Raw genomic sequence first — 144,179 nt, 5'->3', positions numbered from 1 at the left:
ACTCTTAATAGTTTATTTCCCTAGATGGGGTTTTGCAAAAACGGTAATTCTACACTTTTGCTTTATTCTTATACTGTATAACTTTGAACATAAAAACTTTTAGAACTACAGTGAACTCATTACTTTGGGACAGAGCAAATATCCATCACAGATCTCAAAATTAGGATTTTGTTTAGTCAGGGTAGAAAATATTTAACTCACTTTTCCCATGGACTTTTATTAAGGAGATAACACAATCATTTGAAAACCTTCACCACTGCCAGTGCTTGTCATCTCCAGGCTGCATTGGTATAAAGCATCATATCTCTGGTTTTAGCTGGGATCAGGACAGAGCTCCAGCTAGGTGAGATGGGACAGGCATTTCCTCAATTAGCTGAGCCACTACATTTACCTCTAACTCATCCATCAGGTCCCAATCACCTCCCATTCCCTATGCAAGATGCTGCATTGCTCAGCTTCCTAACAACCTCAAGAATGTATCAACACTTTGCCTCCAGCAACAGTTTTTCCAGATTTGCAGCTCATTTCATGATTCCAGAAGGAATTAAACCTGTATTTGGAGAGAATTTCTGGGAGGTGATGGGTGGTGGGGAGGAGGATTGTCTTGTAATGAATAAATACTATCCTTCCTCTCCATTTAAAAAGGAATAATTTTATAATTATGACCTTGTCTTGCTCATAGGGTCAGGGCTTGCAATTCTGTTCTTTCCAATTCAGATTATAAAGGTAGTTCCCCAGTTTCTCAGGCTACATACATAACTGGTTTTGAGAAGGATACTGTTCATAAGATACTGAGATGGAAGAAATACAGGCTTATGTCCTCATTTGAAATCATTACACTAAGATTTAAACTTGGGACTCCTGTTGTGTAGTTTGTGGCTTTTACTACATGTCCATGGTCTGTAGGTTGTGAGCATATATATAAATCTATATTTCTCCATCATATACAGAGAGGATCTAGGTAAATCAGTGACTGTACCTTCCCCTATGATCTATCTCAACAAGAAGGAAGTACAGTTAACTACAGTAAGCACAAAATAACAGCAACTTGGACAGATTATTCTCTATAACTGCTCAAAGGCATGGGACTTCCACAGCATATTCACATAACTGATGAAGGAGTAGATGCCTCCTCAGCAAGTTTGCTGACAACTCACAAGGCTGGGAGGAGTGGCCAATACTGCCCTTCTGATACCCCAACCACTGAGAAGGGCCCCCCCATCCAGAAAGATGGACAGCAAAGAACCCTCTAGAATTCAACAAAGGCAAATGCAGCATCTTGCACCTGGGAAGCAATAATCTCATAAGCCAGCACAGGCTGGGCTGACCTGCTGGAAAGCTGCTCTGCAGAGAAGGACCTGGAGGTCCTGGTGAACAGCAAACCCTCCATGAGCCAGCAGTGCCCTGGGAGCCAATGGTATCCTGGGGTGCATTAGGAAGAGCACTGCTGGCAGGTGAAGGGAGGTGATCCTGCCCCTCTACTCAGCCTTAGTGAGGCTCATCTGGAGTGCTGTGGCCAGGTCTGGGCTCCTCAGGACAAGAAAGGCACAGAGCTCCTGGAGCAGGTCCAGCAGACGGCCATGTAGGTGATAGGGGGAATGAATGGAGCTTCTCTCTCATGAGAAAAGGCAGAGGAAGCTGGGCCTGTTCAGCCACAACAGGTGGCTGAGAGGACACCTCATCAATCTATTCAGGCATCTGAAAGGACCTGTCAGAGGAGGTTTCCAGGCTCTGCTCAGTGGTGCCAAGCAATAGGACATGAGACAATGGGCAGAAAAAGATTCACAGAAAGTTCCACCTGAATATGAGGAAGAACTTCTTTACTGTGCAGGTGACTGAGCACTGGAACAGATCGTGCAGAGAGGTTCTGGAGTCTCCCTCACTGGACAGCAGTCTGATCACAGTCCTGTGCCATGTGCTGTAGGGTAACCCTGCTTGGGCAGGGAGGCTGGACCAGATGACCCACTGTGTTCCTTTCCAGCCTTACACATTCTGTGATTCTGTGAAATTATTTGAATGCTGGAAAATTTGGGTTGTGCAGATACAGAACAAAAATAACATTCTTCCTTTCCTGGAGTCTCAGCAATTTCTTTAACTGGGTTATAAAAGTTGCGTTCCAGGGGCTCTGGAAAGTATTTCACTCACTTCTTTATCAAAAGAGCATCTTGATAGAGAAATGGAATGACTTGCATGAAATAAAACATGAAAAATCACAAAAAACTTGGGCCTCTGAATGTAAAGTTCATAATGTGTGGTTTGTTATGGACAGTGTATTTTCTTTCTACATTTTGTTCTCTTTTTATTGGAAGCTTGCTGAGTGAATTGTAAGTATAATGGAGATAAATAGTTTTCACATGTCCTGGTGTGCAGCAGGAATGATTAAAAGTACTCAAATTTAACCAAAAAGTTTCTGTATTTTGGAGAGCAATTATTTTAATTGATGATTGAAAATATGAATTTGTTTGTTTTCCAAATCCAGGCCTATGGCATAATTCAGAGACTCTGCAACCATTTAACAATTTCCCACATTTGTCTTGAAGTGAAAAAGTCCTTTTTATACATTCTTGCCCCCAGGTGAGTGTATATATCCTGTGTAGTTCAGCTACAGAAAGAATACAGGGGATGTTTTTACACATGAAATGAGATGACTGTAACATTTCAGTGTGACTAGTCCTCTACTCTTCCTGCTGTCACATACCCAATCTTACCTCTAGCCACTGGTCAGAAGTGCAGGCTCAAATCTACACTGACATTTCAATCCAGGCATTTTGAAAAGACAGGCTATAAGGAGTTATTTTATGCCGATTATTAGATGTGATTAATTATGGTGAGGTGTTCAGCTCTTTTGATAAGCATTTATTGAAAAGCAGTTTCACATTCAGATCATGCTCTCATTACTTGAAATGAGAACAGAACTCAAAATATACTTAATATTCACTCCCTCTAAAGAAAAAGAATAAATACTTCTCGTTTCTGTATTTTTCTACAGGTTTCCAACATTCTGGAATCTATGTTTAGTCTCCTAATTGAAACTGCATAAACCCAGCTGCCAGCAGCTCCTATCCTAATCTAGGTCAAACCCTTTTGCCCTCCACAAGGAGAACCAGATCTTCTGGGACCCCCATACCAGAAGTCACCTGCTGGGATGTCTTTGAGTGTCACTAGATTTACTAGAAGTTGGTGAACCTGAAGATAGTTTGGATAAAGTGTTTCAAAGGAGCCAGTACTAACAAATGAAATCTGATTTATTTATTTATTTATTTATTTGTTTGTTTATTTATTTAGAGAAAATCTGTAACCAACTCAAACAGTAAACATAAATATTTACTGATATATCAGATGTTGGATTTTACTTATGCCCTTATGCCTTTTTGTGGAACACAAGAAAGTAAATCTGAAAACCAGATTTTTATCCAAAAATACTCACTGTAATTTTCATGGTGCTGACAGAAGCTCATCTCAGAACTGGGTCTTGTATTTCTGCCAACACACAGCATGCTTGACCTGCAAAGCCCTTGCTATTCCAGAGGTAAGCCTCCACTGAGAGAACTCTGACAGTCATGCAGACCATGGCAATGTGGATCTGTAGCCAGCTAGGAAGGAACATCAACAAATTATTTGTGATTTGTGACATGGAGCAGTTCTCCAGACAAGCTAGCAGAGATGCACAACTTAGTGTTCCCCAACTTATAACACCAGTGCCTAAAAACTGGCGTTCAGCTGGCTGCAACTTTGAAGTGAATACTCGAAAAATATGATTTGATGATGAAACCAAAATGAGATACCTTCACAGCATGAATAAATACTTTTAAAGCAGGATAATAAATTTTGATTAGTTGGTTACCCCTTCCTGTTAGCCAAAAAAGTATTTGGTGCAGTTCCTAAGCAAGTACATTGCGTTAAGAAGGAAAATATTTTATTTTTGACTGGCACTGGTACAGTTCTTGGGAGAGCATGTGCTCATGACATCAGCTGAAGCAATTCGAGGCGAGGCCATGGCAGCCCATGGTGTGTGGGGCTGGCCAGTGAGAGTGATGGCCCCAGTGTGTGACACCAGCCAGGGCAGCCAGAGCCGCCTCTGAAAGGCTGCGCTGCACACATCGGCTTGGACAGCTGGAGAGCTTCCCCCTGCCTCGCAGTAATATTGACTGATAGTTCTGGTGGAAAAGAGGACAAGTACAAAATAACCAATCCTACTAGCAGAAGTTCTAATTAATTTTTTCGATGTCCTTCCAAGAATTATTTATTAAAAAAAAAATCAACCAGGCATACTTATCTAGCATTAGAAACATTAGCTTGGGTTTTGTTTTTTTTTTCTTTTTCTTTTTGACTGCTATACGATAATGTAAGAAAAAAGAATGACCAAAACATTTAACAGAGAAATTACAATATATTTATATTTAATTTTCTTTATCTTATATATTTAAAGTACATTTACATTTACATTTTTATTTATATTTATATTTCTAAATTAAGGAATGAAGTAGAATGTATAAAGATGTAAGATTTATTAGTTTTCCAATGTCCTTTTATCCTCAGGCACTGAAATACTGATTCCGAACAATGCTGAGAAACTGTGCTCATAGGCTTCAAATCAATTATTATTGATATGATATTATTCAGATATAATATTGATATATTATTATTCAGATAATAAATGTGCATTAGCCCACTGTGCATGCCATACATCTGCAGCTTGGCACAATGGCATGCTCCAGTCATATCCCAGAAACTCAAAATGATCAATTCCATTTTCATTCATCTTAAATAGGTAGGTCTCTAGAAGCATTATGTAAGCAGAAAGTTTAAAATCTTGAAGTATAATAATGTTATAGCAGAAAATTCTGTGCATTATATTTTTTATGAGGCATCATTTGCAATATAAGAAGTCAGGGTGGTCACACAAGCTGGACATTTTTTCCATGTTGCATGTTTCAGTGTTTTGGTTTTTTCCTCTGATAATTGAATTTTTAAATTTGTTTCCAAAAGTTATCAGTCCTTGTTCAAAATATTTTTAGATATTTTAGTAAATTATTTATTATTTATAAATAATTTTAAATTTAATTTCATATCATTTAATTAGTTTTTAAACACAAAAGTAAGATTGCCAAACATCAGCAGAAATTATATTTCTTTTCTGCTCATAAACTTATGCTTGCAGCAAAAATTTACTTGTTAGTTTACAAAACAGAATAATATGTTTCCTTTTTGCTCTATTATTTCTGCCAATGTATATAGTTGACAGATATACTTAACCCTACACCTCTGCAGTTCTTATGACTATATGCCATTAAGTATATATTGCAGCAATTAATTATGGACTGTGTTCAAATAGCAAAAGAAGAAAAATCTCTTGGATATCTGATGGATAAGGCACTTAAAGTAAATTTCTCTGAAGCATTTTATTGGAGCAACTTTAGTTTTTGTATTCATCAGAGTCATATTTCTGATAGTAACAGCTTCTTTTTTAGACTTATGTGTATTTTATTTTAAAATGAGAATATTCCCTGAGGAAATGCATTTTTTTGACAGAAATATCTTTTGCAAGAACAGAAATAAATGCAAATCCTAGAAACCTATGGTATCTGACCATTACACTGTACAAGTATTCAACAACTTGACTCAGTCCTCAACAGGATTTTTCCATTAGATGTAGCAGAGGACCTAAGCAGGCAGATCTGAGATGCCTAAGCCAAAAAAATTTCCCTTATGCTGCCCACTCAATGGTGTCTAAACCTGAAAGCTGTTAAGATCAGTTGGTTTCTCCCTGATTGATTTTAACGTTCTCTAAACTCTTAAAATTTTGTTCCAGTGAATCCCCCGGGCTTCCCCAGCCCCAGGAGATCCTTATCTCGCTCCTAAACCTGATGCAGATGTGAAAAAAAAGCATTTGTCTCCCAGGCTTCTGCAGGGTCTGACACAGGCTGACACAGCCTCACAAAAATGTTGTGGCTGCTTTCCTTCCCTTGCAGCTGAGGGGAAGTGCAGTGGCCACAGACATTCCAGCGTTCACCAGGAAAGAGACACTCTGGATCAAGTTCTCTCCTTTGCCTGAGGGATTCAAACTGACAAAGCCTACCTCCCAGGAGGGTCATGTAAGAACTAAGCTGTAGGTTGTTTGAGGGAACAGAAGCAAAGCAAGCATGTGAAGAGGTGCTCTTGAAATGTTCTGGCTGCATTTTACTGCCAAGGGTTAAAAACAGAAGGCAGATGAGTTTATGGGTTCTTCATCTGAGCAAAGCAAGTGTGTGTCATGTTTGATTAAGAGTACAGGAAAAACCTTTGGAGAACAAACCCACAAAATCCTCCAGCACATCAGCTTACAGCACCAAGTCCCTCTTTCACTTATGAATTTCAGTACTAACACAGGACAGGGACAGTGAAATGGGATCTAACCACATACATTAATCATTACTCACTGAATGTATGGCCTGGCTGCCTTATAAGGAAACTTTATGGCTTTAAACCTCTCTTAGTAAGGAGAACTTTGGACCCAAGCAGGCCACATTTTCTAAAAGATATGTAAAATACCACCTCTCCATCTTTCTTCCTTCTCTTTTTTTCCCTACCACTCTCTCCCCTTCTCTTTCTTTTAATGAGCAGTAAACCCCACAGCCATATAAAAGACTGAATCGAATTTTCTGCCACCATTTATATGTACTCACCTGGAACTTCTGAAAATAAATTATTCTTGTGGAGCCACTGTTCTTCAGCAAACCTCTATTTCAAATGGACTGTTCCTCAGTGTGCTGTACAGACTTGTGCTTCACCAGTGTCTTTTCCTTTCTGGATCCTATTCTGAAACAGCTTATTCTCCTCTTCATCTTTATTGGAAGCCTAAGTGTCTCACTCAGAACTTAATTTCCACCAGGATAAAAATGCCTAAAACATAATTAAACATGCATATTTTTAGCTATTAAACACAGTTCTTCATTAAATGCAGAGATTCAAGAAGTGGAAAGAACCTGGCTTAATGCTTCAAAGCATGTAAGTAATTAGAAAAAAAAAAAAAATCCCAGAACATTATTTCACATCAAAGCTAAATATTTGTGATATGAAAAGACTTGCATTACTTTATAAATTAGATAGCTTTCTCATGAGGCTTGCTTTCTTGGTCCCATCATTACTGGAAATCACTTGTAAGAGAAATTTGGATGCTGCACATCCAGCCAGTTGCACTCAAAAGGATGGTAAGGGTGAAAATGAGATATCAGGTTGAAACTGAATTATTATGGCTTTTCCCCACTCCACACTCACTCAATGCGATCATATTATGCAGTTTAATTCTGTGAATTTTCATATAACTCACCTCAGTGCTCCTCTCTGATTGCTTGCAGAGCAGCAAAGAGGGAATCTATAATGCTTTGGTTTCAATATACCTTCACCACTTTCTGAACATTTTCCCTGCTACATGGTATCACGTGATTGGGAAATTCATTGAAGGAGGAAAAGAGAATATGGTTATAGTAAGTCCAATAGTTATAAAAGTTCTGCAGAGTTTAGCACCAGGAGGCTGCAATAATTTCACTGGTACCAAATTACAGTGGATAGCTATATATATATATATGTATGTATATATATATATTTATACAGGGATATGAATATATAAGTACCTATTCCATACAAAGAAATGTAACAAAAAGGATTGTGACAAATGTACTTGCTTTACATGACAGGTAGTTTCTTCCTGCATTTCTGTAACTTCATATTCTTAAATAGTCTCATCACTGAGGTCCACATAGACAAAATTTTGGTCAACACCCAAATTTATAGTTGAATCTTGACTTTTGGCTTGCCTAGTGTAAGTGGCATTGTGTACCTTTGGGTTGTTGTTTCCCTGAAAAATAATGTTCATAATGAATGAACAAAAATCAAGAATAGTTGCAGAGTCTATTGCTAGGCAGAATGATGTCATTAAATCTTTTATCATTTAGCCTAGTTTATTGGAAAGCCTACAGGTAAGGGAATATTATAAAGTACTTTACCTGAACATTCTGTGACATGTGTTCTGAAAATATTTCTCATAGCTTAAAAATTTTAAACTGTAGCAGATCCAGTCCAAACAACCTAACATAACTGTGATTTGTACTTATATAGGCAAAGTACAAGTCAGTAGACTTTGAGAAAATAATCATAATTGTTGATACTTAGGACCAACTTATGCCGAATTTTTGGAGGGGCTTAAGAACTAGATTTATGGTAAAGTATAAGTTAAAAAAAAAAAAAAACTTTAAAAAAAATAAAAAAGAAAAGGACTTTACACCCAGAGTTCTAATTCCATTTCAGACTTTCTACATCTTCTCTAGATACACAAGATACAGTATCAAAAAAACTTGATTTTGTTCTAAATTCTACAAATTATTCCAAATGTGTGCAACGTAAGAAATTGCCAAAATGGATAAAAACCAATTTATTTCCTTAACCTGTTCTGATAACATTTCCACGTCCTCTAAAGCTCTTTAATGCTTTTCAGAGATGCAGCAGAGTTCATAGGCTGAGAAGAGGCAGCCAAAGCAGTTCAAACCCCTGGACTTCAACAAGGCATTTGGCACTGTTTGCCACAGCCTCCTCCTACACAAGCTGGCAAGACACTGACTGGGCAGGTGGTCAGTGGGATGCACTGCAAGCCGGCTCACGGGCTGGAATCAGAGGGTGCTCATTGGTGCTTTTTTGCTCAGCCTGGCTGCCTGTCACACACAGGTCCCACAGGGATCAATACTTGCCCCCACCCCATCCAACATCTCCATAAATTATCTGGACAGTAAGTTTGGAAGCACCCTCACTAAGTTAGCTGATGGCATGTGTAGAGTATTTATTGCTCCAGGAAGTTAAATTTCTTATTGTAAGTGTTCGATAGAGTACTTTTTGTGCTGTTTTTTATGTCCAGCTACTTCTTTAGCTACTTCCATCACTCCCAAGTAGTAAAGTTGCTACCCACATTTAGTCAGCACTGCTTGTCAGATTTTGATGTTGCATTAAATCTGCTCAGTGGTGGCGGAGAAAGGGAGGAACAAAGAAAGCAGTTGTGTTGTATTTTTTCACCAAAGAACCCGTTTTTGATGGTTTTGCAGTAGGTCTTAATATTTTATCTGAGTCAGAAATTATGGAGCCAATTTTCCTGTGTAATTTTGTATGAGAATCGGATTCTTTGGTGTCTACTTAGGAGTGTATGTAGAGTTTGGAGAAACTTTCCTCTGTGAAAGTTGTGTATTTTCAGAAAAGTTCGATTTCTATTAATAATAATGTTTTGAAGCTTCTGTTTCACTTTCATATTTGGTACTTTCAAATGGCTTCAAAAGAAGGGAACATATCTCCATAAGAACTCACACATTAAGTATGACTGTCTAGAACTTCTTTTCTTAAGGAAGGGATTTCTGAAATCCCTTTGGAGTAACAGTAGAAGAAACATAGAAATACTTTTTATAAATATTATTTTCATTGTAAAATATATAATCTCTTATGAAGCAGTTACTTTTTAAAAACACAGTTTATCCATAAATGTTGCCAGAAGTCAAACTCAAGTCTTCAGAAAGGTGTTATGTCTGATTAGAAATCAGGACTGCAAAAGATGCTGTTTTATTTATGGATGACCTGAAGAGTTCACCCAGTGAGAATCACTTCTCACCATGCAAGAGCTGCAAATTGTATCTGAAAGTAGTATTTCTGATTGAAATTGGCACTTCTGAGCCTCCTGTTGACTAACTTCTGTTTTCTTAAGCAGTAGCTTTATTTCAGCTGAAAATATCCTCAGCAGACATGCTTTCAAGTTCTGTACCTCATGCTGCTCGAATGTTGCAGGAGGAATCTCAAACACTTATCCCAGACACAGCCACCAACCTATGGAAGTGCCTTGACTTTTTTCCTGCCATTTTTGCAGCTGCTGTGCTGAAAGAGTAGTCAGTGTAGTAACTGAAAATTTCTGCTTTCTTCTCAGTCAGTGTCTCTTACGATTCTTTTGATTACCTGCTCTTTTACTACTGGCTTGTGACCACTGGCCTTTCCAATGCCAGTCCTACTATTTTATCTTATGACACCATTCTGATACATTTCTACAATTTCTGAGAAGTGTTTTAAGATACAGCAGCAGCCAAGCTACCATTGAACTATTCATCTTTGGACTAAGGATCATGTCTTCCTGCGGTTTCAAAGCACGAACTCATGAAGTCAAATCCAATATTCTTCTAGGGACGAAAAGGCAATTGATAGTATATGTTGTTGGATATACTCCCACTCCTTGCAGAAAAATATCTACATTCACATATATTTTTTCTGCATTTGTTTATGCAACAAAGTAATATTGTAAATAATTTTTGTATTTTGAACATACTCAGAGAAATCTCTGCATCTTTCAGAGAGAATAGTTTTATTTAAAATAAGGCATTCTGAAAGTGCTGGTTTAAGAAAGCTTTCATTAGGAAAAGGAAATTTTGCCACTACATTTTTTTTTTTAGTAATTGATTCAAAATACTTTTGTAATTAGGAAAATGAATAATACTTTCTTATGTATTTTTCCTGTAAATATGGGGGGCAATACATAATAAAAAGAATATGCAAATTCTACCACAAACTGAATTCACTGATTTAAAGTGCAATCTGTTCAGTTGTGCTGCTGGAAGTGATTACTCCGATACATAAGGTAGCAGAGAATAAGGCATACGTCTTCCTCTGCTGTGCTCTGGCTTACAGAAGCAGATGTGTTTGGTGCTCTGCTCCCTGCTGCAGCTGATGGGGACAGTGCAGAGGACAGCCTCAGGAGGGGAGCAGGAAGTGTGCTGGTCCCAGATTCCATGTCCTGTTCTCTGCTGGGTCTGCTCTGAGCACAGGCATGTGCAGCAAACCACGGCACAGCTGCCAACACCTCAGGAACTCCAGCATGCAGACAATGATATCTGACCTGTTTCCTGTGCTGCAGCCATGGGGCAAGAGCTCAGGCTGAGCACAGGGGTGGGCACCAGCGAGCTGGCTTGTAATGAACACAGATGGCTGGTTATGAAAATAGATTTTTCTTTTGATTTTGCAGAATTTCCTCTAATAGTTACAAGCATATCTTTCCACATCTCCCTTTTTCTGAGACATCAGTGTACATCAATGTGGCAGGGACAAATTGTCCCCTATTCTAGACATTTTAGTTTGATTGGCAGCCTGTTGGTCCATCACCTCCATGTTGGTGGTTCCCATACCTTATTGCAAACTTCATGTATTTTCTACTTTTTAAGTATTTTTCTCCAACACTTTATGATAAGTTGAGAATTTAAACTTTTTTTTTTTTTTAAATCATGTGAGCATCAAGTCAGACAAATGATATTTTCAGGCCTCACTCATGATTTCATATGCTTGGAGACAGCACAATTAACCTCTTTTGCCACCTACCACTTCCTGATCAGCTGCATCAGCAGAACAAGAGAGACAGAGGTATAATGCTCCCGTTATCTCCCAGACCCAGCATTATCTGCCTTGCAGGACCAAAGTGAGGTTCAACTTCTTTTCCTGGTGTCAAGTGAGTACAGATTTCCTAAAATGGAGGCTACCTTTAAAATATGAGCAGAGGCAGAGAACACGGTTTAGTCAGAGATTATTCAAATTATTGAGCATTACTGCTTTCTTATTTTTACAGGAATAGCTCCTGCTTCAGAAACTAAACAAGTCTATAACTTTTCCTTAGACTCATTCTACAGATAAAAAACTGCAAAGTTAACATTTGCAATTCCAATTTTGCTACTCAAAACTGTAATCCCTCACAGTAAAATCTTGAAACACTGTGCAGGAAAGTGAAATGGCCAAAGCTGGGAGGCTGAGCAGCTATTTTTTACCTTAATTAACACTATCAGAATGTGCTTTCTTTCTCTTGGGAGACAATGTTTCTGAATCCTTTCCTAAAGGTTGTTACCCCTGTCCTTCTGTCAAAGATGAAACAGAGGTTGTTCCTGCCTTCCAAAATCCTGCTGTAGATGGTGATAATTCAGTGGTTTGAACATTTAGACTGGCTTGCCTGAGGGCTGTCTTATAACCTACCAATCCTCCAGCTGCGTCTGGGCCCTGCCCGCCACACATGGAGTTTCCAAGTGTGTGCAAGAGGGCAAGCTTCACCTCCACCTTTGGAATAGCAATGCTCTGTAACAAAATGACACAATATTCGGGGCGCACAAGCAGGAGACAAGGGAAGGCTGTTGCACCTACTTATTTGCTTCCACCTACTGCGGTGTCTTATTCCAGAAGTATGCACCACGTCTGTGTATTCAAACACATAAAGAACTGCTGCTGCTCTTCTCCTCCTTTCAGTCATAAAGAGAAAATACAAAATTCATTCAAGGTGATCAAACCTGTTCAGCTGAAAATGAAAATGTTTATTCTTTTTATCCTTCTCTTCCCCTATTTGAGTTCTGTTGCACTTGCTTGTATGGCCCTAACTCTTGAGTCTGACATTATTTCTTCCCTTCTTTTTCAGATGCCATTCTGTCATAGTAAGAGGGAAAGCAAAGAAGATAAAGGAGAAAGTTACTTCTTTGGTGCAAAAAACCCCCAGAGCCATGACCTCGCTCCTTTTCTCTGTCCCATTTTTGCAGAGCTCCATTTCCTGGTCCTGTCTCCACCATATCCAAATGCAAGGGCCCAAAAGTCCTTCCTGTGCTGGATAACTGTGTAAATGCACAGAAAAATGTCCTTGTATGGTGTCCCACATGATCCATGAGAGTTAACCAATTAACTTCTTAACTGACTGGGTTGAGCCAGGCTAATGTACAAGACATCCCTGGTGAATTCTGGTCAAGGTTAGAGAAAAGCAACAATCTGAGCTTTGGTCATGGAGATGGATGCACCTTGTAAGTTCTCAGTTCAACAAATGATAGCAAGAACGATTTTCCAGACCCGTAGCTTTGGTTTTCTATACTCCTTATGTTTGCTATTTTTCCTGATATTGACTTTTGCTATAGATTCTATCTGTTTAAAATTTGGATTATCATGTTAACCTGAGGGTACTCAGACACTCCTGTAAGTTTGGTTATTGCTTGATCTGTTCAAAAGAACACCACTTTTCCTTTACTTGCAACTATTATCATTGTCAAATATTAAATGATTTCTTGAATCATTGTGTAACAACATCCTATAACGTGTTTGTAAGTGGATATATTTAGCTGGTATGGCCATTGTATTTTAACAAATAAATTACATATCCTATTTCTTTTAAACTGAAAATATTTGAATTTAAATTAAGCCTTATCAAGCTGCTACATGTATAGATATGAAGAGGCTCCTAAAATACCTTTTAAAAACATGCAGAAACTGCAGTAATAGGAGAATGGCATTCATTCTTTGAAGAATAGGAGTAGCATCAGCTAGTAAAGCTATGAGCCTCCTATTTGACCTTCAAAAATCAATCAAATGTTTGTTTTGGTCTTCTAAATAATTTGGAAATAAATTTGTAGATGTTGATGTAGATGAAAGTTGATGTTAGGTATTTTCATAATTTTGTTTTTAGTTTTACATCTCAGGATTTGTCTCCATGAAATGGCAAAATTTCTGGATTTTTACTTGTTTTGAATCTACTGAAGATATGTAACACTACTGAAATCAAAAGTAGAACTTTTCCCCAACTAAATTAAGTCCGTGATTCCCCACTCGACTATTTATGTCCTTACCTTTTATGTTCTTAGTTAAGCATAAATTTTTATCCTCATCTCTTAAACATGAGGAAATTTCGTGTTGACCTCTGATCTGATGGTGAGTAGAATCCAGGACAGTGGCAGGACTGTGTGTCTATATTACACTCTGTGTGACACAGAGAAAAATGTCCATGCAGACATGATTCAAATGTGTTTTACAAACACATTGGGGGTTTATCGGAACTTCTGGGAGAAATTCAGCTTATTATTCAATATTTAAGGAACCTTGAGGATCTAAACTTTTTCAGTAGATATCCAGAGACAAATGAAACATTCAATTTTAATGTCTAAGCAGTTTGTGGGAGAAAAATCTTGTTCACTGTTATCAGATTTTTCCATCAGTCATTTATGAATGTCAGAATCCAAAGGCCTCACTGCACAAGTAAGTCATCTATTCAGGTTCAACAAAATGTAGCAGACATCAATCTTGTTTTAGTGCATAGGACAGGTATAGTGCAAAAACATTGCCAAGTGATATCTAGCAAAGCTTCAATTCTTTAAGGTGCCTTTAATGGCAGAGAATCATCAGCACTGTGGTGAGTCATCCATGTAAATAGAAATCATGCAGGAATCTTAAACCTCTGCATTACAAAGCACAGAAGAAAAATGGTCCTGTTTGGGAAAATTACTTGAAGTTAGAACAAAATCTTATAGATACTTCTCTGTTAAACATGAAGCCTGGGTTTAATGTGGCCTCATTTATTTCAGTGTAGTTGACCTTCTCATCCTGGAGTTTCAATGTGTTTCTGTAGCTGCTGATGCAAGAAAATCATCAGGAGATGCTGTTAGTCAGCTGCCCTTAAGGCTGGTTTATAATTACTGAAGACAATTACAAGATATGTCAAACTATTATATGATGTTATCTGAACAGGTTAAAACTCATTAGAAACCACATAAAATATTTTTTCATTAATGCCATAAAACAGTCCAGTACCTCATTTTTGTGTCATAGGCAAATTTCTCTGCTTTTTGGAACACACCCTCCCCTGTACAGTATTGGCCTGCAATCATGGCCAAGTAGATTAAGAATAAATTCAAAATCATTAGATTTGGGTTATAATTCCTTTCCCTACCATTAAGGTGTAGGTTAAGAAACAAGCTTTCATAGGGATGGTCTGAGTCTTTTGCTTCTTCACTCCATGTTCAAACCTGCTTTCTCTTGCTGCCACGTTGCTTGCCGCACTCTGCCAGCTGCAGTTTCTTGCATAACGTACCCATGACCTGGGTCTCTGTGTGTGATCTTACAGACATAATTTACACTCTCAGAAATACAGTTGATAGTCATCAGGGAGTGCAGGGAAATTTATTTTTGTTATGTGTATTTACAATTTGTCTGCAAGTTTGGTCTTAGTGGATGACTATTGAGTGCCTGGCGGGGCTGAACTTCCAGCACAGCTCAATAAACTGTCCTGTTGAGTTAGTTGCTGGCTGATGACTTTTCTCACATTTGGAAACTCTACTTCACACAGATTTCACAGATGTTTTCTTTCATTTTGCACAAAGTAAAAGTTTGTAGGTTAAACACGTTTATTTATTTTTTTCTATGGAACCGCATGCTTAGGTGCATTTAAATGTCAAAAGGTAAAATAAAGATTTTAGGTGAAAAAAATTAAAAATAGATGTCTCCATTTCCTAACATAAGAATTTAAAAAATAATTAAATCCCAGTCATGCCATGAATTACAGTAAAGAAGCTGAAGGTACAGAGCTAAGGAATATAATATTAACACAACTTTGATTTGGGAAATATTTGTGCTAACATACCACTTGGCACACTCAAGTAAGTGAGGTAAAAAGTACCTGAGTGAGCTTATAGGACTCCATTAGCTCTACAAGTCTTAGACCTGAGATTGTGGCAATAAGCAGGTTTTAAATAAAAATTTCAATTTTTTTTTCAAATTTTAAGTAAAATTTCAGCAGGATTCCAGTTCCTATGTTTCTTAGTTGAGTGCTTGTTTATCTTCACCTTGTATTAGATAAGTGGAAAGCAAAAAAAAAAAAGTGTTTGCAATTTCTTTCTCAAAAATGGCAGAGTTGAGCTGCAGCTTTCTATTTCCTTCATGAAAATGGAGGATAACAAGATAAGGGCAAGAAAGTAATTGTTTGTTTGAGGGTCTTTCTGGGGTCATCTCTTTTTCTGGCTGTGGAGAAAAATAAATCTGATTAAAAATTAAGAAAAAACATCCAGAGAACTTCAAAAATAGTTTCAAAGCTTTTCTGACTTGAACCAAATCTCACCACTATTTATGGAATAATTTTATGGGGTTATGAAAGAACATGATAGAAAGAAGTATATATGAAAGAATTTCCCAGTTTGTCAGTGTTCATACTTCCAGAGGAGTTCTCATGACACAGCTATTGTCTAGAAAATTTCTGTAAACTTAATTAGCTATGAAAATCTTTTAAAATTGCATTTTAGGCAGCTAGCTGACCCAGTTCCCCCATACTTGAGGTGAACTTGTAAAAACATTTAATAATTTCTATGAAACACAAGGTCACAAGTCTGACTTAGATTGTGAAAAGGCAAGAGTTCAGATTTTCAGATCTGTGCCCAGGTTAGTTAAACATCCAGATGATCTCTTTCACCAGAATACTCTCTCAGCAATATCTCAGGGATACTGAAATTAATAATCTCTACTGAAAAAGTTCTTTAAAGGCGCTTTAACAGGACAAAGCAAAAATAAACAGCCAGACTGCTAAAAAACCTACACCTTCCAAACAGGACCCATAACATTATCTCAGCATTTTCTCCAGTGTACTATATCTGGCGGTAGATATCTCAGAAGAAGTATTTTATTTTCTGAACCTTCATTTAACTACTTGTTTTTCTGTGCCTGATGCTAATGAAAATGTCTACAATAACTTACCCAAACAGAACAGCAGTAAAATACATTTGATAGCAATACCTTGTTAATATAAAGAGAAACGCTCTTCAAACTTGTGCTTTTTTAGAATTATTATTGATGGTATAAGCTTTGTGCAAATCTGTGGATGAAGCTGTCTGGCCTTTGTCTGGATTTAACTGGATTGAAAAAAAGAGCTGAACACCTTTCTCCCTGCAAGAGAGGAGAAGCACTGATTATTGCTGACATTATTATATCTGACAGGAGCAGATACAGCTTGCTGGATTTTAGGCAGCTTCATTTCAATTTTATAAATTACTTTATTGTGATCCTTGCATGTGAATTTTGACTTTTACCATTGGATAACCTGACCCAAGTTGCCTTTCGGGCAACAGTGAAACTTCTATCTATTATAGTAGTGCCCAGTGACTCCCAGCAAAGACCACTAAACAAATATACAGAGTTAAAAAGAAAGCCACATATCCAAAAGACATAACATTTCAAGCAAATAAGTCATGTGAAGACAAAGAGGAAGTGTTCTTTTTCCATTTGGGGGCTTTGGAACAATAAGAGATGAAAAGATTTGCCAACAGTGACCTAGTGTGTCAACGGCAGTAAAAACCTCAAACCTAGAATTTCTGAATCTCTGTCTATTGCCCTAAGTGCAGCACTTCTAAGCTGCTTTCAATAGTTTATTTCTGAATCAAGATTCACTGGTGGTCTCAAATAACTTTTTTAGTTTGGTTTAGTTTTTTAAGCTTTTTTGAATGTCTCCTTTCAACTTACAATTATCATAATCCTCACAATTGTTCATCCTATATATACATAACCCATTAAGTATATTACATGATGCATTTTATACGAAACATTATCTCATCTCAATATGACCATGAACAAATAATTATCTCGTGAAGGCAGCAAAGGGAATACATATCTTCAGTTTATTAGAGATCTCTTGTCTCTAAAAATAAAAAAGAAAGCTGGAGAAAGAAAGCTTTGTGATTCCAGGTTTGTCCTTGCTCATGCTATTTTCCATCTTGAGGAATGCCACTAAATGTGATGGAGTAAGATGTGTGTGAACTTGGGTGAAGAAGAGAAAAACCTGGCCTTTCTTTCCTGAAAAATTCCTCTTTGGCCTTTAGGGCTGTATAGGACACAATGAAATGCATGCAATGCAAATGAGCCAAGTACAGCATTATGTGAAATATATTTTTTTATATATTCGTGATGCACTTAATATGTTTTGATGGGAGAGGAAGTTGAAAAGGATGTAAATAAATATGGAGAAATACTCCAGTGTTTCTTTTCTTGTTTGCAGAGTCATGCCAACATACTAAATATGTTTGTTCTTAGATTTTTGCATTTGCGATTATTATTTCTGTAAAACATAATAAGTATGTGCAGAAAAAAATATCACCACTTGGAGGTTTTCAGCTAGTGCACTGAAGAAAGAATTACTGAGAAATCTATGATCTTTAGCAGTGACATGACACAGCACTTTGTAAAGACAATACCAGTGACTCTGTTACTTGCTTTTAAGTAATTAATTTTAGTTTCTCTAAAATATAACTACTTTCTAATATATTAATGAGACCCTTAGCTATTGTAAATTTCACAGGATATTTAACTTACCAGGGCTATGTTGAGGATTTGAAAATTATTAATGCACACAGCTATCTTTCAGAAGTAATGAAAAAGAATAATTTCCTTTCTGGTAAAGGAAAATATCGTGGCTATTTCAGGCTGCTGCCATGCAGTCATCGCCAGCGTGATGAGCGTGGGAATCACATCACGCAGAGGTGCAGGGCAGCAGATGGAGGTGTGCTAACAGTGCCATGCCTTGGGAGCAGGAGACCTGCTTGCAGAGCCCTGCAGTGATGGTGTGAGGGCGTGTGGGCACAGGTGGGCAGGCAGGGACAGGCAGATGCGTCCTTGCCTGAGTGCCCATCTGTCATTCCTTCCCCAGACCTTTAGCATCTGTCACCACTCTCAAACGTACTTACCAGAGGAAGGTCTGAAAGGTTTGACAATCTTAATGCTCTTGCTAGAGTAATGAACATGGATGACTGACTAGCAGTCCCCTCGAGGAAGGGCTGCAGTGTAAACACACCCTGCATTAGAAACATAAAGCTTGATCCAGACAAGAAATGGTCACAATGACTAAGCACAAGAAAAGCTACAACTAGGCTTGTTTAGGACTAGCAAAATGCTTTCAAGACTGAGGCTAGGAAAATTTCAACTTCTTGTTGTTTTTACTTCCTGCAGTGAATGTAGGGATATAACCAAATATTTTTATTCCATTCCTCTGAGCTTGTTGATGATTTATATGCACTTGTGTCTGAACTAGTAAAGGAAGTAAGATGTTGTCACAGAAATATTAAAAGTGTATCTAATCCACTCAAACATATGAACTATCACTCTGCTAGTGACTGATGAATGGAACTATTTATAAATAAGAGGATGATGGACGTGACATGAGAAGAGGTACCAGCCCAGGGATATTGGAGGTGAGGTACTGAAGGTTGTACCAGTCATGCTGATCAAATAATTAAATCTGAAATTTGTTCAGACTCAAGAACCATTAAGAAATTCTTCCTTCACATTCTGCTTTCTCTTTTTTCCCCTGAAACTGTAGCTATTAAATGAAGCAATGCAGTACTAAGGTGTGCTGGAGACTTTGAAGAACCATAACTAATTTAAGTGTAGCCATTCAAATAGAGGAGTGTTGCCATTGATAGTCAGGCTAGAATGATGTTGTCCAGGATCATGCACTCATTCTCAATTCATGGTGTTTACAGATAACATCATGCCTAGGAATCATGTGTTGCACTAGACTTCAATACTTTATGCCAACATGTGCAATCTCTATTAAAATAGGACAGAAAGCCAGATAGTAAACTTGTGACTTCTGCAATACTGGGAAAGTGTGGAATTACAGGCAGAGATCTATCTGGTACTAGGTAGGCTGTCTAGGGAAGTGGCTGAGTCCCCAACCCTAGAATTATATAAACACATGTAGATGTTGCACTTGGGGATATGGTTTAGTGGTGGACTTGGCAGCGCTTGGTTAATGATGAGACTCAGTGATCTAAAGGTTTTTTCCAATATAAACAATTCAATTACACTGTGATTCTAAGTCTCAAAAAAGTGTAAACCACTGGCATTTATTTCATAGAGTGAAGAGGTTGGGGGTGCACCATCCAGACATTTGGCACATCATTATATTCTTTATTCTACACTCAACAAAAAGAGGAGACTTCCATCACTACACTTCTCTCACTTCCCACGGACATCATAAATGCCTAATATTAGCAACCTGTTCCTCCAAAGCTGTCATGACTTTTACCTGTCCTGGAAAGCCCTTTAAGTTTGCCCTACACTTCATAATCTTTGGTCACACCAGAATGGAATTGCATTTGGGTAAATGTACACTAATTTTGCAGTTATTTCCCAATGATTTAAGATTTTGACTGCCAGGACATAAGAACACTGATTTTTATTCACAAAAATATTTTAGGTGGTCATTTTTGGAGCCACAAATTCCAGTAAGTTTCAGGGGGCAAAAAAATAATGTCTTTTCACAATGTTTAAATGCTTTATCTGGTTGATCAGGAAATATTGACATTAAATCTTTAGAAACTCTTTATTTAATTCAACATAAAACAAATTAAATTTTGTTTAAAATATTTCAAGCTGGGAAAAATTGAACTGTAAACATGTACTGTTCCCATCACTACATGATGGGAATCTAGCTGGGGAGATTTTTTTAGAAATATGAAATATACAGATCTGATATTCTAATCACCTTATTGTCATAAGGAATAAATGCCATGAGTTGTGTGATCAAAGCATTATACAAGACTGTCTGCATTTGTATTTAGCATAATTGAGTCTTAAGAATGTTTTTTAAAGAAACAAAGGTCACCTTTTATTTTGAAACATCATTAGATCACTGGGATCATATGTCAATGTCGCCACATCTGTTAAAGCAAAAGGGGTATTATTTACTGTACTCCTCTTGGAATTTTAGATCTTTTTATAAGAATGGAGAATGGGAGCTTGGCTAGTGATTCTTGAAAGATCTAGCAAGCTTGACTTATTAAAAAAAAGAAAAAAAAGCTGTTCTCATTTTCTCATCTTACTTTTCTCCTTTGTGTTTTGATGCTAGGTATTCCTTTTTTGGGTTGGGGTTTTGTTTTTTTTGTTTTTGGTTTTTTTGTTGTTGTTAGTTTTGTTTATTTTTTGGGAGGGAGGATTTCTTGGTTTGTTTTGGTTTTGGGTTTTTTATGTTAGTGCATAATAGTTTTCCTACTATTAGTATTCATATAATAAAAAGTGGTTTCAAATTTTCATTACAAAGAGTCATCCTAGACAAATTATCTCTTTGATCTGTCCTGTTCTTTTGAGTTGGGATGCTCAAATTCTTGGATGTCATACCTGAAATCATCCAACAGGTTCTACACCAAACTAGTATTTAAAATATGTAAACCTCTTCACCTCTTCTCCATGACTTTTACTCTGAAGTAGCTCTATCGACAGCGTTTTGGGAGCTTCCCATTCAGAACACACACATGACATTCACAGAACTGACATTGATTACATTAGCTTTGGAAAAGTACCAAACACAAATTACAAATGTCCTGTGGGAACTGCAGATTCTGTTCCCTCAGGAACTGAGCAGTATGAGCAACATAATTGCAAACCAAATAACTACAATTTCTATTTCTTTCAGAATATGAAAACAAAATAACCAGGTGGCAATCACACCACTGTTTTTCTAGGGCTGCCTAGCCTTGTAGACAGGCATATAGTTAATTTGTGCCTAACTTGTCCAAAAATTTTCTCAGAGCTTCAGTGACCACGCAGTTTTAAAGTGCCTGCTACACTGCTCCATGTCAGCTAGCTTGTACCTGTATTCCTATAAAAATTCAAGTCTAAACAGAGCAGTTTAGGATTTATTCAGAGCCACCTGAACTCTTCTTATGCCCCCAGGAGAATTCTGCAAACATTAGTCACAGTAAACACCACGACTATTTATTTGATGTGATGCTGACACTGATCCCATTACCTTATATTATCTAATGTTATAAAAACTGGAGAACCAATTACAGAGATAGACAACGTGTGAAATTTCAGTCTCATTATCCTCAAAAAGGTATAAATCATTTTAAAATTTCAAGTCATGAGACACTGAGAGTGCACTCAGAGTAAGATTCAGTGCTCTTTTACTGAAGATTAACCATTGTGCACCCAGGCATATAACAAGATGGGGCAGATATTAAGAAAACCAGACTCTAATTTTAGGATAGGATTTAGAGCACACTATGTACAGAGAGGACGAACAAAAATTCGAATCCCTGCAATGTATATATATTTTACACTGAACAAGTATATATAAAGTATATATATTTTACATTGACCCAACAAACCAACCAACAAACAAGCAAACAAACTACAGAATCCAAACCCAAAATAGGTAACCAAAACAAACAAAAAATTAAATAAGTGGCTACTTTATTGCAGAATTATTTTTTTTTTGACCCATCAGAGCCTTGGATCAGTAACTCACAGAGCTACATGGCTACAAGTGCCAGTGCCCAGCCAGGTCTTGAAGGCAGTGGGACCACTCTGCAGCAGAAGAGTGCTTTTTAGCCAAAGGAAAGTGGCTGTGCAACCACAGTCTCTGTTTTCTCTCTTTACTTTGTATATAGAGCATTTATGCAGTTATGATTTCTACCTGCTCACTTGTACTAATAATTCCTTTAAGGACATCTCCTCATTTTAGTGACATAGCTTCTTAATTAGATGAATTGGATCCACTCATTAGCTTACAGAGCTTTAACACAGCTACTGAGAGTTGTTCCCCATGCCATTCCTTTGAAGCACAGTCTTTCAAAATAATTTTCTCTGTTATACAGTACCATGTGGCCACTAGCTTCAGATTTATTCAATTTGTTTTTAAGTGTGAACTATGTATAAGTTGTGTATTTATGGCATCTGCAAATCTTATTTTTGTCTATCTATCACCTGCATTATTCTTAAGCTCCCTGTGTCCTCTAGTGGCTACCTATCACAACTGCATAAATTGGCAAATACTTTTTTCCATTTTCGTATCTCAAAACATAAACAAGAATAATTAGCTTTCCATCCAATAAATTTTATTCCTTTTTTACTAAATTTTACATTAAAAGTGATGTTTTATTGTTGTTACTCATAAGCATCAGCAGTATATGTGGCAGTACTGACAAATTTATATATAATTTTCTTGCACACACACCTTTGTCTATTGTCTAGTTATCTGTGTGCTTGCTGGAGATTTTAGCACCAATTATGAATTTTTAATGGTTATACACGTCTTATCAGGTATTGTGCAGCATTTATTTACATACAGAATATATGTACAAACATACATTCTTCTCTCACTTGGGCATGCCAACTTTTTCCTTAGGACTCTGGAAGTCACTTCAGTCCATCCTAAGACAATATTTGTGTACAAACTATAATATATTTATAAAGAATTTGTATTTCAGCTTACTGTGAAAAGCCAATATCTGGGCACATAATTCACAAACATTCTAGAATAAAGATACATTAGGGACAAATGCAAATTTTACATGTAACTTTATTTGGGAATTTCTGAATTCTTGACTACATATTATCAAAGTGGAATCCAGTTCATTTACTGTTAACCATTTTAAGTTGTAAAAGCTGTAATTAGGGCAAGTAGGCTCCCACTCGAGCCAGCAGAATAATGGTACTCCTAAGAGGATGTCATTCTATAACATTTACCTAGGAAAAAGGATTAATTGCTGCTCTACAGGAGTACCTTGCACTTCCCATGCACTAGAATATTTGTCCAGCTTTACATGGCTGCACTTAGCCAGGTAATATCATCCTCAATACCTTTTTGAAACGAGGGACATGATTGATTATTTTAAGTGTAACAAACCAGTGAGACATGAATAGGTATTTATTAGATTTGGATGTAATTTACTGTGCTAGAATAGTGAAGAACCCTCCCATGGGGACTGAATAGAAGTATTTGTACATTTGCAGAAGCTGCTTGACTGAAGTGTTGTATACTTCCCAAAATGTAACTCTTGAAGGGAAGGAGGCACTTCTTTGAATTTGATGTTCTCTATGTAGAAAAATCTAGCACTTGAAGTGGAATTATTTTCATTCTAAATAAAAAGAAGATACCAAATTTATAAGGGTCAGAAAATTGATTACTGAAAGGGAAGTTTTAGAGAAAAAAAAAATGCTACCACATATGCTTGCAATACTACACCTTCCTCTGTTCCCAAGATGTTTCAGGTCACCTCATTGATCAGAGGATAAAAAATGTTTTATGGTTTCAAGACCACTCCACTCTGAACCACTAAATCCATTTGATTAAATTATTGGTAAGAGACACTGAGTAAAAAAAAAAAGATGTCAGCAACAACACCCCTTAGGAAAGACCTGAGGACTTCAATATTTATAAGACTCAGGGAAATTTGGTGAGATTAAATTACACAACAGATAAGGACAAAACACAGAAAGACTGGAAGGAAAAGCAAAGGCCTAAGGAAGCAACATTTAGTAAATTTTTTTCTTGACCAAATCTGATAAAGGGCTCCTTCTATTTCAAAGTGCAATGTATTACATAGTACTATTTACATCGCTTTGAACAAGTTGATCCAGGCATTCAAGAAACTAATATTGAGCTAATCAGGAAGATTTGTTAACTAGCTAGTGAATAACATAGTACTTCAAACTTCAATACCAAAAAATTGTGTAGCATACTACCATAACCATAGGCATGAGCAAAACTCAAACATATTAAAGCACAAATGTTAGTATGATCATGACTACAACAAGTAAAGACTAATCCCAATTGTAGTGGAAGTAATTTCAGAGACTGTCATAAGAATGGATCAGAGAATTATTGCACCACTGCAATGCTCAGGAGAGTTCATGATTCATTTGCCCAAATATTAGTCTTCCTGGCTTTTTTAGATAGCCAGTGAGTGCAATCAAAAATCTGGGAAAGGAAAAAAGGTGAGATAAAAACAGCAAAGAAAGTGTTCAAACTCACTCATGAGTGAGCCAAACTTATAGCCAACTGGGCTCCTATGAATAACAATGCAGAGGATATAAAGGAGAATGATCATAATGTCTAAAGACACAAGCTGAATTTTCTGCATCAGTACAGACCTCCTATATGATGTCCAGAAAGTGACTTGGGTCCACATTTCCAGAAGTATCTTGAAAGCTATTTCAGGGGACACATAATTCAGTGTTATTAAAGGTTTAACTACTCCATGAATCCAAATATGGTTGAATTAAAAGACCTTAAAGGTCTTTCCAAAACTAAATGAGTCTATGATTCTTGGTCTTAGCTCTTGAATGGGATAATAGATCTTTGCCATCTGACAAGAATGTGTCAGTGACAGTATATTGAGGATCATGAGACAGTCATGATCTGTGCTAGTGAGGATTAGGTGAGTGTGAAAAAGAAATTTTTCATTATTGAACTGCCTCACTTCATAGTCCGAATATTTTTACTACATATATCTACAGGAAGCTAGACATACGGAGGAGGTAAAATAGGCCATGCTTTTAATTGTCTTAGTAAAAATGCACTGATTTCATATTCAATATCACAATTTTGGATATTATTAAAAATCCTTCTTCCTGCCTTCTGCCTACCTTCAGGGTACCTGTAGAGTGAACAATCAATTCTTTTTGCCTTTATTCATGTGCTTTTGTTCTGATATTGAAAGCGATGCTTTTTGTCAAAGAAAATTTTCTTATAGATGTGGGAGAGGAGATTTCTTTGTTTTGTCTTGTTTGATTTAGTACACTCATGAGTAGGTTCTGTACAAACAGAGGACAAAAGAGGTCTCTTGGTGCAGAGATTTTACACAGTTCTTTAACCACTTCCTGGCCTTGAAATGCTGTTTGCTTTCAGAAGCCTGGTCATTTGCTTCATTTTACAGGCTTTGGACAACATAATCTCTGATAGCGTTTGAATATATGGCAAATTGTTGGTAAACAGTGCTTGATCTTTCTTCTAATTAAAATTGATGGAAATATTATAAAAATTTGTAGAGCACGTCAAAACCAAATGACACTGGATTGATTTTTAATCCCAGTAAAAATACCAGCATTTTGTGGGTCTTTTTGCTTAGAAGCAGTCTTACCTGTGTGGTTAGGAGGCTGATAGTAATTTTGATTAAGGTAAGAGCATTGTTTCCAAACTATGTGTTTAAATGTTCTTCACATCCCTAGGCAAGCACATAAAAAGGGATGTAAAGAAAAATCATGTTAGTTTTGGAACTTATATTGCATCTTAATAAGAACATACTTTTAAAATATATGGAGTAGTGCCTTTCTGTATGGTATGATGGGTTCTGGTATTTACTTGCCAGAAAGCAAATACATCAGTAATGTTTACTGGGGAATATTAGCTAGAGTATTATTTAAATTATCTGAACTAAACTGATTGTTCACAAGAAAATTTGACATTTTTGCACAGAAATGTTCCAGAACTGACTTAATCAAAACAGATTCTGCTTTTGTATGTGTTTAACTGAGAGATTAATTTACAAGTAAATGTTGAAAATAATATTCACAAATTTTCATTGATTGTTATGAATTGTGCATCCTGAAATGTATATGAGTATGTTTCAAGTTAAAATGTATATTTATTATATTGTTTTTTAAAACAATTGTCATATTATAATATAGATTAAAATAGGTACAAATACAATAAAACATATATATAAATGTTTTCTATACTTAGAAGTGATTTTTTAATAATGCCAAGGCTTTGTAGAAACATGGAGGAATTCAGAACTGCTGATGAAAACTAGACAACAGCAGATGTCATTGGACAATTTCCCATTATTTTCTGTTTTGCTTCGTCAAGAAACAACAACTGCCCTCTGCAGATTTGTCGTCATTGGCTGGTCCTCATAACCCTGTGTGGTTTTCAGAAGAGGTCACAGAAAATATGTGTCACTTTGCTCCAGCCCAGGTGGTGATATCAGGTGGTCCTATGCAAACTGGCCCCTTGATATTAAGATGCATGAATGCTCACATGGGCTGGTCTCACAAAACACATCGTATTTCAGTGTCTTGCTCATTCCACTTATCCTGTAAAGTATTGGAACTACTCTGGAAAAAAATAATACAAACCTGCAGAGACATTGCCCACAATTACAAGTGGAAAATGCACTGTATGCTCTTTATGTACTGCACTGTGTACTCTTTACATACTGCCACTTTCCATTGTCATCATTGATTTGCACAGCATGGGTTTATGCCAAGATGCTTCATAAACCACTTCTAAATGTCCCTGTGATATTGATCAGGCACAACTCCTGTTCTACTTAGAACATCCTTAATTTAGAACTGCCTACATAACTGACAGCTAACAAGTAAAAACCAAGGCTTCCAAGTGACCAGAGACAAAACAATGAATATTGTTAAAACTTTGGCATTTGTAAGCCACATCTTGAAGGAAAATATGTTTTGTACTTCTTTTTCTAAAATCTATTTAGTAACAAAAGTTACGTTCTTCCAGACATTTTTTTTTTATTTCTTACCATTTTTTTATTTCTTATTCACTGTATGTTGAATCCCTTGGGACCTCACAAAATCATTTCTTTAGATTGTAATTTGTGCATGGACATGGGAACTGAGTATTATTTTTCTTTGTTTAGTTCCTTTTCCACTGTGTGGCGTTGCATCTTCCACAGCATTTTATCTACAACAGAAATCAAATGAAAACACAGAAACTCGGATCTAGAACCTTCAATATGGACCAAATTCTGAGAATATTTATTTATACCTTTGTTCCTTTTAATTGGCCAAAATTCTCCCCTCTGAGATCTTTAGCAATATCCTTTTTCCAGCTCATTTTAGTAGCAATTGATCTGTCTTCAACAGGTAGCTCAAACTTGGAGGACAAAGCAAACACTATGCAGTGCTCAAATAATTATCAGCTAGCTCTTCCCAATAACCTACTTTAATACCAGTAAAACAAAAGCAAACTAAACTATGAAAAAGATTGGAGAATGGAATTCTTTTCATATAGAAAATTCCACAAAATTCTCATTCTGAATCATGATGGATCTTCAGAAACACTTGAATTGTTTTATGGGATGAAAATCTTCCATATTTTAGCTCGGAGATGCTAAAAAACAACATGTCATTTTCATGTTTTAAAGGGTCAGTTCAAGATCTACTGCTTCTAAATTTTGAAAATTAGATAACTTGGCAAAAGTTGTCCTTTCTCTGTATAGATATTCCATTTCAACAGCTCATGGTTTTAGTTTAAATAGTCACCATCTTTAAGCAGTTCACTAAATATCACCAAGAATATATAAAATGCTATTAATGGACTTTGTATTTTTGTCTTTCTCCTGGCAGATGCCAATGATTCCAGTAGCTGGGCAGGTGGTGAGTCTGTGCTCCTACAACACTCCAATAAAACTGCAGTCAAGAACACCAGCACATAGTCTAGCTGCACCACTGACATAATGGGGTCACCGCTAATCACTTGAGAAATCATGAAGGCAATGAATGGATTTTCAAAGAACAGATTTTAAAAATACATTGCAAATGCATTTGTAATCTTAAGACTAGACCTATATGCTTTTTGATTTATCTGGAATCATCTATTATCTTCAGCACTCATTAAAAATAATGTAACTCTGCCCTGGAAGAAGTCATATTAAGGGACTCACAGTTGATCCATAGAAGCATATTAAAACCATATTAAGCTGTTAAACTGTAGTGTTTGTAATTAAAAGCTCATAATACAGATTAAATTTCAAAGGTGGATAACAGATCACTGGTCAAAAGCATTCCTAACTACTTCCAATATAATTGACAGCATCCAAATGTTTTAAAAGACCTTTCTAAAGAAATAAGCAAATTACCTGCTGCCAGGCCACAGGAAATATTTTCAGTAATACCTGTTACAGGGATTGCAAGGGTTTCAGGGTGAAGAGAGAGGCGAGAATCTTGACCTCATGTTCAGAAGGCTGGATTTATTATTTTATGATATATATTACATTATGACTATGCTAATAGGAATAGAGAAAAAAAGTCTCAGAAGCTTGCTATGCTAAGAATAGGAAAGGAATGAATAAACAAAGGAGCTCTCTCTGATTTTGTCCCAGAGAGAGCTTGGTCTTTGATTGGCCCTTAATTGTACACATGCAACATGGGTCAATCACAGGTGCACCTGTTTCATTCCACAGCAGCAGATAACCATTGTTCACATTCTTTTTCTGGGGCCTCAGCTTCCCAGAAGGAAAAATCCTAGAGAAAGGATTTTTCACAAAAGATGTATGTGGCAAAGTAAGTATGTCTATTGAAAGTGCTAATTTGCAAGCTCATTTTAGGCCTCAAGCACTATTTCTGAGACTCTCAGTGCAAAACCTATTCAAATTTTCTCACAGGAGGAGCTTTATTTTGACCTCATAACATCTCTGCTTGGTTCACGCCAGCCTTGAGACCTAAGCAGATCAAATGTTTTATGGACTCTAGCACTGTAAAAATACCAGGACTCCCATTAACTTTTTCAGCTGCAGGAATTTTTTCAGCTTTCAGTGACCAGAACCCTCTGTTCCTACATAAAATGAGAAGTTCTTCAAGAGCTTAATGACCCATATAACAGAAAGGAATCTGCCAAACCACATCAGATAATAGCAGCAGATCTTGAAAAATTAATCCTTTACCAAATGAGATTTTTTTAATAAGTTCTGATTGATATACACATTTCTGGTGAATGCAGTATTTTTAGAGGTCATAGTCTGTGGGGGTTTTCCCTCACATCGTGCTGCAAGGCATTCAGAATGTTCCACACAGATTCCTGCTCCGTCAGACTCTTATTCCTGTATTCAGAAATAAAATCATTAATTCTGTTGTTCCATCGATTGTGAACATGTTAATAAATATTTATAGCACTTGGTATATGCATATTGATAAGAGTGTGGATGGAGAGTACAATCCTTGATCTTTTATTGATATTCAGGCTTCTTCAAAGATTACTTGCAAGCAGCAGCACTCTAATCAATTTGCCAAACATGACCCAAGACACCTCATAGCCATTGCACTAATAAGAAAATTGTAATGCCAGAGAAGGATAAATTAAGCAACCAAATCACATACACAGCACAGGCAGGCACAAGATGATTTGCCCAGCTGGAGCCAGGAGAGCCAGGAAACACTTTGGTTCCACCTGATCTGTCCTGAAATACTAAATCCTACTTCTCATACTTACTTTTAATAAGCACAGTACAATATTATAATAAGAAGAAACCAAAAATCCTGGACCTACTGTGACACAAACTTTTGTGAGTACCACAGAATCTGGCCAGGACATGTTTTGCCATAGGTTGGGGGAATGAACAGCTTATATTTACCCTAGATTATGCATTTTTGCTGAGACTGATAAAATACACCTTCAACATCAAGCTCATCATAAAGAGTCTGACTAGAGAGACTGTAGCAGGGAATGTATGCAGAGGAGAAATCCTAGGCCACTAAAAGGTTTCATTACAAAGAAATGAAAGAATTAAACTCTCCAACTCATTTTCCTTGCTATAGCCATCCTAAAAAGAAAATTCAAAAGCTTTCACAGTGAATGATGATGTATACATCATTATTCTTCAGCAGCACTTAATAAAGGTTGAGATCAAGTGTAATTACAGTTGATATAAAATAAATTTAACTTCAATTTTTCAATCAATTTTTCTAGCACAAATAGCTGACTCCAGAATGCATTATTCCTGACAGTTTAAATCTTTCAAAATATAAAACCATTATATAAAACAGGTATGATTCCATCATTAGAAATCAACATTTGATAAAGAAATTTGATTATACAGAAGGACTAAAAATAGTTTATTTGTGCTGTACTCTGCCTGAATAGCAGCAGGCTTTGGAGAACCATATGAACCTTTTGAAAACACTGTCACTGGAACCGTAACTTTTGAAATTATGGAATAGAAAAGTGGCCAGGCTTGTGTTGATTCAGTACAGATTACCTTCCACATAACACTGTGAGAACTACTCAAGCTATTGCAGTTGCTGTATGTAGAAAAATAAATGACTGGTGAAGTTTCAGAGTGGATAGTTACTAGAGACAACAGCTATGTAGGTATTTATTGTGATTTGCTGTTGTTCAAATTGAAGAGACATGTTCCTTAGATTAGGTCTCTGCTAAAATACAAGTCCAAACAATAAAGTTAATCATTCATTGGTATATTTTGCCTGCCATGATACCAGTAAGTCCTACTATCAATTGCACAGGGGACAACTGCTGTCGCCTTCCAACAGACACAGCGTAGCATCTAATGCTTCCTCCCACGCCTGCAGATACCCAGGACAGAAGGACTTCCTGGGTAATCCCTCACAAGAAATAAAGCTGTCCCTTCCACTGCTGATGCCACATTCCTGAATTGGAAGGGTGTGGTTTTTTTGGAGGGGAGAAACTGGAAATATATTTTCATGCACTGCCATTTACTATATTGAACCATGCTGAATTCCTCAAACTAGGTCATGTTCTAGTATTCCTGGTGAACATGTAAAATAGTCAGCTTCAATCAAATGGCAATGCAGTTTACAGTGAGAACTATTAGACATGTTTTAATTAATTGCACAAACAATCTTTAAGTTATCAGCAGTTCCACATAATTTATTTACATATTTCTTTTTTCATCATTATTAGCACCAATATTGCCATCTGCATTACAAATACCAGAATTTGAAAACTCATATACTGAAAAAATGCACAAATCCGAGTTATGTATAAACATTATTTGGAATAAGTGAGTAATAGAGTAAAAAATTCCAGAACCTCATGTACAATCCTTCATTACTATTATTTACAGTGATTTCAACAAAAATAAGAATTTATTTTCCTGGAAACCTGTGCAAAATGACATCATAGTCTAAGAAGCAGATTTCAAGCAGAGGACAACTCACTGTGATGGACTTAAAGACACAGCCATAACTGTCTTGGAAGTGAAGAACAAAAATTGTTTTTAAGTGGCTGTGCTTTGCTGAAGAAGATTTTTATTTCTTTAGTTCCTGTATAGAAGACAATGGGACCTAAGTCCCATGCCTATTTAAGAACTCCTTTGATCTATAAGATGCAAAATAAAAAGATAGCCGATTTTGCTTATTTCCAGTGAAAACCAATTTTCACCCACAGTATTTAGATGCTGTGATAGTAGATGGCTCCATGGAAGTTGGAAATGGCACACGTATTTTTCTTTCATCACCTAACAAATTGTGAGGCACACACTACATGCCTAGGCAGTAGCAGGGAGAAAGAAGGAAGAAGTTTTCTGGTTCACCTGGTCTTCACTCTTTGTTGTGGAAATTCATATTTGTAGTGCTTAACAAATTAATCAGTAGCACGGTTCTCTGCTTCAGCCTTCACACAGTCTAAAACAGATCTCTCAAAAAGGGTGACAATAAACAAAAGATGGAAGAAAAATGGTGTCAAAACGATAAAATGCAATTTTTCAGAAATAAAAGAGTTATACCATTAAAAAGTAGGAATTTTATATAAACACAGAGTCTTCAGTTTAGTCTTGATAGGTAACAGATTTTTAATTATACTTTGATATTTCAATATTGTAGCCATACTGTACCTACCTTTGCTTTCAAGTTTCAATATTCTGGACCAGGCTTTTCTTTATGTCTTCAGCATATACTAAGTATTTAAAAACATCTATGCTAATAAATACAGTGGTTAAAATCTTTTCTGCATAAAACTGCAAGCATTTGGTCATTGAAAACTTTCATGCAGTGATATGGAAAGACCTTCAGTGGTGAGAATTCATTTGAGCCAGGACTTTAGATAAATATGTCTTGCTATCAACAAATTTGTATGTGGAAATCACACCAAGACAGGATCACATTTTTCATGCACACAAAATTCTCTTTCATTTTACAAGAAAGTTGGAGGCTGATTTCCACGTACTGTAACCAGCAGTCATTTGATTTCCACAACACTCCAAGGACTCCCATGGATGATGTAAATATGAAAATAGATCCAATGCCAAGTTTTATACAAGAAAGATATGTCACTGGCTAGTTCTTGACTGAAGAAACTGCAACACAGTTCATTTGTACTGTTACTTATTTTCCTTTTATTTTTATGAGACTTCCACTTACACAACTTATTCCAGAAAAATATCTTTGCAATGCCATTATGGAAAGGATGAAAATAACTGAATTATAAAAGGGTCTTCTTCTTCTTCTTCTTCTTCTTCTTCTTCTTCTTCTTCTTCTTCTTCTTCTTCCCTTTATTCACAGAAAGAAAAATAAAGATTTTCATACATTTAGGCAACAGTAATTACATATGAGATGTAAACAGAACATTCTCAATTGAGCAATCTGAACCACTGACAAGGAAATCAGTGAACAATTACAGTTCAAATTTACAGAATTTTTTGTCTGTTTGCCAAGAATTATGGACACGTGCAGATCCTACAGGGAGACAGAAATATATTTATCAATAAATTAAAGATTCAGTGCTGTCCTCCCTCTTTGCGAGTGGCCACTTTCTCCTCTGCATTCCAACCATTTGTGCATAGATATGGAAGGTAGCAGTGCTTTCATTACTTCCAGCCCACCTGTTTTCTCCCAGAATTACTGCCTTGGATGGTTCCTATGCCATTAGTTTGGAAGTGACACTTAACACAGCCAAGGCACTCTGCTCTTTAAGAGCACATCTATTGTTATGTGACCCAAAACGTACTTTTCTTAGAAAAAAAAATAAATTATAGATAATATGGGAAAAAGGAAGATCCATATGGAAAGGCCATACTGTTATTCATCCAACATAAATCCTCACCTAAAGGATCTATCATCTCATCAAATGCAGGTCAAATGCAGTCTGGTAAATGATATAAAGAAAATATGAATAGAGCTGATTTATTTCTCAGTGATTCATCTACAAGGTGAATATAAGTACATCAAGAGAATTGATGTACTTAGACAAAGAAGCAAATCAATTGCATAAATTATAACATTATTCAAATTGTAGATATAGTAATATGTTTTCTCCTGTTTTGATAATCACGCCACGTAATGATGGAAAACATACTCCAGAGGGAAAAAAAAAATCCTTACAACCATGCAGCTCAATCCAATACTGCCACCTTGTGAAAAAATATCCATTATGACTTCTGTCGATTACACAGAGCCATACAAACATAAAAGGGTTTGGGTTGGAAGGGACATTAGGGACCCTCCACTTCCAACACCCCTGCCATGGGCAGGATCACCTGCCACTAGACCGGGTCGTTTAAAGCTGCTTCCATCCTGCATTTGAACACTTCCAGGGATGGGGCATTTTCATTCTGCAATCATTTAAAACAAAAGAATAATTCTATTTATACTAAGAAAAAAACACCAAAGAAATTGTTTCTCTCAAATAAAAGCCACAAGCTAAATGCCAAAAGCAGAGCCTGATGGGAAGGGGGGCAGGGGAAGGGAAGGATTGTTTTTTTAATTAAGAACTTCTAAAAAAATTTAAAGCTGCTAAATAAGAGAAAGAAAACAGATTTCTTGCCAAGAAAATTCCACTGAAGATATTTAAATAGCACTTCTGTATTTGGTTTTTATCTCTTATTTTCATTTTTTTGTTTTCAATTTCGAACCACAGCTGAAAGTATAATCATATATTCAGTTCATTATGAAAAAATATAAGTACTCTTATAAATCACAATGGAACTTCATTCCTCCAGATAATATTTTATAAATTTTAAGAGTATTTTCAGATACATTGAACCAAAAATTAACAGCAGCAGTAGGAGCATCAAGATGTTGTGTAGTCTCCTTTGCCTCTGTTACACTGTATACACACATTTTTGTTCTGTTTTTCTTTTTGTTTTGGTCTTTTTTATTTTAAATTGCTAAAGACATTTGGAAGCAGTATGTATTTTGGAAGTTTTATATGGAAGATTTATGTAGCCTGGCATACACTTGTTCTTCTATTCTCAGTGCACTTACTAAATAGTAAGAATACCAGCTGAAACAAAGAGATGACAAATGTGAAGCTTCTGCAGTCAAAATTTGTCTTGCATTAACAACTTAGTTTACATAGAAAACACATTATATGTGTATAAAATTTCATTTTTAGAAGAAAATATTCAGCAAACACAAGCTTAGCCTGCCCTGTCAAGATCCTCAATGCCTGGATTATAAAACTTCTTCTGCTGGATTTCAGCACAAAGAGAGCTGCAGTACGTTTCTCAAACAGCTCTGCAGTGGAGAGGAGTCAACAATGGGGTCAATGATGCACCTTGTAAAACAATAGACTGAATGAGGCAACAGGCTTTTCAATTTCCCTGGAGAAGTTTCACTACCTTTAAGAGTCATTGAACTTTTTCTTGGTTTTCATAACAGTGGCATGATGCATTTTTTTTTTTAGGAGAAAACTGAAGAGTTATATATTCAACATGAAAACTGGAACCTGCAATAGCTCTCTTGTGTTGCCCATGTGGTTTCAAAGATTTATTCTGAGAAATTTTAATAACACTTCAGTTCATCTTAAAACACTTACCTAAAAATTAAAAATATTATCCTTATAAATTAACTTACATTTTATATTGCATTGTTTCTACACAAGAAAATCTTTACCAGGATTGAATATTTCCATCCTACCTTACAGAGAATGGTCAATCAATGATATGTTTCTTCCTGAAGTCCAGCATAACCACATCGTTAGAGAAGTTTTCTTATGTTGGTTAGCCCTGACTTTGTGGATACATGTAACAGGTTTTAGAAATTTTCAGCTCATTTTGATGCACTTCCTGTCATTCCATGCCATGCAACTGTTTCCCCTTCATTTCCAAATTCATGAAATGAAGAATTTTAGCTACAGCACAGCTCTGTTCACTCTACAGTTTTGGAATCAGTGCCAACACTGGTGATGGGGATCTCAGCAGCCACAAGCAGCTACACTCAGGGTTGGTGTGAGGGTTCAGAGAGCTGCAGGTTGACCAAACAATCCACACCTTTCAATGTGTGTAACACGTGGCAGTCAGGACATCTGCACAGCCCCAAATGTCACTGGGATCAGGGTTAGGGTTAGGGTTGGTGTTGAGTGAGTCAAAGAGCCTCCAGCTCCAGGAGCACAAGGGCTGGAAATGGCATGCCAAGGCAACCCCAGCATGGCCCCAACATTGCTGCTCCTGCTTCTCCCTAAAATCAAGCAACCATGGGTGTTGGAATCCACAAAATTAGTGAGTTTTGAGAAAGTTGTGAAAAAGGCAGGCCCCAAAAGACAGTAAGGACAGTGAAATGCCAAGGCAGCAGAAAAAGTTTTCTAAGCTGTAGCGCAGATGGGAGAAATAGAACAAAAAGCCTCTGTGATTTGCCTTTCTAAGTTGCAAAAAGTATATTTTAAGTATACATTTAGAAAGTTAAATATGAATGGGGCTCTGTGCTTTGTCTCTTATAAACGAGGCATTGTATTAGAGAAAAAACTGCTATTGTTTTAACCACAGCTACGTGTCCTTCAGGTTATTGCATAGAACTACTGTCAATATGCTTTTGCTCTGTGTGGTTGGATGAAACTTGGACCGAGACTGTCTTGTGTTATGCTGTAATTTTAAGTTTCCTTAGCATTCTGTTTGATCAGTGAGCTGCTAGCATCTTTCCTCTCCATTGTCCTAACGATGTAATGGGACTGATGCCAGAAAAAGAAAAGCTCTAGACGCTGATTTCAGGTGTCCCGTCCTGTTCGTGGCTGTATCTAAACTGCCGGTGAAGCAATGGGGACTGGGACTTCAGGGTTAGTCTGAGGGTGAGGGCATGTTCAGGGTGAGCATTAGGGCTGAGTGAGTAAGGGATCCTACGGCTCCAGGAACAATATGGCTGTAACAGGAATGGCAAGGTGGTCCCAGCAGGGCCTCAGTATTGCTGCTCGTGCTTCTTTCCAAACTTGACCGCCCATACGGATGGGGTTTTATTGTTAGGGGTAGTGCTGGGGTTAAGTTTAGGGTTATATTTACGATTAGGGCAAGGGTAAGAGTTAGTGTTACATTTTGCCTTAGGGTTGAGTAAGTAGTGATTTGACAATTCTTCATTTCATTTGATGAAATTAAATCTTTCTATGATTTCTATGAAACGCCTCTTTTATTTGCAAATTTTTTTTGCTAAGACAGGATATAGGTTTTATTCAGTATGTGCACAGCATAACTCCACTACAAAAGAAGAATTAAGTGTGCATTCAATCAGTGAATAAAGAGATGATCACGTTGAAAAGTTCACCAGTGATATGATTATATAAAAGGATGGATTTCAAATGGATACATTTCCATTTTTTAATATTTATTATCATGCTTATCCATACCACTGGTGATAAAAAGGTAATCAGTTGTTCTTGAAGCAAATATTTTTGAAGCAAATATTTAACACTCCTAAAATGTTCAGAGAGGTACTCAGCTTATTCTGAGAAAGCAGATGGGAAAACCCCTACCATTTTTGGCAGATCCTTCCCATTGCCCCCAAAATGTACATTTTCTATGTAAAACTTAAATTTATCTTTTAGCTTTTAAGTTTTGTTATACCTGTTTTTGCATCTTGCTATTTCTCATCAGACTCAGGGTTAGATATGCTCCCTATAAACACACAAAAATGTTATTATCTATACCCTGCCTGATCTGTGTAACTTTTCCTATACTGAATTCTATTTAGTCTCTAATTCTCCAACTGGACATTTTCTCCAGCTTTTAACAACCAGCGAGGGACTTTTACACAGGCAGGCAGTGGTAGGACAAAGGGGACAGGTTTTAAGCTAGAAGAGGGCAGATTTAGATTAGATGCTACAAAGAAAATCTTTACACCACAGAGGGTGGTGAGGCTTGAAAAGAGGTTGCCCAGAGAAGCTATGGGTGCCCCATCCCTGTCTTCAAGGCCAGGCTGGATGGGGTGTCGCAGACATCTTCTTGTGAAAATCCTTTTTTTGGGATTTTTTTCTTCCTGAGAAGTTGAGAGGCCTCAGGAACAAAATGTAAACAATGGCTATCTGCTGCTGTGGAATGCAACAGGTGCATCTGTGACTGGTATCATGTTTCTAAGTAATGGCCAATCACAGTGGAGCTAGCTCGGACAGAGTCTGAGGCAGCTGCCTTTGTTATCATTCTTTTCTATTCTATTCTTAGCTTAGCTACCTTCTGAGATGAAACTTTTCCTTCTATTCTTTTTAGTATAGTTTTAATTAATATATATCATAAAATAATGAATCAAGCCTTCTGAACATGGAGTCAACATTCTCGTCTCTTGCCTCACCTGAAAACCCCTGTGAACGCCGTCACAGATGGGGCAATGAGCAACCTGGTCTAGTGGAAGTTGTCCCTGCCCATGGCAGGTCATTTGGAAGAAATGATGTTAAAGCTTCCATCTAACCCAAACCATTCTATGACTATGAATTAGTATTTACGTTCCTCTCACTTTTTTTTTTTTTTAACTCCTACTATTTGCTCCCTACCTGTAGCACTGGCAGGGCCATGCTGAGCCACTGATCGCCCTGCACTTGTGAGGCCGTGCCAGGCTGGCCATGCCACAGTCCCGTGCCCCATGGTGGCCCTGGTGCCAGCCGGCCCTTCTGAGCCATGCCCCAGCCCCAACATGGGAAGACAGAAGGAATGCCTGGTGTGTTTTCATAAACCACCTTTACTGTGGTTTTATTTATATTTTTTCCTGCTTAATTGCCTCTTGCAATTTATTGTGAACACTGAATTCCAGTCTACGACTTCAAAAAAAACCCAAACACAAACTGAAAACAAAAGCAAAATAAAAATACCATCAAAAAACCAACAACAAAAACAACGAATCCCCAAAACAAACAAACAAACAACCCCCAAAATCCAACATTAAAGAAAAAAAAAAAAAAAAACAAAAACCAGAACCACGAACGAGGTGCTGCGGGGTTCTCCGCCCTACGCTGGGGGGCGCTGCCTAACGCCCTCAGAACGCGAAACGGCAGCTCCTGGCGAAGTCTGGCTCCTCTCGCTGCCCGTCCGAGCCGCTGTTTCCCGTTGCCGTGGTGACGCTCCGCGGTAGCAGCGCGGCGCGGGGCTCTCGTCCTCCCCGTGGAGCTCCTCTCCGTCCGCTGCTGGCGGATGCGGAATTTCTGGACGGAGGGGCGGCCGGTCTCCAGAGGCGGCCAGAAAGGCGGAGGCTCCGTGAGGAGCGTGACCGAACGACAGGTGAGTGGGTACATGAAGTAGACGGGGGGGACCGGAGGACTGCGGGCGCTCTGAGCGCTGAACTCCAACTCCCAGCATGCAAAGGGGCGGAGCCGCTGGCCTCTGAGGAAGCGGCTGTGGGCCGTGCTGCCCTCCGGGCGCGGTGCCTTTCGGGAGATGTAGTTTTCTCTCAGCCGCTGTCTGGTGTTCGGTTTCCCGGCAGGAATGCGCTCCGTGTGCCCGGTGTCCCGCTGTAGGAGCCGAGCTCGCTGCCCTTCCCCTCATTGCAGGGGGCAACGAGTTGCGAAAGGAGGGAGGAGGGCCGGTTCCCCCTGCTTGCATCCATCCACAAGTTTTTACCTCTATGGGTTACATAATTTCTCACCATTTCTCTCCCATCGTCTCTCATCATTTCTGTGTATCATTAAATCTTAGCCTTATTTTGAGGACTCTGTTTATTTTGGTTCATACTGCATTGAAAGGTATTACCTTTTTTTGTGTAGCTCTGAAAACAGATAAGACGCTGTGGGAAGTAGAATGTCGGAAGATATTGTAGGAATTGAAAGAGAAGTGGAAATTGAATTAGGCAGAATCAGTGTTTCCTCGTTTGGAACAGATGATCCCGAGCCTGACACGGAGGGATCAGAGGAAGCCTTGAGTGACAGTGAGCCAGTAAGTATTCAGCGAGGGTTCGGTGAGCTAAAACTGCTCCCTTGGATGAGTGAGCATCTCCCCAACACACCCGGCCTGAGGCTGAGATCTGAGCAGTAGCCTCGGTAGTATTGCTTCATGAAAAATGTAGCAGGACAATAAGAGAGGTGGATATCAGCATGCTGCTTGAGAAGATCACACCTGGAGATTTTGTTTTCTAATCCTCTGAAGCTGGAAGATTTGATGAGGTAGATTAAATCTGGATGAATAAACCCATGATTCTTCACTGCAATCTGTATTTTAATCTTACAAGAGACTGGTTTAGGAGATTCCTTCTACGATTTTCAGATACTAATTTCATATAAATAGGTTCTTCAAGTCCGCTTTCTTGGATGACTTCTTATTTTGGAAAGTGGCTTTCCTCTGAATTAAAATAAGTTATTTGGGTCCTTTTCTGCCATTTTAGTCTTGCAGATTCATGGCATAGGGATTGGTTTGTAGGATATTAGGGTGATAATATTGATCATAAATCATGTTTCACATGATGTAGACAAAGGCATCAGTGATAAGAGTGTAATCACTCACATACTGAACATCAGCAATGTCTACCACAATTTGCACATCTGAGTGAAGGCAGACCATTTTCCCAAAATATTGACATTAAAGGCAGTCTTTCAAATAGAAAGTTTCTATGTAATAAAGAATACTGAAGCATTGGTTCTACATGCATACTTTAAACATAAGTAAATTTAAAGTTTATTTATCCTGAAAAGAAAAAGATCCTGTACCTCAGAGGTATTTGCTAATTTTTATCTCATCCTCCTTCTTTAATTTCTTGGTCCAACACAGTTTTAAACACAATAATTTATTGAAATGTGCTTCTGGAGAGAGTGCAAGATACAAGACTAAAATTTAATTTAATTAGAATGTAATTAAAATGTATTAATTAGAATGTAATTAAAATTGGAATTATGAATTGTTCAGTGGGTGGTAAGAAAATGAGAAGAGTATAGGTATTTGGAAACATTTTGGTGGAAATTGCTGCTAAATCTCCATCAATTCTTTATAGGTGAAGCCAAAACAAGTCTTTATTGTCTTATTTCAAGTATTTACCTCTTTTCACGCCTGTGAGACAAAAATGTAGAACACGTGTCAAAAGTTGTGTTTTTCTAGGTTTCAGGTGACCTACCAGAATCAGTTCTTGCCTATTTGAACTTTATCAAGAGCAGCAATCAAGATGCTGAGAAGTTTATACTGCAGGACTTAGGGGATGAGCAAAGCAGAAGTAAGCACTAATCACAGTTAAAATGTTTGTACACCTCATATTGCCAGTGGACATTAGACTAACAAGCATCCACAAAATAATGCAAACTTTTAAGTACAATAAGCAGTGAAACCTATTCCATCAGCTTCTGAATGCATGATGAAAATCTCTAGGAATAAAGCCATGCAATGCTATCTTCTTGAATTAACATCTCAGCAGAAATTAAACTTTTTAAAAAACTCATCTAATGTTAAAGAAGGCAAGTTGCAAGGTTAATCTCTGAGACAGAGCCCAGGCCAAACTCTTCATAAAGTCTAAAATGAAGCCAGTAGGAGCTGAAATGCAGGATTCAGAAACAATTGACTCCCACAGGACATCTTTAAAGTCTACCTTGAGATGCCCAAGCTTGCATTGGATGAAATGACCATTAATTGGCAAAAAATATATTGCTGTCAGCTGTGTGACTGGAATCAAGCTCTTAGTTTATATGTCACTGTCTGTTCCATTAGTGCAATAGGCTTGGTGACCAGAAGTTCAACATTGACTACAAATTTTGAAATCTGAGGAACATCCCTATTTATTCTTTTTTTATAATGCAATCTTACTCTTTTTAATTGTTCTTTGTCAGCTTTTGACCTATCTGATACAAGTGCTGCTGTATTTTTCTGCACAGAAAATGTTCTGCTGTGTTTCATGATGTGGAATTTTCTTTCGTATTTGCTATCACTGTATTCTTACAGTATCATTGTGTCTGTTTCTGTTACACACATTTCCTGCTTTTAATGCAGAAAAATGATTCCCATACACATTTAAGTAAAACTGGGGGAGAAGGAAAGGAAAAAAACCCACTTTATTTTAGTTTAAACATATTGAGTAGATAAACAGTGTAGTCCAAAACTGAGCATTCATAAGGGATTTTCTCTCTGTGGACTAATTTTTTTTTTCTTTAGATTACATTTATGAAGTAGTTTCTTGCCATCCTTCTGAATTGAAAGAAGATACAAAACAATTTAACGAAAAGGTATTTTTAATTTATACGTTACTTACAGGGAATAAAATTCTTTTAAATAATCTATATAACTTAAACTTGCCTTAGTGGCCTGCTAAGGAGGTCTATAAATGTGTCAGGTTTTTTTCTGTAAGACTATCCATAAGGTATTAAGATGAGTTTCTATATAAAATTCTTTAGAATTAGGACATCAACTGTAATACACCATGTCTATAAGTTTTCAAAGTTGAAGTAACTTATCTGAGATATTGAGCACAAAAATAAAAAAAATTAAACAAAACTGAATAATCCTTTATTGATAGTTATTTGGAGAATATTATCTTATGATAGCACTTTTAAGCTTCTCTAATCTTAATTTTTTATGATGATCAGGAAGATGTACTACTATTAACCCTACTCCTAATATATTCCATTATTTTGTAGAAAATATAAACATAGCAATCTCTGTGCCTTTCGAAGACAATTCAAGAGTTATGAACATGAGTGCTTCTATATTTTCATAGGATTTGACTGAATAACTCGCTGAAGTTTTCTTAGAAAAATATAAAACTGTATTTAATTTATTCACTTTTAATTTGCTGCCTGGCTTTTATTAGTGAGCACTCTTGCAAACATGATTTTTTGTTCTCAGAAGACTATTGTTTAAAACAGCACAATTACTTCATGTGACTTCAGCTGCATTACAAATATTAATATAGGCCCAAAGCATGTGATGAACAGATGATAAATGAGCAGGAATAGATTACTTGCCAGTAAAGAACAATGAAATAAATATAGCAATCCTTCTGCCCATAGTATTATTTTGAAATAGTCTTCTTAAAAATTTGCTCTGTAACTAGTTCTTCCCCAGTGTGCATAACAGTATTCATGCATATTTCGTGTTTTCCCAGAAAGTAAAATAGATCTCATATGCAAGACATTCATTTTTCCAAATCAAAATATTAAATATATTTTAGAAACACATAGAAATATTATGTAATTTGATAAATACTACAATATTTGTTACTCTAGAAAACAATATTTTGACTGATGTGTTAGCATTATTCAATGTGTAAGGATTCCAGTCAGTAGGAAGTTTTACCTTGTTGTACAACAAGGTAAAACTTACTACTGACTGGAATCCTTACACATCCTTGTTCTGGAAGATTTTTATAATGTTCTGCTTTTAAATTTTTTTTCTTGTTTTTTAATAAAAATTTTAAACTATATTAGATACCACTTGAAGTTGAAAATAAAGACTTGCAGCTTGCTACAACACCTGATTATAGTCAGTCCATCAGTGATGAAGCAGTCACTGATGACCACTTACTTACAGGTAAGCAAGCACATTATTAATTTGGTTGGGTTGATCTTTAACATATCACTATTTCCTACTTTTCTGTTGTCATAAGAGTCATAGCATGTTTTAAAAGAATTTCACATTGCAGTATACAGCAGGGTTTGATACTTGATGGATTTGACATAAACAAACACTTTTGCCTTTATCTCATTTCAAGATCACAAAATCATCATAGAAATTAGTGTCAAAAAATACCACTCAAAAATGAAAGCTGCTCAGAGGCACTAAGCAGGTTCTGCTTTGGCCACAGATTTCTGTTGTTGTTTTGGTTTTTGGATTTTGGTGGGGTCTTTTTGGATTTTTTTTGTGGTCACATTGGCTGAGAATGTTCCTTTGCCATGGCCTTTGGATGAGTTGTGCTGGAGCACATCAGTGCTAAAGCACTAAAAGCCACAGGAGACATCCTCTGCAATCCTGAATTTTACATTTTTAGAATAAGCATAGTGGTTGCAGAGTCAGTAAGTGTGGAACTTAACTGAATAATAATAAGACATCTCTGATGGAAAGGACTTGTGCTGCAGTTGTGATTTCCTATATATATTATATAATACATATAGGAAATCAGATATATATTGCTGGCTGTACAATCATAGGATCTTTTTCTTGTCAAATACCTTAAGACTGTTTAATGTTCCCCAGTGCTTATTAGGAAATTAAATAAAATGTTTTCTTGGTTGATTAATAGCTGATCTTGAAATGAGAATAAGTCTTGCCCATTGTGAAATAGAAGAACAGTGTAGACGAGCACTTGAGCTTGAAGATGAGAAGATGAAAAAGTGGAAAGCTGAGAGGGAAAAACAGAATGAAGAGGAACATGCAAGAAGGGTGAAGCATCTGGAGCAATTTGAGGCTGAAAAAATAAAGTTAGATCTTCTTCATAAGGTAATGAATGATATTAAGCCAATCTGTTCCAGTCTAGACTATCTGAATTCTAGCTCTAATGTGAAAAAGCTACTATCTCAAACTGCATCACTGTCCTAAACCCTATCTACATGTGCTGCAAGTGAGTCATAAAATCCATTTAAGTGCAGTCCATTGGCTTTTATGTGCTTACTGTTTTAATCAATAGTGAATGAATTTACTATGCTACATTTCAAATTATTCCTTAAGCTTTGCCCTTACAAAGTTTTTATATTGTGAAATCAGCCAAAGTACTGGAAATGAGAGTTGTGCTGAAATTAATCACAAATGAAAAATTGTCGCTGTGCCCTAATAGAAAATACTTAGCTAGTTTGGAACTCCCACCCCAATTTCACATTTCTATGTTAAAATCTTAATGGAAGTAATCAGAACCAAAATTATTCAGTTCAGCAATGCTGGTGTTGTTCTTCACTAGGTAAAAGTTACAATACTTGCTGTCCCTATCTTTATCTGAGAAACTTACTCAGGCTTCATCTACTGATGAATGCCACACCAAATGATGACTCAGCACGTTGGCTGGTTGCACTCTCAGAATATCTAGTCATGTTTTGCTGTAGTGGGTGGAGCATCATAAAGGATAAAAGAGTGTAAGAACATGAAGAAATTTAACTCTCAGATATTATACTTGTGAGGCCACAGAATTTTATTATTTAGCCTAAATAAGTGTGTTTTGAAAGATGCATTAACACTACATATTAGTTAACTAATTTGTGGCTTTCTGAAGAGGTGGGTGCCTTGGCAGTAGCAAGGTAATTCAAGTTACCAGTAGTAAGGAAGGGCTTAGTAAATGAAAACACCTTTGGTCTCTGAAGGCCAGTTCAATGTCCGCTATAGCTCTCTTTTCAAAAGGTCAGAAAAACTGATAGGCCTTCTTGACTCTTTGCTGTCACAAAATATTTTTGGATGTAGGATGGCTTTCTCTAGGGAAAGATGGACATGGCCATGTTTAAGCACTTTGATGCTGCTGTTGCAGGAACACTTCTTTTGGAGGTGAGAAATAGAATCCAACTTTCCTACTGCAGAAGGATCTAGATGCCTGGTGTCTCTTGCTGGTCTGAACAGCAGGCATCTGAATGCCCATGAAAAACAGTGCTTAGACATGTGGGAGACTTTAGGCTCCAAGTTGAAAGTGGTTGCTGTTACTACTTCCTTCATATCCTCCATATTTGATTTGGTTGATATATCTTGGTTCCACCAGGAGTTATGTGGATCTGGATCAGCCTGATTTTTAGTTATTTCCCTAAGTGACTTTCTGGCTACTAATTTACAGTCTGATTGAGACTTTTTCCTGATTGAGGTTATGTTGGGCAGGGGGAAAAATGCTATTTACTTGCAAATAGTGAGAAAGAAGGCTTCAACTTTCATTTTCCATTTAGAAACAATTTCAGTCAGAAAAATTTTTTAGCTTTACTGAACAAAATTCCCATTTGAAGGATTTTAATATTATCAGTACATACCAGTGCAATTAAAGGGAGATTGTTTATGCTATTGTTCAGATATGTTTCTGGTTTTTGCCTGTACTTTGAATGGTTTGGTAACTAGTATTCATCTTAAATAGTAGTACAGATCTTGGAGAGGAAAGTGGCAGCTGTTTGGGTCAGTACCTAGATGCTGACTTTCTGAAGGTATGCATCTCTCAGTGCTTGACAAAATCTGCATTACTGATGCAAGTGTCCTGTTGTTTCTTTTGATCCACACATGGCTCAGTTTCTCATTTAAATTCAGGCATTCACAAAATTGGATTGTTGGAAAGTCAAGAAGATGGGTGAGATTGGAGAGAGAGTGTTTTGTGTTGTTCTGAGTTTTGTACAGTATTCATTTAAGTTAATTTGTTTTGCAGAAACGCCAGGCTGCAATAGAAGATGAGTTACAAAAAGGGGAGGAAGCTTGGAGAGACAAAATGAGGCGACATGAGGTAAGGTTGTACAGTGAGCTTTTGAGAATAATATTTGAGAATATTTGAGAATATATTTGAGAATAAGTGTTATCATGGAGTGCTTAATATGCTAGATTCTGTTTGTGAATGATAAATATGTGCCAATACCTGTCCCATTTTAAAAGTGGTTGAAATCTATCCTAATTATTTTGGCCTAGGAATTGATCATGAAGCTACAGTTGCAAATGGAGGAGGAAAGAAAGGCCTTGGAAGAACAGAAAGCAAAAGAAAGACAACAACTGGCTGAACAACAGAATATAGCAGCTGTGAAAATCCAAGCTAGATTTAGAGCATTTTTAGTCCGTAAAAAATATGCTCCCATTTTAAAACAATGGAAATATGAAATGAGAAAGAAGCAGAAAATACTAGAGGAAATAGAGCAAGAAATGAAAGAAGGAGAGGAAAAACTGAGCAGGGAAATGCAAGAAAACAGGTTAAAGAGAGAAGAGGAAAGAAAGAGGCAAGAAGCACTTGAAAGAAAACAATATTTGAAACAGGTGAGGAGGCGTGAGGAATATGAGAAAAAGAAAGAAAGCCTGAGATTGGAAAGAGAAAAACAAGTGCAAATAAGAAAAGAAGAACAAAGAAAATTAGAACAAAAAAGAGCAGAAGTTGTGATGTGTGAAAATGTAGAAAATAACATAGAAGACATAAAAAAGGATAATAAGACAGAAAATATGAAAGTAATTAGAGAAGAGAAGGAGAAACTAAATAAACAAGTAGAGGAACCAAAAGAAAAGCATGCTGAAATGATGGATGAAACAATTAATTGGATGATTCCAGCAGAAAGAAATTTGACACCAAGCGTGCTAGGCTATGAGAAGGAACACCCTTCTCGAGTGAATAATGAGAACTTACACATTAATTCAGTAACACAAGTAGAAGAAAATTACTCACAAACAAGTTATCTTGATAAAGTTTCAAATGGCCATATTTCAAAGGATGAATCTCTTAACTTTGGTGCTAATGTCATGGCAGAAAGTAAGGCAAACTGCATATGCAGCAGCCCTCCAAATGTCCAGCCAAATGCTAATAACAGAGAAAATACAGATAGATTTTCTCATGAAACTATGAAGAAAACTTTATTTCTGATGGAAAATGCTATTGAAGAAGTCGGAGACACCTGGGACAGTAGTCAAGATGTGGCAGATTCTTCTAATAAAGTAACTTTTCCTGATGATATTGAAAAGAAGAGACTAAACTGGATGAACAGGTGCAAATCTTGGTCTAAAATATATGAAGAAAACCAAAGAAAGCAAGCAACTATAAGAAAACGACTAAGGAAATGTTCATTCAGCAAGATGCCTCCACTAAGTACAGACAAGATAATTCATAGTGGCCCTTGGAGTACTTTGCAACAGGTAACTGGTAATATGAAAGTTTGAGAATGAAATGGGAGACATACTTCCTCTTTTTTTCTTATCTTCTCTTTTGATATGTTGGCAGAATGCTTTACTGTTGAGCAGGAAATAGATATTGTGATAGGTCCTTTGCCCAGGTGCAGAATAAGTGCAATGGCAATGACTTTTGAATTCCAGTGGGTGCTCTGGAACAGACTGATGTGGCATTAGTCTTCAAGTGATTGATAATATTACCCCTTTAAAGGCAAGATCTCTTACATTCTGCTAAATTAACAAGGTTTTGCCTTTGTATAAAGGCCCACATTTCAGTTCCTGTTCCCTTCAGAGTTTTAAGAGCAATAGTCTCTTCTAGAAACAAGATATTACTCATCAGCTTATAGATAGTGTTTTGCCATAAAGGACATCTCCTGGTTGCCAGGACTTACTTTTCTTACCACTTATTAACTTATTGTATGCTTGCTCTGTGCTCTCATCTTGATTTCCATTCTGAGATGGCCTTTACACACTTCTAGTCTGAATAATTTTTGTCTGTTCTACACTCATGATTTATGATACTGTGACTATTGTTTTCATGCTTGCCCCTCCCATTGGACAGATCAAACCTATCATTGCTATTCTTTTCTATATGAAAAGATTAACATTAGTTGCTTGCATTTTATAAAGCATTAGTGGTTTGTAGTTTTGTTTTCTTTTTCATCCCAAAGAAAATTACCATAATATGATGTTGTGCAACGAATATTCAATATACAAAACGTTATTTTTATTTATCAATAAATGCATGTAGGTCACAACACTTACACTCGAAGATTTGCCAGCTTGTAGCCTCTCAACCTTATCTGAGTGTTCAAACCTTCAAGTTTTGACTCTGAGGCGCTGTGGACTGGTTGCTCTGGAAGGACTAAGTAGCTGCAAAGACCTGAAGTATATCAATGTGGAGGTACCAAGCATATTTGATTCTTTGTTATAACATGGGGAGAACTGCCAGTTTTGCTCCTTAGTTGATTGTTCAGTAGTCCAACTGAATATGTAGCTTTTAGCCTTAAGAGCACAGGAATAGTAACAAAATACTCCCAAATGTTAACAAAGTTATATAAGCAGATTTACAGTGCAAATAACAAAAAACTACACGCTGCAAATGATTCAACCTATACTAAGAAAATAGCAGGCTGTGCTTAGCATTGGTATAGATCTTTGTTTCCTCAGTCTCTGATTGATGAGTGGGCAGATGCTGCTCACCATAGCAGGTGCTCAGCTTGAGCAAGAATAGGTAGAAGGAAGAGTCCTTTGCAACATGAATACATGTTACATGTATTTTTACGTGTAAAAGTACACCTTGAATATTAATTAAAATTAGTAAAGTATATGCTCAAGGAATAATACATATTGTGAGTTATACCAGAGGCCTAATGTTAGGTGTTCATTACTGTGCAGTGTTTTACATGCCTTGTTTAGTGACTAAAGAGAACTTTTTCTCTGTAATGCATCTTTGTTCCAGAACTTGGCAGTTTACATGAAACAGCTTTGTTCATATTTTTAATTTCATGTGTTTTAACAACGCCATTTTCCAGATGAAAAGACCAAGCACAGCAAATAGTGAAAGAAAAATCTGAGGAAGTCTTATTAAAATGGCCTGGGGAAGGGGATGTTTAAAAAGCAAGATCCCTTGGAGGAATAATATTAGCTTAGAACAGTGTTAATGTTTGTGACCAAAGTACCTCTAAATGCAGACTTTTGCTATTAGTAAATAGGATTCCAGCAAAATTACATTTGTCTTCATTAGCATCTAGTAAATATGATGTTTCTGTGCAGTTTTTAGTTCAGTCTCCGAGGGTTTCGGGAGGTAGGAAATTGTGTATGGAAAAGACTGCTCTGTTCTTAACTTCTTTTTTATGCTCTTTTTGTTTCAACTTTGGGCATTTTCAGAGCCAGAATGAAGTTCAAGATACATTCTTGTTCTGTTTCAGCAGGACTCATCTTTCTTTTTCCCCCAATGGAAAAATAAAGATGCCCTTACTCCTAGCTAAGAGTTTAGGATAAAAATAAGCAATAAAGGCAATATACTATGTTTTACTCAGTTCTGTACTTCACTTCAGAGGCTGTTTAATATTCTCATTTTCTTTTATTGCAGGACAACAACATTCAGATAATTGACTGTGCAAATCTGGAAAATCTCTGTATTCTCATTCTGAATAAGAACCGTCTTTCATCAGTTTGTGGCTTAGATGGATGCAAAAACCTCCAAAATCTTGAACTTTCCTACAATAAAATCACTCGAATTGGTAAGAAAATGATTCCAATTTGTATAACAATATTTATGCAGTTTATATTCAGAATTTTACACCCCTTGAATTTAGAGCCAGTCAGCTGCTAAGCCCAAAGAGACAGACTTGGCAAAAAACCTTCATCTTAAAGCATGGCTTAGCTACTGCCCTGTATTCCCTCTATATATATATAGGTCTATATATATATATGACAATATAACTATTGTCAGCCAAAGAGAATTAAAATCTTTCTGAAAGGGCCACTCACATTATCTGCACTGAGTCAGCTGGAATATGAGAGTAGGCTGTGTTCAGCTTATCTATAGACATAATGAAAGCAAAGCCTAGCTGTGCAACTGCAGGGAACTCCAGTGTGTTCCTGACTGACACAGTAAGTAGTTATATAGAAATTGTCTTGCCTGTCTTGAGTCTGCTGGACAATAGAAAAATAATTAAAACAATTATTAAGCTCATAGACTAAGCAAATTCACATAAGATTTGTAAATAAGTAGTTCCACTGTTAAATAGCACTATGAACATGGATAATACAGTTCCATGATGAACAGCAAGGGTGTAGCAAACAGAAAATGGGAAAGCTTAAAAAAATCTGTAGATGTAGAAACTTTGATGAAGATATAAATATTTTTGTTAATATATGTAAATGTTAGTACTCATGAAGAAAATTTTTAATACCTGAGAATAAAAGTCCCGGGAAATCAATGTTTACTGTAAAAACGTATCAGTAGTCTAATGAAGAAAAATAAAATTAAATGGTTAAAAGTTTCATCTGTATTTTTGTGGCAAATAGTGCTTGATAAGATTCTTATTCAGATTGATCTTATTTGATAAAAATGTCCGCAAAATTACTGTAAGAATGGCATCATTTTAGTGGATGACATTTAAGAATGTGGCATCAGTGTGGAGTGTGGCAACATCATACAGGCCAAGTGGACTTAAATTCTCCAGTACTTTCTCTTTTGTGCAGAGTGCTGCTACAATTACTGAGTCTCTAATGAATTGAAGTGGGTAAATAAATGTTCACAAAAGTCGTCTTCAAATGTGAGTTATTTTCCTCTCCAGAATTGCTTTGAGGATTTTATGTTAAAACAGATGCATAATACAGGATGTATTTCATATTGAGTAGTTGCACAGAAAGCGTAGAAATGGATTTGTGAGTACAGATAGTTAGCATATCACTCCCATCTCTAAATCTTGCAGGATGTCCCTTAGCAATTCTGGAAGCTCCAGTACTGTGTAGTAAAGCTTATTTACGTTCGTAATATTTACGTTTTAATTACTTATTGCAAGAACTTTCTGGCATATTATGATTTCTCTTTTTATTCTTTTCTCCTGTCATTGAAATATAGCATCAATAGGGGAAAAATTAGAGTTGCCAAAAACCCCTTAAAATAGCAGTAAGAGAAATAGTCTCAATTAGGCTTTTTCCCTTAGGAATACATGATCACAAATTAAGTAATTGTGACAGTAACACACCAAAGTTGAGTGCGTATGCTTGTATTTTGAGGATGAATGCTTTATTTAAAAATTTTCATGCACAAAAAGTAGCATTTTGACTCCAGATTTCAAATAGGCTTCTGTAGGGTGTCTGTACTGCCATAGAGTCCTGGGTAAAACCCTGGCAGCTCGAGGAATAGCAATCCATAACTATGGATGGTCATAAATGCTGCTTTCGATATACACAGAGAGGAATTTCTTTTTCATCAGACACTTTTTTAATTTAGGTTTTGTTGTTTGAGGATTTTATTTTATTTTTTTTTTTCATTTTTATGTTCACTCAGCTTTCCCTCTGTTGTTAGTTGTCTTTGTCACACATAGAAGTGACTTCAGAACTGCATCAATAGCTGAGTCCCTAGCTAGCAGACTTCAGCTGCACTTTGCAAAATGCTGAGAACTTCCATAAAGGTTCTCCTTGAATCTTGCTGAAACCATGTATTTGTCAACAGAATGCTTTTCCTATGGCTGCTATAACTTTTGTTTGTTGCATTGTATGTAAAACATACAATGTCTTCTGGAAATATGCAGAAGACTTTCGTGCTTATACTTAATTTTGCATGTGGTCAGAAGAACCAGTAAAATACCATTTGTTTGTATTACATTATTCTGTCTTGTCTATTTTCGGTGATAATTCCAGAATATTCTGAATGACATTCAGGTGAGGAAGAGTAAAAAAAGGTGATTTGTGCAGCATGCAGAGAAGGAAATTTCCAGATTCTATTTTATCTTCTTGCCTTTTCTTATTGTGTGTGCAGTCTCTCTTCTTGGTCCCACTCCAGGCTCATAGAGTGCTTTTAAAGTTTCCAGTGCTGCTAAACTGAACTTAAACGAATTTAAGCTTAAGGTAACTTAAGCTGCTCTTAAGAGGAAGTCTTGGGAGCAAACACACGAAAACGCGAAAGTGTTTCTGAGACCACTAGATGGTGCTGATTCCTTTTTTATTTTCATCCAAGCATGAAAGAAAAACACAGATCAGGATCTTGCAGACCGGGTGTTATGTCATGGACATGTTTGAAACTTTTCAGAATAATTAAAGATTTGTATATTTATTTGCTAAAGCACACTTTTGAAGTCACATTATAGAACATGTGTGTTATATTTAAGATGATACCACTTTAATGTCAGATAATTGCATTCTTTTCACTAAATGTTTTCCATTTTTAAAATAAAATTATTGGAACACCTATATTGGGAATTTTTAAAAATTTACTGGTTTTTTGGTATTTAATGCTTTGCTTCAGTTTTCTCCTTATCATTAGTTTTCATTTTTAATTCCTCTTCTGTAATCTCAATACTCTATGGTGCAAACTGATATCTGGTTTCTAATTTTTTGTGAAATAAAATATATAATCATAGTTTGTTGTTTTTTGTTTTTTTTTTTTTTTTTCCAGTTGACAGTCACAAAGAGATTCACTACTGTGAATCCAGCTAATTCAGATTCCTTTGGGGAACTTGTGAAATTTTGGGTGAGATAAAGATGCGACACAGTGTTCCCTCAAATAATCCTAAATTAACTAAATTATCAAAGAATACATGAAACAGATGTAAAATCAGAAATTCCTTATTTTAGATATGGTTTGTGAAGGGTATCCCTTCAAAGGCATTTTTAATACAGAGATACAGAAAAGCTGCTTGGACCTGCAGCAAGTTAGATGGATCAGTGCCATTGCATGTGTAAGCCTGTGGGAAGACAATGTAATTTTTGCTGTTGTAAGGATAATTTTAGTTACATTATGTGAGAGAAACAGATGCTCATCAGAATTCCTTTGCATTTCTTTGTGTGTAGAGATAGCATGCTCTTTAATGTAGATGGCAGAAGTAAATTTCTTGAGTGGAATGGCTACAGTAGCATAGCTTTATTCTTAAAGGCACTAAATTTTATTTATAAATTTTGTTGTTAAATTTGATATTGGCCTGGGTCTTAGTACAGCTTTTTCTAACCTTGCTAATAAACTTCAAAAAAAACTTTAAAAATTAAATAATAAAAACTAACTTTTAAACATAGGGTTTTCATTCTAATGGATGATTTTAAGAGGGCTGTTAGCATTTCACAGGGTTCAGAGCAGCTGTAAAGTGGTTAAAGCATAGTAAGTACAGTTTATCACTAAGAGAATATTCTCTTCCAATGGAAGTACCAAAGAGATTATGAACTGTTATTATTGCTTGATTAAGAGCATCAGAGACTTGTGAACCATATGTGCTGTATATGTGATTGGGTCAAAATACAGTAATTCATTTTAAACCCTATAAAGAAGTAATATTAATTATTATGTCAGAGAATGTACAGAAAATTCAGAGTTTACTTAATACTTGAATGACAAAAGATTTTTATTTCATCATGTCTTAAATCTTGAATTTTCAGGTGGTCTGGAGTCACTGAAAAATCTTCAACAATTAATTGTGGACCATAATCAGTTGATCAGCACAAAAGGTCTTTGTGAGGCACCTACTCTCATTCATCTAGACTGCTCTTACAATTACCTTGCACAAGTTGAAGGCATTGAGAATTGTGGCCTACTTCAAGTTCTGAAGTTGCAAGGCAATAATCTCCAGGAGGTAAAAGCTTTGAATTTAGTGGCTGTGGTGCATATGTCTTTGCTAACAGTCATATTCTTCAGCATTTCTGAGTGGGTGCTCTTTGATTGGTGTGGGATATTTCATGCTCCTAGGTAAGATTTTTTTTCTCCTTAGCAGGGGGTGATTTTTCAAAGATACAAATGACTAGCAGTTAATTGTTTTCTTACTCCCAAATCCTTGAAAAATTGGACTCTCAGTGATTATGGTTCTTCCATCATTTATAGCATTTGTTTTTTTTCTAGTTATGGTTCTGATTTTGTTTATAATGTAAGAAAATATTATTATTTCTTGTAGGTCTTGTTATAATAGGAAGATAATTATATCAGGCCAGTAATAAGGATATAATTGTCATTACATATAAGTAATTGCTCCTTACTGTTACTTGTATATAATGATAATATTATTATCAACCTGATGATAATTATACTTATTTAATGTATGTTAATTCTACGAAACTTGAAATTTGTGCTGCAGCATTTAAAATAGCAAAGTTGTTTGCTAAACATATGCTTCATCATATTTACTCACAGATATTCTCTTATGAATTCAAGAGATGAAAAGCATTGTCAATAAGCAGCAAACAACTAAATAAATAAATAAATAAAATTAATAAAATAGTAAGGTTGTGACTCTTGGGCTCTTGAATTTCTTTTTCTTCTCTAATTATTTATATTAGCTGTTCGGGTGTGATAGAAGACATTAAAAAGTGTTTGCCACCTGATATATAGAGATTATGTGCGACAACTGGTACATACATAATAAGGAAATGATACATATATCCAAAATGTCAGTTTTTCTTGTATTTAGTAATGATTTATGAAAAGCATCTGGTAAGCATTCCATTGTTGTTTCTCTAATTTATACTAGTCTTAAATAACCATCTCATTTCTATTTAGGTTCCAAGGCTGGAAAATCATGTTCTCTTAAGAGAACTATATTTGGATGACAATAGCATTTCTTCTATGAGAATGCTTTCTTTGTATTGGTTGCCTCTATTGCAGATTCTTTTGCTGTCTCAAAATAGGTAAGTGAGAAACATTCTTCCACTTACAGAACTGATCCAGAGGAATTTACTAACATAACACTTGTCTGAAAAGTATAATTCTCAGTATGGGTGAAATTTCACCATCTTTTTGGGATATTCTTTAAAAATAAAAATATGTGGTTGGCATGTAATTACATTGGCTACCTCTATCTAAAAAAATTTGAAACAGCATTAACTATGTAATTTTTTTTCTCTTGGATATTATGTGAAAATAATTCTTGAGCATTGTGGCATTATTAAAACCATGGTGGGTTTCTTTCTTTCTTTAGCAATTGTTGCTAGAGTATGTCTGTCAAACTTCATATTTCACAGCTAGCTTATTCAAAACAGACTTTGAAGGCTAAGTTAAGGGCAAGTACTAGAGTTAAAAAGGCCAAATAAAAATGTTTTTTATTTTACATACATATGTTAATACCCTCCAAAACAAGTATATTTGCTTTAATTTTTCACTCTTATGGTTCTGCTTAAAAGGTATAAAATAAAGAAGAATCAAGACAAGCAGCATAAAACTGGTTCATGCCCTCAAGTACTCTGTAATTAGTTTTCTGTTTGTTTTCTAAGATAATCTATTCATCTTTAGAAGTTGAATAACCAGATATCCTGGATTTAAAATCTTATTTTCCCCACCCCCACTTTTTTCTATTTAAATTCTGCTAAAAAAGATATACAAGATTTATTACAGTTTGCAATATGTTAATAGGAAAATTAATTTTTAAATAATATCCATTTTTTTTCTATACTGTGATAATTTTGTTCTGGATAAGACTGATCTCAGCTTAACAAACAGAATACTACCTACCATATATAGAAGTACACTCTCAACTATTTACTTCACTCTCCTGTTAGTGAATAGATTTAAAGGGTGATTCATCTGCCATTTTTGGCTGTTTGCTTTGAGACTAATCATAGCCTAAAAGTGCCTGTTCATCTTCATTGACTGCTAAAAAAATCAAAATGACCACTCCATGTGTAGGTGTCTACATCTGAACAAAAATGTTGCATCCTATGTAACATTTAGTTCAGCACAGCCAATTGTGTCTGGGAGCCTGTGGGAAAAAGGATGTATAGGACTGAGTCTTGTTATTATAAGCAATGCCCTTCATGGAAATTGAATATTATTTAAGTATATACAACCTATATTTTTATATAACTTTTCAGATTGTTTTCATAACATCTCTAGTGAAGTACTATTCATTGAGACTCTTGGATGTAAATAAAATATCTACAGAATCTAATCTTCAAGTTCCTGATCAGGCTTCTGGGGTTTGGGATTTTTTTTGTTCCCTTATTAATTCTTCTAGAGTTTGGAGAAAGTGCTTCCTGCCTGTGATTAAGCAAGAGCATTATATGCTAAGCATTAGGTTTTGAGTCACGCTGCTTGATTAAATTCTTGGTTTTTGCTATCTTTTTTCCTTGTCCTGTTTAGCTTCTTTGTGGATAACGTGGCTCTATATTGTAGTTTCCTCTTCTTCCTCCAGTGTAGATATCCTGTGTGTAATAAAGTGTTTGCAAAACTCCTTGAAGTTCTCACGTGCTTGCTAGGGACTTGCAAGCACAGTTTCAGGGATAGCTCAAATGCAGCCTCTGGCTTTAGGTTGTGCTGGACTGGCCATGTAGATTACCTTAAGTCATTTGTCTATCCCATCATCTTAGAGTTTTTTAAGTCCATTGTAGTGTACTTGCTCTGGTTTTCCAGTAGCCAAGCAGAGATGCAGTGTTTGATCTGCCGAGTTCCTTTTGCTCAGCTGTGAGACAGGACATATTTTTGCATCAACAGACTGGATGTGCTGAAAATAAGTATACATCTTGGCCTCAAACAATTCCCCTTCTTTCCCTGATCTATCTATAGCTTATGTAAAATCTTTGTGACAAACAGGACAAGATAGCCTTAAATCCATATTAAAAGCCTCAAAATTCCTGGCATTTCAGTAGCCTGCTCTGTTATACTCACTTTATGTACACTTATAAGCAGCTCCATATGTGTGTGCTATAGCATAAGTAACTTGATGTTCTATAGAAACAGCGAATGTAATGGAGTAAGCTGTTGAAAGAAAAGCTGTTTCTTTACTTTTATCCTACAGCCAGTGCAATTTTGTGAATTTTTTCCAAGTGTGCACTGAGTGCCACTTCCTCTTTGCTGATTGCAGGAAGCCAATATAATGATAATGCTATGAATCTGTATTCTTTCTGAAAGTGAAATGCTGTGAAAAGAAAATTCTTACACGAATTTACAGGACATTTTTATTCCCGAGATGCTTTGTCTGCATCATAAACCAGGAATTGTCAAAGGTAAAACTCCAAAAATCATTTGGTTTAAATTGTTTTAAACCTACAGTCCAACAAGAAACTAAAACAGGTAATGACTAACTCCTTCAAATAGAAAAAAGACAGCTATTTCACCACTGCTGCTTTTATTGAGTGTTTTATTGTGGCTTTTATATATAAACCATATTCTTGATCAATGCACAATTGACCAAAGACAATGATGAATATCCTCTTGACTTGGTTTCTGCAGAGCTGGGACCATGAAGATCCATGCTCTATTTTATAGCAGCTAAGGACACAACTGTCAATTTAGTTTAAGTTTTCTTCTGTTGTGTATAAAGACTTTGGTACAGGAGAAAACAGCCTTTTCCTTGTGTAAAATTAATAAATTTTTAATATGTGTTCAGAGTGCATGTGGCATTTATATTTACATGGAATCCCATTTTATTATGCAACCCACTAGTTAATGTCTTTTTCATTTAAAAGCTTTACAGTGAGACGCTAAACATGCTGTTCTGGTACCATTTTTGTTCAGCTTTTAGACAAAAATAGAAAAAATCCCTCTTAACATTTCTAGTTTAATGTAGTATTAATAAGACAAAATTCTTATTTTTTTTTTCCTATCACTTGCTTTTCACTAAGATAACCTAAGGGAGATAGATAAAAATTTAATATTTACAAAAATGCAGTCATCTGCAAAAGTTCCTTTTTATTTTGGGAAAATGTTTTGGCCCAAATCAAATTTGTTGTGAGCATGTTGCTCCCATGTTTTTGCAGCTAGATGCATATTATTCCTAAAAAGCTTATATTAGAAACGCTAGAAAGTTAGTTCTTTCTTAGGATGCATTGTTCTCTCAAGTTAAATATATATGGTATCTGTGTTTTTAACTGAATTTCTCAGATATGAGTTCTTTGCAAGTTCCTTGTTTTGAAAATGTGTCCACTTTTCCAGAATTATCATTGCCAATCTAAATGTCATTGGATGTTGAAATAAATCATTCATGAAAAAAGCTATAAAAGGTATATAGTGGTTTTCTCCATCCTATCCTTACCACACTAGATTTTTAAAAAATAATTTTCAGTAATTCTTTGCTGGTGATAAGTTTATCTTTAAGTATGTGGCATCATGGATAATGTATTGAAGTACTGTCTGCTAGAGTATTCAAGAAGCTAAGTGGCTACCTGACAGATTTCCTATATTCTGTATATTTGCTGCTTATAAATATGGTGATTATTGCAAACTGGACTGCCTTTATTTTAAGGAATGAAAAAGCAATCTGGTCTTTACCTAAAGATCTAGATTATGATAAATTTATTTTAGTTATTTTGCCTTGCTTCCTGCTAACCGCTTATTAACATCAATGCTAATTTTTCTGGGGAAAAGCAGTTGCACAGCAGGATTTGACCATCTTGAGCAGTAACTGCTATTCATGTTCAGAAATACAATCTTTATTTTCTGTGATGCATTCTTGCAACTATTCTTAAACCTTGTTTTCTGATATAGCCACATAAACTACATAAACTCTATCTCTGACTGTTCTGCTAGTGCCTTAAATGGGAACAGAAAAAGGAAGCTATAGCTTGCTTTTTTGTGAATATCTTTTACTTTTGTGTCTTCTTTGTAATTTATATCTCTCTTATGCCCAGGGCTAATGTGACAAGGTCAAGTAGTATTAAGTTTTCAGTAATGTCCTTTGTCTTTCTGGTTTGAATTTTCTTAGGAAAAAAATTAACAAAGAATGTCGGTAAAGGGAAAGCTATAGAATGACGAGAAATGTTTTAACTCTCATAATGCCAACGGCAGGCAAGGACAGTCCAGTAGACAATTTCTAATTCACCACAGCATATGCTGAAAAAGATCCAGAGAACTCATTATAAATAAAAACCCTGCATTATCTTTTGTCCCTTATGCGTTTGTTTTCTGAATATATTAATCTATGACTATTCATGAATTTTCGGTTTTTGCAGCCATACTATTAGCCAGTAACATCTATGATTATATTTGCTACGAATATTAAATATACTTATGTATACTTATACATATATAAATGTACTTATGTAATATGATGAGAAACTAAAGTGCTGAAATTTGTATTACTGTATATACAGATCTACTTATAAGGCTTCATGCTTTATAGAGTCAATACTTGTAATTGTTGTTTGATTCCATGGAAAGCTTCCATACCATGAAGGAAATAGAACTAAGTAGGGTTAGAACCAGGACAACTTTACAATGTAGTTTGAGAAATAAATGGAAGTACAGTGAGTTGTCTTTGCATCTGTTGCGTCTGTTTCTCTGAATTTACTCTTAAAATGTTATGCTGTCGTATAAAAATACTTCTCAACTGAATGTGGAAACTAGTTTTTTTTTCCCGTTTTAAATTTGGTTGTATTTTCAATGAGATTAAATAATCTATAAACAACATTTAGTTAATAATTAGTGCACCAGAGTAAAATTCAGCTCTGCCTTTCAGTCGTAAAGCCTGTGCTGGAAACACAGTGTAGTTGTACCTTTCAGCAACAAAGACACATTTTTGTCCCTCAGTAGTTTTGAGTACATTTCATTTTTTGTAGGGTCATATTTTTAAAAAAATTCTGATTTATACCTTTTAAAGGCACTACACTCTCAGAAAATACTACTTTCAGTTAAAATTGGCAGTCAAAATCTGACCACATACAGTGCCATTTCTGTTACCATTCTCCTGTTATGCTAGGGCCTTGCCATTTACAGGGATGAAACATGTCACCTAAACATGTATTTCTTTAAAAAATGTATAGCTGATGTACCACGTGCTTAAGCATTCTAGTTGTAGTTGATAACTGGTATTCTTTGCATCTTGATTTTTACCTTTTCCTGCCTCTTTCATATTCCACATAAACTAAGATAAACTTTAATCTGAATGTTAATATTTGGCAATAGCCTGGCAGCTGAACAAACCATACAACATTTATTCTTGCATCAGTGGAAGTTTGTAAGCAAAGAAATAGTACTGAGCCTTAATCCTTTAGTGGTAGCTATAGCACACATCTTACAGTCCCAATCCCTTCGTATAGAGGAATGTCAGATCAATTTCTTTACTCTTCAATACTGCAAACAAGAATTTTGTCCTGTCTGTAGAACTGCAGTCTGCAACCTGCAGTACTGCTTGGCTGCATTATTACACAAGAGAAGCTCTGATAATACAAGAAGAGCAATTCCGTAACCAATTCCATAACTGTCTCAGTAATCAGCACCTATTTGACACAATCTGACAAGTAGTAAGACAGAGGAAGCACTAAAAATATAATACAGGATAGTGCAGCCTTGACCTCTTGAAAAAGACATCCATAGCAACAGTTATGCTAGTTTTAGGATCTAAGAAGAAATGTGCTGACTGGAGGAGAGAAACAACCTGATAAGGAGTTTGAGCAATGAGCAATGAGGAAAGAAGCCAAGCATTTTTTTTTCTCCAGAATCAGGACCTTCTATTAGTACCATTCTAGTTATAGTGCCTAAAGATAAGCCGGCTGACTTGTGTAAATTTTATAAGTCTTCAGATATTCAGCACTAAATGCAGGGAACAGAATGAAATATTTATCAGATGAAAAAACCATTTATGAGAAAGTATTAAAAACTGAGGTGCTGAGAAAACTAAGAAATATTTTCAGGTTAAAATTTCAGTAGTTAGTCCTAGCACCTTGGATAGATAAATGGGCATTTTCTTACATAAATAAGTAAATTGTCATACCTGCAAAAGATTCTGGTGCCTTTCTGTTTATGAACTGCTGCTTAAATTAAATTTTTAAAATATCTTTTCTGTTTTGTTCTTAGATTAACTGACCTTGTGCCTTTAAATTCATTTGTATTTTTGGAAAAGCTAGATATCAAAAATAACTGCTTGTCGGGTGAGTTGTCTTAAAAAAAAAGAAACCAAATCAAATAAGAACTTCTTAGTTGAATTATAAACTGATTTGAATGTGACTGTCCTATGTATTTATAAGACACATTTATGTGTAAAATATACAAATATTTTCCAAACATGAATGTTATAGATAATAATTAAAACTATACTGTATAGATAGCAGTCTTGCTTTTAGGACTGCATGATGTTGGTACATTTTACATTCATGTAAGAATTTATGGGAAATAAGATGATTCTGCATTCAGACATATTTTGGTTTCTTTCTGCTATACTACAGATCTTAAAGATGTCCATACATGGTTTAGTGGCTGCAATAAACTAAAGGAGTTGTCATTGAGTGGGAATCCTCTTCTCCAAGAAAAGAACTGGAGGTAAGAAAAATACTATAATTTGCTAAATCAAAAAATCAAAATCAGACAACAGATAGTTGTATGTACCTAAGTTAAATAGTAGAAGCACTCCCACATATTGTCTGAAGAGTCTCAATGCTGTGACAGGTTCACATTGAGCATAGCTAGTGAAGGAGTAGTGTCTGTTAGAAGAAAAAGTCAGGGTGAGTGTTTGATTTTTCCTTAGTAGTTGAAAATTCACCTTTTTTATGCTTCTCCAAATTCCTTATCTCTACATCAAAAAATGTATTGCCCTTATAATTATGAAAGAGATATAAAAGTAATGCTGTCATTTTCTCTTCAGTATTGCCTGGAATCATGATCCAAAAAGTTAAAGAGCTAGTCCTAGAGACTATGATATGTCTCTATATAAAAAATGAGTAAGGTGGAAAGGAAACCTGACATACAAAATGATATGCAGTTGCCATGATTCCTGAAATGAGTAGTTACGTAGCTTTGTAAGCCATAGGAGTAAAATACCAAATTAATAGGTTTTTTGTGTATTTTTTTTTTTTTTGCGTATTAGACATAGTACTTGAGGTGTGTCCTCACTAGTGCCAAGTACAGGGGCATGATCACTGCCCTGATCCTGCTGGCCACACTAAAACCTAAAAAACCAAAACCACCCTTACATTCACATATTCCATTTGAAGATTTTTGTACAAATTTAAGATTACTAATTAAAAGAAAAACTCAACTATTTCAAGCTGTTAGTTAGAAGTGTTTGAGTACTTTAAAAGATAGCTGTGCAAGTACGTCTTGGTTGGTTTGTTTAATTTTTTAATGAACAGACTTATTTGCACCCTATGGTTCCTGCCAGTAATTTAATTCATAAAATTCTGTGACTGTGACAATGTTTTAAATTTCCATTTCCATTGTTTGAATTCCCACTCTTACAAAACTAAGTGCTATTTCACTTGTAACCTAGAGGGAAAAGCTCTCTGAATTTCAATTTAGCTATGAGAACTGACACTTTTGGTTGCTTAAACCAAAGACCTTTTATGATTAGACAAGAGATTAATTTGTCTAAAGGATTTAAAGTAGGGGATACTATGAAATATGGATTTGCTGAATACAGCATTGACTGTACTTCAGACAATATGTTCCAGTGAACTTTACATAACCCCTTGATACCAACAAAGGAATTAGTTGTAAAATTTCCCAATCGCTTTCAAACTTTCTTGTCCAGCCAGTGATAACACCAACAAAAGTGAAGTAGTAAGAAATCTCTTTCTGAAAATTAAACCCTGAGATCAGTCTGAGCACTCCCAGGGGAATATGTTTCAATGCTGTAATGATTAATAGAGCCTCTTAAGTGACAGAATATTCACCAGGAAGTTTTCACTAAATGAAATATTGACTCAGCCGTTCACCAGGAGAAACCCAGATGGAAAAATGAGTGTTGAGATTCCGCAGCTCTAAGAGACAAAGCTTCCTTCACTGATGAACTTTGATATGTCACTGTTTTGGTGTATTGCTATTCAACATCAGCTTTGGTAATTTCTCTCTATGTTCAGGAACTGTTGATCTAATTCCATAATTTTATTTCAGACGTACTTGAGATGGTCTTAGCCTTCATTAATGGGCAGTAGAGAAGGAAAGTTTTCTATTAGCAAAAACTGATATTCTGTTATTTGGAATATTATAACTTTCTCTGTTTTTAAACTTAGATTTTCTGTGATTTTAAACTTAGTGTATGTTGTCTCAGCTCAGTAGTAATCCTTTACTTTCACAGGGAATAGTCAGGGAGTTCCAAAGTTTTGAAAACAATACTATCTTTTTCAGTAATAGGGGGATTTACAGCCTACAATTAGTATTCTTTCAAGAGTTTGTGTTACTTAAAACTGAGTTAAGGAAAATATTGAGTGTTGATATAATTTTACAGTCTTCAAACTTTCAACGACTTTGGTCTGGTACAAGAAATATGTGGAACAAGATTGCAGTACCAGTTTACATCTCTTGGTAACATAAACAAAACCTCACTGATGATACATTTTTAATATTTTTTTAAAGTTTCTCATATGTATTTTTTGTTACATCAGTGGCCACAGCTGTCATTTTTATAGCAAGGAAATTTCATCTTTGCTCTCATTCCTTTCCCTGACCCAAATACCCTTGTTTTTTTTTTTCCTGTCAGTACCAAATAGCATGTCAGTATATGTATATGTGAATGATAAAGGGAGTAGAATTAGTAAGGTTTAGTATTTTGTGCAGTTTTAAAATTTAAGCTCTGTGATGTGTCAACAAAATCAGACTCTATCTTTATCCTATGCTTTAGTTTGCTGTGTTGCCAACCAATCAAATGAATTACAGGTCCCTATACACAAATGTGTCAGATTTTCCCATTAAGGTTTGTGTAGGTAAAATTTTAGCTCTAGTGATTTGAGATTGGTGCCATTGACCTTCTTGGTGTCAGTATTAGTATTTCAGCAGTGTTCATTATACCAATGAAGTATTAAGAAGTCTTGCTATATTCTGTGTTTTATTCTTTATATTATTCTTTAGTTTAAGTATAAATTCTTAGTTAATATGTTAACATATGAAATAAGGACAAATACGTGCAGTCATTTAGAGGACTGTCTTCATGTTCTGTATTTGTTATATGATTTTTATCAACAAAATGGGTGTTTTAGCATAAGGATTTTTTCAAAAATCTAATTAATATTTTTTTTCCTAAGGTCTTCCATGTTGGAGGTCCTTCCTAGTTTACAGTTGCTTGATGGTGAAATCTTAACCCATCATACTTCACCCACAACTGAAAAAGTCAAAGCATCAGAATTGGGAGCTTTTCTGGAACTTTGTCAAGCTCAAATTGAAGAAACTACTCAACTGAAAAAAAAAGCTGCTGTATTGGAGTACGTATTTATGTGAATATAAATTACATTCAGAAACATTTCTTTATGTATTGTTACTGAAGTTCTTGTTGGTGTGTGAATTTTACTTAGGGTTTTTGCCAGTAAATGTATTGGGATAAGAAAGAGATTAGAATCATTGACTTTAGAGCAAAATTTGTTTTAGACTTTAGAGCAAAATTTGTTTTAGACAGATATTAAATTATGAAGGCCTTGAGTTTTGTTTCTCTAAATTTGAGAAAACAGGTGGATCAAAGCCTGCAGTGAGTAGTAGTTGAATGAATTCATACATGCAACATAGTACAGTGCTATGCAGGAATTGTAGTTTAAATCCTGAAAGCTGAATAATCATATTAACATGATTTCCAAATTTAACTTAATCAAGTCTAATTTGGCTGTTGGTACAATATGCTCTATTTTTATTTCTGTATTTGTTTTCCATGTGTATGTTATTCACATTATTTATTTGCAATTATTTAGAAATAATTTTTATTTTAATAAATTTTTTATTTAATAAATAATGTTTTAATTTTTTGTAATATCTGAATATCTCAAACTTCTCATTTCTGCACTTGGTAATATTGCATGGTTTGTTTCTTTCGTAGTTCCTTTTCATTTGCTAGAAGGTTCACAAAATCCTTATAGTCCTTTGAATATCCAACTTATGTTTTAATTTTTGGAAAAGTAGTTTTCTTGATTCTGCCAGGTACTGAACATTAGCCCAGAGCAGGTGAAGCACATGCTGTTTTACATTGTTTTGTTTTAAACCTTGCCTTGCATACTTTGGTGGCTCAGGAAAAGTATGCACATTTTTTTCAGAATCTGGCTATTTTCTGTTTGCATGTAAGCCTGTATATTCATGGTATGTTGTTATTAGCTAGAAGTTTATTACATTGTGGTATTAGTGCAGCTTTAACTAAGCTGCAATAAAATCTTCATAGCTCAGAATCAGATTAACTTGAAAAGAGGTTTGTATTAAGAAGTAGATTGAAATTAGTTGGGAGAAATTATATAGTGCATTTTTCTATGACAGATGTAATGTGTAAGTGGTTCCTAAGAATCATATGTTTCTCCATTAAACCATTGAGATATGTCTCCTCCACTTCTGTGATTTTTGGCTTTGGGCTTGTAGGTGGGAAGCTGATATTTCCTAATCTATTTACCATCCTGAAATAGTGTTCTCTCCTTCCTTTTTTATAAAAGAAAATAAGGCTCTCCTTTTCTGAGAGAGACTGAGAAAATTTTTCCATGTCTGATATTTAGACATTTAATCATTATCCTTTTGCAGAAAAAAAAAGTTTATAATTAGGATATGACTTGTGAGCAAACTGTAGTAAAATCTAAGGACCTAAGTTTCATATACATTTCTGCAGAATGGTACAAAATGAGAGGGAAAAATGATATTCCTAAAATTTAATTTTTTTTATTCTACATGTATGAACATAAGAAAAATAAGAAACATGTTGGGTTGTCAGGCTAAGACCATCCATTAATTATGAATAGTATGTGGCTCATGCTCCTTTGTGGAAGCTGACTTGTACTTCTAACATCTTTTATCAAAGGCTGGGAGCAGGAGATGGAGTGTGCACTTACTGTACTTGCAGACCACAAGTCTTCAAAGGCAATTGTTGAGGGCAGGGCTAGCAGTCAGACAAGGCAAGGTGGGAGGACAGGTCACCAGGAACCTTTTAAATTCAGCAAGGACAAGTGCATAGTGCTTTACCTAGGAAGGAGGCAAAGAAGGGAGGCCTTCTGCCAACTCCCAGGCTTCTTGCTGAGTGGAAGAAAGAAGGCATTGACTCTGTCCAAGCACTGTTCAGCAAAACATCAGTGTTTTATCAATACAGTTTTGGTCACAAATCTAAACAACAGCATTATATAGGCAACTGTAACAGGAATTAATTCATTCCAGCCAGAAACAATACAATTTGGCATAAGGAAAAGCCTTTTCAGAGTGGGATAGTGATGAATTGCAATAGGCTACCCAGAATGGTTGTGCAGTCTTGTTCTTGGAGATTTCCAAGACCTGACTGGATGAGAACCTGAGCAGCCTCGTCTGCTTTGTGAGCTAACTCAGCTTTGAAGTAGAAGACTGAACCAGAGACCTGAACTGGAGGTTCCTTCAATTGAGAATTTTTCTATTATTCTATGTAAATTTTCAAAGAGAAGTGTTTGAAAGAAGCTGCAGATGTTTGAGAAGAACAGTAGTGGAAAGAGGTGATTATGTAAACATCTCTTCTTTCCTGAATGTACGGTTTGGGTGGAGGGAGGGCAGGGAGTGCAGAGGAGGCAGGGTTGTGGATTTTTTAAGCTTTTGAGAATTCATTTGTGATCTTGTAAATCCCTAAATGTGACATGATTGAAGCATCTTGCATCAGATTTGGTCTTAAAATTAATTTCTTGTGTGTTAAAGCCATCTATTTTTTATTTTGACTGAAGTAAAATTTATGGATGACTTGAAAACCATTGCAAACTGCAGCTCATAAAAGGAACTCTAAACAACTTGTTTGTATATAAGCCGTAGCAGCATAGCTATTATATGTACATATTGCAATACTTTGACTGAATTAATGTGACATTGCTAAACAGCAGGCCAACAACAGAGCAAACTTCTGTCTGTTTCACATCTTGCTAAGTTATGAGCCCCTGTAGGTGCGACCTCAAGTATGTAAGCTGCCAGAAGTAATCACGGCTTGCTTCCCTAATCTGTTTCATACACCAATGCTGCCCAGTTTAATTCTCTGTGCTGTTTCTTCCCAAAACTTCTCTGTTGCTGCCATGTTTAAGAATAGAACTGACTTTAAAATTTAATTTCTCTATTACACGATATTTTTTCTGTCACATAACCTTTAGAAACTTGTAATAAGTAATCATGTACAAAAATATGATCCCTCTGCTGCAGCAATTTGTTTTCAGCCATCAGATGTGCAGTTGTCTGGCTAGTGGAACTTGAACTTTAAAAATACTGTATGTATTTTACAGTGAAAATGACAGAAATTTTGTAATTGGTGTTGTCAACAGTGACCTGTTTCATGTTTGTAGGGGACTTTGTTAAACTGCAGTTGAAAATCAGTAATGATGCTTGTAGAAGTTTCCCTGAAGACATTAGATTTTACCCCGCACTATTGCAAACAAAAGCTCATATAAATTGAGGTGTACTATTTGAATATTCCAGGTATTATAATTCTGAAAGTCACAGTAGGGGAAAACATGATATTAAGCAAGGTTTTAACTAGCACACACTAGCATAAGAAGGGGTAGAATATTAATTAAGATTTAACTACAAGGGCCAGGAGAAAACTGCCATTCCTGATCAGAACTGGCTTCTTTTTCCCAAGCCTGTCATTTTTGCCTCTGAGAGATTTGTTCTGCTGACTTTTCCAGATTTACTGTCTCACTCTGAGCAATTATACTATTTGAATAAGCAGGCAGACAGTGCAGGTGTGATTGCAGTAGAAAATTCTATACATATGTGTTAGCTCTACAAGCAAGCCTCTGCCACCACTTTTAATTTCATAAATAGCAACGTTTTGGCTGATTTAAACTTCACTGGAAGGCCTTTAGCATAAATAATTTGTCCTTTTCTGTACCTGTTAAGTCAGCCTGTGCATGGATCCTTATGCATCCTAGGTGCAACCAGTGAGGCTTATTCTTTCTCTTCTGTCCTCCTCCATTGCCAAACACTGCCTGGGAATTGAGCAGGTTTTGGTGTAAATTAGCCAGGATAGTGATGGATAGTCTTTATGAACTGGTATGAGAATTGAAGTTGTAACAGTCCTTAATAAATGCCTGACTTAAACTTCCAAATAAATTAAAATCTGATTCTAATGCTATTATCTTTCCTCAAAGTCATGCAAAATGCTAGCAAAATAGAGAGGTATCTGGTAAAAAAAAATAGCTACAAGTAGTTTTTTGCTCATCATGGGTTTTTTTGTGAAAATAATGTCTTGGACTCTAGTATCAGGGCCACCAGTTTAGCACATTTGTACAGAACTGCAAGATTCAACCCTTGCTCTTCTGGCTTATTGCCCCTTTCTCCCACTGCAATAGCAGTGGTTATGCTTTGTGGTTATGCTAAAATTTGCATATGGCATAAATCACTTTCACTTGTTATGATCAAAATAAAGCCTGGCAGCAACTGAACATGAAGGAATGTGCTGGTCAAAACTGAAAGCCATAAAAATTTTGCTGTTGCAAGGCTACCATATTTATCTGTATTTCATTGCACACTAAGCAGCCAGACACTATGGATACTGATGCTTCCATAGGACAATTCCATTTCTTGTTTTATCTGGACGACAGTTTATGCTTAAAACCTTGGTCAGATCTTAACCAAGAGGCAATTCCAGGTTAAGTGTGACCAATAACAGTGAAAAAGGTCTGAAAGGGAAACAATGAACTTACATTAATTGAAAAGGAAACATTGTGGTATCTGAAGTCTTAATGTTGTCATATTTTTTACTTTGTCTTCCTCTCTTTCCTTTTTTTTTTCCATTAAGATGTAAACCAGTCCTGCATATTTTCCATTACAGCAGCTTCCTTTCAGTGGTTTGAATAAGCAATCTTCAGGAACACTTCTCTAGTCACAAGAGTGCAGTGCAGTTGAGACACTGAGAGAGTTGCAGTGTGTTGATAGGATGTTGATATATCCCTGTTGACTGGAGGGAGCCACCAAGCTGGCTGCCACCAAGGTGGTGCTCAGGCCCCATCGTGACCTTTGGTGTCTGTGCATTGGAGCTTTATCTTGGCAGGAGAACCTCAAACACACCAAAACACTTCACTGCACATCAGCCTCTGAGACACCACTTCAGCTTCCTTTGTAGTTTCTTCAAACTTGAACCAATATGGCTGAAAAAGCTAAACTGAAAAGGTACTGGTACAGAGGGTGGCCTAAAAATCCTGCAAAACCAAAGTATAGTTGTGGATTGCCAGAGAAGGTGTGGGAGAGGGTACATGCCCACAAAGACAAGATGGTATTTTGCACCCACTACTTGGAAAAAATGCCCAAAAAGCAGCCTCTGTAAAAAAAACCTAACACATGATCCCCGGTGACAACAAAATCATTCCCTGCCTGAATTTTCACTTCCTCAATCCCTCTATTTCTGCTTGACATATTCATAGCCACTGGAAGGATGAAACAGCTGCTTGAGACCCTACTCCTATACTTGTCAAAGGAGAGGATTCACTGTTAGAGTGGTTTGTTTTTCTTTCTTTCTGTTTTTTTTTTGACAATGAACAAGGATACTCAGGATGCGGTTTTCGGAGGAATTTTTTTTGCTCAATATATAAAACATTCTAGGGTTTCCTGCAATATTTTAATTTTTTTAAACAAATAAACCAACAAAATAAAGCCAATGAAAGGAAAAAGAAAAACAGGTGGGAATGGATTTTTCCATTTTTCCTTTTTTTTTTTTTGGTCTTCTCACCATATTATGTAGAAATTTGGTAATGATCTTATACCAGACTTTTTTTTTTTTAATACTTTAACTCCTGTAATATATTTAACTAAAGAATTTAATTAATGCTTTGACTATTTTCCTTTAAAGTAATCTTTATTCTTACTAGGTAGCATGTTAGATCCTTAAACAAATTTATGGATTGGTTTAAATATTTTTAGGACTTGTATGTGTGGAATTAACAGGAGTAGGAATAATATTTTGTAGTGGACAATCAAGTGTACACAGTGAGTTGTGTGCCTAAGCTGTGTGGGTCAATTTACCCTTTCAGATTTTGTCCAATAGCACTCAAGTTGCACTAGCAGTGGAAGAGTTGGAATCCTTTTTACTCTTATAGGGTCTGATTGATTATGTTCTTAAAAACTTCACTTATGTTCTTAGTTGAACTTCACTGAGGATATAATTAGAATAGCAAAAAGTCCCCAGAACTTTATAAAAATTTCACCTTTCCAGAATGATGAACAGGAAGGAAATTTCTTTTATTTTAACTCTAATTTTAGGGCTTAATTTTTCCAGACTAATAAGAAAATTGATCTTATTTATATTTTTCTCTTGGATTGCTATCCTAGAATTGACTTTGTACTCTTCTGAAATTAACACCAGATTACAGATCTCTGCATCTATCTACACTATTAAAGAAAAATGTTTTCATGATCCTGGAAGTACCTTTTACCTAATAAAATGAACAAACACCATCCAAAGTACAGACAGCCATCTGAATCTGTAACAAGTAGTTCATATTTGCTCTTACTTATCCTCATCATTTAGACAGTGTAGCACAAAGAACTAATGAGAGCCAGACTTCTTAGATTACTGTTGCTTTAGTCTAGCACGTTGCCTTATATTGATAAAAAGATCTGTACTTTAAAGTTTGTCTTCTTGAATTTTCTTTAGACATTGTAGTTTCTTGGTTTGAATCTAAGTTTGGAGTTTGTTGCTTTAGTTCTTATCTAAATTTTAAAATTACTCTTATTTTTGTATGAGTTTTTATAGTTGCCAGGTAGGAGTGGATTGTTAAGGCAAAATTGCCTCAAACCTTTCAAAAATTTGGGCTACATGTGTTCAAACAGTGCCCCACTAACCACACAGAAAGTTAATAGTGAAATGCATGGTGCAATGGCTATTTTAAAAAGACTGAACACGTTCTCTTTTAGGAAACTCTAAGTAAAATAAGAAATATGTGTGATTATAGTTTAAATATGTCCAAAATAAGATAAAATCTGTTAAGATTTGTAATTACTGGAACTGCATTTCCAATTGCAGTAATTGCTATTTGCAGTAAGAGTATGGAAACATGTAAGAATATTTGTAAATACAAGCTATTTTAGAAATAATAGAAGGGGGCTTTTTTAAAGCATTCTAACAGACATGTAAAATTATTTTTTTTTTTTTTCAGAATTACTTCTTCTGTTGATTCTGTGCTGGAACAATGTTGGTATTTCAATCAGTTAATGAAGCTTAGTATTAAACATCGATATGTACATGAGTATGGTGAACTAAACATTAATGACAGAGATGGACCAGAAGCACTTCAAAATAATTTAAAGCAAACATCCACTGGCTGCCTAGAGGAGAATAACCTCTTTATCATGGGTGTGACAGAAAATAAACAGGTCTTGTTGGATCCTTCCAAAAGATTGAATACTACTGGTGATATTCAGGCCACATTCATTAACTCCTCCATACCTGCGCATCAGAAGGAAAATAGAGGAGATCAGAGAGCGAAGCAGAAGAGCACTGAATCTTGTATTAATTATAGTAGGGAGAGCAAAGGCAACAATAACATGTCAGACCAACTCACATTGCAACAGTCAGTGATAGTAGCAAGTGATATGGGAAGAAATCTCCAGCACTTTGGGAATGGTACAGAGAGGTAAGACAGATGGCAGGTTGCTTTCAAATTGATTATGTAGATAGACAATAGAAGTGAGGATTTTTTGTTTAAAACAGAGACACAGACCTTGTAAGATAATATTTTTAAGCTTATTAGACAATAAAGAGTTATAGTCACGTGTTGCACACTAGATTTCCGTATTAACAATTAAGAACCCTTTGTGGTGTTCTCCCAGTTGGTATATTAGGATATAGATATTTATGTACCTTAAATAACGTTAAGAAACCAGTTCAATGACACATACAGAGTTAGGAATGCAAATGACAAATGTTTTGCAGAAACTTTGGAGGAGATTAAGTAGAAACTAGTGTAAGGTTTTTTGCCAAAATTATTCATTAGACATTCCAGATTAATTTGTGTAAACTTTACAGTCAGTACCATTTAGAAGGCAAGAAGAAAAATTGCTTAAATCTACCATCCTAATCCCTTGATTTTGGCCAGTCTTCTGCTGTTGTGATGACTGAAGAGCTAATGGCCTGCCCTGATTTTGGTACTTCTCCAACATGCCTTAACCTGCTTATTAAAAGTAGAGGCAGGGGTGAGAGGCCAGTTGAACTTGTTATGTGTCCCTAGATTTTCTCCTGCATGAAACAGACTGGTTTGTTACCTCTGTGGAATGTGTTTGCTGCTGATTTGTGTTGTTCTGGATGTACAGACAAGGGAAACAGAAGCTGGTTTTTTTGCAGCAAATCTTCAAGAATTGAGTTAAAATTTCATAAGAATTCAGTTTCAAAAGCAGTTATCTTGAGAACAGTATGAAAAGCAAGCATGGCAGGTGTGCTTCTTTGAGCTGTTTAGGCTTGTGGTAAATAGGAAACTGCTTAGTAGGTACTTAAGACACTAATAATTTGTCATAAAATTTATGATTAAGGAAGACTATGCAATTCATTATCACCTCTCAGCAAGCTGAAAGCAAGAATACATTAGTCTATTACATGATATGAATACTTCAAAAATTTTTTTAAATAGTTAATTTAGTTTTTCTGTTAACGTTTTGAATAAATTCCATAAGTGGCTTTTGGAGAGTTCTCTTCAAAACAGAATGCAAACCATTTTTTGTATTTGTCTTGACCTCTGAAGCATGATGATGATTTTTTTTTTTCCTAACTAGTAGTCCTCTATTTAAATAGATGCACTACACAGGGAAAGGAATTATGTAAAGATTGGAAATTTAGATGTCTTTTCTTTAATACACTATCCAATTGAAATGAGTATTTTGTGGAGAAAAGAATTCCAAGATAGTAAAGATAGTAAAGTCATAATGCAGAGCTGACATTATACTTTTTCTCCAATGGTATGAATTAGAGGAACATACATTTAGAAATTGGGATTACTGAACAGATCTAAATAGTCTGTACTTAGTTCTTGTTAAAAAATGAGCAAATTAGAAAATTTACACATATAACCAGTGATCACAAGTCTTAATGGGTAAAAGCAGGCAAAAGATTAAATTGCACTTTCTCTGTTTTTCCTGTCTGCTCCATTGAAAATACCTGCCTCATTCAGTTTTCAGTATTTATTCCTCTTTCATTCTTGGTGTTTGTTTTTTGAGTTTTTTTGCTTGGTTTTGGGTTGTTTTTTTGGGGATTTTCTTTTTTTGGTATGTTCAGTGGAAATAAGGAGACCCCTCCAATATTTTATTCAGTCATTGTCACACCACTTTTGCTCCTAATTCTTCCTTTGACAACTCTTCCTCTACTGTGATTGTTCATGGAATAGAGCCCAGTGGAGATTAGTCCTTAGATAATCGGATTCAGAAGTTATGTGATGTGAATATCCTCCAGCGAGCATATATATCACATCTTGATTGTAATTTCTTGTTTAGTAGCACAACTTTTCATTTGTCTCAAAGCACAGTGCTATGTTTTATGGTTGAAGTTTGGCAGATATGATAATCCAGTTGTATTGGTGAGGCTATATGAGTCATAAATGTATCTATTTCTCCATGAGCCTACGTATGGAAGCATCCTCGATCCAGTCCTTTTGGCAGCAATACCATGCTCAGAGGAAAAATGATGACTGCAATAAAACAGAGAATCATCAGTTTGTAGAAGCTTTGAGACAGAAACATGAAGCTGCCACAGTAATTCAGGTTGGTTTATGGTATTTTCTTATTTTTTAAGTTTAATAATAACAAAAAAGAATCTTTCTAGTTTTGCGTCATTTTCAGCTTCTGTCTGTTCTTGCTTGTTATCTTATTAAGTTTCATAATTAAATATTTTTGCTTTATTTAAGCAGCATAACCTTGGTGTTTCTAAAACAGATACTTCTTTACAAAAAGCTTTATAGAAACATATTTTCCCTTTATAGAAAAATATTTTCCATTTTTTCACCAAATATTTCCCTGAATTATTTTTACTTGATATAATTCTTAACATTATGCTTAAGAGATACTGTGCCCATGTTCTTACTGGGGCTTGTGTATGCTATGAAACTGATGGATGCTGTGTGACCCGTGTTGTGTCTGTTATCTATGTGACTAAATAATCTTCCTGTCTCTTCTACCCTACCTATCCATTTCTTTCCTTCTCTCCCCAACTCCAAAACCCAGGATTGCTTTATCCATATTGTCCTTGGGAGCAGACCATGGCCTAGGCTGTTCTGTGGTAGATACTGAGCTAATAACAGTTAAAGTGGGTAACTATGGGCAAGGGTTGAAGTCCACCCCTTGACTCTGTTTGGTTTGGTAACCAGAATTTACTTGCCAAGTTGACAAGGTTCATGGGGTTATTTCCTACATTTTGAAACAAGTCAACTCAGTCAATTTCATATTTCAAGTTAACTTGGAAACATTCCATACAGTAGGTCTTATATACAAATTTCAAAAGTGACAAAGGGATTTAGAAGCAAAAATTTGTTATTGGAGTATAATGTGTAGCCAGCATATTAACAATTGATTTCCTAAACTTACTTAATTAATTTTTGAACTTACTTATGTATTTGACTTCTACTATATTTAAAGTGGTGCATTTAACAAATCTATACAGTGATTAGTATGTGCTTCCTTTCATTTGTTTCAAGCATGGTAATTCCCAAAGAGAGTATGAAAATAAAAGTGATCTGTTATTTATCTTCTGTGCATATTACAGATTCTTAGATCTCTCATACATACATCCTTACATCCACCTTTTGTAAATAAAATTTTCATCTGTTTAGTCTCTTTTCACATTTCTCTGTAGTTCTCTTTATCCTTTTTGTTCCTCTCTGAACCTTTGCCACGATATGTTACAATCTTTTTTAAGGAAGCAACAAGAACTGAATTCCATAGGCAGACATACAATGAATTTGTACAGTAAGAAATTTTTTATTTTGTTTCTTAAAAACTACTACATGTAATTTTTCTTTGATCATAACTGAACACTGACTTGGTGCTTTCATAGATCTCTGTTAGCAGCTACGTCACAATTTAGCTTTCTGCATATATCATTAGGATTGCTTTTCTCCTTTGAATCTGTGAAAGATAATTGCCTTTGTTGAATTAAATATATTTGTCATTTGATCACTCAGTAATATCAGGAAATTTTATCTAGATGCTTATAAAGGTCTGTAGAAAAGTAGCAACAATGAAATGATAAGACAGCAGTTCTAAAACTTTTAATGATTTTATAATTATCAGGAAATATGCGTGTAAAATAGTAAAATTTTAATAATTTATGGGGTTAGACAGACTTTTTCTAAAAATTAATAATCTAAATTTTAAACCAGATTATGAGATTTACCCTTCCTATTTTAGTGTCTTCATTGCAGAGTCATTGAAAGTGTACAACACTACTTCTTTTATGACAGTGAGAATATTTTGTGTGGTGTTTTAAACACTTGGGGCATCTTGAATTCTAATGATGTCAAATACTGATTTCGGGGGAAGTGGCCATCTTGTATGCAGCTTTCTTAATTCCATGTATCTCATTGTGATTTCTGAAGTGTTTTTGCTGGACATGATGCTATGCTTGTCATGTGTTCCTAATACCCTTCCTAGTTTTCTAGCACTTTATTTCCTAATGTGCTCCTTTTTCTTAGAGATGATTATGCTTAGTGGTAATATTTTTTTTAAGTAAAGATCTTAGACAGTTAAGAGAGAGTAAGTGACCTAGGTCAATTATATGAGATGTCTCCAAGAATTGCTACTTGTAAACCATAGGACATTTAGTACATCTGTATTTTTATTCTCAGTAATTTGATTGTTGGCACTCAGGTTTTTCTTGTGTAGGCTTTCCTTTCAGTTTTTAATAGTCCCTGAAGGAATTGTCATATAATTAATTAGTTGACCCAGGTTTATAGTTAAGGGAGTTGCAGGATTCCTTTCTGCTTACTTGTGGAGAGCCTCTTGAGTACTCTAAGCTTTAGACATATGCTGGCATTTAATTTGTCTTGTAGTTTTAAATGTCACATAAAGTTCAAAAAACAGATCATTGAGCTATTAAACAAAGGCCCAAGATGTTTTATCTTCCTAATGGGATAACATAGAGAATCTGGATTTGGGTTTGATCTATGGCTATGTATAACATGCTCTAAATTTTTTGTTTAGGCATTTTGGAAGGGATGTCTTTTGCGAAAGAAACTGGCCAGTGCTCTTGCAGATGTTAAAAGTGATGAATTGGAAGATGAATATGAAGAAATTAATGTGGATGCTTTCACATTTTCTGAAGTAAGCACAGTAGCTAGCATAAAGTCTTCACTATTCTTCTTAAGTAATCATGTAGGTGTTGGAAATAAAAAATATAGAAAGCACTACCAAGGCTAGAATTAACACATTGCATGTCCAGAAATAAAGAAGCATTTCTTATTTATAGCTGATTTAAATTTATTTGTCTTGGATTAACTGCTTCCTGCTCTTTGAGGTGCTCTGGTACTTTACTATTAATGTCAAACCACTGTAGAATGCCTTATATTTTTACAGCTGAAGGGCAATCAAATGAGAAAAGGAAGAGTTCCTTTTGTTGCAAAATGTTTATCTGTTTAGTATTTCATAACAAATTATAATTTCAGTTATATTTTAATGTGTATTTTGTTCATTTTCATGATAGAATGAGATCAATTTAGAAAATAACTGCAACACTGAATGTCAGTTATAATCCAGTAAAAAGAACAAATCCCCAAAGCAAAAGATGAAGCATGCTTATTGTCTTGTGTGTAGTGTGCTAAAAAGATCAGAGGTTTAAATACAGTAATAAATTAATGTATGGTTAAGTCAGAAAAAAAAAAAAAAACAAAAAACCAAACCACACATTAGCAGCTCTGTTATGCCAAATAACCAGAAATTATTACTAGTTATTTTTACAAGTTATGTAGAGCTAGAAATGCACTTTCAGTTTCAGAAGGATTGAAATTGGATGAGAAGCTTTCATTCTAAAAAATAAAAGTGAGCTCCAGAGGAATTTGAGGAATAACATAACATTCAAAACTGAATTTAGCTATACTTAGGTAAAAAGTAAAAAATATCTATGGGATCAATATTGCTGTTCAGTAAACAAGAAAAAGAATCTTTAAAGAAATATTTTCTTTATAGCCTCAAAAGACAATCTATATGGGAAGTTCTAGAGACACAGTATGCAGATTATTTAGTAAGGCAGCTGTTGATGAGTCAACTGTGTACTTGTCTGGAGAGCTGCTTTCTCTAATTGCTCACATTCATTGGCTACCTTTTTTTTTTTTACTGGTTTCAGGTAAAGCAAAGAAAGCTAACAGCAATGTGGCCTTTTGAGACCTAAGAGGATATAACTAAGATTTTTTTCATGAACCCTTGTCTCTGAATGTGCTTATTCAGGTGGTGTGTCTTTGCAAGAGCCATTTATCAATATTCCACTGTAATGTTGCAGAGGAGATTGATGCAATAGCCCTGCTACTGGCAGGACTAGGTCCCATTTATAATTAGATGTTTGTATGGATCATGGAGTCATGAAATCAAGTACGCTGTTGGTTGGTGCAGTGCAGTTTACAGTTGATCAATCTTTGGTCATCTGATACCAGGAGGCTTCTTTTACCAACTCCTCCCCATAGAAAATAGCTGGGTTTTGTATGAAATCATTGCCAATGAGTTCATGACTTAGGGTAATTTTATTTTTTCTTCTACTTTTTAGCAACTATTTTAAGGTACGTTTTCAGAATTACTACTTTACTTAAGAGCATGCAGAAGGTTTGAGGGAGAAGTTCCAAGAATCATTTGGTAGACGGGAAACGTGTGTGTGTAAACATAGAGATCTGGCTTAAATTTTAGGATTTTTTTATTTTAATTTGAAATACATATACAAAACAGTTTCATTAGTTGATGTTCTCTGATCCCTGGCTTCTTTCTAAAATAATAAAAAGCAGAACGTTGAAGGTTTTATTTCTTCACACAGGAAGGAAGTATCTGTTCGTATATTATGGAAGGAAAATATCCTGGTTTGAATTACTCAGCCAGTAGGCCAGAGTTTTACACGCAGTAATTCGGTTGAGCCATTCCTGTTTCTCTCTGTCTGGCCCAAATAACCCTGTCATGTTTGGTTTTGGGGTTTTTTAATTGCTTAACTGAAAACTACACTGACAATTCCATTGTTCTGTCAACAAGACAATTGCATTTGGGCAGGTGTTCCTGAGGCCAGGGAGAAAAGGAGGGGATGGAGAAGGCAGGAGAAAGAAGCCCAGCTGATTTCAGAAAGATTTGTACTGTATCACCCTCAGCTGTTGCCACACTTTTTTTCCCCCCAAATGATTATTGAGTTTATCAGTAATTAAAGAAAACATGGATTTAGGGAAAAATTCTCAGGAAGTGTTTCCATTGAGGTGATGACAGGTGAACCATGAGCTGACATTTGAATTTGCACAGCAGGCTCAAAGGCTGAACTGTGGACTGATGTCAAATAAGTTACTCAAGCCCTTAGCTTCTTGTGATGAAAATTATGACATCTGTTTTCTACAGAGCAGTGTATATGATAAATTTACAGTGTATGTTTATGTGAAGTATATTTTTTTTTCAGTGAATGAATATTTCAATGTTCAACATTGATGACTGTAATTAGAATTACACCCTGCAATATTTATCCTATTTTTTCTTTCTCTTTTTTATTTTTTTTCCCAAATGTATATATTGTCTGTGCTGAAAAGTTGATTTTGAGAAATGTGTGGCATAACTATACTAGGCATATAGTATAGGCATCTGCTCTGTCTAGCCTAGACTAGTTACTCAGTACTAGGTTGTCTGTTTCCATGTGTCTGTAGCTGTTTCATTGTCTGCAGTTGGGTAATACCAAATCATGTGGACTTCCTACTTCTGGAGAAACAAGCAGCAGAAACTTGGAACAGTCTATACTTCCTATTCCTTCCTTTCTGGTCTCAATGTTTTGTAGCAAAGTGCTGAAACGGAGCCAAGTAATGACACATGGTATCAGTGGCTATCTGTTGTGTCTCAAACAAGTGTGTGGGGAGGAGTACAGAATGCTGGGCTAAGAGATCCCATATGCTGGGGTTTGAAGGAAGAGAAAAATATTTGGATACCATTTTGTACTGCAGATTTCAGTGTTGTATAGAGTGAGTGAAATGAGAGAGAAGAGCAGAAAAAGCTTTCCTTATTGGAAGCTGTTACAAATGTCTTGTCTAAAAGCTTTTTGAATAGTTCACTATTTTGTGTTGTCGTGATTTTGCTTTTTCTTATACTGTTATGTAGGTTTCAGTCATTATGAATCAGTGTTATTTAACATTAATCAGTGTTATTTAACATTCTACAAAATCACTACTGTGCAAGCACCTTTCTAAACCATTTGTAAATATCACAGTGTAATAGGTCATTAGGCATCAGTCTTCACAAAAAAATTGTGTAATATCTTCATTATAAGCTCAGTGTACCCAGTGTTCCATGGAAGGTGAGATTGTGAAACAGCATGGGGGAAACCCTAGTCTTTGACAAAGATCTTCTCTTCATTTATGCCCATTGAATAATAGTAGATTTTTACTACAAGTTAAAGACCACATCACATGAAAAATGCATTGCATGTGATTGGGCTAGAGGAATGGGCTTTATCTTTCTAACAATATAATGAATACTAGTCATTTCACCTGAACCATTGCTGATACCTTCTTGTATTCATATCAGCTCCCAGCCATTGCCAAAGCCATTCAGAGGCAATTGATGGCAGTAGTGTTTTGTGTCTGTTTGAATGCGCGATGTCAAACAGGCTGTCCCAGATGACATGAATGATCTGGCCAGCAGATGTTTTACAAAGTATGAGCCTGGTATTTAGTGATATCTTCACGTCTTTCATGTGGACTTTGGAGAATTCCAGCCTACATGCTCCAGAAGGCTGATCTTAAGGCAACCTTTCATCAGCAGTCCATCCTTGTAGCAAACGATCTACAAGGCAGAGCTCACTTTAGCTCTGGTGGATGAAATCTGACAGCACATTTGCTTGACACAGCTCTTACTTTTGTACCATCTAAATATGATTGCTTTCTTGATGTAAATATGATATGAGCCAAATGCAAAATGTCTAAACATGCCAAGGTGTCATAAAGCTGAATAAATTAAATATTACGAGGTTTTAGACAATTCTTTACCCTGAGCAGTGACCATAGAATAAATTACCGTTTTCTACACTGAATAAATGTATGGACGTATCTTATTCTCATCAAGAGAAATATCAATATTGATGATTACATGGCACACCAAGTAAGTACTCTATTTTAAAATCTTCATTTTTAATTTAATTTAAATCATTTTAGTCATATTTTGTCAAAAAGGAAGTCACTTTATAAGTTGCAACCAAGTTTAAAAGAAATCCATTACTGCTCTGTTTATCAAAGGAGATAACACTCCTGCCCTGAGACAGTGTTATTCTTTTTCTGAGGTTGATTATGTAGATTTTTTTAAAATCCCAGCCTTTTTGACAGCTTTTGAAATTATTGTTCAGGAGTTTCCTTCTTTTTTTTTTTTTTTTTTTTTTTTTTGCATATCCATGCTCAGGCACATAGCCATTCTTAATTTTTTGCTTACCTTCCACAGCAGGCAGGTAGCAATTTTATTTTTCTTTCTTCTCAATTTTTTTTTTCTGAGGGGTGAGAAGAATAAGAACTAGCTCATGTGTGCTAACTCTTAATAAGTAAACAGTAATTAGAAAAAAAGTTTCCTCATGTCTCCCATCTTTAATTTTCTTATCACATTTCCAAACTAGACCCATATGATGTGTTTTGTTTGCTTTTCTGATAATCCTTCATAATGTGGTTTGTCTCAGCCTGGGAGCTTACGATTGTGAGCTTGTGACAGTGATAGCTGTTTTCTGGCCAGTGCCAGGAAATAAGTGTAGCCCATGGATTAGAAGGTCCCCATAACACTTCTGGTATCTTGACCCTCTTATGTATGTCTAGCTCCTGTAATTGCTTATGAATGTCAGATCAGCATCCAGCTTTTCTGTATTGTATGCTGCAAAGAATATGATCTTTTTTTCATCAAATTTCACCTAAATTACACCTTTACAGGAAAGCAGAAAGGTGTCTGTTGAAAACTTCATTAAATCTATATTCTTCTTTTAAAAAGGAGGAAAAAAACTCTCTGCTAAGCAATATATTGGAGGATCAACCTTTTTTCATGAGTGTTTATCAATAATCTCTTGCTATGCCCCTCTTGCCTCGGTGGCTGTTTTAGTGGGTTGCATGCCATTCATGGTCTGTGGCACCTGCAGATGCATACAACTTCCACCTTTTTCAGCAGTGCTGCTTCTCTCATTTTCTAGTTGCCTCAGATAGTCTGGGAATAGGAGTAGGTTGTTGCAGTCAGTACCTGAAAAAATAAACACAACCCCAGCTACTAAAGGCTGTTGCTAACACTCCCAGCTTCACAGCTCATACAGGATGTGCTCTGGTTGCTTTCTCACCTTCCACCATGAGATCTCAGTTCTTCCTACCACCTGAAACGCTGTTAAGTTTTAAATCTATCTTCATCACTTGTCTCTATTCAGTTCTTGGTTAAATAGCCAGATTCAAACAAGTACTTCCCAAAAGATGTGATGCATGGCACTACAGATTTGGAACCTACAGGTAGCAAATGGTGTTTAGTATTTTTCTAAATTACATTTAGCTTCTCTGACATACCAAAGGATAGCAATATCATTAATTCCTAATCTTATATCTCTAAAGGCAAAGTCAAGCATCAAAATTGAATAAGCAAGGCAAGCAATGGAAAAATGTAAGTGGAAAAAAAAAGCTTTAGTTCTTTGAAATTTCTATTCACTACTGTAGTCTCAAAGGAAATTTGTTCTAAGCCAAAAGCATCATTATAAGTGGAATCAATAACACAGTCATAAGTTTTTCTCAATGAGTACATCTCCATCTGGAGTGTCTTGAAAGCTGAGCTAAGGATCTCTAATCATTGAATACGTCTTCCCTAAGTTCTTTAATTTTTGTGTAGTATTGAAACTGACGTTTTGGTAGCTATAGGTTGTGTTTAAAATATCTAGTTAAATGTCTAATATTTACCATGTCCACATACATTGATTTCCATTGAAAAAGATTTTTTAGTAGTCCCTATTTACAAATTTCAAGAGCTAACCTATTTGATCTGTCTGTGTTCTGTGAGAAGAAGGTATTGATTCAGTGAATATTGTTATTGAGTAAAATTGCAGCTCTTATATGGGGGACCAAAGAGGAACGTGAGGTGTCAGCCTCTGATCCTCTGCACTTGAATCTCTGCATGTCTCATTGCCTGGAGCTTGAAATCTTTTGGGTTTAGAAGAAAACAGATGTTATCTGATTGCAGTACAGCTTAACTCCCCTGAACATATGCAAGTCCAAGGGAACAGAAAGGATGCATCCAAGGGGGTTGAACAAACTGCCTGGTATCATTTGGAGGTTACTCTCTATCATCTTTGAAAGGTCACAGCAACTGGGGTGGTTACTGGTGACTGGAAAAGGGCAGACGTTGCACCCATCTTTAGAAAATTGAAGAGGAAGATCCAGGGAACTAGAAGCCACCAACATTATCTCACTTTCTGGGAATGCTTGGAGTAAAGAGATTCAGAAGCCATTTCTAAAGCCATGAAAGAAGGTGATTGTGAGAATCTAGCATGGGTTTACCAAGGACTCATCATCTTCATTGTTTTCTGTCACAAGGTAAATGGGTATTATGAATTATTATGAATAAGAAGTGTGCGGTGCATATTGCATGCCTTTATTTGAGCAAGGCTGTTAACTATCTCCCAGAGTCTTATTCCCCAAATTTATTGAGATATGGGCTGGAAAAGTAGACAGTAAGGTCATTGGCAAATTGACTGGACTACCAGGCTCAAATAGTTGCATTTCGTGGCGCAAAATTACACAGTCATAATTACTGGTGGACAGTAATTAATGGAGCCCATCATGGATGGTAGGGGGACCAAAACAGTAAAAAATTGAATCAGCAACCTGTCTGATGGAACAGAATGCAATCTCAGGAGTGCAGATGGCACTGCATTGAGGGCAGTGGTTGGCATGGTGGAGGATCAGGGTGTTCTTAAGAGCAGCCTCCCCAGGCTAGGTAGACAGGCTGAGCAGAGCCTCATAATGTTCAACAAGAGCAAGTGCAAGGTCCAATATATGGGCAATACTGCTGGCTAGGGTCTGCCTTTCTAGGAAGCAGTCTCACAGAAAAGGATGTGTAGTCATAATGGAGTTTCCATGTAATGCTTTAGTAACAGTGTGTACAAAGAATGATAAAAAACCCCAAACACCTCATATGCTATAATACAGTCTTAATTTAACTAAAAGCTATTTAAGTTTATGTCTAGTTTGTCGTGGAATAGTGAGCTAAGGAATTCTAAATGCTAAATGCTGTCCTACTACTCACTGTAGTATTTTTTTGGCATGAAAAATACTTAAAAACTTTTTTTTAATATAGAAATAGGAGCAGATTTGATCATTTAATGAACCAGGAAAACATCCCAAAGAATCAGCTTCTTTCCAAAGAGTATCATTACATGTCCCAAAAGATTTAAGGCATTGAGAATACAGACATGAATGAACAAATTTCAACTTGCAGATTCATTTATGGATAATTTACTTCAAATAGAAGAGACAGTGCAAGAGACGTATAAGGAAGACAATGTAAGTCAAGCTGAGAGATGATTTAGATGTACCTCTTGAGAAGTAAGGATTTGATAGTGTAATTAGAGGTTGGTTAACATAAATTGCAAAAAATCTCTGTTTATAACTCAGCCCTTCTTTCCTCTTTAGTTTCCAAAACCTTTTTTTTTTTGTTCTTGTTTTTGAAATAGGGACTTTTGAGCAAAAAGGAAAAGTTGTCTTGAAATTGAATCTAATCTTTCATGTGATCTGAACTTTGAAACATGTTAAAGGTTAAATGACTATAAACTTTTGACTAGTCTATTTTTTATTACCCTGTGCTTCTGCATGACTTCCCTTCTTTAGACAAAACTGCAAGCTGAAGCACAGTTTTCTTTTCTATTGTGTTTTAGTATTCATTATCTAAGCTGGATAAAACATTTTGGGTTATGTTCCTTCAAAATTCTTTGAATGCACAGTATTTAAGGGGTAGGGTTGAGGGGTTCCTTGGCTGGTATTTTTTTTTAAGTCTTTAGCTCATTGCCCCTTGAAAGTTTTGTTTCTTTGTTTTTCATGGAAGTAGAAAAACTTCAGAAAGGGTTTATAGAGACATAGCAGCAAAAATCTGTGTAATGTGCCAGAGTCAGAGAGGAGAAGTCCATTTTAATGGGATAAACAATATCTGGGGTCTTAGACCCATTTTGGGGAGTGGATTGAAGGTTCCAGGACCTTGATATTTATTGAGATGGGTGGAAGTTTATATTTCAAAAGATTTTTAAAGCATACATTTCTGGTGCTTACTTGAATCATGTCTAACCTCTGAAGTTGAGGTTACCATTTACCCATCTGTATTTTTTATTCCTGTATTCAAAGAAAGGACACAGAGCTTCCTTTGAATGCTGTCAGGAGTAAGATAAAAAAAGCATTTTTAGAAAAGTTTAAAGTCACCTAAGTCATGAATGACTGGTGTGAAATACAGTAAGATTCCTGGTTTTGGAGAGTTAATTATGTATGTAGACATTTAGCCTTTTATTTGAATGAAAACTTTCATGGTCCTTGAAATTTTCATTGTTCCTTTACTTTTCCACAATAAATTCTTCTCATTTTATTTGTATTTGTGTTAACACATTGGTACATGTATTAAATGTAAGTATATATATTTATATATAAATATATGCATTAGAATTTTAGAGAACAGCTAGTTTTCCAAGCTTATTAAAAAATTACATCTGGGGAAGACATTCTAGAATAAAATTTTTTGGGAAGACATTCTAGAATAAAATTTTCTTTAATGTTTTTGTTAACAGTATGTGATTTTTCCAGTAATTATCAATTTATCCTTAGAAATGGACAACTCCTCTTCTCATTTTCCTGCAAGAATGTACTCTAATAATTAACCAGTTTTTGTAAGTCTATAAAATCTCTTGAGGTCAATTAATCGTTGCAATGTTTCTCTGGAATTCATGTGATACTCACTACTTTTTTTGGCTTGAAACTTTGTTTGGTTTTAGCAGTCATAAGAATGCAGCTGTACCCGGATTTCTTTTCTAATGTATATATATTGTCCAATATAAAAACAGGGTTAAAAAGAAGCATTGCCAAAGGTTAAAATAACCTTTATTAGGGTGCTAACCTATTTATCTTCAGCACATAAAATATGTAAAAATACTGGGAGGCAAACTCAGAGAAAAGGAATGTTTTTCCTACTGTTTGAAGTTCAGATATATATTTACTGTAAAATGTGTATCCTCTAAGCTACCTAATTAAAAAGATTCTATAATTTTTATAATGTTGTTAAGTGCATTTACATGTAGATTTAAAATGGTAGAGTTCAGGCTGAATTTTTGTAGTACTGCAAGTAGAATAATATTGCAGCTAATAGAAGATTCAGTTGAGAAAGTTCATATCTGACATTTTCTTAGCTTTGGAAGTTATTTATAAAGTCTTGATCTGAGCTGATGTTCAACTTCCTAACATTGAGCTAAGCTTTACACATGAACTTGAGTTTCACAGAAAAACTAGTCCTTAGAGTAATCTGATTCCTCAAAGGAATGGATGAAAGAAAAGGCTAAATACACAAATGTATTCAGATCTTTAATTTCAAAGGAAGTTTTCAATCACAGTCTATCAACAATATACAAAAGAGCATAGAAAAGTGATCTGGTTCTTCTGTTTCAGCTATAAGAGCTAAAAATTCATAATTTCTTAAGAAATTTGTTAAAACTTACTTAGGATTTAAGAGAAGAATTTACCAGCAAATACTCTGGCCTTGGCAGAAAAAGGTTTAGTTTAAAAAGAAATGAAATATGTTTTCCTGGACTAGCATGATATTTAAATGAAGTATCCTACAAAGTGAAATATGTTTGCCAGGAACCAAGAGAGAAAGTTACAGCTTTCTACCAGATGAAAGACAGTTCAGTGGCTGGCTGTGAGTATCTAGAGCGTTAACCTTCAGCATAAGATCCCTCGGCCTCACTGCTCCCCCTCCCACTCTGAGCAAGTATTTAACCTAGGGGATGTTTAACATCAGGAAAAGTTGTTCTTCATGTGAAATGTATTGCCCCAAAATAATTTTTGTAAGTTTATTTAAAAGAGTCATAGAAGGATGTTGAAAGTTTTGCCTTTCATTTGTCTTTGCTTTTACCTTTTTTATTGTCTTTCAGTGAACCAGACTTTAACTGCACTATTCAAATATACTCACTAAAAACCAGAAGTTAGGGACATCACCAACCTTATTCAAGTTTGGATTCTATAGAGAAGACTTAATGGAAAGATTCATGCTGATTCATTTATTGGTTTACTCTAATTACATTGTATTCTTATTGAAAAAAAATTTGAATGTGAAGAGGGCAGATACTTTGTAACATCTGGTTGAAAAAGGGTCATTCCTCCCGAGGATGATGCTGATGGCCTACCTCACACAGGGGAGCAGAAATACAGAAAAACATATTGGATAAAACCAGGCAGATGAAATGGAAAGAAGAGTGAATCTTTTCTCAAAGCACAGGATTCTGCACACTATTTCTATGAAATTCTAATGTGGAAATACTGTTTCTGGTAGAGGATTCTTTTTCTTTTTCCCTTGCCATTCTTCCTGTTAGGTTATAATGATCAGGAGCCAGTCATTACTCTTAGTTCATGGGATGTTTTGGATGCTAGCTTGCTTCTGCATGTCTACATTTTTGTGTAATTTACTTGTTTTTATCTTAAAATACCATATAATTAAATGCACCACATAAATATAATTGTTTTTTTCTGACTAAGCCATCACAGTCCTGAAAACAGTGAATGAGTCAATGAGGAGATAAAAGAAGAAAGGAAAGAGGTATAAAGAGTTAGTTTTCCCTGATTTTCAAAGATAGTTTCACTGTTTTCTTACATGGTGATTCTGAGGTCTGCCACTCTTGGAAACCTGGGGTAGCTTCAGCTCCCATGGTGTCCAACATGATGTCCTTTTGAAGTTAATCTACACCACTTCAGCAGTTGCATCCTATGAGTCATATACATGATTGGCATTCTTTCTAGGTTGATAGAGAGATGACATGGCAAACATGCTGACCAGATAGTTACATTTGTCATTAGAAAATAGGTAACTACTTTAGGTGAGGAATATTTGCCTAGATTTTAGCAGAAAGTCCTTAAACCACCAGTTTTCAAGGTCTAAAACAATGTACTAAAGGAAGGATTGTCCTCATCATGTCCAGCTTTTTTCATCCTTTCCTCAAGCAGCTGTTGCTGAACTCTTCTGGAAGCAGAGTAGTGATGTAGGTGGATATTTGCTCTGACTAGAACAGAGTTGTTAGATGTCAGATGCTGGCCTTTCTTTTCAGCCTGTATTGTTAATGCCTTTTTGCATCCTCTGCTTCAAACCATAGTGCAGTTTCAGGAATTGATTTGGTTTCTATTATGCTCTTGTGATCCTCCTTGATCTCAGAAAGATGAAAGGCAATGTGTGATGGCATTATTCACAGTTTGGACAGTTACTTGTGGAAGTGCTTCAAAGCCTGAGTGTAAGTTTGACACTGTCCTGAGAACTGTTTTTTGTTCATGGTGTGAATGTGACTCAGAACAGTCCTAATTATGTGTACAGTCATGATATATTATAAAAGATTACTTAGCTCCAGAATGTAATCCAGAGCATATAAAAAATGCCTTGGATTAGATTTTGTAAATAACGTTTGCACTAAAACTTGACTTTTGGGCAGCTCACTCAGACCCAATTAAAGTTAGCAGAACCATTCTCACTCACTTTGTTCGTTGTAGGATTGAATTCTGTTTCTGAGACTACAGAAGTTCAATGCTTGATGTAAATAGTCATTGCATTTTGCAAAGGAAACAATTGAGTAAATACTGGAAAAATGAAGGAGGAACAAAATTAAGAGGATATATAGAATATGCCATGAAAAAAAATCCATAAACCTCCGGAGTTTGCTAATAAACTGCACAATCAAAGGAGGAAACCTGTAATATTAGTGTGTCAAAGGATAAAAAATGCATTTTGAATCAGGATAAAAAGTTATTGATCCTGATGGATAAGTGGAAATAGCTAACAATATTAAAGTTTCATTATTAAATTAAAATTCAGAGAGAAAATACTAACACCAAATAGATTCACACCTCCTTCTTCCTGAAGAGTAGTATCATGCCCAATTGGATTGTGTTAAAAAAGTGCAAAAAATAATAGAAAGCTCTATGTATGTTTTGTGTGTTTATGAAACTTGAAACCTAAAGTAATTAATACAGACCTTTTTGAAACAATTCTGGAAATAAAGTATAGAGGATGCAAAAGCATAAAAGATATATTCAGATGAACTAATATGTGTTAAATAAACTGTGTATGATTTACACATATGAGTAAAGCCACATTGTATACTGCATATTCAGGAAATGACTTAATTTGGCTTTACAAATAAATACAAGTATAGCACACCTATAGCTGTTTGTATAGACCATACAGTCAAACCTGACATTTTATTTGCTTTTTAATTCATCTCAGATTGTTGTTTTTTAATCTTAGTGAACAATATCTGTACAAACAGATCTAGTTTTAAGCCTTAGGTGTTGGTAAATCTGTCATAAACTTTTCATTAGGACTGTATAGGGAAGGTGTGGGCAACTGTTTCTTGAGCTTGGTGCTGTGAAAATGTCCAGGCAAAACATAGTGGGAGTGTTTGAAAATCCATTGTGTTTATTTTTGTGGACAAAACAAACATCAGTGTGGTATATTTTTATGATATGCTGTGCATTTATAGGACTAAAAGATGTAAATGGTAAATAAGCTGTCTTTGTTTTTATTGTTGTGCATATTTATAACTTTGATTCATTTTCATTCACTTTTAGCTTTTTACTGATATTTCTTTTCAACACTTAGGACACTGAATTACATTTTATAGGCTACAAAAGAAATAAAACCACTAGTAGTACTAAATTAATAAATGGCAAACACTGGGCTAGGAAAATATTAGTGAGACAAGTTTCAATATAAATACTAAGAGTTTAATTGGGTTATGGTACAACTATAAAACAAAATTATTCTGTCAATGTACTGCTAAGTGATTCTTGTTCCGAGAAAATTGGCTACATCTTTGGAGTGTTATTTCTCTTTGGGATTTTTTGTTTTGGTTTCGTTGTTTGTTTGTTTGGGGGGTTGTTAGGTTTTGAGGGTTTTTTGGTTGGTTTTTTGGTTTGTTTTTTTTTTTTTTACAAAATATTTCATCAGAGAAGTAAAAATTCAACTAGCCAGCATGGAGGCTTGGCCTGAAATTTGATATTAGAGCTTGGATAATATTCACTGCTACTGGAAGACCTTTAAGTACTCAGGTCAATGGACACATCACTGTGTACACAGATTAGGTTGATGGACATTTAAATTGTGCAAGAAATAGAAATCTACCTCTCTCCAAACTGTATTGATTCTTTTGCAAATGAAGGAGGAAGAAAAATTTCCAAAGTTTGCTATTTTCATATACCTGTATATACCAGCACTGTTGACTGGATTATAGGCCCAGTCTTAAAAAATAAGTGAAAAATTCTCATCTGAAGAATTAAAAATATGATTTGCATAGTGCAATTGAGAAGTAAATTTAAAGGGAACTAGGAGGAATAATATCTATTTTCAGTGGAAGTTTTCAATCAGATGTTGTACCTTTTTCATAGCTTTTCTTTTTGACCATTTTGCTGAAATTGTTGTAGCTTTGTCTCTACTGAGATATGAACTTGTCAGTCTTCTATGTTCAAATAGTACCAATGTCACATATTTAATTAATCACCTCTGGGATTTGATTTACTACAGTCTGCTTTCTGGTATTTTTATTTTTTTTAATGACAATTGTGTGAATCAACCACTCAGTGGTTATCAGCATAAGAGTAATCACATCACTGAGGAGAGATAAATTAGTGGGTTGTAAATAACTGTTAAATTTAAAGAATGTGATAAATTTTATTTGTTGCATGCCTCTGCAGTTTATTTATATAGAATTCTTAAGATACACAACTTCCCAAGAGAGGAGGTATATTAAAATGGACAATGTTATGTATTTATCATGAATTGAAATGTTAAGGAGTGGAAGAGTGTTTATCTGTTAATAATGAGGGCATAGAATTTTTCCAGATTTATTAAATAAAGGAATGAAACCCAAAACATACTGTAATCAAGTAACAGGGAATTCCAGATGCAGGGAATCAATCAGATGCAGGAATTCATCCCTTTTAACACATGAAAATAAAATCAAACATTATTTTTCAAATCTTGTTCAGAATGGAAGCAAAAAGAGTGGTCTTAGAGCCACTAAATCATCTGACCAGTACCTGAACTAACCCTTCAAAATACCTGGAATATGATTCTTTGGCCTCCCAGTATTTCAAAGGCCTTGGAAAATCTTGTTCACCAATCTAAAGCTGTACAAAGTTTCCACTAACTACACAAAGTAAGGTATCCAAACTTAGGATCATTTCTCAGGATCAGAAATCAGTAAAATCTGAAATGTTTTATGAATGGGAGAAAGATAGTCCAGTTTTATAAGTAGATATTTCCAAAAGAATGAACCCCAGGCTCTTTGCTGTTGAAGTAAGAAGAACCTGAATGACTGAGCCCTGTAAGTCAAGCCAAATTCTTCAGTGGTATTGGCTTACTGTGTGGGAGTGATGTGATTCTCTTACTTATTGAAATATATTGAAAAGACATCATAAAAAACCTCAAGGACCTATAAGAAAACCAAGTCATATACAGGTTGGGTTTGAAACAAAGTCTAGAGTTTATTTTTACGAAAGAAAACGGAATTCTACCTTAAAGTGCTAAGAACACCAGTTAGCAACTAATTCTGTCACCCTTCTTTATTCCAGCAATTATTTCAGTTTCCCATTTAATCCATTACATCAGAAATAAAACTACATAATTGAAGCATATAGCATTATATAGCATTTACTTTTTAACCCCAAATTTCAATGAAAATTACTCACCACTTCAATTCAACAAAAACAAGTTTGACAGAATCAGGCACCTATATCCAGGACATAAAATAGTCAGCAACAGCACAAAAAGCTCTTCATACTCCTTATGCCTTTAAGTATCTTAGGTCTGTATTTTTTCAAAGTTTGGCAGTCTTTTATAATAACTTGGGTTTACTAAAAAAGTTGGCAAAAAATTACAGTAATTTGAGAAAGAGGGGTTGCATTTATGCAAAACCAAAACCCAAAAAGGACCTTCACAACCTACAAATATTGTTGATTTGTTTAAAATAAAACAGTACAGCACAGCATCTCTGAAGGTGCTTTTAGTCTCGTTGCTCTGCAGGTGGCAGTTCTGATGTACAACTTGAAAAGATGTACAAAGTATGTTAGACAATTTAAAAGAGACTTTGCAAGAGTTATCAAAACTAAACTGGTTTTATCAGTGCACTATTTGACTTTGCTCATTCATGCAGGCTGCATTAGAGAAGGAATGGCTAACTCTAGATTCCACCCGTTTCCCTTCAAAAACACTCCTGCTCTCAAACCAGCTGCACTGGCCAAAGGTAACATGTCACAGAAACAACTTAGTCTTCAGTCTTTATTCATTCTTTAAGGAAATGCTGTTCTGAGGTGATTAATATGACAACTTAGTGACTTAAAAACACAATTACTTTTAGAAGTCTCAGACTTCCTCCTCATCTCCAGATGCAATTTTTCCTTTAGGTTTTCTTTCATTTGCTTATTTTTTCTTTATTTTGGATTTATTTCAACATTTTACTTCACAGTAGCACAAAAAAGATGATGTGCTTCATCTGCACATTTGGCAATGGATTAAAAATTGCTAGTTGACAAACTACTTTAAAAATACTAAGATCTGCATTATATGACAACAGCTGAATTCTTTCAGAACAGCTAAAGGTCATCGAACTGTAATGTCTGCTAGATAAACTCTGAAATTTTGGCTTTTTGTTTTTGTAGAGCTTTGTATTCTTATAACAAGCATAGTATTACTTATGTTTTGTTTCCTACAATTAAGAGAAAAGAGTCTTAAAAATATACAATTTATTGTATTTAGGGATATATGTAACTAAAGTCCCCTTTTTGTCCTATTCAGTTAGTTGAAAGTAAGGTCTGCAATGGGCATATCAACATTAAGAATCTTTTTAGTTATAGTGATAAACTCTGCAAGCCCTGGTGCAGGTTTTCCTGCACATTTTAAACTCAAACTTATGGGTACAATCAGCTCCATTCCTTTTCTTTCTCTTAGAAGTTTTCTAGGCCTTCAGATTCCAGTGAACATTCAAATAGTTTGCCATTAGCACCACAAGAAGTTTGGCAGTGTGCTAACAGACCACAGTCATACTCAGCAGAAAAATACCATTTTCATAGCAGGTAAGTTAAATTATATTGTTTTAAACTGTATTTAGTTCATTTGGATTTGACAAAAATAAAAAGGAGAATAAGAAGGTATTTTCTGATGCATTTGCTCCTTTTGGTGAATGTGATATTACTGGAGTTAAAATGTATTTACTTTCTAAAACCAAATGTATTAAATTCGGTTGTTATTTTTCATTGACTACTATAATTAGGAATATAAGAATATATATGTGTAGTTTTATTTATTTAGGTTTGACTACAAATCATAAAACTTCTATTTTTTCATATATGTTATGAAAAAGATGTTGAAATAGAGATCTTTAAGACTAGATAAAGATTAAAAGGGATTTCTTAAACAGCTGCATTCTGTGAAAGGACTGAAATATGCTTCAAGTAATTGAAATGTAAACATTTAAAATTGATGGCAGACTTTTATTACTCTCAAAGATAAAACCTTCATGGAGTATTAAAAAGGATTTTTTTGGTATCATTTCCAAGCTTCAAAAGTGCCTTTAAAAGGCACAAACAAGTTGCAGAATAAAAAAGGCTGCAAAATAGTGTAATCCCAGACCCTTTCATATTTACTTACCTTTCAGTACAGCTCTCATACTTTGTTTCCAGGGCAGGGAAGGAAACAATGTCACAGCTTTCTAACTGTAAAGAAAAAAAGGAGTTTTTATTTGTGTCAGAAAAAGAAGAGAAAATATCAGAAGAATGGTATGTTAAGCTCTTTTATTTACACAATGACTTCCAAGAATAGGTATTGTATAGTTGGCTGTTGTTGCTTACTTTCTTTACTTTCCACTTTTGAAGAATCTCTGTTTTCTACCAAAATAAAAATTATTGTCATTATTTTTGTGTCTAAGAAACTATCTTAATAAGTTGCAATAATGTAATGTTAAGATAGGAATTGCAGCTATCTCTGTAAGTCAGTACTGTGGATCAGTACTACACAGCAGTATTCTTTTTGAAAAGTGTATTATACAATAATATGCAGCTGGTGTAACATAATACATGTGAAATATTTAGTAAGCTATTTTCTTCCCTTAGGGGTTTTAAGGATATTTCTACTGCACAGTTAATGCTGAAGAGGGCCCATAAAATGCAACCTAAAAAATACAGTAATAAAAGTTTAGGTAAGTCAACAGTTAAAATAATGGTTATATTGATGTAATTTTTCCATTCTTAAAATAGTATTTCTCTTTTAAAAATTTGCTTGTACAACATTAAACATTAATTTGAATGAAGATGGAGTGTGATTCAATAAAAACAACTCAGTTCAAATCAGCATATTTAGATTTGAAAAACTATTCTACTGGATTTTGAAGTTGAATATTTGACAGCTGTGGTAAGCAGAAATTTTATTTCTTCCTGTTCATGTATCTCATCTTCTAGATGTGGAATTTGTATTTCTGCATTTTGTGTTTCGTATATTTTCTTCTTCAGAAAATCTTAGGTTAAAAATTTTGACTTATGCAAGAACTATTTATGGAAACAACAGTTTGATATATTTGAAAGTACATCATTAAATATTTTAAATTATATATTTAGTGTGGAAATAGATAAAGCTTATTCAGCTTCTCATCCAATGTGTTCTGGTTCTTCTCAGGTACTTCTAATGTCAATGAACCTTTCTTAGAGGTTGTTACTATGAGATGCTAATAGAAATGTTGCTGGAATATATTAATAAACATATTAGTCAAATATTGATAGTACATGAAATATTTAAGACCCTAGGTGACAATAGGACCTAACACTAAATGGTCTTTAGAAAATGCACCCTTATTTACTTATATTTTGTATCACAAGCAACACTCTTCTGCATAACTTTGCAAAACTCTTCTGTATTAAGTGTTGAAAATATTGAAAGATGTTTTGATCTTTGAAGGGGAAAAAAAAACAGCCTACAGATATATCTAGACAATATTTTTTTCTGTAATTTTTTTCTGCTTTAAATATCATAACTATGACTAAGACTAAATAGGATTAAAAATTATCTATAATTTAAAAAAATAATAAAAGGGATAGGTGAAAAAAGACATATAATCTGCAAATCATGCTTTGTGGAAATGAGAGTATATGGTTAGGAAGTTAAAGTTAATATTTTGAAATCTTCATAGCTTTCCATGGTGCCCTACCATCTTACCTTATTAAAAAAAAGTAATAAGTGTTTGGTGTGCAGCTGAGGTTTTATATATATATTCCATTTTTGGGCCTCTCTATAATTTTTCAATGAGTAAAACTTACTAGGTTATATCTTCTTTTCTCCATATGCTGTCTGTCTTATGTTAGTAATTAATCCAGTCAGTGATGTTGGATTGAGCATATCAAATTTGCTGTCCTATTTTTGTTGTAGTTCTAATGGATTTCATGGATATGTTTATGTTCACTTTGTTCAGATTATTCAACATGATGTATGGGTGTTGAGCTTTTTAATGTAGTGCTTGGAATATTCTCAAAGTACATTGCTAGTTTTAAAAAAATTGAAAAACCTTTTGCCCAATGTTTTTATAGTTTCAAATTTTCTCCTCTTGACACATAGAATTTTTTTGTCTTGCTGACTATTACATCAAGCGCAAAAATAACCTGTGTATATAATTTGCCTGTATGATTTTCTCTGTCAGTCATTAAAATCACAGTGTTTTTTTCAGATGAACAGAAAGCATAGTTTCCAGTATCAACAAATGTGGCTGAAAATATTTCACTCCATCCCTTTTCAGTAAAAAGGTTATCAAGCTGGCTGTTCTTTCTCATACAGCACACTGACAGTTGACTGGTTCCTTCCTTGGTCTGTAAGGAAATTATTAATGGAAATTGATAATGGAAATTATCAATCAAAACAAGTATTTTCATTTTTAATTGATCTTAAAGCTATGATCTTATACTAAAAAAAAAATTAATTATCCTGATAAAATATTTTCCATGTGAAAAGAATCTCTACATATATAATTATGTTTTCCATCAGGTATATTCTCTGAAAGAGGTGAGAGTAAATCAGGGTCTTTTTGAAGGTCTGGTGGAAGAGAGGGAATTTTCAGCCTTTAAATTAGAGTGGATACACCTTATCCTGAGGCTAGCCAACTCCAGATCAGGAAACTGTAACCAGACCCATTAGGCTGCCAGTATCTTTCCTAGTTCTCTGTGTGGTACAGCTCATGCTAGGTTACTTTTAGCAGTTTCAGTGTAACTGGGGAGAGAGTTCACACTGGGAAGCAATTGCTTTGAGTTTAGCCCCACTGAAGCAGGAATTACAAAAGATATTTGACTACTTCCAATATTCAAAAGCAGATTGAAATTCATCTGAATAAGTAGATGTCAACATTGTCTTTTAATGTTCCCATAGAAGGTACCATCCTATTGCCTTCATCTCCACTGAAATGAAGTTCATTTATCTTGCGCTTAGTGATATGCATATGGAGAGTTGTAGGATTTCATTTTAGCAATACTATTTCTGTTCTTTCTTTTGAATTTCCAGGTCTTCAGTGTTATACTTACAACTGTTTCCTTTTTAGCTTTCTAATTGAAAGTAGCTGAAGTATGCTAACTTCAAGAAAATAATTTTTTTGTGATAAACATTCATACCCACTAGAAAGTAGGCAACCAGCAGCCACTTAGAAATGGGAATTATAAGGTATAAAGAAGCAATTTTTGATGTTATACCTACTTACACATCTGACTTAGAAGTAAAACTTCAAGCTTTGAGAAAATGCAAAGCAACAACAACTCTAAAGATTCTAGATACAAATAAATTAAAAGCTCTTCACATTAAACCTGCAGCTTTTATGTTGAGATTGCACTATAATCCCAAACATCTTTTCTGTGCTATTGATCATTGAGTGTAAAGATCTCATTACTTGCAGTAATAAGGTACTGATGCATCCTCTTGGAACAAACTAGCTGTCAGAGTATGTTGTCTGGTTCCATATGCTGTCAAAGTCCTTTATCTTAGACGTGAGATTCACAAATGCAAAGTATTAAACCAGCTTGCATTATCAGAGAGTTATACAGTTGCTTTTTTATATTTTCATGACATATGCTGGGTTGGAACCTGGACTGGACAGCCTTGAACATCATTGATCCTTAATCTATTCAGGTGTGGAAATTATTCCTTTTTATTTTCCTTATAAAACAGTTATCTTCTACTAGTGCAACAGTGATGATATCCATTTGATAATTATAGAAGTCCACATCTGAGTTAGTCATCTGCATTGTTTTATGGAAAGAAATTTCCTCTTAAAATATGATTCAAAAGCAGGCTATTTGAGTCTCACTGTAAAAGCACTTATAGTTCTCCACTGCCTAGGCTCAAAGGCTAGACTGAATTGCTGAAGTACAAAGTTAAACTCTAGATATGTAGAAGTAACCAAGGAGTATCTTACCTCATATGTCTGGCCACATATCTTCTCAGTAAAGAAAAAAGTATGGCAAATAGTAGCAAGTGCACTGAATTTGTATTGTATTGCAAGGGAGAGAGAGCTTAAAGTAGCATAGCCTTATGATAGGGAGTGATTCAGGCAAGGTTTATATTGCAGCAGACCAGTCCCACCAGCTGATGGCCTTAAGGCCTGTATGCCCTAACCCACTGATGTTATGGATGCTAGTTTATGTTGTTGAAGAAAGTTATAGCCTGCATTTTACTGATATGAAATGTATGCTGTGTCTGCTTCAACTGTTTTTACTATACATTAAGATAATACAAAAAGTGTGGGCAAGAAACCAGAAAATTTGAAGCCAAGTAAAACTGGAATAATGTCAGAAATATTCCTGTTAACCTGGGTGCATAATACTGTATAGAAATTCTAATTCAAAATCTAAATACTGCAGATATTATTGCACCTCACAGTGCTTAAGTGGCTGTGGCTCATAACAATCTTAGCTTCCTAAAGATGTCTTGGCACAATAGTACCACATTTCTTGCTTAACTTGGAATTTCCCTCATCCTGTGGATTTTATATTAGCCTCTCCGTTAACTTCTTTTTCTTCTGAGATGGCTGAAAGCTTGCCTCTCCTACACTGGTGTATTACTTCTTGCTTAACCTTTTCCTCTCCAGAAAAAGTTCTCTTATCAGTGGATCAGGCCCAGACAGCATGAATTTAGAAAAAGCAGGTCCTGCTTTGGCCAGCCTAATCTCATTTTATGACCAGGTGACTCACCGGCTGGATGAGGAAAATGTTGTGGATGTTTTTCACCTGGACTTCAGTAAAGCCTTTAAAACTTCCTCCCAGAGCATTCTCCTGGAGAAGCTGGCTTGGTCAGGTGCACTCTTTGCTGGGTTAAAAACTGTCTGGATGGCCAGGCCCACAGAGCAGTAGTGAATGGTGCACCATCCAGTTGGCAGCTGGTCGCCAGTGGGACTCCCCAGAGCTCAGTATTGGGGCTGGACCTCTTCAGTCTTAATCGATGATCATGGGTGGGGGTGGGGGTGCAGAATCGAAGATAGCCTCAGTAAATTTGCTTAGATGACACTAAATTTATCTGCTGGAGGGCAGAAAGGCTCTGCAGAGGGATCTGGACATGCTGGATTGATGGTCCAAGGCCAGTTGGATGAGGTTCTACAAGGGTGCTGAAGTGCTGGGTCCTGCACTTGGATCACAACAACTCCAGGCAGCGCTGCAGGTTTAGGAAACAGTGACTGGAGAGAGGCCCAGAGGAAAAGGACCTGGGGATACTCATTGACAGCAGCTGAATGTGAGCCAGCTGTGCCCAGGTGGCCGAGAAGGCCAATGGCATCCTGGCCTGGATCAGCAATAGTGTGGCCAGCAGGAGCAGGGCAGGGATTGTGTCCCTGTACTTGGCACTGGTGAGGCCACACCTTGAGTCCTGTGTCTGGTTCTGGGCCCTTCACTGCAAGAAGGACGTTGAGGTGCTGGAGAATGCCCAGAGAAGGGCAACAAGGCTGGGGAAGGGTCTGGAGCACAAGTCCTGTGAGGAGTGGCTGATGGAGCTGGGGTTGTTTAGCCTGGAGAAAAGGAACCTTAGGGGAGGCTTAATTGCTCTGCACAAGGCCTGAAAGGAGGCTGTGGCCAGGTGGGGGTTGGACTCTTCTCCCAGGCAGCCAGCATCAGAACAGGAGGAAATGGCCTCAAGCAGTGCTGAGGGAGGTTCAGGTTGGAGATCAGGAAGAATTTTTTTCACTGAAAGTGTAGTTAAGCATTGGAATAGGCTGCCCAGGGAGATGGTAGAGTCATCATCCCTGAAAGTGTTCAGGAAATGACTGGATATGGTGCTTAGTGCTGTGCTTTACTTGGCATGGTGATGTTTGGTGAAACGTACTTATGACCTTGGAGATCTTTTCCAGCCTTAATGGTTCTAGGATTCTATGGTAATACTTGTTGCCACATAGGCAGGAAAAAAAATTTTTAAAGGGTAAAAAGCAGCTGAAGTGGACTTTGATCACTAGAACCAGAACACAATGATAAAGATATTTCATAGATGTCAGCATATATTTTTCATTTGAGTTTAGAATTTTAAACAGCAATTCAATACTAGTTAAAAAATGAAATAAAAACCAGTAAAAAACTCAACCCACTTTCCTCAAATACACAACCCCAAAACAGATAATTCGTCTTAACAGTCAGAATGAAATTTGTGGCATATTGTTGTTTCTTATTACACGTTACATGAAAGACTATTGATCTACATTTTCTTAGTAACTGAAAAAAAGCTACTTTTGTTGTGATTGTCAGTTCTGCATAGAAGTATCTTCTGAGAACTCCAACCATGGATGAGTTTGAGTTCTAATTGCCAGGCCATTATGGAACAAAATCTGGTCTTTTTTCCAAATGAATTTAAAGTATAGATAAGCATCTGTTGCTGTGTAAAACTTAGTCTTATCATCTCTTTAAAGTTGTCACATTATGTTTTCCTAATTGCAGGTATTGCACAACAAAAATTAATGGGAAATATTTTAATTTTTCAGTTTCATGTATTAACAAGAAGCTTAGGAATGTAGTGCCAGATCAGGCAGTAACTACTCCTTCCATATTATCTCCATAACATATCTTGTGTTTTTCCAGCTTAACTTTGCTATTTGGAGGCAGCCAAGGAATGTACATTAAATTATCTCCCTGGTTTCTAGATTGAGAGCACAGATCATCATCTGATAAGCCGCATTTAAATGAGTATGCCTGAATCCAGGAAGATATTTCTATGATTTTGAACTATTGGACTCTTTCACAGCTCTCTGTGTGAAATCTAAAACATTTGATTGCTCATCATCAAAGCATACATGCAGTTCATTTCCCAGCTCACTCAGAGACTGAAAAGCACTAGTATTATGAAGTAATCTATGTAATATTGCTTACATTTGGGACTAGATAAAGAAAAAGACTCATTTTTAATAACAGAAGAGCGGTAGGCAATGGTTGAGGTGATCCAGGTATGTACAAATTCAAGTAGCTGGCACTGTGTTAAATCCATATAGATTCTTTAAGTTATTTCGCAAAGATTCAAAGATAAATCTTCTGATGGAAATCTCTTAGAAGAACAATTTCCATTATTTGCCCTTCTTCCCAGTTCACGGAAGACTTTGCTGTTGTTATCTTTGTGCACAAATAAAAGTTTGAGAAATTGAACTTGGGAGTAATTGCTCTGAGTGACTTCACCAAAAATCTTTACTATAGTTTAACTTTGGACTCAGTGTTTTCATAGAATTGGGTGGGAGGTTGGTAAGGAAAGATATTTTTAAAACATTTTGGAGCAATGTCAATAAATCCACATAGGAAAAAATATAATATTTCGGGAATTATTTTAAATTAATCAAAATTAGTTTGGAAATTTTCAATTGCATTTTGTCTTAAGTTTTATATGATTTTGTCAATTTTTCTTTGGTCTTTTATTGAAGAAAGACACTGGTTTTTGTAATTTGCATAAAGCTGAAAGAAGTTAGAAATCTTTTTTGTCAACGCTGTAGGCTAGATGTTGGAAAACTTACAATTATGAAAAATTGTATTTGTACATTTTTATCTGTGTGCAGGACATGGATGGCCATGTATCTTAGAGCTATACATCAGACAATAATAATTCATGCTTAAAATATTTTTTATAACTTCTATTATCTAAAATTTCAAGGAAAAGTTTAGTGTAATACAGTTTCAAGGTATTTTAGTCACAAGTCTTACTGTGATTCACTATCCCAGAAATTTGCTACCCTGATGAACACCAGTCTGATACAAATTTTTTTTAGCTGGAAGGCTACTTTATCCATTTATACAGAGTGAAAGGATCTACAAACCTGGCAATACAATTTGTAAATGAACTTATCTTATTATCAGAATCATTCTAATAATCACCTTTGAAACTAATGGAACTAATCATTATTTATTTTGCTTCTTGGATAGTTTCATTGAATTTAGCTAGTGAAAATGAGTTAAAATTTCTCTAAACATGACATCCTGTGGGTTAATCTGAAAGCTATAATCATCCTACAATCATATGACAGAGGCTCTTGGCCAATTTGAGATAACAAATTGTAAGGCAACGCTGATTCTGCTTTGTGAAGAAGGCATGACCTAATTTACTCCCTCCCCACATGCCACCATGCCTCCATCAGTCAGGTTTGCTGCTTTGTGAGAGGTTAGCACCATTAAGAACATTTTGTCAACCACATGCTGCTGCAGTGTGGACTGACCAAAAACACTGTAACATCTTGACGTGTTTTGCCAATGCATTATCTCTTAGAGCACCACACCCCACTAGAGATCTTCTCCAGGCTTGTAATTGATCTTCCCATTCTCTGGGAAAAAGCTGGGCTCTTAGGATCCCTTTATGTACCATTAGTTTGTAATTGAAGTGTCTACTACATCTGTAGACGGCTACATTATAAAACCACATTTACAGATTGTTGTTAAAATTCCTAAGAAGTTGCTCACCATCTTACCAGGATATTCTGATCATTCAGAAATAAGAAAACCAACAAGAAAGATATTTACTTTGCTGCAGTACTGTCATGGTCTTACAAGCTCTTTCACTAAACACTAATGAGATAAGTAAGGGACTCAAAATGAAGCCCGAGACATAACTAGTAATTTCAATGTATTATGTCTGAATGCTCTTTGAGTCTTTCCATAACCTGTTTTTCTGCTCTGTCTGCTCTGGCAGTGTCTCACATATTCATTTTTGCTACATGCAAATTCTTTGAGAAAATTTAGATTGCCATTTCTACTTGATAAGCTCCATTGCTTTTTTCTCCTCGTTACTAATTTCTAACCTTTTCGAACTGTTTTTAGTCATCTTTGTAGATAAGCTTCTTCTGCCTCATTGTTTCTCATATTCCTGAGAGTGAATCTATCTGTTTGGGCTACTGCGCTGTTTTTAAACATATTTCTTTTATCTTTTCTTTGGCATTCTGTTAATTATATTACCTTGCTCCACGGCATACCTACAGAGCTCTTTATACTTTGCTCATCATTGTGTGTCTGCTTTTGTTTCTACATTCTTTTCAATCCCTATTTTTTTTTTTAGTATTATCACTGGTTTATTCTGCATTGTGCCCACAATTTTCGCATTCCTTCTGATGCACTGTTTCCCTTAAACTCTGACTTTCCTCTTGCGCCTAGCAAAAAATTCTTCCTTCACATTGTAAATAACATGTGAAAATTCTTCTCCCAACTTGTGTGGTTTTGCATCAGTGTAGCTTTTGTTAATTAAACTCTATTTTTTTGCCAGCCTAGGAATATGTTTATACAGATTTATATACAATTATCTGCTCATCTTTACCTCTTTGCAAACTTTTAAAAGTAACAGTTAAGAAATTATCAAAATTTCGTACTTCAGCATGTAGACTTCTGGGGTGTTTTTTAATTTCAATTTTTTAATTTCAATTAGGATGGAGGATGGAGGAAGCCTAGGTTATTATCTAAAACCCTAGCCTCAAAAAATAAGCTGGCCCCTGTTAACATTTTTTAGGTGTAAATGTCTTAATTTAGATTGCTGAATAATTCTGACCCAAAGCTTTTAGAAACACTGCTTGATATGCACCCTGTTAACATTTATCCTTTAATTTCAAGTTTAAAATCCAAATTTTTAAAAAATATTTTCTGCAAATACATGCTTTAGTTTATTTTTAACTTGTAGATGAATGAGCTGAAAGATCAACAGTGTTAAAATTGCAAAACAATGACTTTGATTCTTAGTTGCATCTGTCTTTATATGGCTTTATTTTAGAAAGTGTAATCCTTTGTGAATATAAAACCTACTTTTAAAAGTATTTTCATTTATTAAGTGGCTAAAAGGTGAAAAACTGCTTGGAGGAATGAATGAGCCTGGTCTGACCTTTGATTTTAACTTGTTCTTGTCATCTAGACCCAGCTGTGCGACTGGCGTTGTTCAAAAACAATGAAAATAAACATCTCTCTGTGAAACCACCAGGGAAGACACAGCCTATAAGTACTGGAGACTTTGAAGGTATGAACAAGTATTTCATTTTATGCATATAAGCATATAAGTTTTGCAACGTCTTTTAAACTGGCTTACTCAAAATATAAAACATTATGTGCAAATAGAAAAAGGCAGAAGTTTAAGGAACTTGTCTGTTCCTCAGATCACAGCAGTGAAACATTTCAATTTAAATTCATTGCAGAGAGCAAGAGGTGCTCCTAGAGCTTAATTTATAGGGAGATGGAGCTTAACTTATTTATTTATTGTTTTATTATTAAATCTTCATCATGAAAATGTCAAAGCATGTCAGAGAGATATGAAATACAAAGTACTAGAATAAAACTTCATAAATGAAATATCACTTCAAATTCTTCATTAAATTGCTACATTTTCCGAAGCTAGACATTAATTCCTAAAAAATCCTTAGCACGTTTTTTGGAAAGTACTTTCATAAATATTCCCCAGAAATTCACCATTTGACAGAAGACAAGGAAAGAACATTCATCATGTAAATATTAAATTCTTTTTCATAAATATTTAAATACTGATGTAGCTTTTTTACTGTTGAAATTCATGTTAAAACACTCCTTGGTTTCTGTACAATTAAAGTAAGTCCAAGTCTATTTTAAATGCCCTTGTTGTAAAAAGACAATCATCTCCAGAGACATTTTTATATTGTTTTTTGCAATAAATGGTGTACTCAGAAAGTTCTCGCCTCTATCTTTTTATCTTTTCCAAAGACATAGCCGTATGCTATCTGATCTATTCCTAGTTTCACAAAGTAAAACTAAAAATTATACTGTATTAACATTTGCTGTATGAGGATAAAAATTAGAACATGTCTGAGAGAGGTGTGAAATAAATCTGAGTCTACATGAATTGCAATTCAGTCAATTAACTCAGCTGTAGGAAAGCCTAGATTTGCCTCATGAGTCCACGCTCAAATTTGTTCAGATACAATTATTGGTAAATTCTGAAGAGGAAATATTTTTGCACTATTATTTGCCTTGCATCCAAGCATGAATCTACCTTGACTATAGAAAGTCTGTGTGTACTGCACCTGACTGAGCATTTCCCAGTATCTCATATATGTTTCTGTGGCATATGCTTGTACACATCAGAATGTGGCATATGCTGAAGAAACAGGACAGGCAGGCTGCCTGTGGAAAAGTGAATGTCTAATAGCAACAACTGTAGGAATGCTCAAAACCATATCAGAGTTAAGCCTTAATACAAGTTTAGTACCCTAAAGTCAGTGTAGGTTTAGGCTAGCTTTCCTGCCACCAGTTTATTTATTCCTGCCTGAAAACATTTCCCTTTGTTTTGAAAAGCTGATGTATGCATTCTAAATATTGCTGAAGTTACTTTGGAATTGATGGAGAGAAGATACCAAGGCAGATTGGATATCAAAAGGCAAGCATAGTGGTGGTGCTCTTAATTATCTCTAGCAGGCTAATAGACAGAAACTTTTTTCACTACTCATTGCTGCTCACATGTAGTCTGCTGAGCTTTCAAGACAAGGAATACTTTTCTGCTTGACCAGTGTAGAAACTTGTCCTTCTACCTGAGGCATTGCTACTTCAGGCATTATGTCCAGAAAATTCTAGGTTGAAAGAGCATTTATTTATATGTATGTGAGGTATCATCAGACAGAACTAGGAGTTTCTAAATTTAGAATTAGTAGCACTTTGCACCTGCATAGTAACTTCACAGTGTTATCAGAGATGTCTTCTCTTGTTTCCCATTTCCCCTCTTACCTTTTAAGTGTTTCTTCCTCTTTTGCCAGCAGTAGATCTCTTTGAGTCTGTTCAGTCATTGGAGTTCTTTCTGTAACAAGAAGGTGGAATGTTTTCACTCTGTATCCATAAATCTTGTGGTCATTGTATTTTAATTCAATAGAACCCAGACCTGTCCTTTATGTGGTGGAAGTAAACTTCCTCCATTCAAGGCCTTTTACTTTCACAGACTTGTAGTGGGTAGAAAATTTGAACTCCAAACCATCTTCTTTATAAACAATTAAATAAAAAAAGCACATTCTATATATTCCTTCTGTATTTCTTTAAATTGGGAAATGGAAGGGAGAAGTCAACATCAACAGAAAAACAGCAAGTACACACGTGTTATCTGTTAAATAACAGAATCACTACTTTTGAAAGGGGATGCCCTAGGAAGTAAAATAATTAGAACAGTTTTAGATTTTAAAACTGGAACACATCATGGTAATGAATATTTAAGAAGAAATCTAGTTAAAATGAATGATGAATGTTTTTTGTCTTCATTGTGGTTTTGTGTGTAAGACTACAAAGAAAAAAAAACTAATAGAAGCATAAGAGATATAAAAATAGTGAAAAGAAATGAGGTTAATATCTGATGAGTTGTTTTCCCTGAGATTTTGTTCTGTCATAATTTTCCTTCTTATTTTCCTGCTACAAAAGTTTTGATAAGCTGATATGCACTATGCTGTTAACAAATTTTGAAAACTTGTGCATAACTTTAATCCCGTAGGATAATGCACACATCTCTAAGTTGACATACATGTTGTTGGAAAACATATTTTCAAAACTGGATTTATTTATTCATAAATATTCAAAATTTATTCATAAATTTTTATTAAATTTTGGATGAGTCATCCTGCTTTTCTCACTTATGTTAGACAAATACCCACCAGGGACCATTATTTCACATCTGAATCACAGCAGCACACAGAATTTAGTCAGAAATAAACCCCTTTGTAATACAAACACCATGCCAACGGCATGAGGAGATACTATTGTCACAGAGAAGAGCTTGCCATTTAAAAATACAAGCAGTGTGTGAAGGAAGAAACCATGGGAATGCAATTCAGTGCATTACTGTCTGTGTCAATAAATCTGTCAATATATCTGTGTCTGTATGTGTCAATGTATTTACATACAGTACGTGTGTCTGTACTCACACAAATATATAAGCATATGCCAGGAGTATAAGTAGATAAAATAATTCAATAAATGTAGTACTTATAACTTTTTATTTGTATATTTTCAAAGGAAAGGAAATTATGAACAATTAGTGTCTGGTGTAATTACTAGCATCAACATGCATTTTGTAATCCTTATACTTTCTGTCAGATGCAGTTTCAGTTTCTTTAAAATTAATTTAATGCATGTGGTCATTGTACTGTAGATACATTAAAATTATTAGTTTAATAAAAATATATTTGAATCTTTTCTGTGACATTAACTTGAGTAGGTTGTAAAGTCAACCATAGAATGTGCAAGTATAAATATGTATTTACTGTTTTTCATAACAAATTATACCCTGATCAAAAACCTGAAGAAAGATGAAAGCCTGACTTTCCTCCTGATGATTTGCTGGACATTTCCTGGGACTGTGTATATTACCCTGCTCTCTTTGGTGAGATAAGGTTATGCTTCCATCATGGTTGTTGAGTTTCATTTAGTGTCAGGTAGCTGACAAACAAAATATGCCTTCTTTAATGAATATTCTGGTTCAATGAATGTTCTTGAGATATTTTTGTGGTTTGTAGATGGTGACATTTCAAAGGTCTCAAAATTTTGGAAACTTTATAAGGAACATAGATAATTGTCATAATTTCATATTTTGCATCAAAGCATATTTTTTAGAAAGCTTTATGACTACTTGTCCACTTCTTGTCTGGAGGCTATTTCAGTTGTTAATTTAATGTAAAATAGTCTTGACTGTTTTGGGTAAAGTACATCAAGAACTGAAGGAAAAATCTATCCTTGACTCCTCTTGGGAAGTTCCAATTAGTCCTGGCTGACCATGTAACAGAGCATCTCTGCCATCTGTGGGTCTGTAATTACAGGATCTGTAATTTCATTTGCATAGAGGAAGGATATTTTTCTAGCCAACAGTGTGAATACTTAGTCCCAGTACAGCAGCTGAGAACTGAAGAATGAGCCCTAAGGCCAAGCACATTTTTTTGCTACAAGCTTTGCAAACCATGTGTGTCTTTTTGGGTCTTCTTTAATCCAGTTTCCTCAATGGTTTTGGTGGGTTATCCAAATAATTTTTGTTCAGTGGATTGGGAAGCTGAATTTCAATCTGTAAAGCAAGCTGGAAGAATGCAGGAGATCAGATGAAAATCCATTCAAACTATCCAAGTATTATTTGGATATGATTTACTTTATTTCACAGGTTGTGCTCTATTTAATTTCATAGATTGTGCTGTATTTAATTTTGTAGGTTAGGTGAATTATTGGCATATATACTATATTTATTTTTAGTCATATCCATATCCATCAGTAACACATCTATACCATACACTTCAAAGTGAAAACAGTGCAATGTGACTTCACCCAAAAACGTGAACAATGATTTTTGCCTGGGGGTTTAACTATATAAAAAATGCACCGGGCTGTGTTGACAAGATATGTTTGCTGTAGTTTGGGAACCTGTAGTTCTACTTGGCAGTACTGTATTTCCTGTCATTTTATGCTCATGGTGACCAAGGAAAATGCAGCGGACATAGTGTTAAGACTGATTTCACCAATACAAATTTGATAATGAATAGATTATGCTTTCTCGGGTGACTTTTAATTATGCCAATATTTATTTATTTCTGTAGAAATCGTCAGTTGAAATAATATTTATTTTTCAAGAATAAGAAGTAAAGTGAGCTTGTGATTATGTTATAAGATTTGAAGATAAATATCATGGAAACCACTTAGTCATCTGTTTTCCAGTTTTATAATAGTTCCTAATTATGAAACTCCTTATAGTCTAAAGCAGAAATTATTGCAAAACATTCTTATAAATTATTATTACTAGTGATAATTGAAAGTGCAAATGTGAGACTTTGGAAAGTTGGAATTTAAGGTTGGCTAATTGTGAGAGATCATTAAAACATTGTTGCACTTGATCAACATAGTTTCTTAGATTTTCTATATTATAAGATATGAATACATTTTTAAAAAACTATGTATGACATTTAATAGAATTGGTATTTAATCAAATCACTGATGCTTGACAAATCACATCTACATGACAGTTAAGAGAAGATACTGAGTCTGGAATGCTAGTATTCATCTTTATATGGGCTTTAAATGTTCTGGTTTTTGTTATTTAAGAGCATGTAAAAAGTCATTGAACTGTAAGTGAAAATTTGTGTTAGTTGTTTTCATCTTTTAGAAATCAGGTCTTTTTATTTGAGAAATATTAATAGCATCAGTTCCCAGGAATCACAGTGTTTGTAAACGTCTGTTTCTAAAGAAAGTTGTCTTTTATTGATCTGTTGTCTCAAAAGGATTAATAACCACATTTGAAATCTGGGCTTGCTGCAATTCTGAGTTGAATTGCCATGTTTACAGTAAACTGTAACTGTTACATATCTCCCAGGCTCTAAATTTGTATGCCACATTAGGGAAGCAGTTTCTAATCCATACAGCACTGACAAAAATGACAAAATAATGCATTTTCAGAGAATGTAAGATCTGTCCTGAAATGTAATGAAAATGTGGTACAGAAACTTGCAGTGCAGAAGGGATTGTATCTTTTGAATTCATAATTCTATGGCTTTGTTTCTTATTATTTAGTTTGAGCTCACACAACAGAACTCTTGCATTGAAATATTTTCTCATTTTAAGGAATTAATGGCTCTCCACCAGCCCTTCAACATGTAAAATGAGTAGGTTACTTGTGTCCAGTACATCCAAAAAGAGCCAGGATAAAATAAACATAAGGAGTTGGATATCTTGGAAAAAATCTGTCATGGGTTTGGGTTAATCATCTCCAGAAGAAATTCAACTTGATGCCTGAAATGTAAGACTTCTTGGAGAAAGCAGTAAAGCCTGAGGCAGTGTTGATCTGAAGGAGTGCTCTCCATGGGTCAGAGCTGCTCTGCTGGCAGAGTGCAAACCCAGTTCACAACAGCGGTACGCTCAAAACTTGTAAAGGACTGCAGGGGCCTTACAGTGCACGCACTCAAGCTTCAGTTACATACTTCTACTGGTCCAGTTTCTTATTATAAAATAAAACTGAAAAATAAAATCTGTGCCTAATTTTCTAGCCTCCTGTCTGTCAATGATAGTGTAGGATTTTTTCAGTACTCATGGAATGAAGCAATCCTGAAATTATGTTTAAAAATAAATACGTAAAACATAATTTATGTGGGTTTATGCAGTGAACTTCAGTGTCTGAGTATTTATAAATGATCTAGACATATGAAAGTTTTATTAATATTCTTGCTTTTCACTTTCAATTACCAAAAAAAAAAAAAAACCAACCCAAAAAAACCCACCAAAACCACTCACACTTTATTTGCCTGAAGTTCCTGGATAGGAGGTACTTGCCATAGATACATACCAGCTACTATTATAAATTCTTATTGTGGTTCTAGTCTTCAGAGTTCCTGTATTTGTATATTCAATGTTTCTGACCACATATTTGACCTGCTTGTGTACTTTCTCTTTGTTCCTGACTCTGCCTTTTTGCAGACTGTTGTAATTTGTGGTAGCATAAGGATTTTGTTAGAGTATCAGATATGAATGCGGTCTCTAACCTAGAGAGCATGTTTGTTCCAATAAACTTCCAAAACTAGGATTTTGTACAATGTATAGGTGGTTACCTGTGCTTTCATAACATATTGATTTATTAGTTTTTATCAACCTGAAAGAAACTGCACCTAAAATAAAGGAAAAAAGTCTTACTCTTCTTTTGCTAATAGCTACCCAGTGATGACTACAGTAGGAGAGAGATTTCACCTAAAATGTCATCAGAGGTGGAGAACTACTTCTTCTTCTTCTTGAATAAGATTATATAATAGTTCAGATAGTTTTATTTGCATCTCCTTAAATTTTTCCTTTCTTTTTTCTCTTCTTCTTGATATTTTATGTCCAAAATTTTTGTAGTGTGACATCTGCATCTCAGCCAGTGTAAATTTAAACAGGTTGATTCCACACTCAGATCCACAGCTTTTAGTACTGCATAAGGCAATCGTTTTAGATGAATAGATCCCTGAGTACCAAAGCATTTCAAATCCTTTTTCATTTGACCATTCAGTGACCTGATAACTATTTCCTGTCCCTTAGTAAGGTCATGACCCAGGTCTTAGAGTGCAAAAGACAGATAATTTTAGCAACAAGTTAAATCCAAATGGATTTGGTTGGAGGGGGTAAGGGAGAATAGGTTTGGTTAATTTCCTTTAAAATAAAGTGTTACAAAAATTGTATTTAGCATGTCCTGTTAAAAGTAATTATTGAATTTGTTGCTGTCATGTTTGGATGCCTGGGGACTGCAGTCAATATTGGGGTGGTTTGTTTATTTGCTTTGCTTTCACTGGACAGAACCCAATAAATTTTTTTACACTTCAAAAAACAATTGCTAATGAAGAGGTCATTAAAAGTGCATATTCAGATATATTCAAAGAGCTTTCCAAAATGTTTGTTTCAAACACTAAAATCATATTACTATGCAAATGGTTTTCAAACATAGGCCATGGACTCTGTCTGTAAAAGTGTCACAAATGTTACATTGCACAAATGTTCCTCTTGCAAAAGAATTTCCATTTGGTATGATGAGATGAATAAGGAAAATAATGTAGCCTTAGAAATATTTTATAGGTACAAATCTTGCTTCAATTGGGATCTATGGCATATTTTAAATCACAGTTAAATGAATGTTTCCTGTAGCTGTAGATTTTAATAATTGCATTATTCTAAGCACTTTCAGAGGTGAAATAAAGGAAAGCCTTCACACCAGAGCTTTTAATTAATTTGAAAATATAATTTATTAAAATTTTCTTTAAAGAAATTTCGTTTTTTCCTATTCTGTAATGCGAACTATGGTGTTGTGTGGAATTAGTATTATTAATGATGTCAGAAATCTACAGCATTCCAAAGAGGCCATTTTCACAAGTTTAATATTAAACACACATTGAATTATCTTTCTGTTTCTATAACTAATAATGTTGTTGCTCAGATACATTTTTCAAGCAAAATATCAAAACAATACTCTAAAATTGAAATAGAGGAATTTAAAATTTTATACTGCTCAGTACTAACTCTTAGAGCAAATTTCTATAGCTTTTATAGATTTCATCTATTACAGAATTGAATGTGCTGTGGACCTACCTAATTTACAAGGAATTCCAAGTAACTCAAGTATTTTAATGAAAATGTACAATCATGCAGTGATAACTATGTAACTTTTATGTTGTGTTATTTCTGTAATGTAAATTTTCCTACTTCATAACTTTGCAGTTCAATTCTTATCAAAACATGTTAGCAATTTCTGGAAATTCATAGGTTTGTGCTAGTTTGATGTATTCACTGCAGATATTTTATCTGGCTTGTGAGTATAAAAAAGGTAGAAGTACTGGATTTTGCAGTTATATATTTTTTTTCATAGTGGTAAGAAAGACTGCATTTCAAGACGGTATTTTTGAATTCAATTTTGTTTACATGACATTCTAGAATTTTTCTCTCTTTTCAGGTTTATTGTCAGGTTCCCAATCCAACATGGTTGGATTGTAACTTCATAAATTAGCACATTTATAGAATGTTGTAGATAATGAGTCCAGACAACGAGATAAAGAAATCCAAGTACCCAGACAAAAGAACTTCATTTTCATAGTCATCATTAAACAAGTTCATTATGAATAACTGTATTTTTCAATGGTTTCTAATTGCACATTGAGCATCAAGCTTACTAAGACCCTGACTGTGGAAAGGTATTTCTCTAAAACACATGCATGCTTTTATTTTCTGGTAAGCAGCAAGCTCAGCAGTGTCCACTTTTATGAAGAGACCAGTGATATCTCTTATGAAAGATAGAATGCGACTTTTAAAAAGGAAGAATTTAAACTCTACTGCGTATTTTTAAGTTAAATTTACTGAGTATTTGCTTTAGTACCTGATGTATATTTTGTAATTGAGAAATTAGCAGTGAATGTAAAAAGAAAGGAAGCTATGTGCCAGTAAGCCAGAAAGTTCTGATTTAACCTACCAATGACCTGGCTTTGTTTGTTCAGATGACAGTTCTAAAAGTGTGCAGAGAATATTCCCTTTTAATACAGTTATTTGCCGCAAGCCGTGACCTCAGTGCCTGTCGGGGAGCAGGTCTGAATTGGCCCTTTCTCTGATATCGTGACATTGCTTCTGTTGCCTCGATTGTGACCTCTGATTGCATGATACCCCTGAGAGTTCAATTTAATAAGCGTGACTCCTGACTCTTAGCCAGGTCTGCCTTCTTAGGTTTTGTCAGACTCTGCTTGTAGTCTGCTCTACATATGCTAAAACACTGCATAGGCTGCCATCATACTGTGTGAGTTGTGTGCACTGAATTCAAAATTCTCTTTCAAACGTCTCTCATTTATTGCAAATGCAAATATTTATAAAATCTTTCTTGGAATAAATTTTAGAGGTTGTTTCTTTCACATGTACGACTGCTTGGGATTTTTGGGTTTTATATCTTTGTACAGATAGTTACTAACTCTTTTACTAAATTACTAAGCATGTGTTATCCATGCATCATACTAATTTCTTTCTTCAAAATTTTATTTCCCCTATGAGAGTGTTCTATATTTTTATGACTTCCCATAAAATATGTTTGTTCAATATAGAAATATTAGGGGCAAATCTCTTTTTCTCATTATGTAATTAGTACAATCTCACAACAAGGCAGTACTAATGAGCACTCAGAGCACTGTAAGGTGTAGTGACCCAGGACCATTCAGGTGAAAGCTGAAGAATCTGTTTGGAATCCAGGAGAAGGTGAGTAGAATTAAAACATTTTAAATACCATTGAAAATAAGTTATCTTGGGTTTAGTGACAATTTTGCTATATCATTGCATTCTTTTCTCCTGTTTTCCTCCTCTTCTAGCCAGAATGCTGAAGAAGAGTCTGTTCTGAGACCTGGATGCCTTGAGGGTGATGATGCTATTCAGATATTTCTCCAATTTTAGTGCCCCTTGCTGCATTCACTGAACCAGAATATGGAGAAGTTTAAAGATTGAAAGAAAGTTTCAAGAACTGTGGTACAAGTTACAGACAAGTTTCTGTATTTACTTACATGCATTTTCTGTATTCTCATTGCAGATGTGTACCCATTTTCCTAGCCTCTGTATCAGTACCCATAACTTAGGGCTTCTAAAAAAAATATCATTTCAGAAGAGCAGAAAAATCTTGCTGAACAAAATAATGCTTTGAGCTTACTTTTGTAGTTACATTAAAATTTTTCTGTAAATATTACCATTTAATACTTCTTTATTTCTTCAAGTACTTTGAAGAATTCTGTTAACCTTTTCAATGAGATTAATTTTTATTAAAATTGTTTATTTTGTATGAAAACTATATCAGGATCTTTCTTATAAAACAAGTTCTGTATAAGGCAGAAAATGGTTATTTTCTTCTTCCACTCAAATTTGACAATGAAATTCTATTCCTTCTTCATGACAGTGACTGTTTACAGTGAAGTAAAATCAAGTAAAATCTCGGTTTGGCCAGGTTTTTGGATTTGTTTTTTTTGTTGTTGTTAGGGGTTTTTTTATTGGTACACAAATTCTCATGTAAGATTATGTAATTTTTATAACTCAATTTAGTCTCTAAGGTTTTAAAAGTCATAATATAATAATCTCTTTCCTTCTTCTGGAGTAAATAGTGTAAGATTAGCTACTGAATTTACTTAATCTTAAGTGAGGATTTGCTTACCTAATTGAAATTTATGGGATTTCACTCCCTCTCTGGATCAGAGCTTAATGCTCTGTAAATTCCTATGCTATTGGCAGGAGATTAGATCATCAGCTGCAAACAAACAAAGTTACAAGCAAACAACTATTTTAACCTGGTAAAACAAATTACACTTTAAAATTAATTAGTTATGTCTGTCTCAAAAGCTATTGCAAATATAAACAGAATGCAGATGAGGCAACTTCACCTATTTGGAATCATCATCATATTTAGGTTGTTCCCTCCTTTTCAAACAAATTTTATATATATGTATGTAGAAATACATATGTAAAGACAGTGATTAGGAGAGTTTAGATAAAAAGTAGCAAGTGGGTAGCAAGTTTAGATGAAAAGTTTAGTAAAAAGAAACTAATTTAAACACACCTACAATAAGCATAAACCATTTAAACTCTAGATTAGGGACAGTTAAATTATGTTCACAAATAGAACTGGGGGGTTTGTGTTCATCTTCCCACTAAAAAGTAATTTGAATAAAGTTCTAAACAAAATTCTGTGAAAGAATAGGAGGAGTCAGATCTAATTTATTCCTTTTTCAACTGATTTGCTCATTCAGTAGGTAAATCATTCAAACCTTCTCTGCATGGATAGAGAAAACCTGTGCCATTGTAACTATAACTGATCCAAAATCAATATAAGTCAGTTCTATACCTGGGGATATGTGTTGATTTCTCTATAATTATACACAGTGTTTCGATTCTTGTTTGTTTTCATGTGTTTTCCAGCTGAAAATCGCAGTTTAACTAATGAAGAAATCTATACAAATATTAAGCTCTATGAGACATATGTATTGACAATTAACCTAGGGCAACTCATAGGCAAACTGTGGTTTTCTTTTGCTTTTTTTTCCTGACCTTCTTTACAAATTGAAGGGTTTTGTTTTTTGGTTTTTTTTTTCATAGATCTACATGACACTGGAATTTCATATTGTTTATTGTCTTCCATGAAGTATCAACCAATTAAATATAACTCAATAAGAAGAATTAGTACTTTTATGTCTGTATTTATTTATAGACACTCATAAGTCTAATGTTTATGGTTGTTTTTAAGCTGGATATAAATATATAAAAATTACACACAATTAGGGATTAACTAATTTTAGATGTAGAGTCTTAAGAAAAAGAAAAGACTCTGAGTCTGAGACTTTTTTCCCACTTAATTCCATGAACATTAAATCAAGTCTTGTTTATACAATGTTTGGCATAATGATAGGTCTGATCTTCAATATTACCTCTTGTTTTTGCTATGAAGTAAACTAAACAGCAGCCTTGCACTCAGTGTAGACTTTGTGTGTGTATTTGACAATGGAGAGTAGTTCTGCTGTTACACGTTACTGTGCTGACAGAGCTGTGAATTGTTGTCACAATATGTTCATCAAATACCAATAGGTATTTCAAGTCTGCATCAGAAATTGAGCCAGAAATAGTTCTGCTCAAGCAAAACAAAACTCTTTTAAATAGAAAAATATGTCATATTTTAATCCATCAGATATGTATTAAGTATAGGGTATAGATAGAATGGATAATCAATCCAGAGGCTTTCATAACTAAACAACATATTAACATTAGTACAAAAATTTCATTATTTCACTTTCAGTGTTGCTCTGCAATAAGTACCAGTTGTGCATGATCCAGCACATCATATGTGTTGATGAGCATGAGTTCTTAAAACAAGTTCTTCTATTATTCTGATAACTTTCTAGGAAAGATATGTATTCTCAATAGTTAATATAAAAAAGACTTTTTTCAAATGAAAATTCTGAAGCTGTGACATGAAATTACATGTTTTAATTATTCATAGAATGTATGAGACAATTATTAATATCATGTAAGTCAGCTTTACTGACTAAATTCATGCTGTTCCAGAGTAATGACCGTTCTTTTGTTCCTTTTAATACTTAGCATATGTATATTCTTGTCGCATAGTAGCCTCCAGTTTTTATTTTGAACAAAAGTTTTGTTGGATTTGAATTTTTCAATTCCTTTCTTTTACTTTTAATATCTTCACTACAAACAAAACCTACCCTAATGGTTGTCACACTCAATAAAATTGATTGTATTGTGTAGGTTTTGCCCTCTCTGTAGTGAACAACATAGTAGTTAGACCTCCTGCACTCTTACAAAATGTTCCTTTGTACTTGTTATTTTGAGAATTCCTTTGGAAGATCTTATGTCTTAAATAATTTCACTTGGTTTATTGAATTTAGAGAAAGATACTTCTCTGGTTTGGACTACATACAAAGTGATATCTCTTCTTGCTTGGAAATACGGTTTCATCACTGAGCAACAAAACACTTTTGTTGAAGTTCTTGATTGCTTCTGTCATTTAATTTTAAGAAGTGGGAATGGATAGAAATAGGATCTATCAAAATATTCTGTGAAAAAGGGGATTTTATGTTATGCATCTCTTATTTTTCTCCTCAAAAATTCCTCTATTCAGTAGAGAACATCCATCATTCGGGGGTTTATTAGTTCCCAGAGTTTATGAAAAAAAATAGAGATAGGGTGTGTATTAGGCAGATTTGAAACTTCAGACAAGAAACTATGTGAGAGTGTAGGCACCAAGGATGAACAAAATAGGCTCAATCTACCTCCATCTTAGTTATACCTTACATTTACTCATGGGTGACTAAGCATTGAAATGCTGAACATGCTATTTCAAAATAGTTTTTACTCCTCTTGATTTCTTCACTTCCTCAAGAGCCTTGACTATCCAAAGAACTCTTGGTAACTCTTGGCTGTGCTCCAGACTCACTTCTCAGCAGAGCTGTTGATGAAATTTGCCTGTGCAGAGTGGCTGAAGCGGGGACTGTATAGGCTACGCAACGCTGTGTTCTTAGAAGACTACACAAAAAGAATAATGTGCAAGTGTGGAATAGCACTGCCAAGTCTTTCATGTTCTTTTTGAATTTGTAGATGCCTGAGTGGATCCTGAAGCATGCTGATTGCAGGTAGCAGTTTACATCAGGAACTCTTCTCTTTCTCTGCATGTGGATGGCATATCACCTCTGTAGCTTCTTAATTTTTGGTTTTGGCAGGGATGTTTTGGGGTTTTTTTTAAGAACCAGCTTAGATTTTCAAACATAAAGCAATTCCATATTCAAACAGTCATTCATTAGCAAAAAAATTTGAAATGAAGAGCGGCTTGTAAGGCAACTTTCTGTACATACCAGGTGAAATAGTTTTCTAAGTTTATACCTCGATGCAGAAAAGTGTCATAGGTCTTAGGAAATATCACAATGTGAAATTGCTGTTTGTTACAAAGAAAATTACAAAAGATAATTAAGAAATTGTATTTAATGTAAATAGAGTACAGAAAGTGATAACAACCCATAAAAATTGCAAGAGTTTATCAGATTGGAAGGAACAATGTTTAATGATGTCTTGATGTCTTCTTGCTAGGAAAATGAGCCTTATGAAGCAATTCAAATGGAAACATGGAATAAAAACCATGTTACATGAAGATGTGAGCATTTTAGTATAGAGTGGTTGTTTGCATTGTATTTGTTAAGTAATCAGGAGATCCTGGAAGAAGTTCTTTGATATTACTGGAATATGAATAGAGAGAAATAACTTCAAAATTATGTGTTTTAAAGGTATGCCATTGAGGATGAAATAAGACTTAGATTTGCCTCAATGTGAGAAAAAGAAAATGTTGAGTTTAAACTGTAAGCTAGGGACAGATAAATAGTAGTGGTGTATTCTACAGGGGCAGGAAGATGTAGCAAAACAGAAAATAACGGGAGGGTACAAGTATGAAATCTTGTTTTCCTTGCATTCAGAAGCTGAAATTTGTACTTTTTCAGTGATGTAGGAATCTCAGCTAAAAGATTCTGCTTTTGCCTAATCTAATAATAAGACATCAAAGAGAGAATACAGAAAGCACAGTCTGAAATATGATAACTGCTAAAATAGCATTAACTTGTTGGGGAAGACATTAGAGAAGAAAAGGAGGTTTGTAGATCAAATAGTAATATAGTAAGCCTTATTTTTAGTTTGAAAAAAATGCAAAATACCTGATAAAAAGAGAAAAAGGGCTAAAGTTTTAGGAAAAAAACCTCTTTTTAATTTTTTTTCCTGTCGGTAGCTGCTTTTATAATCTTTGAAAGACATTCTCTTGTATATTGATCAGCACTCCCATTTTCAAAACTCTCCTTATTGATTGATAATTGATAAAGTATTTGATAAAGCGTTTTTAGCTATTAAAATTATGTAGGTAATACCCTGAGGTAGTATTCTTGTGATACAGTTCTATTTCATATTTTATTCAGCTATGAACTCGCTCAGACACTTCTACAAATATTTTCATTTCATTCATTCTGGTCCTAGAGATGGAAGTTGATATGGTCAGAAGTCACTCAGATGAAAAAATATCTTCTAAAAGTCCCTAGTATATCAAAAGAAAATGTTTTTAAGGTAGAAATTTATATACCCCATTATCTGAAAATTCCAGCCCTGAGCTGTAGATAAACATCTGGGGGATGCTATAGGTTTCAGTAAGAACTCTGTACCAATTTCTGCCACACGATGTTGCCGACTGTCTGGGAGTCACATATGTATTTCTACCATAAATGTACTCACAGAATGTCTGTGAGCATGCTAAAGACCACTCTAAATACCACTCTTTTTCCAAAGCAATTTGGGGCCTGTTGTGATTGGTGTGTCACGGATGGCAGCATTCAGGGACTCCTGACAAAGTGCACTTCTGAGAAATGTTTCAAGTTCTCTGTGGAAAAAAAAAATTCCAATCATTTCTCATGCATTCTAGTATATGAGTGAGTTTTGGGGGTGAAGGGCAGTGGGGGTTGTAATTTTTTAATGATTGTTGTTTTCCTGTCTATTTCCAAATACTTCACTTTTTTACCTTAATAGCAGGAACAACTCATGTCATTCTTACTTTCTGTTCTGTGTGTATTATACAGACTGTGTCAGAAATAAGGCTGTTTTGTTGTTGTAACATGAAAAAATGAGATTAAAAAGTTGGATTTTAGATTTGGGATTTCAAGGTAATTTATAAATGTGTAATACACACATTATATAACTGTATAGAGGACAGTAGAAATTATAAATCCTCAGAGAGTAGATAAGATAATTTTAATACTCAATAATTATTTTTTTTTTAGATTTTGTGCATTCATACACATACTAACAGACATATTCCCTCAAATTATATATTTCTGATCAGTAATTTATGCCACAATACTGACAGAGAAGAAAAATGTAATATATTAATAGCTTAGACAATAATTTTATACACAAGTTGAACTACTTAATTCCTTTATTAAGAACACCGATTCCACAATACATATTGAGAAAATTAACTCTGGTCACAGATTTTTTTAAGGGAGGAAAACTTAGAATGCTGAAGAATTTCCAAGCCCTTCTTTCACATTGTAGGTCTTAAGTTTCTTAGTCTTTTATTTGTATTGTATTCCCCATAGAGCAAGGTTTGAAGTGATTTAAATCACCTTCTAAACACAAGATTTGAAAGATTCAATACAGTGCAAGCTTCTCCATATATTTATCAAGAAGCATGATGTATTAAAGTTCAACCTTTTATCTTCCCATTATCAACAAATAGATTTGGAAAAAAAAAATCCTGTGTTGAATCGGGTTCTTTAGCATCCCTTTCATTATGAATCAATGAAGAGTGGAATAACTGTAATTTGTAATTTATAACAACAAGGATTGGTGTTTTCCAGGCACAGAACTTGAGTTCTCCCTGAATGCCGACACTGTGTAACCATCCTCCTTCCTTTTGTGTGCTGGCTTGTTAACAACACTTGTCCTACCACAGGGGAACGTGGGTTTCAAGTACCCCTCATCCTGATGAGATTTGAATCTCCAGATTCTATATGCCAAGCTGTTTCCTTGGCTGTGTTTCAGTCCTCTTAACAGTGACAGCTACAGCTGAGGACACAAGATCCATATATCTTGGAGGAAAGAAAGAAAACTGACTCCATGTAAAATTTAGGGCACTTCACCTGAAGCAGTTCACAGATTCTTTGCCCTTCTCCTTTAATTCACTGAATGGATTACCTGGAGATAGTATAATTTAAAGCACATAATAGCATCCATTTTTTAAACTGAATGTGAGTTGTCTTGTCTCACAGCACACCCAGCGAACAGATTTGACTGATGAAGGATTACATTTTTCTTGATATCAAAGTTCAGGTTCTTACAGGTTTGCATGTGGATTTGGTGACCCAGAAAAGAATTTGTTACTTTCCTGTAATATGCAGTTCCAAAGATATTTCAGATGGCAGGGCTTTTCTAAGTTCTCCCTATTTAGATGCTCAGATTTTGTAGGAAATTGCCAGTAGGTGGCCCTGACTGCTGCATTGTATCTAGCCTAAATGTACAGTATCTGTGTGGATGATTATTTGGCAACACCTAAAAATCATTACTGTATTAATGCCAAGTGTAAGACAATTCCAATCTTAAATTATTAACATGTGTGTCATGATAAAAAAAAAGGTCAAAAAGATTGAAGTCTTAGAGCGATAATCTAATGAGGGTATGATACTTTAAATACTTCTGAAATTAATTTGGGTTTTGATGCCTTCTTTGATGTATTTCTATTTTCTTTGATAGTCTTAGAGTTGTCTGCATTTAACAATTAAAGATTATGGGTCTGATCCATTTCAAAGATGCAGAAAGCTTACAGCTCTTTGGAACTTTTATGAGTGTTAATACTTCTACAAAATCAGGTCCAGGTTTTTTAAAAAACACATAGTCCTAATTTAAGAAAGCTACCAAGCAAATGCATGTTAATGATACTGGTACACCAGATTCTTGAACACATGATGTTCATAAGTGGAAGAGAAAAGTGATAATGCAGTATTTTAATTCATAACATAGATTTATTTTTGGTTTAGAATTAAAAAGCTAAATACTACTTTTAAAAAGCAAGGATATGAAAGAAAATAGATTACAGTTTTCTGCAACATTATAAACAAATTATTGAAGATCATCTGCCCTTTTGAGGAAGAAAAGCCACTATTAACACTAATACAAGAAAGAATATTCTGTCTAATAGCTTATATAATTTTAAGGAAGAAAACTCTTGTTTGTACTTTTACCTTGATGACATTTTTGTTTCGGTTATGTTTCAATAATCAGCATGAAAAAATAAAAATATATTAAAATAAAAGTTTATTAAATAAAAACTGTTCTGTTTCAAACATAATTAAATCAAAAAATGAAACTGCAACTAAGGAAAATTATTAAAAATAATTTTGGAAAGTAGGTTACCAAGTTGGAAGTATTTATATTTTTGTAAGCTTTATTATAGCTTATTGTATGTTCACCTTCTTTCAACCATTGCTGACACACAGACTCAGACATGAACTTGTAATATGGGTTTATCCCCTACATTGATTTCCCTTTTAATAGGGAAAAAGATAAAAACAATTTAGTGAATGCATAAATAATACAAATCATTTTAATTGCAAGACATATTTATCCTTAGAAAGATAGGAACACTGGGCTAACTTTCTGTAAATACAGATAAGAAAAAAATTAAATATATTTTCTTTGGATATTATTCCTCATTGGAGAGCAAATGTAGAAGGTTTAATCTCCAAATGAAGTGCTTTTAGGAGGTCACTCACAATGTGTCTTGTTTATATAAATCAGCATCTGTCTTCGAATGAAGAGCTATAAGGATACCAGTGGACTTGGAACCTATAAATTTTCAAAATGGAAAGGTTAGATGACTGTACTCCTGAACCAGAAAGGCAGCATCGTAAATTTAGAAATTATAAATAGTTCCCACTTTAATAAAGGAAGCTGATGAACAGTGTAATTATCAGTGTTTTAATATTTGGCACTGAATAAATAATTCACTGCTTGACTTTTTTAGTCAGCCCTCACACGCTCATTTCCATAGATACAGTGACTCTCCATCCAAGATTTTCATTTTCTGTCTTTCTAAGGTGGTAAATGGGAGTTCTTTACATTAACTAAGGATAAATTCTTCTGCCTAAGTTCTAGTCTGTAAGTGACTAGCAAGACATATGTAACTTTATATTCTGGACCAGGACCTTGCCTTGAATACATTCAGCCTAAGGAATGGATTTGGTTTGAATAGAGACTCCCTATACTAAGACAAATAAACAAAAATCATTTGTATTTCAGACTATGAAATAAGCAGCTTTGATACTTTAACTTGAAAGCAATGAGCTGATGGCAAAGCTAGGTAAAATGCCAATGAGACAAAACCTGCATATTTTGCAGTTTATGCAAAGTAAATGATACACTTTAAATTTTAATTTAAATTTTAAAAATACTACATGTAATGTACCAAATCGCTTGAAAGGTGAATTGTTGAATATCCTAGAACTTCAGTTTATAATGTCAAAACATGAGTGAAAACTTGGCACTTCTGATATGGCCATCCCCACCCCTGCCATCCCTTTGGAGTTACTGGAAGTTAAATCATCCATAGTCAGCAAATGGACCTGATGTTAAGTCGTCTTTGCTGGTTCAAGAGTTCCTGCTAAAAACCTTCTAGTAGCTGCCATATTGACCTATCAGTGAGCAAAGAATCTTTGAAAGAAAAAAAAGGAATAATTAGCAAAAGGATGATAACTCAGTGTTATCTGAAATGACATCAAAGAGAAGAAAACTAAATATTTGTACCAACTAGAAAAGGAAAAAGTTTTCAAATGTCTCGTAAAAGCCCTGAGTTGAAGGTGCTAAAAAGATTTAACCTAGAAAGTTTATGTATGAGGATAGAAAATTAAAAATTATTCTAATCCATGAATGTTGTCATGCAACAATGATGGCTCCTCTGTGCTCTGTTCTAATTCTGGTAGCCTCTTCCTGATGCTCCTTGCCATGTCTGTTATTCAGCAGAATGATCCAAAAACTGAAGGATCTCCAGAACTGGACATTTTGGGGTTTTTTCCCCATAATGTCACTGTTTTATTCTCTATCTTTAGATGCCATTTGTGATCCAAAGTAGGTAGTAATTTCTGAAAAATGATATCATAGTTGCAATTGCTTTGGAATCCAAATCAGAAATTGCCATTAAAATGTCTTAAACGTTGTAATAGACCACATCAGTAAAAGACAGATAAGAGTAGTAAGATTGCCATGTGTCGACTCTTGCATATAATGGTGATTTGTTTTTTTAACCTTACAGATTGCTAAGTAGAATTGTTAGTATAAATTATTACATATTTTAATTATGGATATACCACAATAAGCAACAATCATGGCAGCTGTGACAAGCAATATATGTATAATATGTACTTCTATATTAATTTCATAACAAAGGATAGCTTCATTTCCCAATAAAATAAATTTATTCAGAAGGCTGATATTACATCCCAAAAGAGAAAACAAACCATAAAATTAAAACTAATATAAAAGTATTTCTTAAATATATCTGAAGAGAATTTAAATAGTTGGACTCTGTATGAAAATGAAGTAATTGCCTTTTTTCTTTTCCAAGAAGTCATAGGTTCCAAGTTTATCTAGGAAATCTTAAAGAAAATATATTTTAAAATAATGGTGAAAGACGAGAGTATGTCTCTTCCTCCCCAGGTAAAAAAATTTCTCAGCTGGATGCTACTTTAGATGAGAAATTACAGAGAAAAGACTTCACATACCAATGGCTTCATGAACAGCTTTTGGATTATGAAGCACCCAGTTCCAGAAATACAAAGTGGTGAGGTCATCGCCTTTAAATTAGATTTTTTATTTATTTTAAATTTGTCTTGTAAAGTGAAACCTAAGTAAATGGTTCTAAAACAAACATGGCTTTGCAGCGAGCAGACAGTACACCATATTTCCGGGTCCCAAATATGGCACCCTTTAGAACTGGCTTAGTAGTCATTGTATAGATACTTCTTCCACATTGAAATTGAAATTATAAAATGTTTAGAATCTTATCATAAGTAACTACTTAGATTTACTTTAGCAATGCAGTGTGTTTTAGAGTGAAAATAGTGTAGAAAAAAGTGCTTATTCATCATATATTTTATAATGCTATTGACATATATTATGGTTTTATGTAATTAAATCAACTGTAACATTAGCTACATTGTTAGATTTGATTAAGGAAGTAAAAAAATACCTTTTTTTTTAGGTAAAGAGTGTGTATTTATGTTTTGTCTTCAAAACATAAACCCAGCATTTACATCTTTATACTACACTGTACTAAAATGTTGTAAACATGTTCCTTCTGTGTTCAGTTTTGGTTGTTAAACAGGTAAAATGTCAATACAATTAAGGAAAAGGTTCATATTGCCTAAACTAACATGAAGACGTAGTAAGTGTATTTTGGTCATTAATTCAATATAGGGCATTAGTTATCTTAATGAAGTCATTAGTAGACACAATGCCAAGCATCTCTAAGAAAACCAAACAAAGTGTCTGTAGGCAAGCAATGGGTTTAGTATATTAATTTTATCATTATTTTCATTAAAAATATATTTGCAATTAAATGGGCTGCAAATTGTTCTGTCTTGTGAAGAAAAATATGCCACATATCCTGCTTGTATCAGTGATTGTAGAAACTATATAAAAAACATGTTCCTTAGGAAATATTTGCAGAAATATTTCTCTTTTAGTCGTGATCCATAATAGAGGAATACTCAAAGTGTTTGTTTAAAATAATTTCCATGACTTTTAAATTGAATGAAAACACTGGAATACAACAGGTAATAATGTTTGAAAGTAAGACACAGAAATTTATAAAACAATTTTCTTAAATATTATTGTGCTACCTCTGCAGGTGTATGCTATGCTCTAGTATTTGTACTGACTTTTTTAAGGATCATGATATCATCTTTTAATTTGCCAAAAGTCCAACTGATGTCCCTTCAAACTTCATTGGTAGACAATTTAGAACAGCTTATATTCTTTTTCAGCTGAAAACAATTTTATTCCTACAAAAAGGAATATAAAAACTGACTTTTCTGCAATTTCTTTCAACGCATACAAAAAGTCATGCTGGTTAGAATAGTTTGACTGAATGTTCTATCATTTGAATAAACAATTGTTAATTATTTTTAAAATCAAGTACAAAAAATTAATAGTAATTGCTCTGATACTTTATCAGTTAATATTAATTTCCCTGGTATATCTTAATAACGAAATATTTGAAATATTAAGCAAGATTGTTTCCTGAAAAGGATCTGTGCAGGTATTTTAGTGAGCCCAGTACAGTGGGAGTTACTGAAATTTCTATTCTACATTTTTCCCAGCTGTCGTTTTTTGCCTGAGTTAGATCCTGCGATATGCGACAACAGACAAGTACAACTTGTGGTAAGAATTTGTTTCTTTGTGGGATTTTGCAGAATTCAGGTATTTTCAATCCTTACCTGGTGTAAAAACAGGATACTTTTTTGGTTAATATAATTCAGTAGTGTTATCTCTGTTTGGCAATCGAGTCATCCCCTGATGGAGATCAGAATAAAATATTTTAGCAAAAAACCCCATGTAGGTGCTTTGGGTTCTAGCATCATGATCTGACACTGAGTTTGTTTTTAAGACATCAAATGCTACTGTGTGTTTTTTAAAGCTTCTAAATCTGCATTTTCAAAAAAAAGTTGAAAAAAATTAAATATGGTTCAGTACCAACTACATTATTTACTGAAAATGTGTATGCTTGTAAATTAAACAACTTTAAATATTCTCAAATGCTGTATATAACATACCTAAATCATTCTAATATGCTTTCAATTTCATTTATTGAAATACAGTAAGTTGGAATTGTATATTAATATGTTGACATTATTGAAAACATTCAATGAAGTCAGACTTACTCCTACAATTTCTTTTTTTATATTTCTTAACCTCTTAAAATGCCTCCTTCTCTTTTCATGATTCACTCTTTTTGCAGCATTTAAAAAAATTGGATTTTCTGAAACAGGTAGTCATGTAAGTTGGCGGGAGGGGAAAGATGAGCAATTTAACAATTTGAAGATTTACAAAGTTGAAAGACTGTGTTAGAGATACCCAAAAGTTCCTTTAATAGCAAGCAGTTGTGATGCCTCCAGGCCAATGCATACTCACTCTATTTCTATATATATAGACTTTACATTTTCATGCCATATTAGCAATATTCTTATTGATAAGATTTTGTACAGTGCAAAAAATGGGGCAACATTTTAGAAGCTAGGTGGAATTAGTATTTCATACTCATATACATGATGTAAAATATTGCATAAAAAGGATTTCACAGTTAGATTATGTCATATGCCTCATTTTGTTTTCTGATCAATCTTGCCCCTATCTAGCCTCTTCCTTCTTTAGCTTCACAACCTATGCAATTTGCATGTTTTGGAAATGATTCCATAAACTCCCATAAAATTCACCTTTGAAAAGAATTATTTTAAGCCTTACATGTTACTATTACTGTTTTCTTTAAGACAGATTTTGTCAAGTATTTTTCTCTGGCAAATGTGTCCAATTCTTCAGTTCTTCTAAAATTTAAAGGGCTGAAATTGTGAACAAACTGACTGTTGTGGAGTTTTATTGGTGGAGTCTAAAGCAGTAATTTGAGCAAATCATAATTTAATAATGTTATCTAAATTACATATGATGTAATTATTGGTTGTCATAAGTGCACATAGGTAGATTGTGTGTTATTTACACTAAGCAGTTCTCTCCACAAAACACTGCTGCAATCCCACAGTAGTATTATGTGGTGTGCCCACATAACTGGCAAAGTTATGGAATTGTCACAGCCTGTGCCACATAATAACATAACTGTTCCACATGAATGAAATACAGAGAAAAATGCAATAGAGGGTTCAAGAAATAGAAAATAGAATAAAACATATCTCTAATGCAGAAAGCAGTACTATACAGGCAGTGAAATAATGGTGTGGTTTGTACACACAGATGGCTGGAGAATTTTGGTTTTAAAATTTATATGAGTTCTCTTAAAGGTTGAAATGTGAACATGCTCCTACTGTTTTGGCACAGTAGCTTACTTTAAAAGTATGAAAACATGATAAAAATCAAGTTAAAAGCTGCAATCATTATTTAAAAAGAAAATTCTTGTAAACTGAAAAAAATTGGAAAATATGTATTAAAAGCAAAGAGAGAGGTAGGAAGCTTTAGGAGAGGAAAGCATTCCTGGGCATTTCCAGTAGTTTATTCCTATGCCATATGATTGAAACAATGAAGTTTTCTGATGTGCTAGACAATCCCTGCTTGTTATGTGTTCCATAAGCCTGCATTCTGAAAGTTTCATATAGTTTTCTAAATGATATTTGTGGACATTCCAGTAAATTGAGACTTTCTTTTTCATGGATACAAAATTGCATTTCAGTGGTTACATATAAACAATGAAGTCTTCTCACTGGGGATTATTGCTTTGTAGTAACCTGCTGTAAATCTAAGGCCTTATTATGTTAATCTTAGTAATTTTGATGATTTTTCTCATTAGTAATACCATTGAAGTGCTTAGGAAGGCATGTTTACAGTTAAAATTATTTTAAATGAATATGATTTTGTGGAATAGCCTGTAGGATAGACTTCCTGATTCTTCCTGTGTGAAGTTTAAGTTACCTACAGGGTTAACCCCTTCACTATTGATCAGTATCTTCAATCATTTATATGTAACTTGAATTCAAAAGCACCTTTTATCTCTGAAGGTGACAGAACATCTTGATAATTTTACCTAGAAATAGACAAATATACAGATTCAAAGTGTTCAAGGCAAAGATTCCTCCTGATCGATATTGATTTTCAATTAATTAATGAGAAAGGTTTGTGGTAGTAAAAAAATGGCAGCAGGTCTGAAGAGTTAACTATGGTGATCACTACAGATGGAAGTCTAATACTACAGTCTGAAAAAAACAGTGCCAGTATCTTAAATTTCTTCCAAAATCTGGTTCTAAATCATAAGCAAAAAAGGGAAGATTTTATTAGCTTCAGAGGACTTTCAATCAGCTTCTTTAAAAGGCCAAATTCAGGTTTCTCCAGTGAGTAATACAACCTTAACTATTAGTCTGACTGTAATTGGGTGAAAACACATTTATTTTAAATAAAATAATGAATACTTTACATCAGAGATAAGATAGACATAGTAAAATCTAGCATAAAATCCTGAATATCATTGTCTACAAGATGATGAAGCCTTAGTTTCTGTGATGGTAGGGATTGGAAATAAAACAGTGGAAATGTTACAGGTATAAAATTTGTGCCTTCAGGGCCACAAATCTTTGGGACTTGGAACATTAAAAAGACTTTTGTAGTGTGTTCAAACAGGTTAGATAGAAATAAGGATGACCATTTCCATTGGTTTGAATCTCTTTGAGCATCACAATCATTGCATTATTTCTACTAATGAAAGACTAAAAGTTTTCAGTTTAAAGATTTTGAACATAGGAAGCTCTCACAAGCTTAAAGCAACTGCAAATATTAAGGTCAATAAAATAGAAACAATTGGCAGGATAAAACATTTTTTTTTCAAAGTTGCTTGTCACTGCTCTGGAAGAGAAAATAAAATATTGATGTTAACAGCAATAATAAAGACTAGCTGTGCAAAGCAAAACTTTAAATTCTTTGTCATTAAACATATAAAAGGTAAGCATCAGAAAGCAAGGGATAAACTTTCTGTGCAGACACAAAGGGAATGCAATCACTAAGGAAGAGTGTAAAATCTTGGTATCTTTAGAGGTTTTGGTTTGAAAGTGCTTGGATTTTTTAATGAATTTTACATTAAACAGTGACTGAGTAAAGACAAGGAAATGAAACAGGTCTCCATTTCATCTGAGTTCTCTAAGTTAGACTCGACTACAAAGCCTGTCTGCATTGGTGCAGTGCTGCTTTTGGTACAGTGAGGTAGTTTGAACAGGAAGTCTGGAAATCGTCTCCTCCAGAATGGCCTGCAACTTCACAGTAACAGCACTTTGCTGAGGAAAAAGGGAGCTGAGGGCTTTATGCCCCTGAGGAAGGAGCTGAGACCCAGTCTCTCGATACCTGGTTGAGCAGTCTTGCTACTACAATGTTAGGCAAAAGTTTAATGGCATTACCACTAGCAGTCTCTTCCTTTCCTGTAGTTTGTTTGGTAGTTTGTTTTTAAAAAAGAAATACCCAGTTAGACGCGTGGTTCTGAAAGACATCTAGCTCTACAGCCCAGAGAGAGGAAAGACTGAATCTGCTCTTCTGGACTTCACTTCTGAGCGTCCAAAGTCTAGAGGAGTAAATCCTTATGTTCAGTACTTCCAGCCGGCTGACTCGGGTTTGCTGGGAATTTTGTAGACTGCTCATCAGCAGTGTCTGATCTTTCCCCATCATTGTTACTGGCCCTCAGTATCTTTTTATTTTAGAGGCTGCTTTTGTTGCTGAACAGCTTTTTGTTTCATTCTTCAGAAAATGTGAAGTTGTTTCTGCAAAAATAACAATCTGCAATTTGCAGTGGGAGCTATCTTCCCGGTCGGTTTTTAAACTTTGCCCTACATGTTCCCAAAACAGCAATGCTAAAATGAAACACGATTTTCATTTTTCTTTTGTCATATTTGTGTGCAGGTAACATGCCTCATGTCAAAACATACCACCACTGGATGTCAGAAGTTTATAATTAATATAATTCTCTTGCCTAAAGTATAATTAAAATGCTGTCTGATGGTTATGGTTAATTAGCAAAAACCTTAAAAGATTAAATTACTCACTGGGCCCATGACTGATTGAAGTGATACGTGTCCTGGATAAAGCATAAATATTGCAGGAAATAATCCAATATGACATCTCTGGCATTCAACTATAACTTAAATTATAGACTGGTCAGTAAATGATCTTAAGCTGTTTAAGGTTTCATCAGCCCTCTGCGAGATTGATTTTCTTCAAAATTACTGTACTAAAATGTTTTCTTTTGTTGTTGCATTGACTCAGATCACAAACCACAATTTTAAGATCGGCTCTTATTTACAAAAATGCTTTGACATAGTGCATTTGTTCAGCCTAGGCAACAAAAAAGGATTGTGGTATCATTTTGAAGAAGGTTGTTTGACAGACCCTGTTTGTTTATTTGGAGTAATGTGAGCTACATTCAGAAAATGTTATATTTTGTTTCATGATTGTGTACATTCTCTCCCACTGCTTCCAGGCAAGCTCTGTAAGCAGAGAAGACATGGATTTAGACCTTGTTTCCATGGCCAGTGGAAGTGCTTTGACTGAGAACAGAGAAAAAAATAAGCTGCCACACAGACACTCAGCAAGATCCTCAAGTAAGTTATGGTTCTTTTCAATATCAGTATTAAAGATCACTTTAAAATGCTAAGTAGAACTGAGCATGCTTGGAATCCTTAATAACACATGCTGCTTATCTTTCTGTTGCTTTTTTGCCTAAAGCCTTTTCATGCATTTACTGCAGTTCAGTTTAAAAACTGTGGTGTCAATAGACTTTCCTCTTGTGATTTTAATGGGAAGTCCCCTGTGATGTGTCGTAGGTCTTCTCATGGCTGAGTCTTGAGAAGATTTTCTTTTCATTAAAGTATGAAAAAGATTTGGTTTTAATCTTCCTCTTATTTTATTTCCAAAAGAGCTTTGAAAAATGCATGTTTTATTACCTGAGCACCAGAACACATATCACAAATCAAGGCAGAGATTTCTGTTATGTTGATTACCGGTCATGCAGTAGTTTATGATCCCACTGAACTCACTACACCTCAGTATTAGAGGAGCCTTTTAAAGCTTATATTTTTACCATTCTAATACCATAGAAGGTAACAAAAGACTCTATATGTAGAAAAAAAAATTCTCGAATGTCATAAAATTATAGAATTTTGTTTCCTGTCTTATTTTGTATAACATAACTGAAGAAATTTCAATATATTTCTGATAATATGAAATACTCTATTTTTCTATTTGTGTCCAATGTTTTTTCAAATAAATAAAAACCTAAACCCCTCAAAAGCACATTACGGAAAATTTAAGCTGTATTAAAGAACTTTCACTACATTATCAAAACTCCTAAAACTTTTTAAGTAGTGAAGTTTCTTGAAATGTTGTCAAAATAGTAATCAGGTATTTAATATAATTTATATATATAAATTGCTGGATTTACTTTGTGATTATGTTTTCATATATGCTGCATTTCCACTTTGAATTAAAAAATTAAAATTCAAGAAAAATATATAAAAAAATACTTGAAATCTCTATTTTTCTGACATACTTTGTAAAGACTTTGGAATGAAGATTTATTTACATTACTTCACCATAAGCAAAAAATATAGTGACTCAATATGTTTGTGCTTATTGATTTGTTTTACATTCCTAAAATTAGATTACATAAAATTCATCATCATAGTCTAAGTTAATTGTACCAATGGAAAAAAAACCATAATTCTATCTTTGTGCCTGCCATCTTAGAAAAGAACAAATTGTGTCCTTAGTGTTCTTGTTTCTCTCCATTGGCTAGTGATGAAGCCACACCATTTAAATTAGATGAGATTCCTAACTGCTAAGATCCTGAATTTAGGTGAGATAACTCTAAACTACTGATGTCAATGACAAGATTATCATTGTATTCATGTATCCAGAATAGAATGTGTCTGTATCTTGAGTAATTGAGTCAAATAGTATACACTGCATTCATATTAGTGTATAACTGTTGTTTAGGCTGTAACCTATATTGTAACTCCGTCCAAAAGTAAATTAATATGAACTCTTGCCTGTGTGAATCTTGGAGAATGGTTTTTTCTTAGGAAAATAAAAAAGTGCCATTGCATTATACCTTCAAGAAGGAGAGATTAGGAAGGGAGCAGGAAAGAACAACCGACTGACAGAGTCATAAATGTGAGGGAGGAGAGACAGAGAGTTTATAATGTCTGCTAATCTAGGTATGCTTTCAAAAAATACATACTGTGCCCTACCTACGTATGCATTCTTATTTCAATAATCCAGGAACGAAGGAAAAAAAAAGCCCAGGTGTTATGTCTCTTTAAATATGTTTCTGCATATGTGTCTTTATAAATATTAGCACCACGGATTTAAGAAATTAAACAGTGATGATACATTCAATTGTATCACTTCTGATATATAAAATCACATATTAGTCACCATTTTACATTTCGTATGCAGTATAGAAACATGCTTATTACATTGTTTCTCTTTGCCAGAGTCTGTTGCTTTTCAATTATCAGAATAAATCATTAGCCCCATGATATCTTTAATCTGAAAACGTTATAAATTTGCCTTTGCTAAGAATATATTTGTTATAGAATGATTTCTTATTCTATAATGTCTCTTGGTTTTGCCTTCTGAATAGTAAATGAAGTTGCCTAGGAACTGTTTCAGTGATTTAGTAGGTGTGTTCCCTTTGAGTTAACCTGAAGTTGTATTAGATTGTTATAAAGATGCTGTGTCCTTAGAGGTCCTGTCATTTCAATAAATTCCTAAATCAAGTTCTTGTACCATTTTTTCAGAAGATCTCAACCTCAATGATTTGACAAGCTTTATTAATAAAATATTATTGAGTTCACTTTCCAACACCCATAGTTGTGGCTGTTCCTCAGAATTCAGTTATTGTTAGGAATCAAGAGCTGTTATTTGGGAGTATCATACACATTCCTTATATATAACTTGTAATTTAGAAATTGTATCAATAAATTGTTGAGATCTTACAGACTGAAAAGTAAAGTCTAGAAATACAAAATAATGGATTCTTAAATACTAAAAAATCCTGCTCAAATTCATGTGATAGGGAAATAAAACACCTTATATATATATATATAGGGAAATGTATGAATTATCGTGTCTTTGTTAAGACAAAACATACTACACTTCAAAATTATAATCTTTTAATTTACTGGGGATTTTAGAAAGGCTGAGTCAAGATTTTAAGAAATATTTTGTGAACTTCCCAACTTTTATGCTCTTTCTATAGATTTATTTTTCCAATGGCACATTCTTTGAATTCTGAATTAAATTACTTTAAGTTTTTTAAAAGCCAAATGTCCTATTTTTTCTGAAAAATTTGGATGGGATAGATTAATCCTAAACTAATTTAATTCTGTTCCTTGACAAAGCTAAATTAATTAAGTAATAAAGGAATGCTTTTAACATAGAATATCTCAGTTTAAGGAAAGCATTTGCTTACTTAAAAGTATTTGATTTGCTTCCCTGTTACATGTTCAAAGGGAAAAGTAACTGTTCATTAAATTGACCAAATGTTTAAAAAAAATGTATAACCTAAAGAAAGAGTAGCCATTGTTCAGCAGGAGTAAATATTATCTGTCTAATTTAGGACTTTGCTTCTGTTAATAGCCAGTATGTTATGATCTAAGAACATACTTAAATTATGTTCCAGAAGGAATATAATATTCCTTCACAGTTATTGCTTTATGCTCCCTAGTAACTATTTTTTCTTTTCTATTTCTTGAGGTTATTTTTTGGGGTGGGGCTGGTTTGGGGGCAGGGGGTCTGAGCATTCTTTGCAATTTTTGTTAACTCCATAAACATTGGTGTGAATTTCTGGTTGTATTTTTTGTCTTAATTCTTTCCTGAACACTAGTACTTTAGTCAGCATGAAGTTGCAAGATAGGCATAGAAATATTTTGCAAGATTTAGAGGATAAGCATTTTCTGTACTATCTAGAGAGTATGAGTTTTTTGCATATCCTAATATCTAATTTGTGAGTAGGCTATGACAATCAACTACCTTCTATCATCCTAATCTGTTTATGACCAACCAGTGTTGGACATATAGATGAGTCTCCTACATATTTTACATTGTCTGTCATCATAATTTTGTGGGTTTTTTTCCTCTGCAAATTTAAACTTCATTTGCCTTATATTTGCCTTGGAAACTGCAATCTCCTGACCAAAATTTGAAAGTGAAATGTAATGGGAGTTGTGCCTCTAACTTTTATTTGAAATACTGCCCAGAATTCTTAATTCTTCTCTTCCCTGAATTTGAGCTTTTCAGGAAGCCTCTGATATCAGTAAAACTGCTTTCCAGGAAAACAAATTAAATAAATTAAAACCTGAACCTTGTAATTCCTTTATTACCCTTAATTCAAAAAATGGACCCATGTATATTTGCACTAAAAAACATTTATCAGTTCTAGTTCTCCAGTAAATTCACACTTTATATTCTGCTACTCAGTGAAAATAAATTAATGTCCTTTAATTATACCTTTCTTACAGTGAAGTCTTCCAACTCAGAAAAAAACACAGTAGCTTTTATTGCACTTCCTTCTTAAATCTTGCTCAATCCTTTTTGCTCTTGACAGAGCCCACACCTTGATTTTTTTTGCCTCCCTTTCTTTCATGAGATTGGTAGAAACCCTTAAACTTTGTTATAAGCAGTGTATAATACAGCTTCACGTTGGAAAATTCCTGCTTTCCTGTTCCTTTCTTCCCAGCATCACTATTGTCTATATATTCTAGTTCAAGGACTGCTGTCTTTCATTTAGGATTTGAAAACTCTGTGTAATAAGCATCTCATTTTTAAGCACTCTATGAATTTGCTCATGTTTTACCAAGGGGTTTCTTGTGCATATTTCTTTCATACATATGTATTTTTCTCTGTATTGGTTGACTATCAAACAACATATACCTAATCTTTTTGAACAGCCTACAAAATGACATCTTAAAAGATGCTGCTTAATTGACTTTGAGGTTGCATATTAAAAAATTACCTAAATGCGGATTTTAAAGGCATGTAGAACTTGCTTTCATTGAATTTAAGAGGCTAGGGAGAAAAAATAATACAAGAGCTCATGTAATTTCATCATCTGTGCTTCCAATTACGAAAATAATTCAAGAACAGATACACAGAGGCCTATTGTAAATTTTAAGTCCTTAATTTTACCAGCCTCATACTCTTCTAGTAGGGTTTGGGGGTCCTTCAGTGTGGATGTTTTTTAAAAGAAACTAGCTTAAAAAAAATTCTGTTCGAGATATTGGCTTATAGTTCACTTAGATATCCATTTAGAACCATGGAACCATTAGATCAACAATAAGTATTTCTGTCCTATGATTTGAGTAAATAATAACAGTTTTATGCTTCCTTTGCTGTGGGGTGTTTTTAAGTAGATTCAAAAATATTCTCAGGTCAGTTCACTGAAAGGCCCAGTAGTTAATGTTTGGCTACTTCACGAGATTGTTGCACTGGATGGTAAAGATGTGTCTACAAGATCTTCTTTTCCAAGGCACTCTTACTTTCCTTGCTCCTTCCTTCTAATTTGTCTCTTTTTCATTGCTGTTTTTTCCACAACTGTGCTCTATAATCCTTTCTTTTACTATGAATGGTTCTTCTTTCTCTCCTCCAATTTATTGCAGCCCAAGCTTTCTCTCCCATCCACTCTTCTTTCCCACATATGCCATCAAGTCTTCTGTTTGTTTCTACAGATCCCGGTCTGATTACTTTTTTCCCCTCTCACTCTCTGTTTTGTTTTGAATCCAAACTATGCCTGACATTATTCCTCAGATTCATCTTCTTCTAGTTTAGACTTCCTCCAAATATGGCCTGGATTAGTGTACTGTTTAGGCAAATCTTAAATCCAGTCTCTTAATGTAGTTATTCTTTGTGTTCTTCCTCATTATTACTTGTATTTTTACTTCTTTTAATTATGTTAATTATGAGAGTTAGGAACCATCTAACGCCCCATAATCCATCTTCTTTATTCCTACAGTTTCCGTTTGCCAATTTACAGTTTTCTTCTTCTCCATGTTTTTCTCCCTGCTCTGTGTCAGTCTCTTCGTCAAGTCATTCTAGTCTCTTGTGCCAGCTGTGCCAGGGCATTATTTACCAAGTTAGCTTTAACTCTCTCACCTTGATTCTGAATCAGTCTCATTTCTCTCTCAGATTTTCGTTGCAGCCCTTTGCCTCTTCCCTCAGTCTTCTTCCTGCAGGAGTTTTGATTCTTACCCTCTCCGTGGTTCCTGTAGCTATTCTCCATCTGCCACAGACAGCATGAAACGACCAGGCTCTTAAGTTCCCTGACTTAGCACCATTATGTTTAAGAACAGCCTTGCTTAGGTCCATGCAATATCATGGAAAAGCATGTTTCCATACTGACTGGTATTTTAGTGAAAATAGACCAAAAGATCAAGAATTCCTTCTCTGATCGTGGAAAAACTTCAATTCATATATACTTGATCCAAATTTGGACATATCCTAAAAGGAAGGCACTGTTATTTGGTAGATTTCAGATGTCTGCAAAGGGCAGCCTAAATATATTACGTATTCTCTTAGAAGCGACCAACCTTTTGGAAAATTTTGGACAGACACTCAGTTTCATCCTAAATGGTCAAAAGTGGGGAAATAGATAAGGAGCTGAAACACAAAATAAATATTGAGCTTTAATAAACAGCGGTGCTGAAAGTCATTCTTGTAATTAGAGAAGAGTTGTATTTTATGGGAATGTATTTGAAGCACTATGTTTATTATGTTTATTTTAATTGTGTAGAGTGGTAATTAATAAATGTTTATTCTTGTACATTGTTATCTCTTTCAACTCTATATGACTGAGTCACATTTTGGAGTTCAGATTATTCAAGTATGTAATTGTCAGCATGATCTAGTTAGAAGAGCATCAATCTTTGATAAGCAAAGAAATTTAAGTTCATTGTTTCTATAAAATTTTAGAACCAGTCTCTAGTCCTACCAGCATGAAGTCATGAAGATTTACAAACAAAATTTACCATTTACTTAAAGAAACAAAATCATGAGTATGGTCCTTTTTAAAATCTCCATACAAAAAGGAGATATATCTTTACATATCATGCGGTATTTCATATAAATGGATCCCCAGATTTGTCAATGCTATTTCAATTTTATCTTTAAATTAGAAAATATAATGTCAAATTGCAGCGCAATAACTATGCAAGCAATAAAACTAAAAAAAAAAAAAAATCCAACTTTAAGATAGCCATAAGTAACACTATTATAAAGTTAAACCTTTCTGATATTTTATCATTTACCTTTTTCACAGACCTGCTGAACCTACCTTCTTTCCAGAGCTTAAATTGATGTAAATGCTTTGCTGCTATGGATTCGTTCTGGTCACTTCCATTAAAATGTTGAGGTTTTTTTTCTCCATGCCTTCTTATGCTGTATTTGCTTTTAAGTAATACAATATGGTAAGGACTTTGGAATAAATTATATCTCCAGACATACAATGTTAGGTGGATCGATAAATGTCCTATGACGTTTACTATGCATCATAAAATTTTTATCATAACCCTTTTAACAAAGCTTTTCTTCTTGGACACCAAGAATTTCATTCAAAGCATTTTACATATTGCATTACTTATCAAAACAGTGGATATGTAAACCTTGACATTTGTTAAAAGACCCAGGCTTTAACAAAAAAAAGACCAGAACAAATTGATAGCAGAAAACAGATTAAACAACCAAAAAGTTACTGCCTGGAAATAGAAGCATGTGACATTATCCCAAGACAAGCTTTCAGCACATACTCAGAGTAGGTTTTTGCTATATGCAGGCATCTAAATGTCTCTCAGACTTTACTGGAGCTTCATATATTAAGTTGTTACAAGTAAATGAATGTACAGTAATTAAGTGTTATAGCCTGTCTTCCAAAGCCTGCTTTAGTGTAGCAGAAATTAAATTGTTTTTCTTGGCTAAGATTTGTTCCCGCATCAGTTGGTATTAGAATAACCATTATACTTATACAAATTATACTTAATATACTTCTATTCAAGTTCTATTTAATTCTAGTACAAGTAATAATAATAATAATAATAATAATAATAATAATAATAATAATACTATCAGTACTGTGTATAGTAAACCAAATGTAATTGTTCGAATTTACATGTAGTAAACATGTTAATTTATATTTAATATATACACCTAATTCTATTTAGTAAAGATACTAAATATAGTATCTTGAGATGCTGTGAATCTTTCTGTTGTTGCCTTTGGGCAAGGCCCACTACAAATACACTTAAAGAACATAACATGAACTAAAAGTATTGTGATTATGCTTACAGTTATTAATAAATCATAAATATACAAATCAATGTGTGTATTTATGCATATTAATGAAATATATACCTCTTTATAGCAAAATATTACTATGCCATATATGTCACCTTTATTTTGCCAATTAAGAAATTATGATAGCAGTAATGTGATGCATTCACATGCTAGTGTTCTCTTAATTAACTCACAAGCACAACCATTCATTTGCAAGATACATTGCAGTTTGGGGGAAAATGGAGACATTGCAAATCCAAGCATGCTGTAAAACTGTTCACATTATTAGTAATGCTGTAAGAGAAATAAGGTCCTTCAATAAAACTCCCAATCAATAAATACAAGAGAAAAAATATAATAAGGATTCATTTTGAAATGTTTTTGAGGGTTTTGAGAAAGTTAGGTTTGTTTTCTGGTTTGTGTCTTTTTTTTAACAAGACTGTTATTGAGGACTATTTCTAGATTCAGTCTGTCAATTCAAAGTGCCACTGTCATCCCTTACCAGACTTTTTTGTCTTCTCTCAGTCTCTTGATCTTGACAAAATTCTAGCCATTTCCTAATGGAGGTGTCTTTATTGAATATTTCTGAAGAAAAAAAAAATTGCCTGTTTGTAAATCAGAATCAGAAAATCTTTTGTAAACACAGGTATTGACAACAAAGTTACTGAGGTATTTTTTAGTTTATATGCAATTTTTTTTTTTTACTTCTTGCAAAATTCCATCTAGATGCACATTTTACACTTAAGTGCAAAGCTACTCTTACTTGAGCACATGTGAAATACTCCTACCTAGATTTTCACTGAAATAGCAAAAGCCATGAAGTAAGTGTAGTAATTTGTGGGCATATGTATGATCAATCAGTTAAATCCCATATTTGCAACATATTCTATTCATTATTGGATTATCAGTATTGATCATTATTGGATTAGATATTAGGAAAAGTGTTTTCACCAAAGAGGTGGTCAAGCATTAGAACAGGCTTACCAGAGAAGTGGTGGATTCACCATCCCTGAAAATGTTCAAAAAACATGTGGATGTGATGCTTAGAGACATGGTTTAGTGGTGGACTTGGCAGTGCTGGGTTAATGGTTGGGCTCCATGATCATAGAGGTCCTTTCCAACCTTCATGAATCTATGATCCTATTCTTATTTTTCATTAATGTTTCTGTTTGGTCTTGCATTAAACTCTAGGAGAAAGAACTGCAACAAAACCCTTTCTCATATTTGACTAAAACCTTTATTATACTTTTGCTTTAGGACACAATTTTTCAATCATAAATAATATTTAACCACTAGCAGTTACAATAACCACGAGTGTAACATCTGAGAAATAGCTGTGCTCTGAACAGGAGTAAGCAAACTGCATTATGCTGGTGTGATCTATCTGTCCTTGTCAGCTCTTCTTCAGGGAATGGTCTTTTGGTACTGTACTCCATACCAGCTCTGTCTTTCATCACTCCACCACTGATAACTGGAACAGCAGCATTGATAATATTACTCATCTCGTAGTAGATATTTAGTAGATATCAAAAGTGATTTATCAGAAGTGCAAACATGATTATGGTCATTTCAAAGATGGGACAAGCAAAGGGAATGATTTACAGTGATTTACATTACAGTGATATTTCATTCCAACTTAGTTGATCTTTCTCTACAATGGCTTTATTTTCTTTGGCTGAATAGTGCTGAGAACTGTGTAAAGGGAGGAAAGAAAGAATACAGAGTTAGTCTGTGCTTCAACAGCTCACAACTGTATAATAAAGTTTAAAGCAGATGCTAGGAAGTCTAACAAGAGCAGATTTAAAAAAAAAGAGACCCATGACTATCAGACTTTGAGACAGCCTCTGATGTATTAAACCTGCATACAGCAGGTCTTTGGGATTTTTTAATGGAGCAATAATACATATTTCATACTCATGTAAGGACAATATATTCCTTCCAATGCATTGTATATAATTACAAGTGGAGAGGCAAAAACTTTACATGTACAGATTACTGAAATCCATCATGAAAATACGATTTAGCAGTGCCCATATGTTCATAAACAAGTGAGGTTGTTGATCCAGAAATAATCCAGATCAGGCAATTAGGATTAGGTTGACTCTCTTCCTATATTGACTCTATCACTACTAGACTAGTTTTCAAATTCATTTTTGATAGGCTCTTTACAGCATCTGTTTTTATTCTCTTTTAAAAAGAATGTAATAAAATGTATTTTTTGTCAAAATATACCAAAAAAATTGTATGTCCTCTCTACCTATATTGTGGATACCATGTTGAAGATGAGTGCATAGAAAAAGCATAAATTAGCCCCAGTTTTATTTTCCACTTTAAATGTGCAATAGCAATTTCCTTTTCAGTTTTATTTTAACAAAAAACTTCCAGTCTTAATTATTTTTGTTGTTTAACAATGTTTTCAATTTCATAAAATATTTCTTGAAGTTAAAGACATGGAATTTAAAAAATATTATTACCATGTTAGATTTATTTTGAAGTTTCATTAATTAACCACTTCATTTACTAATTTGAGGGTTTCAGTCTTCAGTGAATATGCTATGGTTCCCAGGCAAAACAATTAATGGAAGGGTTACTGTTTGATTAAATATTTTCTTTGCTCTTTAACAAAAGCCTTTCTGTACTAGCCCTTCTGCTACTATTTGAGATGTTAAATAAAATAGTCCAAAGGGAAGGAAACTGGGAATGTTGTAAAGGCAAAATATCAGAATTTTAAATCTTTAGGAGATACATCTAGAGTAAATTATATATTTTAAGAAAAAAAATAATTGGCTACATCTGCAGAGCCATAAGAAGATGAATGGAGATAATGTTAAAAATACTTGAAAGCTCTTGGTTGCCAAAAGAGAGAACTGTTTATTAAGATACATTTACAATAATTTAAGAATTCATAAGAAAGGGAACTGTAGGCTGGGAAAACCTCCTGACATTTAGATCTAGAAGCCAACAGGAAATCATCTATGGGAAAACAAAGGAACTTTTACTCTTTGAAATTTATAGCTATGTTTTATAGATTGGTACATAAAATGATGTTCTACTTTTTTGTCCCTATGTATTGTGAGAAATTTAATTTTTCTATTGAGCAGTCCTAAAAACTTAAAATATCAAAAATACTGAAACTATGTAGGTAATAATATTTTCCTTTGGTAAGTCGCAAAAGTTGTTCATAAAATATACATTTGATAAGCTAGCATGATATATATATATATATATATATACACACACTCACAGGCATGAACTGCTGTATTGTGAACATTATATCATTCTCTTGTGAAGTTTGGGTTGTCTTCCACAGACGTTTTCCTTCTTACACATGCCAAAGAAAGATATTATCAGGTGTAAAATGTTCAATTATTTTAAATAAATATTATACCTTTTGTCATGCCTACTGGTTATTTTATTTAAATAATTGTCTGAAGAGTTTTTTAGAAACTATTGTCTAAATTACTCAAGCATCTGTATGAATGACAATGAAAGTGATTGTTTCACATATTCCTATGTGTTCCTAAATTTTTCTGTGGCATCATCCAGCATTTAAATATTCCTGAGCTTTGAACAAAAGAAAACTTTTTTTTTTTATTTGATCTAACATGACCACAAAAACTTGTTAATTAGCTTTATCTTCTGAACTAGTTCTTCATACACTTGAAGGATGAGTTTCTATGTCAAAAGCATTGAGTATCTCTGTAAGTGTTTAAGTTCAAAATGGACAGATAATGACACTTCTAAAAATATTATAATTTTGATTAGTAATTTTACTGTCTTTTTAGATCAGTTAATTTTTTTAAAGTACTGCCTTATTAAACTACTTGTGTTACTTTTAAATGGTGAGTGATACATAACTATAAAAATTGTGTGCTTTCTAATTAGACCTAGAAATATTATTGTCTTGAAAAGAACGTGGTACAGTGAAATCTAGGGTGTTTTGGTTGGTTGTTTTTTAATTTCATGTCTGTTTTGTTGTTTAGAAAAGAATATTTCTACTCCAGAAAAATCATGTTTGGGTCCATCTCATGCAGAACGGATATCATTTCGAGACCATCCAGTGCAGCTAAGTGGAGGATGGGGAGCAGGCAAAAAAAGGCAAAAGCTTAAAAATATTAGCTGAATATTGGTAATAACTAGTTGATTTAATCAAACACAGTCAGCATATGGAGATCTGTTTCTTTTTAAGCCTTTGAATATCAGTTGTTGGATTTTCATTTATTACCAATAAACCAGTTTCAATTAACTACTTTTGACTTATTTTATTATACATGGTTACGGTGGTTGGGGGTTTGTGGGATTGTCAAAATATTTTATACCTGTCAGTAAGTTATCATAGTTTGTGTTTTCAATTGCTTATATGTTCATGTGGTATAGAATGCAGAACTGATGAACTCTACAAGGTTTGTTGTACAGTGACTAAGTTTAGGCTTGCTTATAAGAACTGGATGAGAAGTCCAAGTGTAATAAAGGTTCATGTTCATGTGATATATGTCACATATTGAAACACTGGATTCTCATTTTCTCACAAAATAAAATGCATGCTTGCAAAGTGTGAGGTATAACAGGAGGCAATGCCATTCTTAGGGAAGCCTGTTCAGAAAATTTTACTGAACCAGTATACAAATGATGAGCATGCACTTTCCTTTTACTGGGAAGATGAGCAGTCCTTCATCTAGATCTTTCATCATAAGTTATTGTTATAATATGTTAAAGCAACCTGTTGTTGTTTTATACTTTCAAATACTTCTGTTTCGTAGAGGATTGATTAAAAATAAATGGTTCTCGTTTTATATTTGGATAATGTAAAATCAGATCTATATGTTACTGTTAACCCAACTTAATTTTTTCACATAGACAGGCTCCTTCAGACCCGTGTGTAAATGTTTTGTGATGCAAGGAAATCTAGAGAAAAAGAAATACTGTTTCTACTGTTCATGGGTATCTAACTCATTACTTCTAGTCAATGTTTTGTCCATCAGCATACAGGACAGAAAATGTTCCTTGATTTCAAAGCCTAACATTATTTTCATATTTTCCACTCTGAGGGTATAAGTTGTTAATTGGATCTTTTAAAAGGCTGACTTTGGTATTTCCTTTTCCGATTCTGTAAGCCACAACCCCCTGTAGATGGAGAAAGAGGTAGAGAGAGTAATGGGGCTTGAAACTTCAGTCAGTAAAGAACATAAATTCTTGCATTGTGGCTGGTTTTAAAATGTACTTAAATTAACATGGGATGTTATTTTGTAAAGTGTTTTCTATGCTAACATACTTTTCTAACTATGGATTAAAGACATTTATCTTCATTTTTGTGAATACTTGCCTTCATTTTCAGATAAAAAGATGGCTGATCTCATGGAAAACCTCCAGTAAATAATTTTGTTGTTTGAACCACTGTCCCGATTTTATTATCACTTTGCTTTTGAAAAGTCAGTGCACCCTATTTCAGAAAAGATTTCTTTGCCTTTCTGAGGAATTATGGCCAGGTTGCTTAACCTGACTATAGAAATCCTATGGTTGTCAACAGGATATAAAATGTCAGTAGATGTTTATCTCACCTGTTTAATTTTCCAAATGTATGTAGTGTTCAGCTTGATTTTAGGATCTGCAATATAATGACTTTTACATGTCACCAACAAATACTGGAGCTTTTGCGATTTTGCTTTTAACATCAAGGTTATAATTTTTTTAGGAAAAACTTTGTCATTTCAAAATGTCCGCCCCTACACCTGGCAGACTATGTAGCCACCATTACAGGTATTAACTGGAAATCAAAATACAAAATCAAGAGCTTCATAGCTTAACACTTCTTACAGATTGTCCCCTCTATTTGTCTAGAGTATCCATAATATATGCACATCACCAAAGCTGTAAATAAGGGATATTTCATATTTTATGCTTCTTTCTATATCTCTGTCATCTATATCTGTATCTACATCTATATCCAAAAAGGTGTCTGCTGTATAAAAATCATCATACCTAATCTGTTTGTTTTCATGGTGTTTCTGAATGAGAAATACCTCCCAGCCTAAATAAAATGTTTTGGCAACATTTTTTAAGGCCTTTTATTTTGCAAAGATAAATGGTAGCTTTTTAATATACAGTTTACTAAATTATAAATTGGAGTGACAATATTCACTGACAAGCCTTTTCATGACCTTACAATGTGTAATAAGGTGAGGTCTTACTGTATCCAATACATTTTTCTCAGAATTGTAGTGTTCAAAGTACGGTATGTTTGACCAAATACAGAAAAACGTGCAAGGTACAACTTCTGTTCAAGCTAGCAGAAAGACCTTTATTGCATTCAGGGATAAGGTGAAGCAACCAACACCACCATGCCTTGGTGTTCACCATCACATCTTGGAGTGTGTAAGGTCAGAGGTAGCACAGATGATACACGTGGTGGATATTTATGACGCGAATTTTTCAAGCCCTACTCTGCAAGCAGTTTTATGGGGGTTTTTGTGTCTTTGGGGGATTTTCTTTTAGTCCTTTCTTTTTTATTTCGGAGTTTTTTTCCTTTCTTTCCCCACTTTTCTTCATGTCCCCCCATACCTACCCCCTGATGCAGTAATTCCCATTTAGGACAAGAACAGATTCTTAAAAGTGTCTCTGTCAGTCTGTTCTGATGTTGAAGTGACAGTGAGTCAGTGACAGTCCAGCAAAATTTACGTTACAGAATCCTGAAACTGCATCCCTGGATGCGCTGCTGCCTTTGCAGTGCTTCAGGCTTCTTCCAAGCTCGCTAGCCTCATCTCCGCGACCCTTTTTTCTGCTCCCTGAAGATCCCTTAAGATCCTTGAAGATCCTAAAGATTCTCCTTTAAGGAGGAGGGACTTCGTATGAATGATCTCGTTTAAAAGATCTCCCTTGTATGTACGAAGCTTGAGACTCGGGAATGCAGGAAAGCATTCATTTGAAAGAGAGAAGAAACGACAAGGTACATTTTTGTGTTGAACCCTTGATGGGTGTTACTCGCAAAGCAAAGTGAAGAGCTTTCTG

The 144,179-nt window shown here is 34.7% G+C and overlaps 1 protein-coding gene across 2 annotated transcripts; it reads left to right on the top strand.

Annotated features, from left to right (window-relative positions):
- The first annotated feature begins 38,582 nt into the window (after positions 1–38,582).
- LRRIQ1 (leucine rich repeats and IQ motif containing 1) lies at positions 38,583–143,126 on the top strand. 2 transcript variants are annotated; one of them, XM_063154943.1, is made up of 27 exons: positions 38,583–38,732; positions 39,215–39,383; positions 40,536–40,647; positions 41,577–41,647; positions 42,848–42,950; positions 43,660–43,856; positions 45,736–45,810; positions 45,990–47,192; positions 47,977–48,129; positions 49,321–49,471; positions 53,331–53,524; positions 54,442–54,569; positions 60,667–60,740; positions 61,035–61,128; positions 63,825–64,001; positions 70,851–71,327; positions 73,299–73,440; positions 75,874–75,993; positions 91,274–91,363; positions 92,068–92,192; positions 92,799–92,894; positions 93,228–93,313; positions 102,481–102,582; positions 122,811–122,934; positions 124,475–124,535; positions 129,331–129,451; positions 141,158–143,126. In XM_063154943.1, exons 2-27 carry the CDS (start codon positions 39,249–39,251, stop codon positions 141,295–141,297), a joined length of 4,551 nt encoding a protein of 1,516 aa, XP_063011013.1. In that variant the 5' UTR covers positions 38,583–38,732; positions 39,215–39,248; the 3' UTR covers positions 141,298–143,126. The 2 variants fall into 2 exon arrangements, with proteins under 2 accessions (XP_063011013.1, XP_063011014.1); XM_063154944.1 differs by lacking the exon at positions 91,274–91,363.
- The last annotated feature ends 1,053 nt before the right edge of the window (positions 143,127–144,179 follow it).

Source organism: Melospiza melodia, chromosome 4 (genome assembly GCF_035770615.1).
Source record: "Melospiza melodia melodia isolate bMelMel2 chromosome 4, bMelMel2.pri, whole genome shotgun sequence".
Classification (NCBI taxonomy): domain Eukaryota; kingdom Metazoa; phylum Chordata; class Aves; order Passeriformes; family Passerellidae; genus Melospiza; species Melospiza melodia.
This window is presented reverse-complemented; position numbering and strand designations above follow the sequence as displayed.

Excerpts from the sequence above, each read along its gene's own strand:
- LRRIQ1 (XM_063154943.1), top strand. The coding sequence starts at position 39,249 with ATGTCGGAAGATATTGTAGGAATTGAAAGAGAAGTGGAAATTGAATTA. Across the intron at positions 73,441-75,873 it reads AAGCTGCCACAGTAATTCAG|GCATTTTGGAAGGGATGTCT; the intron begins GTTGGTTTATGG and ends TTTTTTGTTTAG. Across the intron at positions 75,994-91,273 it reads ATGCTTTCACATTTTCTGAA|GCTGCATTAGAGAAGGAATG; the intron begins GTAAGCACAGTA and ends TCATTCATGCAG.